General features: G+C 40.6%; 8 protein-coding genes across 10 annotated transcripts; 2 read left to right on the top strand and 6 right to left on the bottom strand.

The window, feature by feature from the left end:
- The first annotated feature begins 3,652 nt into the window (after positions 1 to 3,652).
- On the top strand, positions 3,653 to 6,234 carry ccn2a (cellular communication network factor 2a). The gene is made up of 5 exons (XM_030721433.1): positions 3,653 to 3,935; positions 4,139 to 4,355; positions 4,456 to 4,707; positions 4,826 to 5,037; positions 5,139 to 6,234. The coding sequence occupies exons 1-5, from the start codon at positions 3,873 to 3,875 to the stop codon at positions 5,433 to 5,435; spliced, it is 1,041 nt and encodes a 346-aa protein (XP_030577293.1). The 5' UTR covers positions 3,653 to 3,872; the 3' UTR covers positions 5,436 to 6,234.
- Positions 6,235 to 8,080: 1,846 nt separating this feature from the next.
- Positions 8,081 to 16,954, bottom strand: chga (chromogranin A). The gene is made up of 8 exons (XM_030721563.1): positions 16,714 to 16,954; positions 16,340 to 16,389; positions 15,461 to 15,554; positions 13,626 to 13,694; positions 13,474 to 13,542; positions 10,781 to 11,089; positions 9,616 to 10,025; positions 8,081 to 8,682 (listed from the first exon to the last, which is right to left on the bottom strand). The coding sequence occupies exons 1-8, from the start codon at positions 16,757 to 16,759 to the stop codon at positions 8,599 to 8,601; spliced, it is 1,131 nt and encodes a 376-aa protein (XP_030577423.1). The 5' UTR covers positions 16,760 to 16,954; the 3' UTR covers positions 8,081 to 8,598.
- Positions 16,955 to 20,571: 3,617 nt separating this feature from the next.
- LOC115774647 (phospholipase B1, membrane-associated) lies at positions 20,572 to 29,721 on the bottom strand. Its single transcript, XM_030722005.1, has 16 exons — positions 29,643 to 29,721; positions 29,275 to 29,339; positions 26,459 to 26,549; positions 26,278 to 26,336; positions 25,616 to 25,683; positions 25,397 to 25,440; positions 25,150 to 25,270; positions 24,947 to 24,998; positions 24,786 to 24,866; positions 24,622 to 24,687; positions 24,416 to 24,507; positions 24,202 to 24,283; positions 23,543 to 23,644; positions 23,237 to 23,332; positions 21,575 to 21,646; positions 20,572 to 21,073 (listed from the first exon to the last, which is right to left on the bottom strand). The coding sequence occupies exons 1-16, from the start codon at positions 29,698 to 29,700 to the stop codon at positions 20,948 to 20,950; spliced, it is 1,275 nt and encodes a 424-aa protein (XP_030577865.1). The 5' UTR covers positions 29,701 to 29,721; the 3' UTR covers positions 20,572 to 20,947.
- Positions 29,722 to 30,055: 334 nt separating this feature from the next.
- sel1l (SEL1L adaptor subunit of SYVN1 ubiquitin ligase) lies at positions 30,056 to 41,018 on the bottom strand. Its single transcript, XM_030721884.1, has 21 exons — positions 40,467 to 41,018; positions 40,287 to 40,324; positions 39,828 to 40,017; positions 38,476 to 38,643; positions 37,448 to 37,553; positions 36,770 to 36,932; positions 36,615 to 36,668; positions 36,466 to 36,525; positions 36,292 to 36,373; positions 36,046 to 36,200; positions 35,330 to 35,386; positions 35,168 to 35,236; positions 34,928 to 35,005; positions 34,721 to 34,783; positions 34,422 to 34,509; positions 34,149 to 34,297; positions 33,736 to 33,901; positions 33,212 to 33,286; positions 32,225 to 32,397; positions 31,966 to 32,094; positions 30,056 to 31,805 (listed from the first exon to the last, which is right to left on the bottom strand). Exons 1-21 carry the CDS (start codon positions 40,552 to 40,554, stop codon positions 31,533 to 31,535), a joined length of 2,424 nt encoding a protein of 807 aa, XP_030577744.1. The 5' UTR covers positions 40,555 to 41,018; the 3' UTR covers positions 30,056 to 31,532.
- Positions 41,019 to 42,315: 1,297 nt separating this feature from the next.
- On the bottom strand, positions 42,316 to 62,753 carry arhgap18 (Rho GTPase activating protein 18). Its single transcript, XM_030722401.1, has 18 exons — positions 62,388 to 62,753; positions 54,719 to 54,953; positions 54,116 to 54,242; positions 53,409 to 53,491; positions 53,016 to 53,165; positions 49,517 to 49,580; positions 48,931 to 49,049; positions 48,227 to 48,298; positions 48,009 to 48,102; positions 47,716 to 47,807; positions 47,413 to 47,490; positions 46,569 to 46,728; positions 46,393 to 46,475; positions 46,091 to 46,297; positions 45,830 to 45,961; positions 44,921 to 45,042; positions 44,773 to 44,828; positions 42,316 to 43,650 (listed from the first exon to the last, which is right to left on the bottom strand). The coding sequence occupies exons 1-18, from the start codon at positions 62,525 to 62,527 to the stop codon at positions 43,559 to 43,561; spliced, it is 2,106 nt and encodes a 701-aa protein (XP_030578261.1). The 5' UTR covers positions 62,528 to 62,753; the 3' UTR covers positions 42,316 to 43,558.
- Positions 62,754 to 66,406: 3,653 nt separating this feature from the next.
- On the bottom strand, positions 66,407 to 72,493 carry fkbp6 (FKBP prolyl isomerase 6). 2 transcript variants are annotated; one of them, XM_030722033.1, is made up of 9 exons: positions 72,249 to 72,493; positions 69,573 to 69,690; positions 69,314 to 69,403; positions 69,042 to 69,244; positions 68,742 to 68,861; positions 68,423 to 68,620; positions 68,119 to 68,228; positions 66,966 to 67,066; positions 66,407 to 66,593 (listed from the first exon to the last, which is right to left on the bottom strand). In XM_030722033.1, exons 1-8 carry the CDS (start codon positions 72,321 to 72,323, stop codon positions 66,985 to 66,987), a joined length of 996 nt encoding a protein of 331 aa, XP_030577893.1. In that variant the 5' UTR covers positions 72,324 to 72,493; the 3' UTR covers positions 66,407 to 66,593; positions 66,966 to 66,984. The 2 variants fall into 2 exon arrangements, with proteins under 2 accessions (XP_030577893.1, XP_030577892.1); XM_030722032.1 differs by lacking the exon at positions 66,407 to 66,593 and adding an exon at positions 66,621 to 66,856.
- Positions 72,494 to 72,866: 373 nt separating this feature from the next.
- Positions 72,867 to 80,556, bottom strand: tmem244 (transmembrane protein 244). The gene is made up of 6 exons (XM_030721538.1): positions 80,409 to 80,556; positions 76,677 to 76,762; positions 76,479 to 76,555; positions 74,090 to 74,215; positions 73,733 to 73,777; positions 72,867 to 73,518 (listed from the first exon to the last, which is right to left on the bottom strand). Exons 1-6 carry the CDS (start codon positions 80,499 to 80,501, stop codon positions 73,421 to 73,423), a joined length of 525 nt encoding a protein of 174 aa, XP_030577398.1. The 5' UTR covers positions 80,502 to 80,556; the 3' UTR covers positions 72,867 to 73,420.
- A 7,871-nt stretch (positions 80,557 to 88,427) lies between these two features.
- Positions 88,428 to 105,068, top strand: tmem200a (transmembrane protein 200A). 2 transcript variants are annotated; one of them, XM_030721860.1, is made up of 5 exons: positions 88,428 to 89,124; positions 101,524 to 101,661; positions 101,815 to 102,032; positions 102,114 to 102,277; positions 102,890 to 105,064. In XM_030721860.1, the coding sequence occupies exons 2-5, from the start codon at positions 101,531 to 101,533 to the stop codon at positions 104,012 to 104,014; spliced, it is 1,638 nt and encodes a 545-aa protein (XP_030577720.1). In that variant the 5' UTR covers positions 88,428 to 89,124; positions 101,524 to 101,530; the 3' UTR covers positions 104,015 to 105,064. The 2 variants fall into 2 exon arrangements, with proteins under 2 accessions (XP_030577720.1, XP_030577721.1); XM_030721861.1 differs by lacking the exon at positions 88,428 to 89,124 and having other exon boundaries at positions 101,529 to 101,661; positions 101,815 to 102,277; positions 102,890 to 105,068.
- The last annotated feature ends 16,828 nt before the right edge of the window (positions 105,069 to 121,896 follow it).

The raw sequence follows: 121,896 nt of genomic DNA, 5'->3' as shown, positions 1-121,896 counted from the left end.
AATTAACAGTCTCCTTCTGTCACAATTGCAGTTATCTTTAAATGACATTTCTAAAAGGCAGCTTAAAAAGTGCCTGTGATGCATGCATTAAAGGACTAAATAAACAGCCTGACAGACTGTAGATTACTCCACATGTGCGATAACAGTGTCAGAGTGCTGTTTGTGGCAGGAGTACATTTCTCCATCAAGCTGTTTCCTTCAGATATCCCTGAACTCAAGTTTAGGTCCTGAGGCTGTAATGACTGACAACACATATACAAACCACACACACTCATTCTCTCTCTAGTGTGTTTAAATAGACACGTACTCCACACACACACACACACACACACACACACACACACACTTTCTCTCACAACTGTGGTCTAGGAGTCCCTACTGTACTGAGCCAGCACAGACAGAGAACATATCCTTATTAGGAAAAGAGCAGACGCCCTTATATGGGGAAACTTCCTCTGTAGTAACAGCCCAGTCTGCTGGCTTTCTCACTCACATTCTTTCAGCTCCAGGTTTCTCTGGGAGTTTTTCATTTCCGATTCGCTAGCTGGAGAAGGAGCAGGGCGGCCTTTCATAAGAGTCTAGCCTGGTGTGTGATCCCCTTAAAAAAGAAAAAAAAAAATGCAAACCTCCGTCTAGGCGCTTTCCGGCAATCTCCACTTTGGGGTTTGATGTAATAAAATAAGCCTGGTCAGGGACAGGGCACACCTGGTCTTTCAAGTTTCTCATAGACTAAACCTCATTAGGCAGGTGAGAAGTCAGAGAGCACGTAGCCTTTGTTCTTCTTATGTTTACCTTGTGTGAGGGCTGGGCTGCACTTTCACTGAAGTCAGGATTTGTAATCATCTTTTATCCCAAATGCAGTCAAAACGTCTTGTCAAATGTGAAATAAAATCTCCAGTCTTTTCAGAATCCTCTGAATAATGTTGTCTTTCGGGAAGTAAGAAAAGCCGCCTAAGACTCAAATCAACAAACATCGATTTCGGGAAGTGCCACTGAGACTGAGAACATTAGTCTTTGTTCCCTTAATGCTTGTCCTGCATACCTTGGCTGAGCTGCTTATTCAGCTCAGGTAACTCTGAAAACTGACCATTAGGATAATGAGCAGGATGTACACTGGACACATTCTTTTTTTAACTGTTTGATAAATATTGACTGGATTGCCACATAATGCTAAGTGGAAATTATTTGATTCAAAGTTTAGTTGCACTGCAAACACTCGGATATTTTAATCACAAAGCAAAAAACAGTGACTAGACAGTAACTAAGTAGTAAAAGGCCACTTTTGCAACAGTATTAACAGCCTGTGTTTACCGCAAGTGACTATGTTTGTACAAGGGGTGGAGCAATAAGTAATAGGTAACCCTACCTACCTTGGTTAGCAAGGTGCATCCAGGGACTCTATGGTGCATCATGAAGACACAGATACCTGCTAATTACTGCTAAGTAACATATGAATAAAACACTAGAATTATACTTAAAAAAAAAAAGTCAGGCTGTGCAGCAGTTCATTCATCAGATATTTGTATTAGATTCAAGACTCCTTTATTAACATTGCATATGCAACAAGATTCAGTATTAAAAAAAGTTACAAAATGCTCTAGAAGACACCACCACCAAAAACAGACAGGTCCTTTTCAGTGACTCATATTAGCCAAGGGGATGCTTAGCAGACAGTCTGTGTTAAAGTCGCCCGTGGTGGCATACCTGTCAATCATAAATAAATCTTTCATTTTCTTAACTGCTCAGGCTCACAGGAGGGCTGGGGCCTATCCAAGCTGTCATAGGGTGAGAGGCAGTTTATGCCCTGGACATGCATACTGTTAAGTCTTAATGCAATTTACATGGACCTCTCACCCTATGGCAGCTGGAATAGGCCCAGCCCTCCTGCGACCCTGAAAATGATAAGTGGAAGAAAATGGATGGATGGATGGATGGATGGATATTATACTGTGCTGTGTAAAAGTCTTTAACCACCCCTGATTTCTTCATATTTGCTAGGAAAATTGGAAATAAGAGCAGCTATTTATTGAAAGCTATGCAAGCAAACAGCAGGTATGACCACCTTTATTCCTCAGCACAGCCTGAACTTCATCTTCAGGAATAGTTCTCCAGGCTTCTTGAAGGACATTCAAAGCTCATCTTTGGGTGTTTTTTTTATTCTGTTCTCTGTCAAGATGATCCCACACTGCTTCAATAATGTTGAGGTCCGGGCTCTGGGGAGGCCAATCCATGACTGATAGTGTTTTTCTATCCGAGTATGCTTTTACTGCACTGGCAGTGTGTTTGGGATCATTATCATGCTGAAAAATGAAACTGTTGCTGGATCAAAATCAGATTTTATATTTCTAAATTCATAATTCCATCAATTTTGATAAGATCCCTGACACCACTGGCTCAAATGCAGCTACAAACCATGACAGAGCCCCCACCGTGCTTTACAGATGGCTGCAGACACTCGGTGTTGTACCTCTCTCCTGACCTCCACTCTATATATTGACAATGATTTGGACCAAAATTTAGAAAATTAAAGATCTGTTGCCACTGATTCTTGTTTAATTGGCCATTCAAAATGGCTTCTTGACTGCCATCCTTCTATTAAGACCATTTCTGATGAGGCTTCATTGAACAGTAGATGGATCGACTGAAGGTTCAGAAACACCTCTCAGGTCCTGTGTTGGTCTTCTCTGGATTTTCTAATGCTTGTTAAAAATCACCGCTTTTACTTATAATGGTATAGTTCTATATTTTGGAATTGCCACTGTTATTTAAGCAAAGAAACATCTCTGACTTGTGTTGTGTTGCTTGTGCAGAACAAAATCTGGAGGGAATCAGGTCAGGTATATCACGTGCAGTACATGAGGAGTGATTCAAAAACAAAATGCTTCATTCATGATAATGAGTTCTTAATGATAATGTATTTAAAAGAGTAGCTAATAATCCAATCTGCAGTCCAGCCACTGATGTCAGTGCACAAAAATTCCACTGCAGTGTCTCAGAAATAACCACATGGGCAAAGAAGAAAAAGTCTGTAGACAACAGTTGCCAGGTCTTTGTGCTGGAACAAGCACGTTGATAAATAACCAGCTCGAGTTAATGACTCAGATGAATTTCCTTTCACTAACCGCTTGCTGTTAATTTATTGTCATGTTCCTTTGAAGCCAAAACTGAGGAATGCTGTTGTGGGCTTAACGTTTTATCCACCTATTACACTTCATTCAGTTGATTTAATTACTGTATGTTTTTGCTTCAGGGTTCTATCTGTTTTATTTTCACTATCCTTCATCCTCATGAAGTTATTTGAGGCTTCACTTTTGAACTGTGCTGCCTTTTCCTTTTTTTCTTTTTATAAAATTAATATTTATAGGTACTGGCTGTCTGTTTGTGAAGTCAGTCTTTAGGAATTCCCAGTGTGGGGTCCCAGGTCTCTAACCAGACTTAACCTCCTATTCCAGATGAAAGGTGTTCTGAGAGAGACAGTGTTGTTTGGCAGCAGAGCCTTGCCTTCAGACAGCAGGAATGTGGGATGTCTGGAGTGGGGGGCAGGAAGCAAGGAAAGAATGCCAAGTATGTCCATGTTTGTCCAGGGCTGGCTCTCCATTCAGCCCCCAGTGACGTGCTGCGAGGGCCAGCGGGTATAAAGGGAGCTCGACTCTGCAGTCAGAACTCAGATCAACTCTTCTACCGAAGCTAAACTCTAGCTTTCACCAAGAAAGGAAAAACAAAAAGCAGTGAGTCGGAGCAACAGTTTGAAACAAGACAAGAGATCGACTTGATCAGAAAAGTTCCTCAAGCTCAAAACTCTGATACTAAAGGAAGATTTTCTCCAAGAAGGTTTTGGAAGAATCTAAATTAATTACTAAAGACAAGAAAAGATGGCTGCTGAGATGAAGAAGATGATTTTGCTGCCGTTGCTGTGCATCATGCTCTCCTACATGGTAAGCCAGAAAAAAAAGGTTTCATTTTTATTTTTTGGTGTAGGCTTTGGTTTTAGTTGGACTTAACCTGTGAAGTCAGTGCTTTAAACTTGTCTTAAGAGACATTGTGTTCTCAGTGTGCTTGATGAATGTCTGTGTTTCTAACACAAAATGTTGGCATGATATTTACCAGCGTGTGTGTCTGTGTGTGTGCCTGTTTTCAGGCTGCAGGTCAGGAGTGCAACGGCCAGTGTTCGTGCCCTTCCACCCCTCCACAGTGCCCCCCAGGAGTTAGCCTGGTGATGGATGGCTGTGGCTGCTGCAGGGTGTGTGCCAAACAGATGGGGGAGCTCTGCACTGAGAAAGATGTCTGTGACCCACACAAAGGCCTCTACTGTGACTTCGGAGCCCCCAACAACAGACGCATAGGAGTTTGCACAGGTGTGCCACTCATAGCTGAACGTTTCTATCACGTTTGCCTAAAATAGCTCTAATGTATGAAGCAAATCATGACCTTTCCCTTGCAAATTCTACTTGACAGCTCGCGATGGAGCCACCTGTGTGTTTGGCGGCACAGTGTACAAAAGCGGAGAGACTTTCCAGAGCAGCTGCAAGTACCAGTGTACCTGTCTGGATGGAGCCATAGGTTGTGTGCCTCTGTGCTCCATGGACATCCGGCTGCCCAGCCCAGACTGCCCCATGCCAAGACGTGTGAAAGTGCCAGGGAAGTGCTGTGAGGAGTGGGAGTGTGATTCTCCCTACAGACACATCTTCATGGGATCTGCTTTGCCTGGTAAGGGAATTTGTTTTAAAGAACATGAGACTGCGGTTTCTGTTTTCATCTTTATGCAAAAAAGCAGGTGTAATTAGTACAGTTTTTTCTAATCTGGTGTTTCCTCCTGTGTTTACAGCATACAGAGAGGAGGAGACCTACGGCCCAGATCCTTCCTTGATGAGAGAGAACTGCCTGGTTCAGACAACTGAATGGAGTGCCTGCTCTAAGACATGCGGCCTGGGGATATCTACCAGGGTCACCAATGATAACCGTGAATGTCGCCTAGAAAAACAGACCCGGTTGTGTATGGTGAGGCCATGTGAGTCACAGCTGGAGCAGAGCATTAAGGTGAGTTCTTGTTAAACAGCACCACTCTCATGAAATTTGGGCATGCAATATCAGTCAAAGAATCCCAGCTGAAGTTGTTCTTTCCTCTTTTTTTCCTACAGAAAGGGAAAAAGTGCATCCGCACTCCCAGAGTCTCCAAACCCATGAAATTTGAGATCTCTGGCTGCACCACCACCAAGTCCTACAGGCCAAAGTTCTGCGGCGTCTGCCTGGACGGCCGCTGCTGCACCCCACACAGGACCACCACCCTGCCCATGGAGTTCAAATGTCCCGATGGGCAAGTCATGAAGAAGCACATGATGTTCATCAAATCCTGTGCCTGCCACCACAACTGCCCCGGAGAGAACGACATCTTCGAGTCCATGTATTACAAGAAGATGATTGGAGACATGGCGTGAGCCACTCATGGACGATAGGAGCTTTTGACTTGAAAACAAACAGAACTCCATCTCATTTTGCAGCTCAGTATATATGATTATGATGTTTTATTTTGTCATTTTTTTTTCCATTGTAAAAGTAGCCCAGGCACTCATCTCAGTGCCTGTGTGTTTTGTACGGCTGATGCACACCAGCCTCATAGACTCAGACAGAGGGTTGCTTAGCAGCTCCAAAAGATCCCTGCACTATAACTTCTTTTTTTTTTTGTTTTGTTTTGTTTTGTTGACAAACCTGCTGTCAGGTTTCCATCCATTTCCCTTGAAATCCTTTTTAAAAACCCATCCATTTTACTGTATGCATTTTTATACCTTATCTAAACTTTGACCTCTCTAAATGAGGTGTCTAATGAGTCCCTCCACCCTCCCAGTCCAAGACCAGACCTGTAAACTCTAAGCAGCTGTAGAGGGAGCATGCAGTCCACAGCAGGCCAGTGTTCCCCTTTCCAAACAGGTCTGAATGCGTCCTTGTATGTGTGTGTGTGTGTGTGTGTGTGTGTGTGTGTTTGTGTCTGAATTTCAGCCTTGTCTGTGTGTATGCTGTTTACTCTCCTTACAGAGTAGAGGAAAGGTCAGAGTATCTACCCAATGTGAGGATAAGAAAGCAAGCAGCATGCTGAGTTTAGGGTTAGATAACAGAGTACAGTGGGCTTTGCCATGGCACTGAAAAAAGAAGAAGAAAAAAAAAAAACACATTTTGACTTTTACTGATTCAGGTCAGGAGGTAAAAAAGCATCTACAGGAACAAAATGTCTATTTTGTACAAAAGTAGAAGAAGAACAGACTGGAAGAATTGTAATTTCATTCCTTTTTTTTTTTTTTTTTAATGTTTATGTGTACATTGTGTGTATATATGTGTACAGTTTAAGTTAATTTAAAAAGCCAATTGTTTTCTGTGCTTCAAAATGTATCAGTGGTGTATTTTTGGTCAACAGTATTTTTTACTATTTTATTGAGAAGTGTGACAAAAATGTTACATGTTTCACTTTGTAGCTGGAAATAAAATCTTATATTTTTATACAAATACGAGTTGATCTCTCTTTGATGTGTAAGACTGAGATTCAGTTCCACACCGACTTCATTAGCTGATGACTTTTAGCCGACATTTGAAAGCACATTTAACAGGAGCTCAGCAAATCTGTTAGATTTATGCATTTCTCCTTCCTGACACCTTATGAAGTCTCTCAGAGAGAGCCAGCCTCAGTCACTACAACAGGCCTGCAGGTGAAGGGATTTAAAGGGGCATTCAACATAAAGGATTTCTTTGTTTAAGCTAATTGAAATAATCTGTAAAAATCCCTCCATTTATCCATGACATGCATGCCTTACATATTCATGAATCTTAACTGTCTTCTGGTTTTATGCAGCAGGATACACTGCAAAGCACTGCAAGCACTGGTGACATTTTATCAAATGGTCTGAGAGGATATTTTAAATTTACTAGTATATACATTGTTGCATGTTTTCCTCTTGTTTTTGCAGAGTACTTAAAGGAAAGTGGGAAAAAGTCCACCCAAACACAACAGTGGTGCATTTTAATAACTCTGTGACAGCACTCACCTTTGGACAAGAGGCCAGAAATGGTCTAATGCCGCCATCTGCTGCCCTTCCAATTTCATATCTGTTTTCATATGTTCACAGTAACCAAAGGGGCAGATGTTCACAACCTTAAAACCCTGATCTGTATTTGTAATAGCTGCTTGAATACCATAGAAATGTTCTATGCAAAGCTCCAAATGTAACTAATACAAAATATCCAATATACATTGCCAGCACTGTGTGCGGTTATCTTTGATTATAGTCAGTAACTAAATTTTTCTTTTACTTATTTTTCTGTGCAAAACCAGCCTTCAAACCTACACTTTGACTTCCTTCTGGTATTCAGGCTTTTTAAGACTGCATTTGTCTGACTGTACATGTTTCAGTTTTGAGTCGTGCCTACAGTAGCTATATTTACTCGAGCTGCCAAAGAAAGCAGAACTTTCACATTTCAGTTTCTCCTCTGCCCACATTGTGTTCTTGACTCCTTCCAATCTATGTTTTGCTCAACAGCTCTCAACATATTGCTGTTAAAATACAGCATAAAAACAGAAAACACTGTATGATTCAAATCTACACCAGATCCTTTCTTCTTAATAGTAACAACCAGAGAATTTTCATATTGCTGCCAAAACCAAAGGTTAAATTGTGTGTTGAAACTGAATGTGTCAACAGCCTGTGTGTCATGCTGATGATTCATGTTGTCAGCTTTGTCACCCACAACGAACTGCAGATTGCATCTACACTTGCAATTAAAGTGCCTTTGCAGTGAGATCCTGTGTAGGTTTATATGGACTGTGTAAGTCATTGCATACAGTGCAACAGTCCTGTAATAACGCTTAACACATTCATTTTGATAAGATAACATTTAGCCAACTTTAGAGGCATAAAAACATTCACCAATTTCAAGTGTTCCAGATAAACTACTCAATTTATTGATTTTTCTTACATAAATTCAGTACAGATTACACCCCAGCCATTAATCAGCTAAAAATCACTTATTGCCTTGGCTTAATTTGCATCAGCTGCATCTATGACAATCATCTAAGTCTTCTTTTTTTTTTTTTTTCCTTTTAACTTTGTAAGTAAGTAAGCATTCCAGAAAGAGCTTTGTACATGTATACATGCCATTACTGTACAACCTCACCTTGTAGGTGTATACCTGGATTTGCCTTAACCTTTCTCATGAATTGGTGTTCACCGTTAAAATAATCTAAAAAGCAGAAGAGATACATTTACAGAAACAGACATGATTGTCAGAGAAAACGAAGCTAAACGAGTTGCCTTTCTTCAGGAATCTTCTGAATGTTATGCATGTGAATGCGCAGTACTTGCGCATTTGTGTGCTGTTAGTATGCACGTCTAGCTGCAAAGTGCATCTACTGTATGCTACTCTATGTCAATGTCACGAGTGAGGCTGCAGCGGTCTGGCCTCCTCAAGAAAAATAGTGGAAAGATAAAACCTTGTCACACATTCACGCGCTCTATCTGTGGAAACCAGGCAGCTGGTAAAGCGGAGGAGGACGAGGAGGCAGAGGAGGTTGCGGTGTCAAACTTGTTCCAGTCTCTCTCTCTCTCTCTCTCTCTCTCAGCCTCGCCGCAGCTCGTGGAGTTTCTGGGCAACATTTTCAAGCTCTGACTCGATGGCTGCCAGACTTTCAATCTCAGGCTCCTGCAGGTATAATGAGAGGACAGCGTGTGAGAAAAAAGACACCAGCAATGCAAACAATTATATTTATCCATGGCTTGCTGTCCTAGCCATTAGAGGAACACATTATGTCCAGAATAGCATCCTTTAGCTTCACTTTAATAATGACTGTGTAGCAGTTTGCAGCCATCAAGGCTATCACAGTGTAAATGCTTCCTTTCAAGATATTTCCAATGAAAATGCGTTATTTTGCATGCAAGAAGTCGATCTGTAGGACAAATTCTCTTTTAGAAACTGAAACCTCATCTAGTTTTTTGCATTCATCTAGCAAATTGGTAATACATCCTGAGGAACTATTTCATTGTACTCAGAAAGTAGGACTATTTTTTCTTGCTGAGAAAAATTAAAAGATGACTATCACTCATATGGAAATATGAATGTAACATTAGTAGATTTTTGCTGAGCTTATTGTATTTGAAGACTAGAAACAGGCATAGACTGTATATAAAAGATGGATGTAACTCATGGGTCTGAGAAGTGCATTTTGCATTCTTTCTAATGGCCAGCAGGGGGCGACTCGTGTAATTTCAAATAAGACTTTGCGCAGAAATCTACCCTTTGGCTCCTTTGTGACCTCAGTCACTAGTTTCACAGCTTACTGAATGTGATGTGATGTTCTTTGGTGTATTATTACCTCCATTAAAGTAGAAAATGACATAAAGCAGCATCTAAGGTCTATTTTTTCCCCAAAAACTAATAGATAAGAATCACATAGATTGTTTGTTTAGCTACTATAAAAACAAACACAACAAAACTGCAATTTTATTAAGGTATGTAGGTAAGTGAAGACCAAACTGTGGCTAGCTGTTTTCCCCAAAATGTGAAAATACTTCTTTAAGCAATTAGCACTTGAAAGTTTCTACAGCTGTGACTCATAAAAACAAGTGGAAATCACACCTCTGACTTTCTACTGGCGCTCCCCTCTTCCTCCAGCCCCTTCCTCTCCTCCGGTGCCCTTTGAGCAATCATCTGCAGCTCCTTCTCTTCTGGACTCCTCTGAGCATCTCTTTTCTTCTTCTCCTCCTCTTCGTCTGTGACCTCTTTTGAATGATGAGGCACTTCCTGTTGCTCCTCCTTCGCAGCTGCTTTCTTCTTCAGCAGTAAAGACTTGGTCCCCTTAGTCCACCGCTTTAAGCTCTCCCTGTTCCCTCTCTTTGTCTCCTCCCTCTTCTGTTCTTCCTCTTTGACCTTGTTTATATGCGAAAAGTGTGAAAACCTCTTGGTTTTCTCCTCCTCCTCGTCTTCATCTGACCTTTCTTCTTTTGATTTCTTCCTCCTTGTGTCTCTCTTCTCTTCTGATCCATCATCTGGGAATATGAAAAGAATGAGATTTATTTTTATTTTTTTTCTCACTGAAACACCTCTACTAGGCCACTGCCAGAAAAGTCTCCACCATCAGCAAGATTCCACTTCTTGTAATGAAATGTTTGGTGCCAGCTGGCAGCATTGGCCCTCAGTAGTGCTAGCTGTGCTTTATGGGAATTATCAGCATGGCTGGAGCAATCAGATGACTTGGCTGAAGCTCCATTTTGTAGAATCAGTTTCACTATTTCACTGTACTGAAAATAAAACAATTTCTCTGTTAAATGTTTTAGAGATAGAAAGGGCTGATTGCAGTCTTGATGATGTTAGAGATTACTGTGAAATGGCTGCAGATGTAACCATGCATTTGAATTTTCCAGCACGGCGGTCCTCATTCATTTCTGTTGACGACCTGTCATTTTGCCAGCCATGCTGGCCTTGCTCCCCTGTGAGGGGGTGGGGCTGAAATTCATCATGTAGATAGAAGTGCTTCCATCAATCAGCTGGTTCTAGGGTAGCGAGCCATTTCATTTACAAGGCAGTTTTGTGTTTCAGCACTTTCTCGCTCTCTCTTAAAATTCAGCTTCTATCATTTGGTTAATGTTTAATCTTTTCCTTTGCTTTGAGTGGCCTGTATTTCTATTAAAATAAAAGCTTAAAATGGCAAGCTCTCCGTCTTTTTTAAAATTCTTTTTCCTTAATGCAAATTTTAGTTTATAACAGGTGAATTTCAAAGAAAGACCTGGAAGTATGTGCTTGCCTTTGCTCTCCTTGGCAATGCGCTCCTCTTTGGAATTCTCCTCTGCTCGCTTCTCGCCATACCCTTCATCGTCTTCCTCCCTCTTTTCATCCTCACCCTCCCTCCACTCCTCCACAGACTCAGAGATGTGGCTTCCCAGGCTCTCATCATTCTCCCTCTTTATCTGCATTTCTTCAATTTCATTGCCCTCCCGTGACTCTCCGTCCTCCACGCCCGCATCCCTTTCTTCTTTTCCATCTCCATTTCCTGTCCTCTTGGACAGGATGGATTGTTCACCAGGGCTTCCCAAAGCCTCCAACATGGATCGATCTGAAAACAGTGAGAGTAGGGATTTAATTTACTAGAAGAAATTGATTTTCTAGTGATTTTAAAAGAAGGTGCTTACAAAAAAACCACTACAGTTTATCACAGGGTTTATTGCCATTACCCTCAGATTTGTGTGTTTTTAATTGATGGTGGGAAGTATATGTTTAAAAAAAAAAGCACATTATCTTCCTCTTTGGCCAAATTCAAATTGCTGTCACATTTCACAAAAAAATAAAGGTAAATTTTTGTACCCAAAAGGTACTTTTATCAGGAAAGTTCCCTCTAAGTACAGAGATGGACCCTTGGGGTGATTTACTCTGGACCATCAGAGGTACAAAATCACTGGTCAGAGCAAATGGTACAAAAGTGTACCAGTAGAAGTCAGTGTTGGGTGGGGTGTTTCCTCCCAGACGACAAAAAAGGCGCCAGAAATGTAAAATGGCGGACTCTCCGGTTTTATGCAGCCTGTCCACCGAAGAACTTATTCAAAAAATATCTAAAGCTGGAATAAAAATGAATGAAGACGAGGCAAGAAGATTCAGTGGTAAGTAATCTGACCTATTCCTGTTCATGGTCTAACTCAGTCTCCATTCATTTAAAATTTCAGACTAACATGCTAACAGTACCTAGCATGTTGTGTGCACAGGGCGTTACCCAACTTCTCTGCAATTTCAGAATATTAGTATTTTAGTGAAGTACTATCACAAGAGCTAAGTAATTCCATCTTTTTTTGTTTAACTACTTTGTTTGGGGCTTGTATTAGCTGTGGGGTCTCCTTTAAAGCTCCCTTCAGCTCAGCTACACCATCTATCCTAAAAAAAAAAAACTCAGCGAAATTTACTTGAACTAGAAGCTGCATTTCTAGCTTTTGTTATTTTGGTTAGATTTGATTTACTAGCTGCCTTTAACAATAATAATTGACAATGTGTTTGTGTATTCTACAGTGTATTGATGAGGTTGACAGAATTCACCCTTCAACATCTGCCATCTGTCAAGACGGCTTTGCTGGTGTCTTGCCAAGTGTACTTAAGCTTGCACAGGGAAAGTCTGTGCTGGCAAAACAGTACTGTGACGCAAGAAAAGATGCCCTGGCTGAAGATCTACCAGGTAGTCACAATCATCTTGTTAATAAATGTAAAAGTAGATCTGCTGTAGTTACGCTCTGTATGATTTTTTTTTCTTTTTTTGCATTTGAGGAATCGACTTAAGGGCTGGACTCATCCTCCTGCCATCCATCTTCAGAGAAAAGATTGAACACTACATCACTTTGGGAAAGGTAGGCATCTGAACTGTAGTAAGATCTTGTTCAAATAAGTGAAGAGGAAAGAAAAATGACTCGAGTAAGGAATTATTTTTACTATATTGATATTTTGATCACCATTTAACATATTTAAAGTTGTATTACTTAATATTTTAAACTTGTAAATTAACACTAAGGTTTTTAAATTATTTTACATAAATTAATTGGAACAATGTCTTTTGCTGCTTGGTTATTTATTTATTTTTTATTTTTTTCTTAATTTATATAGAAAGATGCTGCTACACCCTATCCAACCATTCAACTGGTGGATAATAAGTGGAAGACGGTGATGACCAGTGCCGGGCCCAGTCTGGTGAAAGTAGAGTAGATGTTATGTCACTGCACGAGCCTAAGTGAAGCCTTTATAACAGCCTTCAGTATATATTTTGTTTTCAACATTACATTCTTCTGTCTTCTGTTCACTTCTTGTTTTAAACTGAATGAACTGATGTTAAATTATACATTTTGATAAATATAGAATATTTTTGTGAACCTAAGGGTTTGTTTTTGTCTCTCAAAGGTACCATTAGCCATGTCGCTCCAGCTGTACCTCATTGGGTACATAATTTGTACCTTTGTAATGGGTACAGTATTGTACCTGTACATAAAGGCACATATTTGTCACCAGAGGTACAGAAATGTTCTTCTAAAGGTACAGACAATAAGGTACAAAATTGTTCCTAGATTTAGAGGTACAATGTTGTACTCCACTAGGGTACAGCTGGAGCGACAAAGCCTTCGTACCTTTTTAGGTCCATTCTCGTCCCTCTATTTCTTAGTGTGTACTTGTTTATTTCCTTGTCACCTCCCCAGAAGACTGAGTCTGGCACTGATGTAAAAAAAAAAAAAAAGTCAGGTATGCTTGTTCTGGTTTTTTTTTTTTGTCCCCCAGAGAACATCAGCAGAAGTTGAATTCACCTCAGCACTTTTGATTTGTTTGTCAGCTGCACTTTGCAGAAAAAAATAATGGAATCTATTCATCACTGTGACAGCAGCTGCATTTAACACACTGATTAGATATTCCTTGTCGAAGTGCGATAAGAAATAAGAAGCATAACTATGTGATGCATGAGGATGACCAACTCACCGGGGACATCATCTGTAGCCTGGAGAGTTGGCATTGTTGGTGTGGGCATATCAGCTCTCCCCAGACCACCTGAAATGAAAATGATTCGTTCAAGCCTTCCGTCATTCTTATCTCCATCCACATGTAAACGAGCTGAGTAATCTATGACTCACCTTGAACAGCAATCTCCCGCATCTCCTTCAGAAAGTTATGGTGACGAAGGATAGTAACAAGCTGGTCATCTACACACGCACGCACACATACGCGTGCGCGCACACACACACACACACATGCACAACCACATTAAAATGTAAATACATAAGAGCGAGGAAGAAGAAGAAAAAAGCAGATAAAAAGCAGTGAATTGATGCTGCAGGGGGTAAATTACAGGTATACGTCTTTCCCTTTTCACTTTTTCAAAGGATTCAGAGTTGCGCTTTTGTGGATTCATCTGTGTTAATTGCCCTGGAATTTACTGCTTTCAAAGCAAGAGCACAATTAATCATTTGGCCCTTGGAGACTCTCACAACAGCAGTGAGCACTGGACTTTCTGCTGACCCACAAACAGAACTGCATACATCATGCAGCAGCAGTAGCGAGAGACAGCCGCTGTACTGTATCGAGTTGTTGTATCATTCTGTGATCTTTCATTTCCTTTTACTCCTCCTCTCCATTCTCCTTTCTTTCCATCCCTACGGTGGTGTACAGTTTCACAGCACCCGCTCAGTAACAAACGCTCGATGAGTAAGGCTCTGATTGATTTTTTTTTTTTTCCCAAGGACAGCATCAAGGTAAAACACTATGTAACTGAATCGTCTTTACCGAGTCCTAGTGACCCCTCTGTATATAAAACTCTGCAGCAGATTTTTACCCAGCATTCACTGCATTAGTCCATTAACCTTATGATGACAGCACTGTGCACTCGTTATGAGATGACAGTGGTTTTCTTCTAGAATTCAGCACTTTTGCATCAAGGACTGATCTGTTTTATTCCTCTTTTTTATACGAGCATGACAGCGGTGAGGGTGGGGATGATAATAATAATAAGGGTCATAATAAAACTGTCCATATAAATATGGTTAAATCTGTATAAACCTATAAAGAAAAGGCCAGCTCTACCAATGCACTTGCAAGCTGGCCACTGTTATGCCAGTAATGTAAATTTTGTTCTCATAGGGCCAAATCAGAAAATATGTTATCCCAAGGCACTTTGCATAGTAAGATTAATTGTTTGATGAGCAAGCACTTGGCAACAGAGGGAGAAAAACATTATAGCTGATTATACCCTCAGATTAATGGAATGTAAAACTAAAACCTAAAAAGCTGCCTCAACAGGTCCAATACAAAGAAAACTCTGTGTATTTCTGCAGTGTATTTAAGACATAAGGACATTAAGAAAAGTAAAGCAGAGAGGATAACATCATTCAAACAGTCTGCAGTTAAGTTAATTAATATGCTTAAGTGAAAAACTGAAGGTTTTAGTTTTCAGATGGGACTAAATAATGGCCAGTGTGGGTTATCTCACACAGGTCTCACAGGGATGCAGTTTTAGCTGAACCATGAGACTGACTCACAAAAAAAAGGAAAACTGTGTTAGTATGCCTCCTTTCCGGGGTTTGTCAGCAAAACTAAAAAGGTTACACTTCAACAATTATTAACAATGTGTAGTAGAAGAAGAAACATACTTCAGTCTTATGGAATATTCAAATATCAAGGTTGCATTACAAGGTTTTTAGAGACATTTTTATGCATACAATCACTTTCTAAGTGCATAAATGTGGATGAAAATGTCTTTGATCTTTTCATTCAATTTTGTACTATCTGCACTGACCAAATAGCCAGGTGTCAACACACAGTGGCAGTTACGGTTTGTGATTTGTGATTTGTGTACAAACTCAAACCTGTACTAACTTAGGCTATAATTGTAGTTGCCTGTGGCACTGAGCCATGCTAAAAAGGGCATTTGCTTGTGCCAGTGTTTCCCAGCTGTCTTCCTTGTTTTGCTTACCCGTCTTCAGTGTGACCAAACACTCCTGACTGACAGGAATGGGGTGTGGCCTTGATAGCACATCTGCCAGTGCCTCCACGATGCATTTCATCACCTGTGGATGCACACAATCCAGAATCAGAGCCATGTTAGTCCCTGAATGATCAAAATTATTTAAGAATTACGGTAAAATAGGATGTTGTTCCAGGCAAGATGCATTTAATAGACTTAAAAGGAGGGTGAGAGTCTATTTTTGCATAGTAAATTCTTCTGCTGGTCTTTGAATGCAGCTCATGTGCTGACTTACCCACTAATTGAAAGGTCTAAATCTCTTTAGATGGGAGATCAAAAATAATTTCAACTCCCATTGTGCCAATCCCACATGTATGTGTGATTTTTCAGGCTCATTTTATTTATTTATTTTTTTAAAGTGCTCAGCTTCTCCCTGCAAGACCTTTGAAGTGCTCAGACTCCACATTTCCCTTCCATAGTCTTGTCTCTCCAAACGTTATTCTGGAAACCTCTCTCACTCTGTCCCCGTGAAATGGATCTAGCTGCCAAATCATGGATTTTCAAGGCTCTCAAATAGGTTTTTATTGATTTTTACAAAGTCAGATCTGGGTTTTCCCCACACTGGTGAAGGTGCTTGAATACCTTAAGTTGCTGCGATTAACTATTTCTAAATGCGGCTTGCTTTTGGAGTGCAGTTAGAGTGCAGCTAGACGCAGTGTAATGGATTTGTATTATTTGTCGAATAAAAAAACGGGGCATCGATTTACGAAGGTTAACATTAAACTGCGGTAGTTTTTGTTTGTTTGTTTTTTAACTGCTTCTCCGTTGTTGTAATAAAAGTAATGTTAATAGAAATGGTAATGCCAAGAACAATAAGAAAATATTTACCTTTACGTCCTCATTCTCCAGCTGACTCGAAGTCACCGGCAATGAAAGAACTGCACGAAAAAAAAAGAGAAAAGAAAATCATACATCTTCATTTTTTTTTTATCTGCTTTTCGTAATCCCTACAGCTCGTGTGTGTGTGTGTGTTCTTTTCACTCGCTGTGTTACTACAAGCCTCTGATTGTTTTAGTAACGGGACTGAATGTGCCAAATGCGCAGGTGAATTCTCTGCAATTAAAGATGTGCCTGTCGCTGTCCTTGGTGCTGAACCCCGGCAGTCACATTCTTAATGCTGATTTCTTTCAACCAACCGACTGTGTCTTTATGTTACTTAACTTCAATAACATTTAGCTTTTTTAAAAACTCCTTTTTCTTACCGCAGCTACACAGTATTGTCAAAAGGAACAGTCCTCTCCCGATCATGTTTGGAAACGAGGCGAAGTAGCTCTCCAGGAATAATAAAAAATAGCGAAGCTTTTATCAGAAGGTTAAATTTCCTCCCTGTGAATGATGGTCGGTGGATTAGGGACGCATTCTGAACAAAACTTAGCCGCCTTTCGGTATTTCTGGAGAGCTAGGTTTTCTGCAGCATCGGTGACCCGACAGCCTCCCTCCTCTCTGGTCTCTCCACCAAGACCTCGCCGCAACAGCACCCTTTTTATAGCGCGAGCTGAAGAGAGGAAATGACATCATGCTGGGACGAATAATTGCTACTGTACCTGATCGTACTTCAGTGGTTGCCAGGGCGTGTGCCGGTTTAGAGTGCCTCAGGTATGCTGTAAACATTTCTATTCCTGTGTACAAAAGTTGGAGCTTTGATCATTTTTATTATCCTTTTTATTATTTAACTGTAATCATATGCAGGTTTATGTACACCGGGTGATAGGCCTTCCAAAGACTTGTAAAGCTCCATTCTCCAGTCCACAAAACAAAAAACATACAGTTGGGTCCACAATTTGTTGGGAAAAAAAAGGAAAACTACACAATTTTTGTAGTTTTGCCTCTGTACACCACTACAGTGGCTTTTAAATCAAACAATTTACATGTGATTGAAGTGCAGACTTCCAGCTTTGATTTAAGGGTTTAACAAACATTTTTTCCAGTGTTTAGAAACACATTTTTATATACAGTCTCCCATTTTCAGAGGCTCCAAAAAAAAAAAAAACCTGGACAAATTAATGTAATTTTAATTATAAGGATTGTTTTTAATACTTGAATGAAACTCCTTTGCAGTCAATGACTGCCCAAAGGCTAGAACCCATGGGCATTTTTACATGCTGGATTTCCTCCCTTAAGATGCTCTGCTAGGCCTTTACTGAAGCTACCTTCACTTGCTTCTCGTTTGTAGATCACTGAAACACATGCTTTCTTGAGCTCACACCAGGTGACTGGCTTGGCCATTGAAGAATTTTTCTTTATTTTTTGCCTTGAGAAACTCTTGGGTTGCTTTATGGTCTTTGGCATGCTTTTGGTCATTCTCTATTTATACTGTGGAGTGCTGTCCAATCAGCTTTGCAGCATTTGGCTGAATCTGAGCAGAGAGTATAGCCCTGTACACTCACAATTGCCTTTGACAGATGTTTGTGTGATTTTGAGCAAAGATAAAAGTGTTTGTGAAGTTTTGCTAGGAGAGTCAGAGGTTTGTGTGACCGTAGCCAAAAGTTGGGTTTTATGCCTAGAATTCTAACAAACACATGGGTCGTTACTGGAAAGGTGTGATAGTAGTTGTGAAATGCTGGAAGGTACTATGGGGCTAAAATATTTTCAAGTCACGCTATTTCTTCCTATTTTATTACCCCTCCCCACCTGCAACTGCCATATTTAAAGTGTATCCAGTGATGCATCAGCATCTGTTCACCTTATTTACTTTGTTATACTCCACTCTGCATTTAATCATTAATTGTTATTAATCTCTGGCTCTCTTCCACAGCATGTCTTTTTTTTTTCTCCCCTCAGCCCAACTGGTCGCGGCAGATGACTGCCCCTCCCTGAGCCTGGTTCTGCTGGAGGTTTCTTCCTGTTAAAAGGGAGTTTTTCCTTCCCACTGTCACCAAGTGCTTGCTCATAGGGGGTCGTTTTGACTGTTGGGTTTTCTCTGTATAATTGTAGGGTCTTTACCCACAATACAAAGCGCCTTGAGGCGACTGTTGTGATTTGGTGCTATATAAATAGAATAGAATAGAGTCTTGACTTCACAAGTAACTATTCATGAATATTAATATATTCATGAATAGTTACATGTGTTGTGCCATCTGTGTAAATGCACACAACACTCTCACCATGGAGACGATTATTGATGGATCCCGTTGCTGTATGAAAGCTGCAGGTATGAAAAAATAAACTCAGAGAAGAAGTTCGCAGGGCTGCATTTTAAGACCTTTCAACATGCAGCAGATATGAGTTTTGTCATGTTGGAGGCCGTCGGTGTGTGCAAATACGGCAACTAAACTGTGATCTGTGTCAGATCCACTTTCTGACCAGTGGACATGACAAATCAGAAGCATCATAACTGGCAATCCTGCACCAACTGAATCTTTATTTATTTTTTTTGACCTTTGAATTTTAATAAAACCATTTCCCCCGAGCCTCCTGGGCCATTATATAAGCGTGCCTCTGTTTATGAGGAGCAGACGTATACACTTGAACATTCTAAAACTGTTTGCTCTCTTGTATCACCGACTGTATCTTCACTGCTGGATGTAGGTGGCCTTATGAGGTCATTTTCCCTTTTGTTACCGACACATCCATTAAAACCAAACAACAAAGAGTTTTCCAAGGCAGGGGGTTTGGACTGTTTGCTGTTTCACATTGTGTAGCTGCTGCACCATCCATTGAGAGCCCAAAGATCTCATTATGCATTCGGAGAAACAATAAAGGCTAATCTGCGTCAGAGCCAGACCAGAGGATTCATATTTGTCTGGCATAGAGTGCCGACGGCTTTGTTTAAACATGAAGCAGGTTTCCTTTGAATACAGTAAAAGGGTTATTATGAAATCTGAAAGGTACACGCACTTGATTGAAATTCACCAAACAGGAGCATCCAAGAAACAGCAAAGTAAGTGGGGACAAAGCAATTAAATTTGAAAGAGTCTGGTAAAAATGCATGCTGGGTGATTACAAATAATTACCTTTTTATACTCAAGTTGCGTACATGCTATTGCAAAAACACATTATAAAGGAGCCTCCTCCCATGCAAAGTCACTGTGGCATGATTACTTTAAAGATATATGGGTGTTCCTACATATATGGCACATAATAGTAAACCATGCCTTTCTCTTCTCTACAATCCAGATGCACCATGTTGAGTATGTATCATATGGCCTTCCTTTCCATTCTGGAGGTAAATTGTTATTTCTGAGCACACCAAAGTAACCTGAGATGGGCTTAATATAGTTTCCACCTGCCTTTGTAATTACACTGATTCAATAGAGTCAATGCATTCTGTATTGTGCGCTCTGTTTAACCAGAGTGCACAATACAACCATCTGCACTAGATGATTACACCTCAGCTACTTAAGCTGAACGGTGACATTTAGCAGGGAAAGATAATGACTCCACTGCTCACCACCCAGCAGCATGCACAACACTTAATGGTTTTTGTTCAGTGTGATGACTATGAATGCTTGCTTTCCCTCTTTTAATGAATAATAATGCAGATACTGGAGGACAGAGCAGTGAAAGTGGGCCAGCAGAAGCCTGGAGATCTGAGGAACAGACGTGTGACTAAATCTTCCCCGACTTGAGAAGTCAGAGATGTCTGGGGAAATCTACAGTGGAGGATATGAATGACAAATTTTTATGTTTAAATCATTTTACTGAGCTGATCAAGGCACTCTGCCGGGGTCCCCCTGTTTGGGGGAAAAAAAAAAAAAAAAAAGTAAACAAGAAGGTAAACCTGAGATGTGCAACATATAAGGAAGTCTAAAAATTTAAACAAGATCCAGAACCGACGATTCCCCGGTGGATCGCGTGTACAAACACTGCTTGTGATTAAAAAGATGCTCACTTAATTTTGGGGCAAAGTCTTTAATATTTTATGTATGAATGTATAAATGTCACATGAACCATTCAAAACTAGGTCTTTATGCTTTGCTAATTACAACATTTGCAATTTATACAAAGCAACTTCTTACTGAAAAAAAATACATAAATGCTCTTAATCTGCTCCCAAATGTGGGAGAAACAGAGGAAAATTACCACATGTGCAGTCTAACTGGTATATCAGCTTAGTGTATGAAAAGATGAATTAAATCTCAATTAAAAACTGTAAAACATTCTGCTAAAAACTAGCATTTCTCAGCCCAGCTTGATTAATATAGCGCCAGTTCACAACACCAGTCATCTCAAGGCACTTTATCTAGTAAAGACTGTTCAGTATTATAGAGACAACCCCAACCATCTGAAGACCCCTCTGCTCGACTTGTCCGTCTCCAACATGCTCTATAAATGTAATATTTAAGTTACATAATTTTAACGTTTGCTGTCAAATTATCTGTCGGTTTGCAGTAATTCCCTCCAAGCTGGCGAACGGCTCACAAACTCCTCTTGGCCACTGCGTGTGTTGCCTCAGGAATACCCCACACAGAAATGGTTTAAATTAGAAAGTAAAAGCTACATAAATCCAAAATGTGCCAAGAGGAGCAGCAGGAACATGGCTGCCGCTGATGGAGACTCAGACCGGAGGGGAGGTTGGTCTGACCTGGCCGCAATCGGTCGGGTGAAGATATATGGGTGTTCCTGCATATACGAAATAATATAATAACTGTGATAATCAGATAATAAACTGAGATGTATTGCTAGCTAGACAATGTATTCAATACTGCAGGTCATTTAGAAAAACACGACACACTGTAGCTTCTTTGTTACTATACATTCTTTCCAATTCATTCTTTTTATTTTACCAAGCATTAATTTATTTTATTTCAGTCTCATTTATAAGCACAGTAGCACAATAAAGCAGTTACAGACTGTTTTGAGAAGCACTGAATTGATGAGGAATGGGGGGTGGGGGGGGGGGGGGGGGGTGGCCCAGAGTGCTGAGCTTCCTTGAATGCATCAACAAACTTTTCAACAAATTAAGTTTTCTGTTTAGGAACATCCTTTAAAAAAAAAAAAAAAAATTACATCACTTTTTGAAACAATTTCACTGGAGCTATTTTTAGATAGCCCTGCTGAACAAACAGGTGATACGTGCAGCTCGGGTGTAGTGAAATCACTGGCAGGGAGAGCTAATCTTACCACAGGCGGACAGATGAGAGAGATCGGGTCAGAGAAGCTGCTCACGATCGTCTTTCCTCCCTCAGGCTGAAACTGTAAGCAGGAAACAGATACGTGGAGCAGATCATTTGTTGCAGCATGATTTAATTTCATTTTTTTCTGATTAAACAAAAGAAAAAACAAACAAACATACTACAGTTAGGTCCATAAGTATTTGAATGATGACATATTTTTTGTAATTTTCCCTCTGAGCAGAACCACAATGGATTTTCTATAAAATAATCAAGAAGTGATTGAAGTGTACACTTTCAGATTTATTTCAATGGGTTTAACAAATATTAGAAATTACACATTTAGAATATTAGAAATTATTTATACACAGTCTCTCAATAGATTGATGATTGATTGACAGTTTTGAGCCCAGGTGAGGCCTGTTCCCCTATTATTCAAGTACAAATCATAAGCAGATAAAAGATGTGGAGTTGATTCCAAGTGCTGAACTTTGCTGTTCACCAGAATTCTCAATATGAGCTACATGAAAATGTCAGTGCATATGAAGAAGGCTGAAAAGGAAAACAAATCTATCAGAGAAAGAGGAGAAACTTTAGGAATGGCCCGATCAACAATCTGGTACATTCTTTAAAAGAATGAATACACTGAACAGCTCATTAACACCAAAAGGCCTGAAAGACCCCAGAAGATTCAAAGTGCATGATAGAATTATTTCTATCATCAAAAAAACCTCTTCATAACATCTAACCAAATCAAGATGACTCTGAAGGAGCAGTCCTCATGAATGGGTTTACAATAAGCTACTGGTTACACCCCCATAATAAGAAGCCCAGATTAGACCTCCCTAGAAAACATCTGGAGAGATGAAACCAGGATGGAGAAGGAGAGAAACGGCTCATGATCTGAAGCAAACCACATTAACTGAAAAACATGGTGGAGGCAGTGTTATGGCATGGGCCTGTATGGCTGCCTGTGGAACTGGGTCACTAATGCTCATTGATGTTCATCTTGGTTTCATCTCAGTCTTTCAGGCCTTTTGGTGTTCATGAGCTGTTCAGTGTATTCATTCTTTTTAAGAAAGTACCACATTGTTGATTTGGCCACTCCTAAAGTTTTTCCTCTCTGATAGATTTTTTTTTCAGCCTTCTTCACTTGCGCTGACATTTCCATATAGCTCATATTGAGAGTTCCAGTGAACAGCTAAAACTTCAGCAACAACTCCAGATCTTTTATCTGTTTATAATTTGTCATTGAAGAATGGGCAAACAGGCCTCACCTGGGCATGAAACTGGCATCTGATTACTTCTGAGGCTCTATTGAAAAAAGAAAGAAAGAAAATGGGGAGCTGTGTATAAATATGGCTGTAATTCCTAAAGAGTTAATGAAATACTTTTGTGAAACCCCATGAACTTCTATCACCAATTGATTGATTGATCATTGACCAATTTAGTGATAATCCACTGCAGTGGTATAGAGGGACAAAGCTACAAAAACGTATGGACCTACTGAATACACTGTACCATCAATAATGTTAGAGGTCTGTTTCCAAATGAAATATTTCCTGCATTAAAAACTTTGTGCTTTTTTGAGTTAAGATTTTACATTTCATTTCCTACACAATAAACTCTCTTGTGCCTTTAAATTTAACAACCAGTAAAAATCATTGTTCACCATGTTGTTCCACAGTCCCTTGGCCAGCTCCTCATGTCCCTTTATGGTGAAGTGGAAGCAATCGTGAGTGAAGAAGGTCATATCAATCTTCCCATTCTGCACAGAGAGACGTAAAATACACTTTGGTGTGGTTTCAGTGAAGGACTGCATTGTTGGTGAAACATGACTTGTGAGTCCCTCAGCCAAAAGCTACAGCTGTCACACTAGGGATCACGATGAGTCACTGATCACCGCATGATGTTTCACACTGATTGGTCTCCTGAAAGCAGACACTTATGTCACACTGATAGGTGTGAGATGGATTACCGGGAGGCGGGGCGGGTCAGCGTGTTTCAGAAAGGGCTGAAGAACAACAGCAAAGTCGTCCCTGAAGAAACGGTCGCTGTACAGCAGCTCCTCGAGTCTTTTCTGCAGATGAAAGCAGTGTGAAAAGCAATTTATCTCCCAGTTTCCTCGCCTGTGCTGTTATAATAACAGCAAACATACAAATTACGGAGAGAGCTGCGAACATGAAATCAGCATGAAGTATTTTGGGTGCAATGTACCCTGTTTGCACATTTAATCAAAAGAGATTTTTTTCAAAAGGAAGCGAGTTATCATCTCGCACAACAACAAGGCAAGATACAGTCAAAAACATGTGTTTTTATGGACATTTTTCACTTAGTTTGTTTCCATAATATTTCTTCTTTCAGGCTATATATATATATATATATATATATATATATATATATATATATATAAATAAAAATATAAGCTTGTTCATATATCCTACCATTCAGAGCCTGACATTTTATTCCTAAAAACATGGGAGTTTTCCTCTGATGTATAACATGGCAACCAAATGAAATAAGAATTTATCTAATGTTCATAAAACACTAATCTCCTATGCCAGCTCTCCTTAAAGAAGCTGCCTCCCATCGCAAATAAAATACACAATCTTATAAAGTGAGAGAAATAAAGTGCACCTGGAATTCCAGGTTAACCTCCACCAGCTCTCGCAGTTCAGGAGACCTGGCTACTGGCTCAATAAGGCATGAGCAGAATGACCTAAAACAAAAGGAAAAAGTTAAAAAGAAATGAATAATAAAATTAAAGAAATGTCCACCAACAAAAAAAAAACAGAAAAAAAAAACAGAAAAACAAAACAACGCTTTCTCATGCTGAAAGAGAGAAGCTCACCGCTGGAGTAAGCACCCTGGGGTGGGCTTCTGCACCTCCCTCAAAGTCTGCATGGGCAGGATCTGAACCACATTCACAATCATACGGGGAACCTGCAGCATAGCATGAAGACCTGCACTGTAGTGATTCAGCACAGCACTGAGCTGTCAGTCTCAGCAGATAGAAAATCCAGGCCTAAGACTGGTCTGCTTTATCTTTCATTTTACCTCATTCATAAGCATTTCCAACGAGACGGTCATGTAGTGCACGAAGTTATCGACTGAAAAAAGAGCCTGAGTAGAACAGATATTCATCAGAGGTAACAGAATAGTCAATATTCTATTAAAAAAAAGTTTTTCTACTGAATTAAAGATAAGAAACAAAGACAGACTTTATCTTTGCAGTAATCACAGATGTCATTCATGCCCATGAGAATAGTCAAAAGCTTCCAGTCCTCCTCAAAGTTCAGACCCTATAGGAAGAGACAACAGTCCTCAAAACTCTGTCATCCCTCTGCGATAACATTTCAGAGAAAACAAGGTCTCACTTTACCTCATAACCTCTCAGTGTGTCTATCAAATGTCTCGTCTGGCTGGGGAGGTTGCTACAAAACAAAGAACAACATGCTTCCTAAAGCCAGTTATAAAGAAAGCAGTAATTTTTTTTGTAAACGAACATAATTTGTTAGTGGAAGCAGCACGAAAGCACAGCAGAAAGTAAGAGTCAGCGTTTATCTCTGACTAAAAAGGTCTTACAAGGTGTTATGTCCAGTCACAGCCAGATTGAAGCCTGTTTCACTGATATGAGCCTGCATCCCATGAACTGTCTTTCCAGGAGAAGCACCGAGCAGACTGGGATTGAACAGCTTGATAATATCTAAAAACAAACAAACAAACAAAAAAAAATGAAAGTGGCAAACCGGTAAAGAAAATGCGGCAGTCTTTTCTCTTTGCGGCTTTCACGCAACAATATCATTAAGAAATAGTTTGGACATGAGCTTACTTGCCAAAGTAATGACATCCTGATATGTCCCATAGCCTCCAATGCTGCAAGCAGAAGGGAAAACAATACCAGCGGCAAAACTGTTAATGTCAGTTTAACCTCGTTACTTGCAGAATGACAGACATTCTCATTAGGAATACAGTTTCTATCATACATATGATATAAGTTCAGTATGCTTCACAGTGTACTGATTAATTGTGTGAGATTTGTGACGTGCACCTCCATGACACGTGACGAAACTCGATAGGAATGCCTAGGACAGTGGTGGCATTAGCACCTATGGCCGTCTGGAAAAGAAGGACACAACACAGAAAGATCAGGAACAGAGAAGAAGAAACGCCTCTTTATGATTAAGTGCGTGTCTGGGTGCGTGATCATTCAAATTTAAAAGGGAGCCTAGCGTGCCTTTCCAAATTTTCTGCCATATACATTCAATGTTGCCAAATTAAGGCTCAGGATGAGAAGTATTTTAAGCTGTGAGTCGTGCAATGCTACACAAAGAGTCCAAGAATAAAACTATAGAAGAAACAATAACAGGTTCCCATTTACCAGCTGCACTTTGGGCATATTCTCTTATGAAGATGTGTTGTTCTAATAAAAGCACAATAAAAGCCCAGAAAGAGTTATAACCAAGCTGACTGCTCTTCTGTTGCTGCAACATTTGGTTAGTAATAAAGTTTAAAGTTTATTTCCATCTCATTTGCATTCATTCTTTATCCATCACTGAAAGCATTTCAACTCTTTTCACAATGGCTGCTGCCTTCTGCTCAGTAGGACTAAGCAAACGTGCAAAATGAATGAATCAGCAGTCAAAGAAAAGCTATTTTGGTTCAGTGTTACACTGTATCATCAGTAAGCAACAAACGGCAAATAACACCTACTGTCAGAGAGTCCCCCAAGGCGGCGATGACTTTGATATCTGCCGCCTTCACAAATTCAACTAAACCAAAGGGTGAAAGGTGGGATAGATAGAGAGAAGGTGAAGGGAGAAAAAAAAATCCAGCTTAGTTACAACTCATGAACAATAATAATCTGAGGTTTGCAGGCGTGACCTGGGCAGACCTGAGGAGGGGACAGAGGGAGAAGGGCTCATGTCCGGGCACTGGAACGAAGGATGCTTGAAGCTCACTGGTCGAGTTTTCTCTGGAAACTCCTGAAAAAGTAAAAAGAGAGAAACCTCACCGTCACATCGAGACCAGTTATGCTCCTTATTTATTTTTTTGTAAAGTCTAAAGTTTGCCTTAAGGCACTGTCTTCCCACACTGTAATAAACTGCTCTAAAAATACAGCAAATTTTGTACAGTAGTGTTCTGCTTTTTGTGGAGAGTTTAATACTGTACATGCTGATACCCTCGTGGAAAAACACTGAAGCTCCTGTGCAAACTTATAGTACAAATCTTATGGAATAAGAAAGAAAACTGTTTTTAGATATCACAACCCAGCGAAGATGAGACTAGGGGCAGTTGGGTGCCGGTGAGTGTAAAGACTCACTGGAATGTAAATGTTATTTCAACATTGTGGATGTGTCATTGCTAAATATACTGTAGCTATAGCTAACAATGGTCCATTGTGTCAGTACAGCATTCCCATTACGGTGCAGTGACAAAGCTGAAATCTCATCTTAGAGATGCAGATTGAGACTCTGTTCACCATGAAAGAATTTTACTTTTTAAACATTGCTCAAAAAAATTAAAGGAACAGGAAGCATCACAGTACAACACAAAATCGGTTAAACTTCAGGGATATCACTCTGTCTGGTGAATCCAGTTCACCTGCTTTGCTGCAAATCAAAGTGACAACAACAAAACAACTCCTCAAAAGGGAACAGACCCTTTTTCTCCCCTTATCACTAATGACTGATTTTTTTTCTCTAATTTTGCTTTTCGATGGGGTCCTTTTCACTGCTTGTAACATGAGATGGTACCTGCAGCCCCTTCAGGTTGTAAAGGATATGTGTTCTCATAAGAACGTTTGCTGTGTCTCCCATTGCAGTCTGAAGAGTGGGGAAGATACCAGGAGATGGTCTGTTACAAGAGGAGTGCCGGACCCAGCAGCAGGAGCGGTATCTGCTCCTTTCTGCAAGGAGGAGCAGGAGGAGGAGCACTGCCGGAGCTCTAGAAAATGACTTCCAAGCAGGCTTTTTGTGCATGGTTCTGACCAAACTGCCAGAATCAGACTCCACGACATCCACCGTCGAGTTCTCTTCACGCTGAGCATGTGACCCACATAAAAGAGTCTGGAGACACTGCGGTGAATGTTATGCTGCCTGCAACATCATCAAGCGTGACCAGTTTGGCAGTAGATCAGTGATGGTCTAAGGAGGCATACTCTTATAGGGCTGTACAGACAGCTACTCAATAATTCATTTCAATTTTATTCATATAACGCTGAATCACAGTCACCTCACCTCTGTATTGTAAGGTAAAGACCCTAAATTAATTACAGAAAAAACCCTACAATCAAAATGACCCCCTATGAGTAAGCACTTGGTGACAGAGGGAAGGAAAAACTCCTTAACAGGAAGAAACCTCCAGCAGAACCAGGCTCAGTGAGGGGCAGCCATCTGCAAAGGTGAAGGCTTCGTAGTGGTGATTTAAGCCCTTTCTGCCAGCAATCACGGGAAATGTCAACTCTCTGCCCAACCAAAGTGATGAGCTGGAGATATTGGTGAAGACTCAAAGTATAGTGTGAGTGCAGTCTCATGTGTTTTACTGAAACATGATTGAACCAAAACATCTCAGACTAATGTGGATCTACCTGCTTTCACCCTCAAACGGTCAGAGATGCTAAAGCCAGCGGCAAGAAAAAAGGCAACAGTCGAAGTTCTACATGAAACTGTTGCTAGTATACAGACTAAACATCCAGAGGCACACTTCATAAAATCAGGAGACTTCAATCATGTTTCTCTCTCCTCCCACCCGACTGGATTTACACGATCTGTTGACTGTCCTACCAGAGAGCATCCTGAAGCCATCCTGAACAACTCTGATCACCCACTTTGTAACAAAAAAAAAAAAAAAAAAAATCATCAGTACTGGAAGATTCCTCTCTAAAATGGAGAGATAAAGAAAATCTTTTGTACCCTCAGCTTTCAGGCTTTTCAGTCCTCATACAAATAGCAGATGAACTATATGAATTTCCCTCTGGGATCAATAAAGTTATTCTTACTCCTACAGCCACATGGGGGCCATAGACACTACTGAGCCACACTGTGATGCCAGTTGGATCAGCCAGTGACTTCAGTTTTTAACTTTGATTTTGAATCCAGCCCTTGATGGTTGACGTTTCCACTGATCATTCTTAATGTGACTTTGTTCTCAACTACCTGAGTAATTCATTTATTACAATTTGATGTGCGTTTTAAATAACCCCTTAATATTTTGGAGCAGGGCAGTTATGAAGTGTTAGGAACACTAAAATAATAGCAACTAAATAACTGACAGTAAGAAAAGGTAACACTTATATTCAGTACCGCAGAGCACTGTTTTACAATAAGAATCTGTGTACAGGTTACAGTAAGCACACTTGAACATAACTTTGATGGTGTAAGCCTCACCTTCAATACATTGTTATGCTGCATTTTCACTGTGATCTTTGTTTTATGTCTTTAATACGTTAGCTGTGCTCGTTGTGCACAGGTTTAGGATGCCTGCCAGGCCACGTTGTGTAGTCACACATTGATAACCTGCCTCTTAAAAGTAGGTTCACTATTGCTCAATATTCATGTTTTTGTCTTGTCAACCAAGGTCTTTTGGTGTGGGCAGCCACAAGCTCTAAGATCACTTTGCTGTTTAAGTGATTTACAAAATGTAGCCCTTCTTGTGTCTAACAGTAACAGCACAGTCCCACTCAGTGATAAATGCAGGTGTAAACACTACCTTATTAAGGGCCTCCTTGCTGTAGTGTCGTATCCCCTCTTCATACTCCAACCACCAGTCGTTTCCTTTAAAAGGATCATTAACTCAATCTTTTCAAACAAATTTACAAGCCATTGTTAATGCTCCTCTTTAATCAGCTAAATAAGCACATTTCCTTCATTAGGCCCGTCTCAACTTTGTCCTTGTTGTATACCTACTTCAATAAATAAAATTTTAAAAAGTTATTGGCTGGTTGATATGAATCATAAACAATCCATTTAAAGAAAAGAGAAAAAAAAAAAGGGCCCTGATTCAGAGGCTGTTGTAACAATAAATATAGGCACACAGCCTCACGTGGGAGCTGCCCTCCTGCTTGTTCTAGCACTTACCTTTGACAGAGCAGGACGCAAGCACGCATGTTGCCACAGCGATCCAAAGCCACCCCATAGTAGCGCGTATGGACCAGTCAATGGGTCACCCCTACACACTGCACAATGCGATGCTCAGTTTTTACAGCATTGTCACTTTGTCTCACCCACCCTCAACGGCTGAGCGACAACCTACGGCTCCAATGAGAAGCACCGCTCTCACTGCTGATCAATGTCAGCAACATTGCAGTGTTATGTCGGATATTTAAAGCCAAGCGGGGCACGGGCCACTTCTTCACACTGCAAATAATCTTTGATCCAATAACTTCAGCAATCAATCATTCGAAGCATCTTTTAAATGTCCATATATCATTTATTAATTTTTTATAAATGTGTTGTGGTGGTTTAAAAAAAAAAAAAAAAAATCTTTTCAATAACTTTGCCCAGTGTTTTTATTTTAGTCCAATTGTGAGTTGTGTGGGTGCCAATGCGTGAAATCAGGAAACAGTTTGGAATCATTTCCATCTCATCCTGCAAACAACACTTCACTGTCCTTTTGGGGTTCAATCATGCAGCTCTACTGACAGTTAAATACTAACTTTTACAAGTACATATCGTGTCATAGTGTCAGACCCTGGTTGGAGAAATGCTGTAAGGTCTAAATGTGGCTTTGTTTTACTTTCCATTGCAGCCTGAGATTTATGTCCATCTGAGCTCAGAACTGCAGGCAGATTTCCAAATCGGACGTTTGGTGAGGGGGTGGAAATTGTCACGACAGCTGAAGTTTCAGAACAAAACAAAGGAAAAAAAAAAAAAAAAAAATGTGATCCAGTTTCTCTACTGTAGAAACAATGCGAAGTTTAAACCAGTGCTATCTTTAAGGCTGCTCCAATTTCTGCCTCAGATAACAGTTGGCATAAAAAGAAGAAACTACTTAGCTGCCTTTCAAAACCAGCAACTAAAATAAAATCAAAGTCTGGTGTTGGAAAAATGTACACATGAATGTGTACAGCTTCCAAAATTTCTCACTTGTTCTTTTAAATCTGATGTTTCTGTATACATTTTAAACTGTGTCTGCATCAGTGACTTCATCATGACGCGTAACAAACATCACCTACTTTGAATTAAATTACTTCTATCAGTGAGTACTTCCCAACAAATGACATAACATGGCTTTAGTATATTTAACGCCGTTGTTGATCAGACAACATTTTACCCAAAATATCTAATGAGTGCAAAGCAAAGAGGAATGCAAAATTTGTTCACTCATCAGTTAGCTCAACAAAAAGTGCCTAAACTCAAAGTCTGCAAAGAGATCAGAGAAGACATGCAGAATCAGACTTTAGTAAGTAGACCAGAGCTAGAAATCAAGTGATTTTACTTCACATTTTCCATCCTGATGTCTTCCTTTAAATACTGAACAAAACTGGGAATGAAGCTGTCTAATGAGGGTAATTTTCTCAAAAGGGGCGAGTGAGAAGAAACCCAAGCACATATTTGATTCCACCGTGCTAATCAGTCAAGTTCGTAATGCTTTTGATCTGGCAACCACAAGACTATTCCCATGTTGAGGACGCGAGGGCTTCTGGCAGTATCCTGAGTCTCAAAGTAACAAGTCCAAAGCCTGCAACAGCCTCTCGACACGCTCTACTGCAGTGTTGTCCATTAACACCCCCGATGTGTCGGTTTCAGCACAAGACCAGCATATTTTAAATGAAGAAGACTGAACAGTTCAAGCAGCCATCATCAAGCCTAAAAAAAAGGAGAGGGAAAAAAAAAAAACACGTGGAGGGAACAGAGTGGGAGAGGTGCTCAGTAGCACTAAGTAGCAGGTATTCAGCTACTGGTGTTCCATGCAGGGGGCTAGTGAGCCTATTGTCTTTGACCACCCTCACTCCATCTAGCTCCCTCTCAGTGCTGATCCTCTTCTCCCTGGGCCGGGCCTGCAGCTGGTGTGTCTTCCTGAGCCTGGGGCTCGGCCTGGGCCTGTGGCTGTTCCTGAGGTGGTCTGGGAGGGGGAGCTGGGGCAGGGGCAGGTGGGCGAGGCGGCACTATGATTTGGTGTTGGCGCTGTCGGTAGGCAATGACTGTGCCTAGCAGTAGGGCGATGACTGTCATGAGGTAGAGGTCCCACTCCGGGCCCAGAAGCTGGTCCAGATCCACCTGAGAAATCACCTCCTTTAGCTGTGAGAGGTCAGAGCCAACATGGAGGAAAAAGACAGATGAGTGATGATTTTTCCTTTCTAATGAAGAAGCACTAACTATCTGAATTACGAGACTGAGTTACCATCTCAAAGCCATTCTTTTAGCATGATGGATTGAGAATTCAGGAGGAAGTACTCACATTAAGATCCTGCAGGTACTGCAGAGCATAAATCAGGCCCAGTTTGCACAGTGCCAGGAAAACTGGAACCTGGGCATCAGGGCTGGCTTCTGCGGCCATGTCGTAGAACCGCTTGGCTAAATGGATGTCCTGCAGCAAAAAGGCACGGAGCAATTCTGAATTACAAACTGAATGACCAATCAGACTGACTTAACTATATGACCAAGTCCAAATGTGTGGCATGTTGAGAGCTAGATGATGTTTTTTGAGTCCTGCTCACCTGTTTGATACCCAGGCCTTTCTCATGCATGTAACCCAAGTTAAACATGGCCTGGGCGCTGTGCTGCTGCTCCGATGCCAGTCTGTAGTGAATAACAGCTGTCTCGTAGTCCACATCTGTTCCATAGCCATAGAAGTGATAGTCTCCCAGTTTGATCCTTGCCACGGTATAACCTTGCAAGAATAATTACATGTGTGAGGTTTGGTTTTATATCCAAATAGTCACAGTCAAATGTTCTGTGAACCTGTTTTGTGTTCACCTCTCCAATCCACAAAGAAAGGCTGAGCTGTGTTATCATAAATTATGATCCATGTGACCCTGGAGAGAATCAGTGCACCCTCAGCTATGGCTGCTCAGGTATTAGCCTGTACCATTGCAGTTAGATAAAATAGTGCCACTGAGCATGACTGAGACACTGCAGCTGTGATGTCCACTGTTGCCATGGCTTTGGTTGTCAAGATAGTGGCTGTGACACACTTGTTCAAAGTAAGTGTAACACTAACTATGTGCTGTGGTGTGTATGCTGCAAACTAAACTGGTTGTGCTGGTTGAGCACTGTAGTGAAGTGTCTGTATTCCTGAAGAGATGTGGCGTAAAACCATAGTGGGTTCAAATTCTGTACAGCATAATGAGACTCTTTGCTAATGGGGCTGGGTTTAGCAAGCAGGAGTTAGACAACCAAAGCAGCACAGACTCGACCACAGAAGGAGCCAAAGTTTGAGTAATGACTATATCCACAGTCACAGTTTCAGAGCACAGCCAAGCAGAGCAGCCGCAGCTGCGCTCACAGCCAGTGGCTGCACAGCATCCCAGTTCTGTCAGGTGAAAAGTGTAATGAGCAACATGTTCACAAGCTGCCACATCATCTCCCCTGATGTAGTGTAAAGCATTTCCCTAAACTTGCTGTGCACTATGACTCTATTGGTCCAGCGCACAAATTGTTCACACTGACCAGGGGACAGAGGGTAAGTGTGTGCATAAACTCACCTTGTGCTGCAGCTCTTGTCCAGTGGAGCAATGCACGAGGGTAGGTCTCATTCTCACTGAAGATCTTTACTCCTTCTGTTTGGCAGAATTCATATCAAGTCATGAAAAATAAAAAGATTTAAAATGAGAATTCTGGTTCATCGGTACGACCTGCAGAAACTCAACAAAATTTTAGATTTTTTTTACGGGCTACTGTCACTTTGCTTACAAATATCCATTTGGGAGACTTAATCGCATGCACATTGTTCTATGTATACTGTGTTTTCAGCAGTAATACAGTGTTCTCAAAAGGACATGTCTGTTATGAGTTTTATTGGCAGCTCATCCAATTCACTGATAAATGCTGCTCAGTTTTGTTGTTTTTACATGACTCCTCTTTTCCCCTGAATCTCTATAACAAAGTGAGTATGACACTCACATTGAAAAGTGCTATTTTACTGCAAGTTAATTGCTTGAATTACTGAATTTAAAGTCAAAAGCATGTGCTACCACGGCTAAAACACTAATGTCTTGGGTTTTCTTACTCTGATCCAGAATGAAGGCCACATTGCTCTGAGCCACCTCGTAGCCCTGTTCAGCCAGCAGCAGATACTGAACGAGCGCAGCATCCGTGTCACCCTCCTTAAAGCTACCGTAGGCCATCATCAGGCGTTCTGACCAGCGACCACGCTCGCACACATTCTTGAAAAGCTGCAAACAGGACACAGATACACAGTGTGACACACTGAAAACTAGCCTTATTTAAGACAGTTATGTCATTTTAACTGTATCTCCAACTTATATTAAAAGTGAAAAGTGCAAAAAAAAAAAAAAAAAAAAAGTGTGTAAGTGTATGGAAGAAAATTGCAACAACTGATAAATGCTTGAGGAGACACAGTCTTAACTTCTCATTTCAAGATGATGCAGGGAAAAAAGCAGCAGCTTTAGGGCGACTAACCTCTACAGCAGTGTGGCAGGAGCGCATCACACCGGTACCAGTAGCATGCATCTGGGCCAAGTTGTAGAAGGCCAGGATGTGACCAGCCTGTGAGGCCAGGTTGAAGAACTTAAGAGCCTGCTTGTAATCTCGCTTCACACCAATGCCATCTTAGGGAACAAGAGGAAGAAGAACAAACATGTTATTAAGAAAATAAGACTGAGGACTCTTAAAAAGCAGACAACAAGAAAGAGAGAATCACTATGAAAGATTTACTGAGACGTAAACACTCACTGTAATACATGGTGCCCAGCTGGAGTTGCCCATCCACCCAGCCCTGTTCTGCTGCTTTCTGGAAGTATTTGAGGGCCAGCTCGTAGTTCTGAAGACAGACACACAACAACTTTTCAAAGGCGGCTTCAGTAGGAGAGACACACCAAATAAAAACCTCACATATGAAACCATTTGTTTATATTCAGTTTTATTTCAACTCCAAGTCTCTAAAAGTGAAGGTGATGAGTTAGCAACAGAAACCCTCCATATATACACAGATCCTATTAAAAGATATGAGAGGGATTTAAAATAATCCTTACCACTGGGACACCTCTACCATAAAGATAGGCCATACCCAAACCACTTTGTCCCACTGGATTACCCTGAAAAACCAAAGTAAATGAATATGTAAAATCTATTACTGCAAGTTAATATTTAAAAAGGGGTAACAGGATTCAGCTGTGAGCGAGTGAGCTCCAGAGTGAATAAATTGCCCAGTTTAGGTTAGTCTACAGTTTTGTCCTTACCAGGTCAGAAGCCTTCTTAAAGTATTGCAGGGCTGTCTCATTATTCTGAGGGAGAAACTCACTGCCTTCTGAATACATCTGAGGAGCAGACAGACACACACACACACACACCAACACACCAAAAAAAAAAAAAACAAAAAAAAAAGATTTAATACCTCAATCACAAACACACTGCCCTCTGTGAAAACATCAACGCCAAGTTTCATAACAGTAAAGTAAATGAGCCTTCATCTCACCCACCTTTCCAAGGAAAGCCATAGCATGTGTGTTCCCTGCATTTGCAGCCTGTGTGAAGTAGTCATACGCCCTCTGTTGGACAGATAGCAGCATAAATGCATCTGTCAGAAAAAAAACCCAATTTTTAAAAAGTGGGTGAGTGAAAATGATTTATGACAAAGTTACCTGGTGATTCTGTTCTACTCCACGTCCTCCATGCAAGTGAAGCTGACCCAGCCCCACCTATCAAAAGAAACAGAGAATGCAGTCAAATAAAACATTTCAATTCGTAATGAAATGAAAACTGCAACAACCCTTCAGATGCAAGCAATGGCACATTATGTAACTGTGCAAATGTGACACGGATAAATAATGTGCATACATAATCCAAATGTTTGACACAGATTTCAGCTCCTACCCAATAAAGTAAACTAAGTGTTTCCATTCAAGCAACTTCTTATTCCTGACAATAAGACAAAGAGCAAAAATGACAACCAGAAAAAAAACAAAAACAAAAAACCACACTGCACACACATCATAGCATGAATTGTAAATAAACAAAATACTACATAGAATCAAGACATGTGACTACACCATGTAATTTTTGCTCAGTCTCAAATAATTCCCCACAGTCAGCAGCTTTCACACACACAGAAGTCAATCTGATCACAAATTCAAATGTTTTCTTTGCCAGAAAGTTCTAATGAGAACTCTTTCTAAACTGATACCAACAAACTGTTACATTAGAAGTATTTTGCCTACAAAAAGCCACCCAACCATTGGTTCAGGTATATCTAAGGAAAGGTCAAATCAACTCTTAATACTGGTAATGAAACAGGTTTTAATAGTAAAAATGTAGATTTGTTTGGGAAGTGAACAAGTCACACTGCTGACCATTTTACCTGAGCTTGGACGTCTCCTTTCTCAGCTAGAAACTGGTAGTACTGGATGAGGTCCTCCTCCAACATCCCACTGGTAGAGCCCGGGTTCTCCACCTCATCGAGCAGCCTGACCCTCTGCACTGCCGAGCCCCCCGTCAGGGAAACGTCGCTGGCCACTAGAGTTGGTAAACGCAAGGCTGTTATTAGCCCAGCAAGAACTATAACTGCAGTAGAATATAATAATGCAAAACAGCAATAAATGCTTACCCTGATTCGCGACAAGCCTGTAGTGCGTTAATGCTGACTCACAGCTTTGGGGAACACCCACTCCTCCCCAGTATCTGTAGCCCTAATAAACAAATACAAGGAAGTGTCACTTTTATTAGAGTATATAAATAGCATGCCTGTAACTCTGCTTCACTGACAGAAAAATCAACTCACTAGAATCATATGAGCTACCAGGTTTCCACCCAGTGCACCGAAGGTGTAGTAAACCAAGGCCTGAAAAACAGAATGTGAACAACATATTGATGAGGGTGACGGAGCATAAGTAACTAATAAATGCATTTACCCTAAGAGTATAAAAGTACCTTAGCTTGACTTGAGTTAACTCCAAGACCTGCTGCATACAGAAATCCAAGAGCCTTCAGAAAAGTAAACAAAGTGCAGTTGCTCAAATAACTTGCAAAGAGGCTTTCAACACTTTTCTCAGCAGACATGTAAAAATTATGAGTGCGATCATTACCATCTGGGCCTTAGGTGAGCCCTCCACGGCAAGCTTCTCAAACATTTCTCTGGCCTTGGTAATATTTTGGTTCATGTAATCTCCAAATAGCATGGCATATGCCACCTTCTCCATGGCTTTCTGGTGGCCTCTCTCTGCCACTTTCAGCAGCTTTTCATATAATCTGAGAGAGATAAGCAGAGGTGGCGTAGGTGACGTACTGCTGTTCAGATAAAAATAATGTGTGCATAAACAGTGCGACAGCTAAAGCAAATAAGGATGTGCGCACTGGCTGGTAATAAAGTATGCATGAAATGGACATTATACCCAACCCACATGTACAATTACACTAAATGCTGTCTGTGAAGTAAAAAGAAGATTTGGTTTGAGGGTAAAGGGTAAGATGTCTTACACACTCGTGGTCAGAAGGCATGAGTGGGTATTTGTGCATTTTAACTTAAGAGAAAAAGCAAAAAATAAAATTTTTTTTTTTTTTTTATAATTCTGTGTAACCTTGCTACAAACTTACATTTGAATAGAGAATCTTCACTTTTATCCATTCCCTCTAAAATCCCTCTAAAAACTGGCACGTGTTATATTTAGAAAGATACGTCATCAACATGCTTTTAACAAACTCTTCTTCAAGAGTCAAATATAGGCTCATAGCAACCAGAAAAAAACTAAAAGTAAGGAACTCACTCTTTTTTCTGAGTCTTCCTGGTGGTGGAGTTGAGCATGCGCAAGACAGTCTGATACTGCTTCTCTGCTTCCTCAGCCTGCAGCCGCTGCTGCGCCTGCTCCTCCGCTGAGGGAAAGAGGAGAAGCCAGTAAGAATGTTTAAGAGTAAATAAAGGTTTTCAAAGGTTAGCATGCAAATGAAGTTATAATATCTTCAGGCTGGTTTCAGTTTAGTTTTATAAAGTCTGTTACTGAGAAGAACAAACAATGGTCAACCAATTCTGTAATATTCTGTTTATATCCATGTCTGTTCAGACTTAACCTTCTGGATTAAAAAAAAAAAAAAAAAAAAAAAAAAAAAGAAAGAAAAAAATCCACCACTTATTTGATCCCATTAAACATTTGTATACATTTTTGTCATAGTTTACTTATGACGTCATGTGTTGGGGGGAAAGTTTTAACGTCAGTGACCTTTGATGACCAGAATCTGAACAAACACAATTTGGCCACATAAAAAAGGCTGTTGACAGTGCTGTGAGGCATAATACACTAATGTTGCATAATTATTAGCTTGAAAATATGCACACTACTTCACTACTTTCTAAAAGTCTAGGGCCACCCCTTACTTACCTAAAGCTACAATTAAAAATTGCTTCTTTGCTAAGTTGTCTGTTATGTGTGCACACAGCACTGGTTTATATCTTGAGTTAGGTGCCTTTTTATGCTTGAATGATAAATAGGTCAGTGTTAGGTGGCTTAACAAACAAAAAATTCCTCTGAAAATGGTCAGGTACAAGGACTGGACTGAAAATGAAAGAAAAATTAGCCAATGTCCAAAGAAAAACTTTAAAAGAACTTCAAAACTCCTGGAGAACTGTTGTTTAAGAGGATTTTAAAAATGTATAACAACGTCCGGCTCCTTTGAAGCAAAATATGAAGAAATGACAGGTGGCTCAATAATTGTACTGTACAATACCTCAAGTTTTGGCTTTATAATTCATCACAATAACATTTGGTTTGTGGAGGTTTTCAAGGACTTTAAAACTTACTCTCACAGAAACCCCACTTCTTATCCTGGTCATAGTCGTAGGTCGTGGCGCACCACAACCGTCCATCCCCCCGTCCGTCAGTGGTACACTCGATGTACTCTGTCCCTTGGAAGACGAAGGGGAATATGCAGGGCTCCCCGTGTGCTGTACCTCCATTTACCACAGGAACTGTATTAAAACAAAGAATTAAAAAATAAATATTTCAATGAGTCACCGCTGACCCTTTTTTCCTCTAAAATACTGATGGACTTGAGGTCTAAGTGGTGAATTTGGGGACATCATTATTTCTTTATGTTCTCAATTCTTGTAGGTTTTGCTGCTCCAACAACTTTGGCGTGGAAAAATAAAGAGGAAGAAGAATCAAAACAATTACCATAGAGTTCTTGCAGCTTTGTACACATAATTATGTTAATCTGAATAAATTTTCTTCACACAAGCTCAGTAATACACTTGTGCAATGAACCAGCAGGGTAATTATAAACAATCCCCAAGTGAAATGATGCAACTACTCTGCAAGAGGAGCGACAGGTGCAAGATGCTGTACAGTGTCTCACGGGGGTTTAACCGTTTATCGAATGTGGCTCTACCCTGAAACCACATGCAGCTTAGCTGCTCAGAGCCAGACAAAGTGAAAAAAAGGTTAACATGTTAACACAAAATAAGATGAGAGTCTTTCACCGGCAAGATCAAAACCTGAGAAAGATGATAACACCACCACTATAGGTTACAAAAAGAACTGATGTTTTTTTGAAGGTTCAGTGTACACATCTTTAAAATATATCACTAAGGCTTTCCATGTAACACACCAACATCTTAGGGTCTTTATTTTAGCAACAAATAGGGAACTTAATTTTCTGTAATTTCTGACAAAATACTTTAAAGTAGTCAGCTATTTTGCTTGAAACACCAGGCCCCAATCTCAAATTCCACTTCTTTACAGAATTATAATCAGATCTAAAACAACTCAGTGACTCATTAAAGTAGCTACAACCAGCTGTCAGCATTTTTGCGTGTCTAGATAGCCGTAACCACTTATTTTAAAACACTAGTAACATTTTCTAGTGTAAAAAGTAGAGATTAGTATATCCAAGCCATTACTGGCTTGGCTGGGAAGGAAAGACACTGCATTCAAAAGACTGCCTGAAAGCCTGGTGCAAACAAAATATGCCATAACATTTCTCCTTAAGCCAGTTTGTGTTTCTAACCTAAAGAGATGCTAAGAACTAATTTTATAACAACCAATATGTTAAAAATAAAAGGAAATGTTTAAGATATTTGCTGAAAAGTTAACCAACTAATTGTAATTATTTTCCCTGGCTGCACAGAGTGATATTTTTAATCTTATACCTTACCCTCTTTAGGTTTTTCCTCAACAGGAGGAGGCCGGTCAGGTAGGTCCTCCTTCTCTTCTCCTTCTAGACCTTCCACAGGTGCCTGCACTTCCTCTTCGGGCTGAGCGCGACCAGAGGTCACAGAAGCACCTGCCACAATTTCTGCTGATAATCGGACATCTTCATCTTCAGAGTCTGGATCATGATAGGACTGGAGAAATCATCAAGAGGTTAGCTGAAAGAGGGAACTTGCACTGCATATTAAAATAGGATGAATGTGTTGTGTGCGCATATGGCAAAAGCTTTCTCTGGCTCATTTGCAACTTTAGCGATCGTTTTCAATCTTCCAAAAGAGTTGCAAGGCTGATCGCTCTAACTTTTCTCATAACAAATATATAATGTGATGTGTTGGGTTCAACTCCAGGATGCAAATGAGCCCATGAACAACGTTTACCATGTGCCAGAGAGCTCACGACGCACCTTTAACTCTGGTGCTTCGTCTCGGTGTTGCTCCTCATCTGAAAAGCATCAATATTGCAGCAGTGAAAGTGATGTTGTTTTTATGTAGCCAAATAAGTTTAATACATGAAAATAGCTGCTGTGACACTTTAACAAACGCACAGGGCAAGTGTTACAACAACATTGACGCTTCATACTCACCAGCTGTTACTCCTTTGGTGAACACTATGAAGAGAATACTCCAAAAATAAAGTCTCCTTGCCGTTTTCAAACACTTCTTATAGCCCATTATTGTTATTGACACGCTAACAAGCTGCTAGCTGGTGCTGCTGCTATTTCTATCGCTAAACATCCAGTCGCAGTTGAGTCACACTACGATAAGTAACATAGGTAACATCCCTATTAGACACTAGCCAGACCAAACGGAGCCGTATTCGCTCTGGATGCCAGCTTGGTTAATTTTAGCTGCTGTAGCTGTCTAACAAGCTAATAGAATCCAATGTAAAGCTAAGCTATCAGAGCAGCACCTGCTGAAACGCCGTAAACCTAACAGGCTAGTTTTACATAGCCACACCAAAGGCTAACAAGACGGCGTTAATAATATTTGTATTCAACTGCTCGGCATCGAAACTAAATAGCGAGCACCTCTTCACACTTTAAAACCTCCAGGTTTGAGGACGAAAGGTAGCAGCTTTACCCTTTGATTTATACCACCCAAATAGTACTTAGCGTTGAGCCCCCAGTAGTGATCGCCACTTCCTTTTCTCGTGATTCGACCAATCAGAGTCCGCCTAGATTGACCGTAGCCAATGAACAGGGGCCAAAGATGTGTCAGCGAATCGGGTGCGTACACAGTTATATTTCCAGTTTTAGGGGCTTGTCCACGACACCCAAACACTAAAAGGAGATAATAATAATCTGGGAGGTAGAGGGAGATGTTAGGACATGCTGTTAGTTCAGTGGCACCGGTGAATTCTGTATTTGGAAGTGTGAATATGTGCAAACTGTAAAATGTAACTTGCAACGGAAGGGAAACCTGGGGACTGGAGCACTGAATATTTTACACTCCTGAGAAGTCGCTTGTTAAATATTCAAACACAATCTGCGATTTGATGAGGTTGAAAAAAGAAGAATCTGCTTTTAGGGGGGAATAAATCGGGAAACTGCTGCATTGTAAGAAAACCAGGGACACTGAATATTACTTTAGGTCATATGCCACTATCGGTTTTTATGTATAACTATAGTTAATCCTTAAATTTCAAACTCTGTTTTGTACAGTGTCAATACTGATTCCTGTTACTTGTGCCCCTTTGTTCAACTTTACAATTATGGTTAAAGTATAAACACTGGTTTTACTAATCCTTCTACAGTCCATTTGCTGATCCATGGCCTTAGATACTTAAAACCATTTAACTACAGTGCTGATAGCTGTTATTTTAAGAATGGACTCTGTCTAGTCTATCATGCAGATATGCATGCTCAACCACTTCCAGGCTTTTATTTGTATTTGCTTATGCAGTTCTGTGTATGATGGTATCAAAAATCTGTACTTTTATTAATGTATTACTTATTTCTCCTTAGTTATGTCAATTTTTATCTGATCAGTCTTGTGTTTGTACTGCTCTTAACTACATTTTAATAATAGTGCAGTTTGCTTTTAATGTCTTAAATTATTTTACTTTTTTTTGCTGCTTTTAAATTTTCTATTATCTTTGATTGTTTCTGTAAATCACTTGGAATCTGTAGTATTGTTACTGCACTAAAGGTGTTGGCAACTTGAGAATATTAGTTTTTCATATAAATCCAAAAGAACAGTACACAAGCTCACTCTCAAAAAGTATACTCCATTTCTGTAAAAATTGTCTCTAACATCACTGTTAGTGTAAGCAGGTCTGTACAACTGTACTAGGAAGCTCACACTTGAAATCAGGAGTGATATGGGAGTGCAACCAGTGTGTGCAAAAATGAACAGAATTAAAAACACAGTTTTTCCAGTGTGCATGAACTTTTAGATCATTTGCATGCATAAGCACTCACATCAACAGATGTGGTAATTAATAACTGCATGTTTATTTACAGGCAGTTTCAGTGGTCATTTCAGAGGCAGTTACACAAAACATAGATATCTGGGAAAAAAAAAAAAATCACAGTAAACAACACAATACAAGACAGGGAGAGACAAGCTGCTCAAAAAAAACAAAAAAACAAAAATCACAATTATTCAACATAATCCCACATTTGTTTTTCAATACTCTCTAGCTTTCCACACACAAAAATGTGAGTTTACAGTGCAGATTTGATCCTCCACAGGCTGCTGAAACTGTGAGAAACCGCACCGAATCAGATAAGGCTTTTGTCGAAAACTGGGAGAAACACAGACAGGTGCCAAAAAAAAAAAATCAAACGGGGATTTTCTATTCCTGTTCAAATGCAAGTTTTGCTAAAGTAATTTATCAAGCGATGTCCAGACTGTGGATGGTACCGAGCCAAAAATGGAAAACAAAAAATGACCAGAGATGTTTGGAATCCATCACGTGCAAATGTATCATCCAGTCAGCAGCCTGTCCCTTTAAAATGATCCTTTATGTGAATTTGCACACACAGTTCTACTGTGTATGTATATAATGTATACATGAGCTTGTTCACATTTGTACACTGCCATCTAGCAGTTGTTGAGGAAAAAACACTCAAACATCCATTGCTTTTCATCAGTTACTTGTTATGCTAAAAGAAGTAAACCACTACTAAAAAAAACACCCGCCTTTCAGCTTCAGAGCCTCAAAATTTCCCAATTCACTCCAAAGCATCATTCCTGGTGAAGTGCTCTGATTTACTGATACTTAATAAAGTGGCTGTACACATAATTTCTAGGGATTTAATAAAAATATAAACAGATAAAAAAAAAAAAAAAAAGCTCTCTCATAATTAACCAACAGAAATGAACCTCTACTTATTCATGACTGATTTGTGATTTAATGAATGTTACTTTTTGCACCAAACTACATTAATAATCTCTATAATTATCTTTTAATAATAATAATTGTTTTTTCCTAGTCCGGGAATTAAACTAAAAAGGACACGTATTACCACATAACACAAAATGTGTTTTGATAGGTTCTTCCATTGGAACATGTGCATTTTGTGGCAAATTTGAGTATCAACCAAAAGTATATATGCTACATATGAAAGTTCCAAGTGCATCCAGAACCACAGAGAACAAAGCAACGCCTGTTCTTTTAGGACACAGTGCTGACAATTTAGAGCAGTCCAGAGTCAAGTGGGCCCTGACGAGATCATCGCTGCACAGCTTTGATGACCCACTCTGCCGTAGGGTTCACCTGGTACAGGTCTTTCATATACGTTTCCCCATCGAGGCATCTCTCCTCTTTGAAGAGCACAAGAAGAGCAGACAGAGAGAAACATTAAATACACGGACAGCATGTACTCTAATGACTGTAGCGATATAAATATTTTTGGCATACAGATGAGGACAAAATTATTAGCCCCCCCTATGAAATTTAAAGTTTTTGTCAGGGATTTTCAATATGGCATTTCTAAACATACCAGCTTTCTTTAGAAAGTATAAATTATTTCTATTTGCACACAATAACTAAATTATTTCAGAAATAAAAAAAAGTATCACCAGGGTCAGTATTATTAGCCCCCTTTTTTATTGAGCCATAGCACAAACTACTACTGTGCAATGATGTGCTTTAACTCTTTAATGCTCAAAGCTGATTTACACACAGTATACAAACTCCAGCAAAGGTTCGAGCTGCCACTTGAGAAAAAAAAGCATCGTGCCAAAACCAAAAATAAATCAGTTTAGACTTAAGAATTCGTGCTTGTGCTGTGGGGATGCTTCAGTGCGACTGGAACTTCTCATCAAGGTGGGAGGAATCATGAAGACAGCAAAACCGTCTTTCAGCATGACAACGTCCCAAAACATTCATGACTCCATGTGAAGAACTACCTCCAGAAGACCAAAGGGAACATTACTGACTGGCCTGCACAAAGCCCTGACTAGAATCCGACTGTAAATCTGTGGGGTGAACTGGAGACCGAGATCCATGCCAGGGCACCATCAAATCTGGAGGAGCTTCAGAGGTTCACCAAAGAAGAACGGGCCGGGATCGCTCAGGAGACGTGTGTGAGAATGACTGCAGACTGTTATCCAGCAAAAAAGGATACACAGTTGACTGTTACCATCGGAGGCGGGGGGGGGCGGCTAATAATGTTGAACCTGGTAGTTTTTGTTTTTTGTGAAATCATTTTGTTTCGGTGTGCAAAGTAAAATACTGTAAGCATCCAAAATAAAACTAGGATGTTTGGAAAAGCCGTGTTAAAAATTCCTTGTTCTGTACAGCAGTTGGGAAATACTAAAAAAAAAACAAAAAAAAAAAAACAAGAGTGTTAATGAGTATGTCCTCAACTGGTTTACTAGCAGATAATGAATACTGTAGTATGTTTTCAATTTATGCTTGTAATTAGTGGAAGCAGGACTCACTGATGTTTCCACCGATCTCATAAAGACACAAATCCTCTTTTTTCACTGCCAGTGAGCTGGAAGGATGAGAGAGATGAGACACATCGCCAGAGGACATCCAGGCATACGAGTGCTTTTCTGTTTGCAGTGTTGTTAGTATACACATTACCTGTCTTGGCTGAGGAAGCGTGTTAACACATCAGAAGCTTGCAAATCTTCGGTAAGCTGAACTGCCATTGAAACTTTACTGAACTGGGGCGCGTAGACTCGGATGATCCCCTGGGAGCTCTCCTGCTTGTACACAAAGAGTCAGAGAGGAGAAACACACTGTTAATCACACAGATGTAAACACTTTGATAAAATAAGGTCCTCGTCCAAAACACTCTTCTAAACAACACCAAAGACACTTACATAAAACCTGGACTAATGACGGCTAAAGAATGTGGACTTCACAGATTGTGGCGCCTCTGTTTAATAATCTACAGTCACGGTTTAGGCTCACATCACCAGGATCAAGCGTAATGAAAGTTACACATTTACTAATAATTTGTCAAGAGGAACAGATTCATTTGAACACATTTCTATACAAAAGAGAGAAGGAGCCAGAAAACCCTTCTATTGCTGATTAACCAAGCACACAGCTAGGCTCTTGTCAGACACCTGAGAGGAAAACAGGCTGACTGCTAATCAGACGTCTGCAGACGAGGCTTGTATGAGCTACACAACAGGTCCTATATGAATGTGTGAAAAACCTAGCTGTCATGCTCTTCATTGTGTTCTTATACAGCAACACTAGATGTCACAGTTTCTCAACAGACTGAAAATACAGTGAAATCTGTGGCCATTACAGACAGACCGGCCTGTGTGAAAATGTGACTTTCCAGGTATTTCCTATTTCCATTTAACTATATTCTAGTTCCACCATGCTTCCTGTCAGTTCATCATATTATACAATACAGTATGTCTATAATTTATATGCAAGAATCAAAAAAATGAATCACAACTTCTTAGCAGATTTTTTTTTATAGGATTTTAAGTGATTTAAGAAAGTAGGAAGTCAGGAAGTTAAAACTCCTACCTCAGGGATAGCTTTATCAGATGGTCTCTCAATGGCCATCTTCTTCAGCAGCTTCCGTACAGCTCGCTCTTTTTGTTTCCTCTGACTTTCCATGTTTTGCTGCCTGACCTGATTCATAATGAACTTGGGGATCTGGATAAGATAGACACAACAGAGAGATGGTTAGTGAGTAAGTAAGTTTTACCAGGATTTTTTATAATGCACACACGCACAGCTCATTCAGAGGAATGGTAGGATTATTTTCATGCTTTTTGATCTTACCGTCCACAGGAGGTTTTGGTATCTGATCAGCAGCCGGACAATGTTGGCCGTGCTGGTTGCCATGGAGAACTCCTGTTGTTCTGTAACCTTGCACCGAAAGCCTTTAAACATGAAGATGTTGGGCGCCATGACAACAGAGACATTGTTCAGGGTCATTTTATTCTTGACCTGATGTTCAATGACACGCTGGAAAAACTCCACCAATGCCTGCAAACATTAATTTATTTCACTACAAAAATAGTCGTGAGTCACAGTAATGATTTACTGAAGCAGAAATGTGACGGCTTTCAAACCGAGTCTACCTTCAAAGTATCTCGATTGGCTTCAGGTAGCAAAAGGACGAGCAGGTTTAAAGCCTGTAGCTGCTGCTTCTTCGTGGGGAGATCTGTAAACCCACACAAATATACACCGTATGAGCGTGCCGCCTCACTGTCTCATAATGTGTCCTTGGAGCACTTAAAATAAACAGAAAACATACTGTTGACAGCGATAAATGCATTGAGGTACTCCACAGTCAGCAGTGGATGGGGTAGCTCCCTGATGATCAGCTTCAAAAGGCTAGCAGCGTCATGCTGTTTCAACTGTTGCCACGGAAACATCCCATCATAGAAGGAGGACTCGAGCTCCTGGCACAGCAGCTGGATTTGGGATAGACAGACACTTAAGCAACTTCAAGGACAATCAAGAACAACGTGTATTTCAAATAGAAAAAGAGGCGACGCTACGGGAAGGAAAAGTTCCTTTTTAAGCCGCGTTCACATCCGAAGCGACGCTGAATATTTGGCAATTTCAAGCAACCATAAGTGGTGGCAACTCGAGATAAACTTTTCTCAACTTCCAGGTGAGTGACTGAATTGTCTTCCAATGAGAGAGCGCAGGATACCGCTGATTGACATTAGAGGGTTACCTAGGCAACCAGAGCCTGGATTGTCCACAAGTGACCAGCCGTGAGCTTCAAAGCGATGCAGTGTGGACACCACTTAACATGAAGAACAGTGTGCTACCACACAGTCGATAGCTCCTTTTCAGTGACTTGAGGCCTAGTGTAAAGTCTCAACCTGAATAAAATCCTAATGTGTGAAAAAAAATACTCTCATGCGGTTATTATGAATGGGTAAATTAGCCACTTTTGTTTCTGCTCTGCTTAAGTTAACAGGCATCTCTTTGCACTGTGGGAGGAAACTGATGTACCTGGTGGCACAGGGAGGAAATGCACTGAAAGATGCTGCTTGGTTTGGTCACTAATTATCAACAATGTTTTTTTTCTACCTCACAGGGTACATTGTCTCTGTGGGGGGTCTCAGCCAAATACTTGAACTAACCTTGACTCTAGCGGCGACTCCAGGGATCCGCAGAAGGCCCTCTGTGTCTAATCCTTCATCCTCGATATGACTAATAAGCTTATGATGAGAGAAAGAAAATAATGTCATTTAAAAACACCATAAAAACAAACCATAAGGGCTACCAAATTAAGTTCAGTGTACATTGTGAGACTGGGAAATATGGTTAAATGCACAAAAGAAAATCATTAAAAAAAACAAAACAGAACTGCTACTTTATTTCTCCTCATTATTGCTGTGAATTTGAACTGTTCATGTCTGAATGTGATCAGCTGGTGTGCTCACCCTCTGCAGGATCAGTGGCACTTTGGTCCCAGGAGACCGTCTCTGGTCATGATCCAGTAAAGTGGTCAGGGGAACACCAAACAAACCACTTTCTGCACACACACAAACAGATACTGAGTAAAACAAAAGCATGTCACAGTACACATGCACAGTATATACAGTATAAAATATTTTGCAAACATACCTTACCTTTCTGTTTGTGTGTGAATGCATTTATCTGAGTCACCTGAGTGTGTAATTTATGTGTTTGTGTGGTGAGAGAGTTATATTTAGCTTGTGTGCGTGTGTTTTACCTTTAGTCTTCACTTTCAGAGCCTTGGGTGCCTTGAGGTCTATCCCAGAAGTGTCAAACAGAGCAGTCATCTCCACAAGTACCAGTCTTTGCACCTGACAGAACATTACACAAAGACACAGATAAACACAATGATGATACTAAGCAGTAAATGAATTTGGAGACACGTCATTGTCTTGTAGCCTTAGATCCACAGATCATTGTGTCACACCATATTACCTTTTTTATATCCTGAGGAGACAGATCTCCTATTCGGGTCTGACCTGTTTTATCTCGGAGCAGCTTGAAGTTCTGGGGAGAAGAAATAAAGTGAGAGAAGAACGCAGGACTGGGGGGCAGTTGCTAAATTAACTTCTGACTCTCTTTACATTCAGTGTAGTTTAAAGGTGACTTCACTGCAGGGGGTATGGATAAACCATCCACCTTTTTTAGACACTGTATGAGCAATGGAATTGTTCTGTTATACCACCTTCAGCCACCAGATGCCACTAGAGATCACCTCTGTCTATAGGCCAAAATGCTTATCATTTCCATCACTGTAGAATGATCAAACAAAAACAAACAAATCCCAACCAAACTGTAACTCAAAAACAAATCTGATTATAAGGATTTGCCATCCAACAATGACACATTTTTGATCACAACCCGATGCTGCTTCTTATTTCTGTGCTGCTGTAGCCACCTTTCTGCTCTTTCTGGTAATCACTGAACAACAACTACCAGGAGAGCGATTCAAAGTGCTTTGCCATGCTTGCCTGATAATGCAAATGATCAGTGCATCCTCTTTACGCTGTAGAGCTACAACACTGGCTATTGCACAAGCAAGGATGTGTTCATACAATAAAAAATAAAGAAACACTGTTGAGGAAGTGAATATTCACATGACCTTTGTGTCTGCGTAAATGCTCAGGCATGCAACTCACTGGTAGTTTGTCATCAGGAGAGTTAGAGCTCGGGGTGACCTTTAACCTTTGATTGTTGTCCCTGTAATTGAGCGCCTGCTCTGAAAATGCCACTTCAACATTCAGCTCCGTCTCCGTTTCTGTTTAGAGACACAAACAACGAAGGAATGAAATATCTGGCCACACATGTAGAGTAGCACAGACATGTTTATGCTAGTTAAGTGCAAGAGTGTACACATAGAGACAACTGAATGTGCTTTATTGTAGTTTAATACCACAGTATATTAGTCACTGCAGCAGACATTAAAAAAAAAAAAAAAAAAACTATTCCCTGTTGCTTTGCTGGACTTTCTGCTTATCATGCAGTCATCAGTCATATATATTATAAAGAAATGTGTTTTTAGTAGCCACAAATGGCACTTCATCTAAAATCCTGCAGAATGATTAAAAAAGTGCTGCTTTACTATATTACTTCCTCTTGGATGCCCTCGTATCACAAGACAAAAATCAAAAAAATGTGTGTGGGAGTTGCTAGGCAGCACTTGTTTTGTCATTCATGACTCAGATTCATATTATATGCACGTCTGTATGAGTGTGTTGCACATACCAGCTGAACAGGCACCTTTCTGTCCATTCTCACTTCCCCCTTTGAGTTTGTGAGACTCCTCATCCTGCAGCACAACACACAAACACACACACATAACTGAACAACACAATATTCAGTTTAAGTTTAACAAGTCACAAATTCATTTAAAGCCCCGTTACACATTATCTTGTCTGTTAACTACTGGACAAAGTCTGCGTCCGTGTGTGTGTGTGTGTACGTGAGATGAATATGAGAGACTCGATCAAGCAGTTTGGACTAAAAGTAGTGCATTTAAATCTATTCACATTAGAAATCTTAACTCCTGTAATTTTTTAATGTAATATGGATGAATCCAGTCAACTCGCTAACAGCACTGATTTTACAGTAATGGCATGAAATTTGGGATTTGTTAAGAGAAGTGGCCAGACTGCTACTGAAGTGAAACACAGATTTGTGACCACTTCCTTTGTGGTACATGAAATAACAAAACACTGACTTTGTGTATTGTGAAGGACATTCAGTTAATTTTATCTAAAAGGGAAGAGCTCCCGAATGTCACTGTCAGTGCCCTTTGATTTTATCCAGCAGGATATTCCCCATACTGTCTCACTTTTATGGGACTTGTATTAGACTTGAAGACAAATTTGAAAGGGGAAAAAAAAAAAGGGAAAGACTTTTGGCAAATATGATACATCTGTTCACTTTCTTGTCACAAGTTATTTGAGAAGATTCAAGACTGCAGTCAGCAGTTGGGTTCGGTCCAGGCCCATCCAAAAAGGTCACTGTGCCTCGTCAGCTGAATTCTACTGACATACTTTTACAACTAAAAGTAAAATTAAGCCACACAATGTGGTAATGAAAATGTTAAATACACTCATGGCTGGTAAATTATCGTAGTAACAACCAAGCCTGTGCTAATTATTTGGCTGATAGTAGCTTAGAGCATCTGCACCAATCATAGCAGCATGACTGAGACATGAGTCAGACCTTGGGGAGTCAGCTCCCCTCCTATGGTCATCAACAACTCTAGAGGCTGATCTCACTTGAAACTCGCAAAACAAATTCACTATGAGCATACTGTGCGTTCATGCTTGAATTTATTGTGCAGGTGGTAAAAGTGGCATCATTAATCTCTCCTCATTTGTTTTCTAAGGAAATAGAGTTGTGTGTTAAGCCTAATGCCCCCCTATCAGAGTTGTGTGCCCGTCTAGTCCATCTGCTTTGGCCCCGACTCTGGTGTTTGGTATAACAGTCAATTTGTTAATTGCAGCACTGTACTCTTCCTCCCCTCAGTTGTTGAACTCTTAGCTATGTAGCCAAAGGAGAAGGACCACCAAACAATCTTCAACTAGCAGAACTGAAGAAGTGATGATGGTGATGCTAACGCAATCGAGCACCACTATCTTTGCTTTAAAACTGCATTATCCAGTTAAAACTCACCAACTGCATTAGTAAGTGTGTAGTACGTATAGTGTACTACATGGAGTGTACATGTACTAGCAGAAGTATCCAAATTAAAACACAGTGGTAGTCTGAAAAGCAACCCACTGTAAAACCACATCTTGTCATCTATGCTATATATTAGGCTGATTTTGCTGCCTTTGGAAAAAGACAGGCACAGAATTGTAGAGGTGCAGCTGCACCTTCTCCATGCTACTGAAAAACCAGAAAATATATATTTTTTTAAATAAAGAATCGCAAATCCTGAGGAGAGAAACTGCTCTGAAGCCTGATGGTACATCAGAGGACAGTCCTGCATCACTTGCCAGATGGCAGAAGGGCGTGGTTGGGCTGGGTAATGTCTTTTGTTTTGGGCACTGTGCAGACACCTCATCTCACCCATATCACTGATGCTCAGGAGATGGGTGCAAGTGACGATCTGGGAAGTTTCAATTACTCACTTCAGAGCTTTCTGGTCTTGGGCCGTGCACATGTGATGTTCCCTCTTCAGAGGCTCTCTACTGGGCACCGCTATAGCTCACTTGGTTGTGCAGGCAACCCACATGCTGAAAGGCTGCAAGAGCCTGGGTTTGACCAATTCCTAGACCAATTCCTATGGGTCACCCCCCCTGGTCTCCCCCCTACTTTCCTCTCATCTCTACTGCCCTTGTACAAAAAACGCTAACAAAATTATTTAATAAAAAAAGATGCTCTCTACTGCTGCTCTGTACAATTTAACAAGAACTTTACTGTCTTTTGCTAAGCTAATTCAACCATTGGTTTAGCTTTATGGTTGGACATTAGAGTGGCTACTCACAGCAGGAAAGCAAATAAGTTCTGACTAAGATTTCACCAACTGCAAAATACTACTGGGCCAGCTACACTCACCACCCACTTTACTAGGCGCAAGTTGCTAGTGTCAAGTAGGACCCCTTCTGCCTTCAGAACTGCTGTAATACTTTGTGGCATATATTCAACAAGGTACTGGAAACACAGATTTTGGTCCATATTGACATGACAGCATAACACAGTTGTTGCTGATTTGTCAGCTTCACATCCATGATGTGAATCTCCCATTCGACCACATCCCAAAGGTGCTCTGTTGGATTGCGATCTGGTGACTGTGGAGCCCATTTGAGTGCAGTGAATTCACTGTCATGTTCACGAAACCAGTTTGAGATGATCTGAGCTTTGTGACATGGCACTTTATCCTGATAGAAGCAGCCATTAGAAGATGGATACACTGTAGTCATGAAAGACATGTTTAGCAACAGGTAAGCTGTGGTGTTTAAATGATGCCCAGTTCCTACTGAGGGGCCCAAAGTGTGCCAAGAAACTATCCCCACATTACACCACCACCAGCAGCCTGAACTCGGTTTGAACAAGGCAGGATGTATCCATGCTTTCATGTTGTTTATGCCAAATTCTGACCAGCGAAATCCAAATGTCACAGTAGAAATTGAGACTCATCAGACCAGGCAGCATTTTTCTAATCTTCTATTGTCCAGGTTTGACAAACCTGTGCGAATTGTTGCCTCAGTTTCCTGTTCTTAGCTGACAGGAGTGGTACTGTACCTGGTGTGGTCTTCTGCTGCAGCTCATCTGTTTAATGGTTCAATGGTTTGTGTGTTTAGAGACGCTCTTCTGCATACCTTGGTTGTTGTGGTTATTTGAGTTACTGTTGCTTTCCTGTCAGCTTAAAGCAGTCTGCCCATTCTCCTCTGACCTACATCAAGGCATTTTCACCCAAAGAACTGCTGCTATATTTCAAACCTTTCTCTATAAACCATAGAGGTACTTTTGCATAAAAATCCCAGTAGATCAGCGGTTTCTGAAATACTCAGACCAGCTCACCTGGCTCCAGCAACTATGCCACGTTCAAAGTCACCTAAATCACCTTTGTGATGACCTGCTGTCTGAATGTCAGCAGGTCATTTTGGTCATGTCTACATGCCTAAATGCTTCAAGTTGCTGCCATGTGATCAGCTGATTAGATATTTTGTTAATGAGCAGTTGAACAGGTGTGCCTAACAACATGGCTGGTGATAGTTTCTGTTCAGTAAAGCGTGGATGTCCTAACCTTGTCAGGGGGTCGGAATATATCCCGAACATCAGGAAACTGTTGCCGGTTACGCCGCCTTAAGGTCTGCTGCACTGATGCTACACGACGTTCTACAGCTGCCGCCTGAGTCTTGGTGAGCGTGGAAAGGAAAACTGCGCTGTCTTCTACCTGTTAGTGAATGAATTAAGATCAGACACAACTCAAAAGGCACAGCATAAACCTATTTGCTGTTTTCACATAATAATGGTTTCAATTAGTCTTTTCTTCTTCAAATGCATTTTTTACTTATATAAAAAGTTTGAAACAGGACAAAGAGGAAATGCTCATTCAATCTCTGACATAAAAAAAATATATAGAACCGATTAACTCTACCTGGGCTTATTAATTCAATAAGAGATAAATGAATGCCACCTGATCCTGATCCGCTGCCAATGAATGATCAACAAGCTGCGCTAGACCCGCTTCTGCAAGCCACGCCTCCTCCTGCTCACCCTCTGAAAGAGACAAACAAACTGAATGGGCAATATGGAGAAGGGAAGATGACGGCTGGTTGCTGAGATGAGGGTGCCAACTTTTGGCTCAAAATAAACACTACAGGTGCAGGAAAGGGAAAGGAGTGACCACATACAGAAATGGCCGCACATATTCTAACAGGAAGCGTGTGTTTACTTTAGAGAACAATAATCTTCACACACTAAAGACTAAATATGACTGAAGAAATGCACAAGAATTGCATTCCTCCTGCGCAAGGCGACACAGAGCTAGTATGCACAAGTCTGAGCTGGCCCTGCAGCGGTGTCTGATAAACAGCTGGCATTTAGATGCCACATAAGTTATTTCAAATGACTCTCTGTATACAAAGAGATGAGAACTGACTGCAAAATGAAATAACAGCAACAACACAGAGACCTAAAAAATGTTCCAGAAAGAGGTGAATGAAAGTCAGGAAGTCCAGTGAAGGAATCAACTTTTACATTAGGTTCATACTTTGTTGGTGCCTGGAACAACACACATGCCCAAATGAGCCTATTATCAAACTTTACTTAAACAATAAAACACATGTCTGTGCAGATTTAAGAAAAAGGGATAATTTCTAGACCCCAGACGGTGTATCTCACCTTCAGGAATTTTCTGCTGTTCCTCCTCTTGAGCTTCTCCTTCTCCCCTCTCTCCTGCTCCCGCTGAATCTGTAATATTCTTCAGCTCCTTCCAGTAGTCATCCATCTGTAGCTCATCCAAGGAGTCCTTCAAAATGAGCAGACCCACAAAGAAGAGGTTTTAAGTTTGCAGTTTACGCTTCTCTTCCCTGTTTCAGCGATTAACATTTCATTTCAACAGTGTTCCACATATGAGCTGCAGATAATGAATGAGCACACAGGTCTCTCAACTGGTCTCGACAAGTCTAAATAGTGGTAGCAACTGTCTGCGCCAACTGGCTGCTCTCAGATGACATACGCAACAGACATATGTGTGCGTGCACACAAACACACACAGACACACACATTTTTCAGTATAAGAATTAAAGCAAATCCAACAGCTTGCATGCTGTATCACTCCCAACACAATCAAGAGACGGTCAAAATACGCCCTATCAAAGAGCCATAAAACTAAAACTTTTAGACAGCAGAACCTTGTTGGAATAAATGAAGTAAATACACAGCTGAATGTGGAAATGATTTCTCAGTGTACTATCATTTTTCTATATATCATTCACAGCCTACCTGAGAGTTGCATCGCTGACATGCAGGCAATGGTCTTGACCTGGAATTGTGGCTGTGTCTGGGGCTCGAGCCAGACTTGGGACTGGAGGAGTGCTGGACGGCACAATTTGGATTGGGAAGTGACGATGGGTCTGAGCTGCTGGTTTCTGTACTGCTGGTGGTAGCAGAAGTGGCATATCTGTCTTCATGTTGTCCATTCTGAGTGTGTTGCAGGGTGTAGTGGCCCGCTCTGCGGCTAGAGACACACACAGACCAGGAAAGAGAAAGGCACATAAAACAAGTACATAAATAGTATATGTGACGATATAAGAGATGCCTCATACCAGCACCTGTTACAAAAAATGTTCTGGAAGTACTCAGGTGTACTTGGACCTGCACTGATGTTTCCTTTGCCTTTATTGACATGACAAGAGGGAGATATGGTAGCTTTTGACACACTGGCCAAAGGCTCCAACTTATATTGAGCCAACAGTAGTTCCTTTCCTAATCTGTCAGCTAATGATGTCAACAACTGCTTGGAATAAAAATAGCATCTTACAGACTTTGGACTTTCCTTTGCTATACTAACACAGCTAACAAAGTTCAGCATAAAGCATATTAGTGTTGCTTAGCCTAGGCTAGCTAAGAAAGTGTAAATAATAGCTAGGAATATCTTATTGTTATATCAAGTAGATTAATCTAAATATAAAGTTTATGTGACCACATCTTCTCACCTGCCATTTATTTATACACCACTGCTGCATGTCATTCTGTCTTCCCTCTCACATGGTGTATGTTTTGTGCTGCTCTCTCTATGCTCTCATTTTTCTCGCTTCTGTTTCCCCTCACCCCCCAATCAGTCGTGCCAGATGACTGCCCCTCCCTGATCCTGGTTCTGCTGGAGGTTTCTTCCTGTTAAAAAGGAGTTCTTCCTTCCCACTGTCACCTGGCGCTTGCCCGCAGGGGGTCATGTGATTGCTTTGGGGTTTCTTTCTAATATGGTAGGGTCTTTATTTTATGATATAAAGTACCTTGAGGCCACTGTGCTGTGAATTGATGCTGTACAAATAGAACTGATTTGAATATCTGTATGCTCTAAATAGCCTGATGACATTGTGATAGATCAGAGCAGACAGATCAGTGGTAGGCTACTTTATTTTCTTTTTTCTTTTTGGCCTTTTCTAATTTATTCTGCTTGTGCCCACTAATAAACACATGGTTAGAGTGGAAAATACTGCAGTTGGTAGTACCTCTATTTATTTATACTGTGAAATTGCAACATCAAAAAATAGTTAAAATGCTGTTAAATCATTTTATTGAAATGCCCCTGGACATGTGAATGAGTACGCTATACTAACAGCAGCAGTAAAGCTGTCCTTAATCATAAGCTGATTAAATACAACAACATTTGATCTTTCTTTCCTTCAAGCAACAAGAGTTTTATTGAGTTAACTGCAACACTTGTAGTGGTAATGGTGCTGATGTAGCTCCTTTAGGGTCTGTGGTTTTCAGTTGTGACACTTCAATCAAGCTGAATGGCTGCTTTCAACAATCTTGTCATTCATCCATTTTCAAATCATCAGTGTCATCTCATTTATCCAGGAATATAGAGCTGTACACTCATCAGCAGGGCTGTTTAAAACACTGGACATCACAACAGCCAAAACTGATTGAATCAGAAAAATCAGAGTTACAAAAGGCCACACAATAAGAGAAACATGAGTCCAAACACTGTTGGTCCTGTTTCTATTAAAGAGTGCTGTAACATTTGGCTCTGCAGTCAGTTAAAAAACAGCATGCATACTGATCTAATCAATATACTTGTAGATGTCATGTTTACACAAATAGTATAAACTGACTAGAGAATCCAGTCACTCATAAATGGGAGCAATTAGGTTGAAAAACTATTCAATACAGTAAAAGACAGCAAAAATATCAGCACGAGAGAGAGTGCCCCATCTAACTAAGATTTAAGGTGTATTAGAATGATATAAATGACTTTATGTTGACGCACACTTAAAAAAACAAAAAGATGCAGGAGGAAAAAAAATCTTATAAAATTGCCCTTTGTGCAAACATAATTAACTATGAGGTAGATAAGGAGAACACACACAAATGTACAAATGCATGTACATGAACTCACAAGCACACATTCATCTACTCACATACACAGGCATTCAAAAGAAAAAGAGAAAATCAGCATGACAACTTTGAACTGAAACTGGCCATTTTATACGAATCAACAAAAACGCAGCTCCAGTTAAAGGGAGTGAATGAAAATCAATTACTCTGACAGACTAAATGGGATTTCAGACTGAGCAGCACTGAGTTGATGTTCCTGTATTAATTAATTTGGAATTATCAGCTGAGTATTATCCTCAGAGTTCATGCTGAGCTAAGGCCACATACCACAGCAGACTTCCTGCCACACTGAGTACAACAGACCCATAAAAACACTAGGATTTAATTGGAAGTGCAGTAACACTGATTCCGCTTTATCCTCGTCTGTTTTTAATAAAAAAAAATGTTAAAAATCCCCCAGTTCGTGTCCATTTTGTCTTTTTAAGTTCAAGAACTGCAATGTTTTCATTTGTGAGGAAATGGTGTTTTCTGGTGTTTACCCTGAAAGCAGGTAGAGCCGCGAGCTCACCACGAGTTAATCATTTACATATGTTTATCCAGAGCTTCAGTATGAACAACAGTTTGACTAAACCATAAATCAGGGGCGAGCAAACAAACACACACACACAATAACATGCATATTAGTTTATCAGTGTTACGCGGTGTTAGTTTTTCCTTTGCAGTACACTCGATTTACACAAACATACATGCTATACCAAACATGTGATTCTTTGTCACCAGTGTGTCATGATTACCTAATTTTAGCTATGCTGGCTCAAAAAAATTATGTCCACTAGTTGGTTTGTCAATCCGCTACTTTGGACCAGACAAAAATGAGCTGCAGCCCCAAAGATACAACATTCATAGGGTAATATGAAAATTTAAATCTGGCTTTTTTTTTTTTTTTTTTAAGCACTTTTGATAACTGAAACATTAGCTTTCAAAAGCAGGTGTAAATATTTTACAGCCGTCCTCTCCTACTCGCTCTCAACAGCCCCCTCTGTGCAAATTGCTATTTGTGGTACATTTCTCAGCTCCTGTGGAAATGTGGCAAATGTTAAACATCAACAGGCTGTTGCTGGGCTGGTTTTCATTGACGCTGCAGATTACCCCTCAGATTTGTGGATGAGTTATGAGTTGCATTTTAGCAAATCTGCCTGATACTCAAAATCCAAACTTGACAAGAATCAGCTTCAGTCTGAATGATCAGATTGGCTAAGGTAGGTTTTCCATTTCACTACAATCCCGTCATTCATGGAAATGTATTTACAACCTTGTTAAAAATTAACCTAAGCGTGTTGACCGCTGTGTAACAATCAGGTTAAGCCCAAAGTTCAGGCCTGTTTCTTCATGAAGTGTGAAAGTCAAGATTATGAAGCACACAACAAATTAATGCAAACACTGTGTTAAAAGCTCTGCATACAATTTGCTTTTGCGCGCACACACACTCCGAGAGGTACAGCGGGCTGCCCTTGTGAGCAAAGCAAACACATTTTCACTTTGGCACACGTACATGCACAAACTACCTTTGAAGTACTGTATACACCGTGCTACAGTGCTGTGTGTAACTGTTCTTTGTACCTTTTTCCATACACCCTTTATCAGTTGATTAATGCTGTCGACAAAGACGGCATGTGTGAGGTTGGGTCTGCGTGCGCATAGACTGAAAACAGCCTATAAAAAGAAAAATGAATAAATCAATGCCATGCTGTGAGGTGCAAACAGGAATGGAAGGAAACAGTAGCCCCCACAAAGAGCTAGTTCAGCACAGATGAGGTGACCATGAGTCAGGATCTGAGGAAGTGAACTTAGCATTGTTGGCACCCACACGGCCAGTGTGTCTTTATGGAGTATCACTCCAGCGGCACAACACATTAATCAGAGCAGATCTATTCAATTCCGGACGCAAGGTTTTTATTCCATCTGATGCATTTGATAGCAAAGGTTACTATTTTGCCAAAGACATACTATCATAGTGAATGTGTAATACTAGTTAGCCTCGGCCACCTGCAGAATTAAAATGCCGCTAATATTTTAAAGCATCTGTAAAACAGTCTTATGCTCTTAATGGAAAACACCAAATCTGTTTGTCCCTCCCTACACGATCACGAGTTCAGCGACCAGACTTGGCACACAGGTACATCTTAGGCCCCTGAAGGTTCCTTATCTCTATCTGATATTATGACATCATCACATTGCCTAGCAACCACCTACCAACAGGCTAAAAATCAAATACAGAGCTTGTTTTTACACAGGTGCATTACGGCATCAAAAAAAAAAAAAAAACCAAAAAAAAAAAAACTCAACAAGCTTTTAACAACCTCTGGTTTGCAGAACCGCTAAAATACATGTTTGTCAAAAAACAGCCATATGCGGCTTTTGCTCCTAATGTGCAGATATCAGAGGGATGTCCCTTCATCAGCAACTTCAGACAACAAAATGGAAAAAAAAATCCAAATGTACAAAGATCATTTTAAAGGATATGAGTACTGAAAGAGGGTGGTGTAGACATTCAGACTTATTTGTAAGGCTTCAAACAAAGTGAACAATGGACAGCTGAGGAACCGGGAACAGGATGACACATGTTTGTGTGTCTCTGTGTGTGCTTGTGTGGTATTCCCATTTAGACCAACAGATGCCAGCTGCTCTTTCTGAGGACAGAGCCTGCCTCTGTTTCCCTTCTTACACAGTTGCTGGTGTCGGCAAAGTCCCACTGGCTGAATAAATCATCTTCCTTTAGTTCTAATGAAACAATATATATGACCTATTCCTGTCTGTTACAGTATCCCTGATGTTTTGCTGCCTCTGACTCCTTTGCCCCGTGTTTTTCTGTAATATTCAGTTTTAGCTGCATCCTCAGCTCATCTGTTGGTAATACTGTTTATTCTTACAGGCGCCAAATTGAATCTGATGGAATACGAGTTATCCAGAGCCCAGCTGTGTGACTGTACTCTCTATTTTGCTGTAATGCATTTTTGTCTGATGCCTTGTAACCTTTCATTTTTTTCACTTCCTGTGCGGCGCTCTGCCGCAGAGCTAGACTGTCTGTTTTGTCACGCTGAATTATTTTCCTTTTTTTTTTAAAAAAAAAAACAAACCACATTACACAGACAACTTTGGGAAGCTGCGGTTTATACCAAGCCAACTGAAGCCAGAAGGTAAAGTGCCAAAAATTTCTTGCTTCTCAAATTGCGGCCAGGCTCCGAGAGTGAGTCAGTCTCCACAGACCCCCATAATATCTCTCTTCACAGGAACTGCACGTGGGAATAAAGCTTTTCATAACAGCCATTTCAATTGTATTAAGGCTTAAAGTTTGCATTATTAGTGGTGTGGCTGCTAATTTAGGACACTGAAGTGGACTGGTGCTGTTGATCCCTTTTGGAGCATTTTTAATGGAATTGTCTGATAAATAATATGGCTTGCTCTGTCTGGATATTAATTGCACACACAGTCTATAGATGTAGCTGGCTAACGACTTGCATTAGCTGGTAAATTAGCACTCAGCCCCTCAGACAGATATGGTTCGTTCTGGTTCCAAAAAACAAAGATGCACCCACCAAAATGCTAGCTATTGCTTCAAGAGTAGTCCAAAAATAATAATGACATCACTTTGAATACATTCATCTTTTATATACAGTCTATAGTTTATATATGGTAATGGAAAAAGCAACATAATGGCACTGTCCTTTGGGTCAAAGCTGAAATTGTCCTACTTTGAGCATCTGAACCTCTAGTTGGAATATGCTAAATAAAGACATCCAATGCAGGATGTGACATATTATGTCTCTTGTGCATTTCCTGATGAAGGGAAACAATGACCACAAAACACGTCAACGTAGACAGGATACACTTATTCTGCTTGGGAGGTGAGACAAAGGCAGCCTGTAATATGATGCGTTTTTTTTTCTCTTCTTCTTCTAGCTAGCTGGACAAGCCATCTGGAACACACACACAGATACGCACCTGTCTGTAGGTGTGTGTCTCTGAATCCCAAAGGCTGTTTCCTTTTACTGCCCCCACAGCTGTTGACGGCAGTTGTTTGCCGATGTAAACGAGCAGGCTTCACATCCAGCTCGGCCTGTATGAATCAGCAAGCTCCGTTATAAATAAAAGAGTGTAACTATACAGTTGTTTCCGTAACACCTCAGTTCTCATTCATTGCTGCCCCAGTGACAGCACCTCTTGAATTACTGAGTCTCTTCCTCATTGTACAAAGCTGACAAGAAGGTTGTCAAACATTAAAAAAAAAAACAAAAAAAACAATAAGCCAGAAACTTAAGCTATGAAATCCAGATGAGGTGTGACTTTGCATTCTGCTGCATGAGAACATCGAAACACCAAATTAGATTTGGTTTTTCAGGTGGGGGGGGGGGGGGGGGGGGGGGGGGGGGTGATCACAGCTCCAGACCTGAAGAATCTGTGTAGGAAGCAGTGACTCTGCCCTGGAGGGCTGTGGCTGCCCTACATATGATTAGTCAACCATATATTTTACTAACCACATGACATCACAGATAATTATCTTTCTGCTGTCGCATGGCTCCATAGTGTAGCAGTTTACACATTCACCCATCAAGTAAATCATCTCTTGATCCCAGGAGCAGACACAAATCTCTAAGGCTTGAATCAAGAAGGGCATCTGGCATAAAATAAAATCAGCCAAATCAAACATGCAGAGTTACCCACTGTGGCTGCTCCCTTATGAATAAGGGAGCAGCTGAAAGCAGCTTTTATATACTCAATTACAGTTAAATAATGTCTCCACACACTTCTGAATTATCCTGGTGGGTTTAAAGTAAAACCAGATTCTTTAAACTGCAACACCTCTGGCCACATTTAAAGCAACTCTATTCTTACTTTCTATATTTTAAATATCAGTGATTCTATGTTAAATTTACCTCAGCTTTAGATCACAAAAAGCTGAGCATCTCATATAGATTTGCAACTATTTTAAGCCATCCTGACAGCTGTTTTCTCATCAGTTCAGGGATGCAGGAAGTAATTATTTTTTAGAATTGAACAATTTGCAAATTCTAACATAAAGTTTTGCCTTTAAACTGACTGAAAATAGTGAACAGGGTTATTTATAAGAATTTAGGACAGCCCAAAAGTGTGTTATCAAGCAGACTGATGCGTACAAAGCTAGGGGAAATATACTACTGGCTACTTCTATACTTCTGCATTTGAAAACTGAATCAGGCCATTGAATATAAAACTGGGTCTTTGGATGATACCACTGTGAAATCTTGGCCAGTAGAACAAAACCAAGGTGAAACTTCTTATCTGCTGATTAGGAAAAAAAGCATAGGCAAAGGCCAAGGGCGGAGATAGAGCAGCGGAAACTTTTTTTTTTTTTTTTTAAAGTGGACTGCCTGCGGTGGAGTACACCGGGCTGCTACTGGGCTCAAGTTTAGGCACTTAACACTGTCCACAGATGGAGTTCAAAAATGAGGAAAACAGCATTACCGCTGTGACCTTTGCTCCCTCCCCTCTCCCTCTCCCTCACACACACACTCACTCACTCTCTTTTAGTGGTTTACAAGCATGGCATTACAGCTGCACACACTCCCACCTGTACACGGCGTGCTCGGTGTCCGGGGCCGGCGGACAGCTGGACGCGCACGGCCCCGTTTGCGGCAACAGTTCCGCGTTGCTGTGGTAACCCGTTAAAACCACTCCCTGCGACTCCTGCTGCTGCTGCTGGCGGCTCATGTTTCTCCCGCTTTTCTTCTGTCTTCTATTTTACACTCGACTCTGACATCCGATCGCTAATCGATAGGTAATCACTTTATCTGTGTATTCCTTCCATCTGTGGACGGATACGTTGGCCACTCATTCTGACATCTAGCTCTCCTCCTCCTCCTCCTTCCTCTTCTCCTCCTCTCCCTCTCTGTCCCGTGTTCTCGTCTTTCTCTTCAACTTGTCTGTGTGTTTTCTGAGAGGCAGAGCAGGACAGGGGCTGGATTACACTCAGAGCAGCTCCGGGATTGGCCAAAACCCCGCAGGTCAAAGTTTCAGATGTGACAGCGCCCCCAGCTGCTCCAGCTGGGTACTGACAGCTTCCTGTACCAATGCGCTCCTGGGTGCATTTAAGGGCGCTTCCAGAATTATCAGTAGATATTCTTCTCCATAGCGTTGATCTTTTTATAGATGTATTAAACTCTTCCTGTCTAGACCTTCCTATTCTGGGTCCCAGCCGTATTTGTTGCGCCAAGGTTTGAAAAGGTTGCAAAGCAGGACGATTAAAACCATCATTTTTGCTCCATTTCGCTCTAAAAACTATTTAACGATGGCAACTTTGTTAACCACTTTTGCAGCAATAATTGTAAACTTTCTACATGTTAAATATCAAAATCACATTTAATTTAATGTTAACATTAGGTTAACTCTAAATGTGATGGGTGTTTGCTGATGAAACCAAAAACCTACAGCTGGCATGACTGAAATTGATGTAGGAGCTAAAGTTTGGTACAGTTGCAGCTGTTTATTTTTAGTACAGCCTCAGCAACATCAGTGTGTCTGACCCATAGCCTCATGGCTGTTATTTGCTCTGTTATTTACTATTTCGATTTGGTGGAGTCAATATTTAGAGCTGTTTTCCATTCTGGATTGATAATAAGCAAAATAAGAAAGGTCTTAATCATACAGCCTAAGGTGCTTTTGTATATATATTAGGGGTGGGATTAATTAGAAGCTTTGTAATTAATTAATTAATTGAAATTAACTGCATTTTAATCACATTTTAATATTTAACATGAGAAATATTAATTTAAGTTTGGTTGATGAATGAATCAACATACATAAGCTTAAACTTCAAAATTTTATTTTCCCACCAGTCTACTACACAGACCAATGAAGGGTGGAAGTCCTCCTTTGATAAGCAAACTCCTGAAATTAAAGTTAAGCATGATAACTGGATAGTTTTAGTCAACATTAATGTCTCACTTAATATAGTTGGAAATTAATCATTCGCTCAGCTGTATTCCTTGATGTTGTTATGCTTGTTTTAACAGCTTATTTTGAATAAATACTTAAAATTAAACCACAAAAAGGAGCAAAAGTTTGCTCTCCGTTTAACCAGCTGATTTTACACAGCTATGCTTCGCACTCACGGTTGGTAGGCGACATGAGCTACGCAGAGGTGAGGGCAGGCGACGCTGATATGAAGGCTAAACGCTCACTTCCGGCCTTTGCGGTCTTCCTGGGCTGCGAACGACGTGGGCCGGGTCCTTCGAAGGATGCGGCCCCTGAATTTGGACATTGTGCGTCGATATAATCTGTATGCTGGGAACTCGTGCATTGAGAAACGTTCCACGGTGTAAAGTGCGATTAAAATGCGTTAAAATTTTTAATTTGTTAATTTCCCCGTAATTAATTAATCGAAATTAACACGTTAAAGTCCCAGCCCTAATATATATATATATATATATATATATATACACATATATATACATATACACACACACACACACACACACACACACATAATGAAATTGTATATTATATAGTATACAATGAAAAACAGGAAAGGAACTTTTCTGTCACTTTAATCCTTATCTATTACTTAATTGCTTTGATGTGTTTGTATAAGTGGTGGAGGTCTTTATCAGTGGGAAAAGGTTCAAAACTTATGAAAACAGTTAAAAGTCCAAAATGTATTCCCTCCTTCACATTTTCCAAAGCTGTCAAGTGGCCTGGATTGGAGTCTTGGGCCAATTTTGGGCCCCAGGTCTTATATTTGACACCCCTGACCCAGGGGTTAAGATCATGTTTGTGGGCAACTGCTTTAGCTTTGAAAGGGAGTAATGACTGATGAGCAGCTTTAAAGATGTTTGAGGGTGTTCACTCACTGATCTGAGCCTGCATTATATTGATATCCTGCTAGAAACGTATACTGGCAACCCCAGGAAAGATACTGAGCTAATTTTTGGATAAGGCTAGCAAAACACTTACAGTAACCACAAACTCCCAAAGGTAACTTTTGCAGTTACTGACATACTGTCAAATTACTGTTTGCCCCTCAAATGACTGCATATAACAAGCAAACTGACTGCTCTTATACTTTTGTGTACGCTGTTATATGTGCAGTGTATACTTGGATGGCACACTATATCATATTTCAAAGGCCCTACAAATTTAACTAGAAAAAGTATAATGCTCACTCACAAAAGCTTAAGGAAACAGCACTTTGACACTGCACCTGTATTCCCTCACAAATATAGCTCATATAGCCCTGGATCATTTCTTCATGACATTTTTCAAACCACAGTCAGAGTTCTGCTTAGCATAGCTAATCACAGGAGACTCACAGCAGGTAAAACACGCATGTGTGAAGTCTTCAGCCTTTGTCATCCTAAAGATTTGAGCACACACTGGTGACACACATCACATAAGTCAGAGAGCAGACATGTTATGTTTAAAAATGAAAAGGGTTACACACCCATATGCACACACCGGTGTACAAACACAAAGAGCTCAACATTCCTAATACCTTACCTGAGCTGAAGGTAGTGTGAGAATCTGGAGGCCATTGTTTGTTGCTTATTTGAATTCAGTAAGGCTGTGTTTCACAAAGCACAACCAACTGGCCACATGGTAGGAGTTGATAGTAACACACACACACACACACACACACACACACACACACACACACACACACACACACACACACACACACACACACACACACACACACAGTGAAAAGTGGATTAGCCAGAGATCAATTAGATTTCTCTGCTCCTCCCCATTTCCAATGCACTCATGCCATCACTCCCTTCCCATTACTCTCAACTCAGTCTTTTTATATCTTCCTATTTATTTGCCATTCACTCACTTCCTGCTTCAGTTTGCTTCCCTGTATCCCCCACGCTACCTCCACTTTAAGACCACTTTCATTTGGGCCTAGAGTACTGTATGTGGAGGAAGGTTGCTGGGTAATTACAGAAAAGTCCAACTATAACAATTTATCTTTGACAGGAACTCTGAGAAATGAGATAAAAAGAGGATTTGTCATTTCCCCCTCTTTTAATATTTAAAATAGTCTAACATCATATCTTATGTGTGCTAAAGTTTGGCTGTTGTGGCTCCTGGTACAAAGATTGCTCAGTTATGCCCCTGGTGTCTACCACACAAAGCAGCAGTATCAGAAAGGGTACCCCCTACTGTCACTGCAGATCCTTTCTCAGGTAATTAGGCCAAGTGAAGCTCACAGTTAAGCACAAACACTTAATGTAGCTCATGTCTCCACCCCTGAAAGCCCCCCAACCCATCTGCTTCAGAGGAAATTAATCCTGATTAAAAACAAAATTAAAACAGCAGTTTTAATATTATAATTACATACATAATTTCTAAATATATCAAAGTGTCCACACACGAAACAACCAAAATTCAGTGTCTCTTCCAAAGTCAAGTTTAATAAGAAGTTTGCTAAAGTACATTTGAGCATAAGCTGAAGCTCAAATTCAAGATTTTAGTTTCTAACCTACAAAGATGAGACGTATGAAGTGAACATGTTATTTTTATTATAAACATCTCAAGATCCCAAACAAATGCTTTAACGCTCCAGCAAACATGTCATTTACAACAGGAGTCCAAGGAGAGAAAGGGTAACAATGAAATTAATAACATTATTAAACATATGAAAAATATTTCAATACAAACTTGAAATTAATTCCTTTTTGAGATAATTTTCAAAAAAAAAATCCAATGATTACAACACAACTCCCTTCATAAGTAGAAAAACACAAAGAAAAGAAAACATGCTGGTGAATCATGAACCCTGCAACACAAAGTGCAACAGCTGAGGTCAGTCTACTTCAAACGGTAACATAATACTGAGGGTTTGTCTGTGCAAATGGCAAAGACTCATGGGAACTGTAGTTTGCCTCTCGGACTATACAATTAGTGTTTGATTAAACGATGAGGTCCAGATCAGTAGTAGGACACTAATCTGCAAGATTTTACTTTGAAACACACTCGACTTTTTCATGGCTTCTTTAAAATGCTATTATTCGCGGTGTATTTATGATGGGACGTATTCATCTGTGGTGATAAATATAACAGGTTTAAGGGAACAGCACAGATACTGACCTGGTGCACAGGTCATTGTAAAATAAACAGTCGAGCAGAATGAGTGAACAGGATTTCTCACCTCGTCCTCCTGCTGGTGCTCACATTTTCACTGGGCCCTTCAGCTCTCTAAACATCTTGGAGTACAGGCCTTTCTCTTTGTCCAGGCTTTCTTTATAGCACCTGGAACATGAAAATGACACACATGAATATCTTCATTGCCTTCACTAATGTTACAAAAGACATTCACTGATCACTTTATTAGGAACACCTCGCTAATTCTAGGTTGGAACCTCCTTTTGCTGTGTTTGAGCTTTGTGGCATGGCACTTTATCCCACTGGAGGCAGCTATCAGGAAATGGGTGGTCATAAAGGGATGGACAAGAAAGTTTCCCATACACCACTGCAACAGCTGCTTGAACTGTTGATACCAGGCAGGACAGATGCCCTGCTTCATGTTGTTTATGCCAAATTCTAACCCTACCATCTGAGTGTCAAAGCAGAAATTAAGGCTCATCAGACCAGGAAACATTTTTCCAATCTTCTGTTGTCCAATTTTGGTTAACCCCTGTGTAGTCTGTAGCTGACAGGATTGGGACCCGGTGTGGTCTTCTGCTGCTGTTGCCCATCAGTTTTAAGGTTCCACATTCAAAGATGCTCTTCTGCATACTTTGGTTGTGTTAGTGCTGCCTTATCAGCTCAAAGCAGTCTGCCCATTCTCCTCTGACCAATGAGGCAAAAAACGTCCGCTTACTGGTGATTTTTTCCCTTTTTCGGATCATTTCTCTGTAAACTGTAGAGATGGTTGTTTGGAAAAATCCCAGGAAATAAATACTGAACCCGTCCAGCACCAACAACCACGCCATGTTCATAATGACTTAAATCACCTTTCTTCCCCATTCTGATGCTCAGTTTGAACTTCAGCAGGCCATCTGGACCACATCTACATGCCTAAATGCGCTGAGTTTCTGCCACGTGATTGGGTGATTAGATAATTGTTTTAACGAGCAGTTGAACAGGTACACCTAATAAAGTGGCCAGCGAGTGTAGGGATTAATGTGAAAATACTAATGTATTTCAATTCAAGCTGTGTGGACACTGGGCTCCTAACTATTGGTATTTGTCAGGGAGCTGTTACAGTTTTAGCCTACTGGTGTACACAGGCCCAGGAGAAACAACTGAAGCAGACTATCTAAACTACAGTATTTATTCTAAACTGATTAAAATCATCTTACATCGTCACTTTCCTCAGAAGGTTGTTGATGTCACTGTCGAAGGGCTTCTTTGCTTGAGCAGATATGAGACAACCGTGAGCACTCTCATATTCACGCAGCTCCAGGTAAGCCTAAAAGAAATGCCATCTGAATAACAGTTCATCAAAAAACATCTTTAACTGAGTTAATATGTTGTGTGAAACTTGAAAAAACGACAAAGGGCCAAAAAAATATTTTTGCTTCATGTCTTTCCTTTGCTCTCCTCCCTTTTGTTTTTCAAGACTCCAGAGACATTGAGGATTTTTCACTGACAGCCCCGTCCTACCTGTCCACAGCGGAAAAGAGCCTTTGTGTTGGCAGAGTCTATCTCCAAGGCTTTGTTGCCGTATTTCAGGGCTTTGTGCGGTCTGTCCAGACGGAGCTCAACAAAAGAAATATTCAGATAGAGAGGAAGCAGAGCCGTCTTGATCGCCTCCTTCTCTGAATCGCTCCGTGTTTCCCTGTTTCTCAGCAACGTCATAGCCTGTGGGCAAATCAGAGGATTACTACAAAATACACTTTCACCAGAAATGGCATCACATTAGCCATTACAATAGAGTGTAATGAAAAATTCAAAAAAAAAATTAACATACTTAAAGATCTACCTGTTTATAGCGATCTTTGGCATTGTAATATCGGTTCTGGTTGAAGCAACGGTTGCCAAAACTCCGCAGGGTGTTGACAACTTCAATAAGTGTGGATAGAGGAACAGTGTTTTGCTCCTCCTTTGGACAGAAGAACAGAAAAGAATCATTCAAAGGCAGCTTCTGATCTACCCTGTGAAGCAAAAACTTAGAGGCTTTTAAGTATGTGCGGTAAAGGGTTATCTACAATGTGCAGATCTGGATTGGGTTGGTAGCACAACACTGTCTCAGTCCTGAACAGAGCATTTGCAGCCATCCTACCGGACTCATTGCAGTAAAGTCATCCACTTTCCCAGAGTCAAGGTAATCGAGGATGTGGACCTCATACAGAACCACAGCACCAGCGGGAATGAATGGAGGGCAGCCCACTTCCCCGTATGCATACTGAGGCTGGAGGAGGAACCGAGAGAACTCTCCTTTCTTCATGGTCAACAGACCCAGCCCCAGCCCGACCACCGTCACATCTGTTTGAAGAATGACGTTTAAAACAACGCTATTTCAGGCAGGAAAACAGAAACATCACTGTTTCTCACCTCTCCCCAACTTCATCATCCGGGGGTACTTGAGGTTAGTGGTGGTTTCAAAAGGCTGATCAGAATATTCCAGGAAACCCGAGTAATGGACTGTGTGGAAGTAAAAGCAGAACATCAGTGATGTAGCACCTCAAACAGCTCAGATGCTATGGCATAAATTCATTGGTCACTGGGCTAGATGAACTAAAAATCTGAACTCACTTATTAGATAAATTATGACAGTAAGAGGCTTTAGAAAGAAATGTGCACTTATACATACTCAGTACTGAAGCATTTTGGGGCACAGGTGGGCCCTCTCCAGGTTGGACCACCTCCTTCAGGATTCCTCCATCTCCTAAGATGTCATTCATCCGGCGGCTTAGCTGTTCAAAAGGACTCTACAATGGAAAGAAATGACACGACCCTGCACGTGACACACCATTCAAACTCGTAAACACTGAGTGCTGCATTATTACATGCCCATGAAGCATTCTCAGAGAATTCACACACCTAAATTTATATTCCAAATCACAAAACTGCACATTTCTTTAGTTTTGCTAGACGACTTATGTACAACAGCCTGTATTCTATGATAAGATAAGAAATCCCTTTATTCAATTCAATTCAATTCAATTTTATTTATATAGCGCCAAATCACAACAAACAGTCGCCTCAATTAGTGCCACAGTGGGGAAATTCAGCATAGCAGCAGCAGAGGTATAGTACAGAGCACAAACAGTAACTAAGGGTATAAAAAATAGAAAGTATAAAAAATAAAAAGTATAAGAGTTAAAGGAAAATGACAAAAAAAACCTGTATAAACAATATGTATGGTATCAGCAGTATGTATCAGTATAAATATTATGTACATAACGGAGGACAGAGTATATTATTACATAACAGATTCTGTTACAAAATTGATTATTATATTACACCTGTTTATTGCACTAAATAAATACCTAACCTATTAAAAAATAAAGTATATTGCACAGTGCTAGCAATAGTAGTGGTGAACATAGTGGACTACTTTTATTTCTGGGAGCAGTGCTGGTTAAAGTCTGACTGCTGCAGGGAGAAAAGACCCACGACGGGTCCCTCAAACATTTTGGGTGCAGCAGCCTAGCACTGATGGAGCTCCTCAAAGCTGTACCCAGTGTCACGCATGGGGTGTGAGTAATTTGACAACATGGAGGACAGCCTTGCTATCTCTCTTCTCTCCATCACCACGTCCACAGTGTCCAGGGAGCATCACCAGTGCAATAGGTGGCTGGTCAAAATGAGTTGTACTGCCAACATTTTGATGCCATGCTAATGGTCCATGATTCTGTCTGTCTCAAAAGGGTTTTCTAACATAGCTGTTTTTAAACACTCGCTAATGGCTGGTAAATCATATACTGTTTGTGTGCTCTAACAGTTTTGACATATCAAACTGATCAGACAAGTTATTTACAGACTTTAGTGCTTGTTTGAGATTTTAGTGCTAAATTCTTGTTGTGTCCGTTTGCACTCTCATTTCCACTGTCAGACTGTGAGCAATGGAGATCATGTGTGATCTTGGTTTTCGTTTGTTTGTCTTTTATACAGAACCAGGAACTTAATGCACCAACTAAGCTTCACATGTCCATGAGAGCCATTTGGGAAAACCCTGTTTGCACGAAACTGTGATTAGTAAGACTGAACACATTGCTCATGACATTAGTAAAAGCTCAAAGTTAATGTTGCAAACCATGGATAGGGCCCAGTCACTAAGTGTTACCATAGTTTGAACTGCTTTATAACACAGTACTGCACAAAAGTCTTCAGCACCTTTCATTTCTTTATATTTTGCTTCCCAGTGGTCATGAGCAATTGTTCTCCAGAGTTTCTGAAGGTTTTTCAAAGTTTTTCTTTGGACATTGGCTGTTTTTTCACTTATTTTCAGTCCAGTACTTGTACCTGACATTTTCAGTGGATTTTTTTGTTGTTGTTGTTTGTTAAGCCACTTAACACTGACCTATGACTCATTCAAGCATAAAAAAGGCACCTAACTCACGGGATAAACCAGTGTTGTGTCTACACATAATAGACAACTTACTAAAGAACCAGTTGTATCAGCAGCTTTGTTACTAGCAGCCTGTTACAAAAACACATCTTTGAATCTACAAAAAAATAAAATGTTTTATAGATGCCCATCTGATTTTAATCCGCCATTCAGAACCATCTGGAAAACATCTGATTGGCAACAGCTTCATTTTTAAGCATGACAATGATCCCAAACACACAGCAAACGCACCTGTATGGAAAAAACACAATGGAACACAGACAGGCATGGATTGGCCTCCCCAGAGCCCAGACCTCAACATTATTGAAGCAGCGTGGGATCATCTTCACAGAGAACCGAACAAAAGACAGCCAACATCCAAAGATGAGCTTTGAATGTCCTTAAAGAAACCTGGAGAACTATTCCTGAAGACTACTTAAGAAGGCTGCCTCAGAGAGTTCAGGCAGTGTTGAAGAATAAAGGTGGTCACACCAAATACTGACTTTAAAGCTTGTTAGAATTATATTAACTCTGTTTCACCTCACATACTTTATTTCCATGTGTGTCTGCACATACTGCCACCGCATTGTATAGACAGTATCTCGGTTTTGAATGTGTGTGAGTGATTTAAACTTCATATCTGATTGACACTAACTAAGCTGAACTTTCCTACCTTTTTAAATTAATGTGTTGCACTGGCAGTTAAGTATACACCGCTGGGTTGGTTCCTTAAAGCTAAAGACAAACTATACCTAGAGTTATGTCATTTTAAACTTAAATGCTATGCTATTTTAAAGTCATGGCTTACACAACGCATAAGTGTCTTTTCTAGACTAGTGGCAGTAATGGTTATATTTTTATGACAAATATAAACTTTGCTAGCACTTGGCCAGCTAGCTGAGCTAGCCACTTTGAGGTTCTGACACGCTGACTTACCGGAGAGCTCGTTTCGAGCTGGTCATCGGCGTGTAGTACCCTCCGCATACTCGATATTAACCCGTTTCTTGACATTTAGCCGATGGTGTGGGTTAATGCTGTAGTGGACAGGTTTACCCGAGCGCTGTTAAACAGACAAGTCGATAAAACTAGCTTCTTACTCCGTCCTGGCGCTCACGTTTTGGTTAATTGCACCATGTGACCTTGACGAGACCAACTGACTGTGAGCAGAGCAGGAACCATGCGCCCAGGTTACTGACACTTCACAGCTGCGCGCCGAAAAGTACAATAAAAACCCAGTTTGCATGCACAACTTCATTAGGAGAAAACACGTGAAGACATGCCAGCATTATTACTGGCCGAGCCATGACAGTGAATCCTGTACAAAGGGCTCCATAAGTTGAACTCAGTTCTGCTCAACATGAATTTTATCTCTTTATAAGCTTATTGATGGGGCCTCCGCAACACTCCCAGTTTCTCGTGTGGCCCCTTGAGAGAATTAATTGCTCACCCCTGGTCTAAATGGTGTGCCTCTAGGTGCTGGCATAAAGAACACACAGATTACACTCACACACATACAGATTTTAAAAAATAAATAAATAAATAAACACAGCCATGTCCTTATCCAAATAGATTTTAATTTGTACATATAGCAAACAGTAAAGTTATTTATGTGTAGATGTGAACTGAATTGCTTTGCACACAACTGTCTGGCCACAGAGAGTGACAAATTATATGATAATATATGTGCCAAATTCTAACTTTTACACTAACATAAGAAATAAAAAAAAAAATAGACACAACCTATCTATGCACATGTATCAGTCAGTAGATTACTGATAGTAAATAATTCAAGCATTTTCCAGCTGTAACATCTATTTCTTTAAGCTTAAGTTTATGGTTTAAAGTGTGCAAAGAAACAATACAAAATTGAAATATAATAAACTGTACAGAAGAGGTTAAAAAAACTCAAAAACATATGTTAAATAGACAAAGTTAGGCCATTTGTACAAAGTGGGATCTGATTATTACCTAATGAACTAAGCTGGTCAGGAAACAAATTCAGTCTTGTGTTGCTTTATAGAATATATACAGTATATATAATTTTATAGACCTGCTTGAGTTGCTCAGACCAGTAATAACATTGTCAGCAGTGAAATGCTTCATTTTCATTAGAAATTCTGCAGCTCAGTTGGATAGACAAAGTTGCTTCTGAAGAGTCTGTAGGCCAAGAGCTGTCCTCCAACTATCATCATCACCAGGCCTGTACCTGCAGAGAGAGGACTTAAATAATGACCGCAAGAGCATTTGAATCTGCAAGCATGATGGAAGTGAGCTGTAGTATAGTCTGGGAAGAGGAAATGTTCAAATAGAGTGGGAGCTAGAGAAAAAGATGGGATTTTTTTTTTTTTTTTTGGCTTTTGCAAATGGGATTGGAGACAGATGGGAGCACAGACAGAACCATGAACAAGTACAAATCTTACCCAGAGCCATCCACCAGTGCTCAGCTGAAGGGAAGTCTGACATGACTGCAAAACACACCAGAATACACTGTGAATTTTGTTACAACACTTAATATCAAAATAAATAATACAGACTGTGACCTCAGCAGAAAAGAGAAATATGAAGCCTCATGCTTGGATAAACTGAATCCAGTTTAGAGATGGACATTCAAATGGATGGTGTCTGTGTGTTTATACACTGAACTGCAGCCGCTATATCCAGTTACATAACCAAGCTCCCAATCCTATCAGCAGTTCCGCTCTATTGATCCACTTTGTGGTTCTGTGTGTGTGTGCGTGCGTGTGCGTGCATGTGTGTGTGTGTGAGTGTGTATCTACCTGCTACAGTCATTGCAACATGCAGCAGTGTGACAGTTATGGCATAGTCCCAAACCCACTCCTCCACAATCCAGGCAAACACCAGCCCTCCCAAAATATAGGTCACTTCTGTGGAGATTACTCCGACTGCAGGGAGAAAGAGAGAAAGCGACACATCACCTTACCGAGCTACCTTTACTTTAACATTAAACTGCCATATCCAATCACATGCTATGTGAGACAGTGCTGGGCTGCTATGAAATTACATTTTCAGACTGTTGTCAGCACTCCTGATACTGAGCAGGAGTCTCTCAATTTTTTTGTTGAGGTCAGGTGACATGGAACCAAGTAAGAGGTTCCAGAAACAACAACCAATGAATATCAGAGGCCTACAGGATGAAGCTGGAGCCAAGGCTGCAGCTCAGTGACATCAGGGAAGTCCGGAGAGGCATGAGGATGATTGCTGGCTGTGAGCCCAGCAGTCAAATGCTAGATGGGAACATCAACAGGGCCAACAGGCTTAATGGTTTCTTTGGAAGATTTGGCACACAGCCTCACACCGACTTAGCAACAATGCCACCACCTCCAGAAACATGTCTGAAGAAGGTCCCTGTTCCAGTACCAAGAAGGCTGATCCCAGTGCTGCCAGTGACTACAGTCTGGTAACTCTAAGTTCACACATCGTGAAGGCTGCTGAAAGATACCATCATAAAGCCTGTCTGCTTTCATGTGCCCACACACACACACAACTGTGCAGACCAGAACACACTACGGGATTCATGATCTTTGATTTCTGCAGCACCTTTGAAAAAAAAACATATGAATCCTATGCAGATTGCTGCCTGGGTGGTAGACTACTTCACCAGATATTATGAGTAATACACAGTATTGCGCAGTACCAGAGCACTGCAGTACACAGTGTCCTATTTGCTTTCCTCTTTAAGGTGCAAACTTCATACTGCAAGCTCATAGCAGTCTTTTCTTGGATTAATGAGAAATAAATCATCCTATTTGAAGCTGACCTTTCTCTCCTGAGTAACCCCATTTAGGAAAAATAACCTTGTTCAGTTGGAGAATAAAAAGAGAAACACACAGAGTTCTTTCACTGTGTTTGTGGGTTTCGTGAAGTTTTGTCCTCAACAAATTTCAAAGAGGCAAGAAGGATGTAAGAGAAAAAAAGGGTTACATGATTCTGATAAACGGAGGAGAATGGATGGATGGACTGTCAAATATACATTATGCCCTTTCAGAAACAAGTTGCCCTAATTCTACTGCTTTTGACAGCATCAAGTGCAATTACTGAAAGTTATTGTTGTCTCACATGTACATATTGTAAGCTCTACTCTAGTTAGTAACGAGCGTCAGTACACATGATGCTACACACAGCTCTTTGATACAGTGAAACATGAATATATTGACTAACACAGGGATCCATGTCTCCCTTGGCTGGACTCGCTGCCTGATGGTTAAAACGTCAGATTTTGCAGTTTTCTTGTCCCAAGTTACAGTTATGTGTGTATTGCATGTAGTAGTTAAATTAGAGCGACTTTCAGCTGATCCCTTATTCGCGAGGCGGTCGCCACAGCGGATCTTGGAAGTGAGACAACTGTGAGAAACAGATGGAGTACCAAACGCTGAGACTTGAATTTGAACATGCAGACACATCTCTGACAGTCTGCAGCTTCATTGTAAGACAATCATTTTGATCACACCGGACTTTCTTTTTTTACTGGCTCCTGTCTTTCAGTGATGATAGATGCAGCAAAAAAAAAAAAAAATCAGCAAACTTAGAAGGGGCTGTCTCAGTCTGTTGGATGGAGCTGAATGCAGTCATGCAGAGGAAGCTGCTATCAGAACGCCCCCCCCGGGATAGTCAGAGGAGCATTATAGACTGAGCATGACTCACTGCAGCTCTAGACGTCACAGGAGATCCTCGCTTCCTTCTTGTGGCCATCAAGTTACACAGTTCCTCCTCTTTCTGATGAAGTAGTATAATTTTACAATTTCTACAGTCTTGAGCAACTGTTACAAAGCAGTTTCCCTGCAGGGGTTATTACATTATTTTTTTTTTCTGATTCTCATCCAGGCTTGAACACACTAAAAACACCTACTTAAAGAGTGCCTATTATAATCATTTTTTCTTGAACCTCACAGGAATAGTTTTCCACGATTCAGCTTTTTAAAAGTATTTAAAAAGTAAGTAAGTATTGAAGTAAAGGTTCTTGCTATACAAGCGAATGGCCTTGTTAACAATTTGGGGTGCTTTAAGTGATGAATTGCATGTTTTCTGTTTAACACTGTCGTCTGCAAAGTGACCTATCACCACAGAGCTGAATGAATTTAATAAAATCCTTGTCTCTGAAATGCAGTATGATAGAAGCAATAGAGGGAAATAATAATACACTCTCACCCAGGTATTTGGGATTCTGCCATGACGGTTGTGTGGTGTAGTCGAACGGAGCCAACAAGCTGTTGATTTCATGAACCCTAAAGACATACAGCAAGGAAAGATAATGACGTGAGCGCGAACAATAACAACTCTGTTGTAACCTGCTTATCTGACTCTTTTATCCCAGTGGGTCTCATTACCGTGTGAGTCTGAGTATACCTGAGCAGTCCAATGCAGAGACTGACCGCGATGTAGTAGAGAGAGTAGAAGCACACCATGCACATCAACAGATTCTGCAGAACAACCTGAGGAGAGGCGGGCAGACACTGAACCGTTAAACTAATGAAGAAGCATTAAAATCTGCTGTGCTGAAAGTTTCCTGTAATGAAAAATGTGTTTCTGAGGGAGCACAAAGAACAAAGTGTAATTTAGATACTGTGATTAAATAATACTGATTTATAATACTGCATCTTACTGGCAGTGTTTTGGCTTCATTTGGAACCTGCTTGTGACAGAGAAAGCAGGACAGCAATATCAAGCTTTATGACTTTATTTTTGTAATTTTCTTTTCTGAGAAAACTCATCTGGAGATGTCTACTGGAAAACACACCGGTTATTTGATATATTGCTTGTCTCCTAAAGCTGACAGAAAATCACTGCTCCGCTCCTCCATCTTCTTCCTCCGTGACCCAGAAAACCCCTGACAGCAGACAGTCAATGAGTGCTCCCGAAAGCCTCCCTTTATAGATGGCTCGCTGCAACCTTTACAGGAAATGAGTTATATAACACCCTAGGAGGGACGATAACACACCTCACAGCTGACAGTTCAGCTTGTCAGACACAGGTATAACTAATTACATTAATAACTGGTTCCATTCCAGTCAGGTGCGCCAGTGCCAGCATGACAGCTCGCTGGCTTACCGGCATGCTTTAATGGAATGGGGTCATCTTTAATCTTATTAGTTACTGCTGTGCTGCTGTGACAAGTCAAACGTCTGCAGATAAGATGAACTTTCACTGCACTTTCTGGTAAAATAAACGGGCGTTTCTGGTCTCATGGATAGCAGGATACATAGTTATGGTTTAGGCGGTAAATATGATTATCTGCTTCTATCCTGTTTTTTGGATCCATTCTTGTATCAATAATGATAACTGTTAGGTATCCAGTACTTCCTAAAAATCTTAGGGGCGCAAACGCTACCAATAATTTCAAGAAACTCTTAAAAACACACATTTTTAAAACTGGCATTTAATTAGAGTCTAATTTGAGCGAGTAACGGGGGATCTCATAATACCATCATACAGAGGAGATGTCCATTTTCACTGTGTCCATTTTATGTTTTTGTGACTGTTGATGTGTTATTGTAGAAAATGTGAGTCTATAGTAAAACCATTTGCTCTAATAAGAAGCATGAGTGATGCTCTGTTTCTTTTCTTAAGATTGCTAAACTGAGATGGTGCTTCTAAACATCAGCATGTTAGTGTGGCCATCTTAGGCATGCACAGTACTGGGCAAAAGTCTTGAGCCACCCCACATTTCTTTACAGTATGTCTTGCCAGGAAAATAGGCAGTAGGTGCAGCAATTTATTGAAATGTGCAAGAATACATGGAAATAAAGTATGTAAGGCAAAAACAGAATTTGAAAAATCCAAAAAAGCTTGAAAGTCAATATTTGGTGTGAGCATCTTTATTCTTCAGCACATCCTGAACTCTTAGTCAGCTTCTTGTCATTTCTTTAAGTCTTCAGGAATATTTCTCCAGGCTTCATGAAGGACATTCAGAGCTCTTCTTTGGATGTTGGCTGCCTTTGGTTCTGCCTTTGGTCAAGATGGTCCCACACTGCTTCAATAATTTTGAGGTCCAGGCTCTAGGGAGGCCAGTCCATGACTGATCGTGTACCATTGTGTTTTTTTTTTTTATATATATATATATTTTATTTTAATGCACTGGCAGTGTATTTGGGATCACTGTCATGCGGAAAAATTAAAGTGTTTCCAATCAGAAGCTTTCCAGATAATATGGTGTTGCATGGTGGATCAAAATCTGACGGAACTTTTCTTCATTCATAATTCCATCAGCACTGGCTAAAATGCCGTCACAAACCATGACAGATCCTCCACCGTGTTTTTTACAGATGACTGTAGACAGACACTGGTGTACATCTCTCCTGACTTCCTCCATACATATTGACAGTGATCTGGATTCTTTGGCTTTGGATTCTTCACTCCATCAGACCTGTTACCATTGGTTTTCTGTTCAGTTCTTGTGTAATTTGACATACCTCAACCTTCCCTCCCTGTTTCCCTTCCTTAAGAATGGCTTCTTGACAGCCACCCTTCCACTGAGACCATTTCTGATCAGGCTTCAGTGAACAGTAGATGGATCAGCTGGATTTTGTTCCTACATCTTAAGGACATGAAATTCACATATTGTTCATCTGCTATAGATATATATACATATTTTTTTTTAAGGCCAGCCACTTCTTCTTTTGTCCTCCAGTTTCCTTAAAATCATTTTAAGGACACACTGCACACCATTCCGAGATATGTTAGTTTTGGGCAAATAGCTCTTTAAGAATCACCATGTTGGTGTAAAAATACTATTTTATGTCTGTCAAACTGCATTATCCTTTTTATAATTCAACTGCAGAAATATGAACAAATTATATGCTTTTGTGACAGACTGACTGTACCAAAGTGCTGAAAGATACAAGTTCAAATTTGTTCTTTGCTGAGTTGTTGGTTATAGACACAACACTGGTTTATCACCTGAGTTCCCCTCTGCCTTTTTTATGTTTGAATGATTCATAGGTCAGTGTTAACTGGCTTAACAATCACTAACAACAACAAGAAAGAGCATTTCTCTGAAAATGGTCATGTACAAGGACTGGGCTGAAAATCAGTGAAAAAGCAGCAAATTTCCAAAAAATAAAACATGGAAAGACCTGGGGAACTTTTTCTCAAGATTACTTTAAAATAAATACAAGAAAGTCTTGCTGCTTGGAAGCAAAATATAAAGAACTGAGGGGTGGGTCCAGACCTCTGCACAGTACTGTAAACATGCTGAGGTCAAAACACTGCTGCATTGTAGCATGTTTCTACATCAGAGCAAAAATGTAAAAAAAGGCTAAACAGTTAATCTACTAATACCTTACAGACCCTACAACTCATATATGGTGTTAAGGTACATTAACTGTTCAGTAATCATCCAGTATTTCTTGGCTGCACTTCAGAAGAAGAAGAAGAAGAAGAAAAAACAGCTGTATTCTCGGCTAATTTGGATGTTTAGACTTTAGCTAAAGTCTATGATTATACTGATCAGGGTGTGAGTCTATCCGACACCATTAAAGCAGTTGAGCTCATGCTAATATCTCCAGAGACAGCTAAACACTGGCTAACTGTCTACTCAGTTTGCCATCTTCTGATTACAGATTATGTTTTAAAAACATGTCCTAGAAAGCAGCTTTGACACCGTACATGCAACTCTACAAACAGATCTGCCGAGCCACACAAACTTATTGATTAGATTATTAAAAAAAAAAGTCTTATCGTGGCAATATATAAAACTACTATTAGCTGAGTGTTGATTATGTGTGTAATGAGGTGCTATAATTCAGATGATTGTCAGTAATTTTGAAAGAACTACATGTTGTAAGAAAAGAAAAGAAACAAACAGTTAAAATAAGATGTCTTTTACTAATGTGCAAGAAGTAACACCTCTACCCAACCCTGGTGGCTCCCATGACCTCTTGTCAGATCTTTGCTGTACCCATCTTTCTGTAGCAACAACACATCAGAAATAAAAATCTAATATATGAGGACAATCAGTGCTCTTTGTTGTGATTACCAAGTAGCTCTAGTTGACAGTTTGACCCTCCACATCGGGTCTCCGTCTTATGTTTAACTCTATATTCTAGCCAGTTTTCCTACATACAGTAAGTATGTCCTTACCCAGGTATCACTGGGTGGAGTCTTGAGGGAGATGGGTCCATGGCGTTTTATGAGCGTGACTCCACAGCAGCGAGAGCAATAGTCCAACAACATGAATGGCTGCTGGTCTATATGAGAGAGGAAGCATTTGTATATCTGAGTGTGTGTGAGAGCATGTTGAGCGAAGCAAGCAAGAGAGGCTGGATTAGATGAAATGGGATTACTACTAAGACTGAGTCAATCCCACAGGGGATGACGGCAAACATACATGTAGTCAGTATAGCTGTGCACACTTGCACATAAACTAGAGGAAGGATGTTGGTTTTGAGACAGATATCGATTCATAGATTTATGTTATAGTATAGTAATTTAGTTTAATCACCCCCAGGCTTTCTTTAGTCTTATATTTATTATGCTTCTAAATTATATTGACAAACACAGTTCACCGAATATTAAAATTATTTCATTTTTATAAGTGGTTGCGACAGATGGCCTGAGCATGTTTCTGTCTGAAGTTTCTTCCTGTTAAAATTGAGTTTTTCCAATGTCCACTTTTTTCCACTTTTTTCCCACTGTCGCCAAGTGTTTGCTCATAGAGGGTTGTCTGACTGTTGAGGCTTTATTCTACTATTGTAAGGCTTTTACCCTACAAGATAAAACATCTTGAGCTCACAGTTATTTTGAATTGGTGCTATATAAATAAAACTGACTTGAATTGAAAATAATTGTTTGTAACCCTAAAATGAAGACATTTTTCACAATAAAATCAACAAAATATGACAGTTAAACATCACCTCTTTTGAAAGTGCAATTCAGATAATCTTGTTCAAATCAAAAATCCTTGAATTCAGTTGTAATTTTTTTTTAAATTTTTTTAAGGGGGTAAAAATCTTAGTACAGTAAGAAAACCTCCATCACAATCCCGCAGACAGTTTGTAATCTGAACACTAGATGGTAGCAATGCCTCAAATCAACTTAATCCACCAATGCAAACTAACACACAGTGCAAGAGATGATAAGCCGCCCATACAAGGGACTGGAAGCAACAGATAAGATGCTGACCATTCATATGTATGTATTTGTTATGTGTGTGTCACAAATCATTTTTCTACATGTCTATTTCTGGCATAGAGACAAAAAAGAACAGAGAGGGCAAATCTGGAGGGGAGACTGAGGGCTGCCAGCTGCTGACCATCCATCATCTGTCATGAATAGAAGTGAGAGTGGCAGACGGAGATAAATAGAGAAATGGCAACAGCTCCGCGTCCTCATCTCCTCCAGGAATCACGCAAGAAACTATATTCAACTCCTCAGCGTCACGACATGCGTATCGCCTTTGAGTGAGCGGTAAAGCACATGCACGTGCGCCTTTGTGTGCAGTTGACTTGGCTGCCACGGTAACCTGCATCATTGTAACCATGGTGATGGTGAGCAGGGGAGGGGGGGAGGTGCATGAAGAGTAAGGTGGGCGTCATAACTAGCTGTCCCTCTGTGAGCGGTTTGTGTGCTGGTACATTTCATTACTCTGAAGCTCACAGGAAACTTATCGCACTCATTTGTGATTCTCTGCTAAACACTCAGAAATCAGCAGGACAGAAACTGAATTTAACCCAATATATGACTGTATTTTACCTCGATGTCAAGGTGTTTGGAGGATTATATGTTAATGACTGCAATATGGAAGATAAATAATCTTCCCCACATCCAGCAGTTGGGATTAAAAGAACAGTCTGCTATTTTTGCAAATACATGCCATTTTGCATTCTGGCAGAACATTCAAGTGAGTGATAAATGGCACATTCACTAAATATGAAGCCACGGCCACCATCAGTTTGAAAGAGACTCTGGCTAAAGGTAACAAATCCACCTGCTAGAAAAGCTAAAGCTCACTGATTAACATATTATATACATATTGTTTACACCAGTCAGTAACAGCATTGAAATCATTAATAGAAAGGGTGGCTGTAGCTCAGTAGTTTGAGCAGGTCATCTACTAATCAGAAGGTTGGTGGTTCTCCTTGGCTGCCAAAGGATCCTTGGGCAAGGTGCGGAACCCTGGGTTGCTCCTGATGTGTTCTTTGGAGTGTGAATGTCAATTAAAAAGCACTTATGCATAGACAAAAAAAAAAGGATTGTATGAACAAGTGAATAAGACATATCGCATGAAGTGCTTAGAGTGCTCAGGTGGAGTAGACAAGCACTATATAAGAACCAGTCCATTATCCATCCATCCATCCATCCATCCATTTTCTTCCGCTTATCCGGGGCCGGGTCGCGGGGGCAGAAGCCTAAGCAGAGAAGCCCAGGCTTCCCTCTCCCCAGCCACCTCCTCCAGCTCATCCGGAGGGACCCCAAGGCGTTCCCAGGCCAGCCGAGATACATAATCTCTCCAGCGTGTCCTGGGTCTACCACGGGGCCTCTTCCCGGTGGGACATGCCCGGAACACCTCACCCAGGAGGCGGCCAGGAGGCATCCTAATCAGATGCCCGAGCCACCTCAACTGGCTCCTTTCGATGTGGAGGAGCAGCGGCTCTACTCTGAGCCCCTCCCGGATGGCCGCACTCCTCACCTTATCAGTCCATTATAGAATAAGTAAATTTATTATCTTGTGTCAGTGGTACCTGTAATGTGGTGGGACGTATTACACAGCAAGTGAACAGGCAGTTCTTGAAACTGATGTGTTGAAAGCAGGAAAAAAGGCTCAAGCGTAACAATCCGATCAGCTTCAGCAAGGGCCAGGTTGTGATGGCTTGACAGCTGGGTTGGAGCAGCTTCAAAGCAGCAGGTTTTTGTGGGTTGTGAAGTGATATTTAGTACCTATAAAAACAGATATAAGAAAGGACCAGTGAGCATTCATCAGGGTCATGAGTGTCCAGGACTAATGGATGCCTTTGGGAAGAGAAGGCTGGCCTGTGTGCACACATTCCACAGAGGATGTAATGTAGCACAGGTCGCTGACAGCCTGAATGCTGGCTGCAGCAGAAAGCTGTCAGAACACACAGTGCAGCACAGATCGCAGAGTATGCTGTTGGTTGGCCACAGACCAATCAGAGTGTTCATACTGAACCTGGTTAACTGCTCAAAGCCCTTACAACGGGCATGTGAGCATCAGAACTGGACCTTAAAGCATCTGAAGAAGGTGGCTGGTCTAGTGAATCACACTTCCTTTCACATCATCTGTATTTAGGTTACAATATAGATAAAAGGTAAGGAAACCTGGATTCTGGTATTCATGTGGATGTTTTCTTACCACGTAGCACCTCTCTGCCAGCACACATAGGTGGGCCCCATATGGGATAAGTAAGGGCAAACATTATGGGCCCCATAAGGTTTTGTCCGCGGTTTCCATGGTGGCCCTACAGGGGTTTGCCCAGATAGATTTTAACAGGCCCTGAATATGTGTTCATTGGGACCCAGATGGTTGACTTACATGAGGCCCATGCATGGTCCATGCATAGCCGATGCATGCATGGACCATCTGCTGGCAGGGCTGTTGCAGGCCAGGTACAAAGGTCAAAGGTATTTGTCACGGGTTTGAGTTTCTGTTTAGTTGCTTCCTGTTTTATTTTGAAAACTGTGAGGCATGCTCTTATGTCAGCATATATACCACCAGTTGTTCACATTCACATTGTCTTTGTAATATGCTGTTGAACTTTCATGTTCACTCTCTGTGTAACTCGTGGATGACGTCATCGACTGTGATTTGTTTGCTACGCTCCCCGACCTGCTGTGTATGATGTCTGTGACTTTTAAGTAGATTAAAGACTTTTAAACTTCTGCTCTGCCTCCTGCTTCCTGTGTTCTTTTCTGTGGACTGTTGCAGTGTTTCCTGGTGTAAACAGTCTTTTTCAGCAGGGTTATGAACCCGGCCACACCGTAAAAATTGTTCACGTATAGTTTGAGGAAGACAGTATTGGTGGTGGTCTCAATGCAATCAAACAGGCTTCACCTTTTAACTTACAAAACTGAAAGGATCTGCTGCTGAAGTCTTGGTTATAGAGACACAATTACTTGTATTACATATTTATTTGACTCAGAAGAATTGAGGTAGCTGTCAATCATCTTATCTAACCCTCAGCAGAAAAGTCAATAAGGATATCTATCAAGTTGATCTATTCATTTTGACAGTGCTACAGTTTTTGCACTTAGTATGTGTGTGACAGACAAAGGCATCAGTGCAATGAGGGAAAATTGGCCTCACTATCAATCCAGCTAAATCCATCCATCAATTTTCTTAACGACTTATCCGGTTAAGGGTCGGCGGGCTGGAGCCTATCCCAGCTGCCACAGGGTGAAAGGCCAGGTACACCCTAGACAGGTCACCAGCCTATCACAGGGCTGACACAGAGAGACAGACAACCACAGATCACAGATCAGTGAAATACATCAAAAAATTAAAACATGTAATCATGAGTCTGTGTTTCAGCTCAGCCCAGCCGAGGCTATCAGTGGTGACATAAGTACAGTAAAACCTTTGAAACCCAAAAGCATTTTAGATGCATTTCAAGGCATTATGAATTATTAAGCCCACACTAAAACTAAAACCTCAAAAGGCAAACGACAGGATGTTCTTTTACAAGTACCACAGTAGAAATATAACAAACTGTAATGCGGATAGCCTTTGCTTGTTATCTAGTCATAACAAATGAAACAGCAGCTCTATGATACGAGCATGAAAAATGGGAGCGATGAGTCAGTTCAACAATGTGCTCCTGCAACCAGGGGGACTGTTTACACCACATGACTGAGCTTAAACAATCTGTTTTTTAAGGTCTCTGAAAATCATTTCAAAACACAGCAATGGGGAGAGATGCTCACAAGCTCACTTGGGCTCATTGACCTACATGTCAATATGCTGTATGTGGGAGCCGAGAGGCTGTAACATCTATTCTGTGTGTCTGAGCAGCACATGACGACACACAAACAGGGCGCGACGCATCTTCATTCTGTCAAGATAAGCAAGCAGCAGGAGGAAAGAGAGGAAAGCAACTCAGGACGAAAGAACAAACGATCAGTCAATAATGGGGGAAAAAAAATCATTAGTGGCTGCCTTGACGCATTTGTCAGCCTGTTTCTTTCTCCTTTAGCCAATTCTCCAATCACAGAGTGTGAAATGACCCGTGAACACTGTCCTCTGGCTTCCAGCACCTTCACTGCCTGTCAGTCATAATTTTATCCTTGCAGAGATCCTCATTTTAAATGATGAAGAGCAAAAGACAAAAAAAAAACAAAAAAAAAAACCTCTCTGCTCTCCTTCCTTCCTTCTTTCTCTGCCTCTCTTCCATCAAGAACATTTTCTCTCCACCCCCTCTTTCCAAATCTCCTCTCAATTACATTTTCCCATTAATTATTTAGCTCCAGACTCTCGTCCACAGCTGCTTACAATAAGTATAACGCCAAAAAGTCAACACATTTTGTAAATCACATAATCCCAAGAGGGCTTGTAAACAAGAAGTGTACCAGTCAACAATGTAAGGCTTTGTTTTTCCCTTTAACTCCCACGCTCTCTCCCCATATCTTCTCTTGGTTCTGTTTCTCGCTGCCCCTCTACAGTACTGTATGTTTTTGTTTCAGTCCTTTATGGAATGTAAACAGAGCAACTGACTGACCGCTGCATCGGAGATACGGCTTCATGGATAGCTGCAGCTACCGCCTCGGGCGTGCATTAGTCTGTATGTCAGGGGGAGAGTTTTTGGTATGTTAGAGGCTCCAGATGTCTCCACAAAATCAGAAAAAGCTGCAAAGCTGCAACTTTGAGGACTTTAATAGGCCATGTCTGTCATTAGGAGTGCATATGTGCATGTGGCACAAGAACATGGAAAAAGCTATGAGCTAGCATTCATCAATAGTGAATTTATAGTTAACTGGACCTTCTTTAATCTTTTTTACTGTTCATAAGCAACTAAATGATAAGTGTTACCAAATGGTCATAAAGTGGTTTACAAAGATTATCTGGATGTTACTGTAGATTTGTAAGTGTTTATGAAAGTTGTAAATAATTAGTAAATACTGTGTAGTGCATTCATAAACATGATTTGGCTGCTGTTATTAAGCTGTAACTAATGTTTGTAATGTAGTACTGTGCGAAAGTCTTGAGCCAGCCCACATTTCTTCATTCCATAGCTTAGGACCAACAATGGAGAAAGCCATGTCCCCTCTGTGCTTCCTTCTTGATCTTGGTACCTCCAAGATCAAGATGATTTGAACAAAAAGATTTCAAATGGATATAAACAGTTGTCACTGATTTTATTGCCAGCACAAGGACTGGACTGAAAATTTGTGAAAAAGCAGCCAATGTCCAAAGAAAAACTTTGAAAGACCTTCAGAAAGCCTGGAGAACTAGTGCTCAAGATCACTTTAAAAGAATTACAGGCAAGTCTGGCTCCTTGGAAGCAAAATATAGACAGAAATATAGAAATAGAAATTAGGGGTGGCTGAAGACTTTTGCACAGCACTGTACACTAAAAAGACCATTTAAGTACAGTAGGGGTGTCGGGTATCCATACAGCACTTTGAGCACTCAAAGCACTTTGGTGGTGGTGGTGTAAAGACTGTGAACCTGTAGACAGCATTTTGTGTCCCATTTCACTCACTGTTCACACATTTTTACTTGTTGTTTACTTTTGCTTTGCTGGCTGTTTGGTTAGGTTTATACACCAAAACTACTCGGTTGGGTTTAGGAAATAAGTGTGGTTTGAGTTACAATGAGATGAGTTGGGAGTGAAACCATTCTTACAGTTGCCACTAAAGGACACCCTGTGGGTATCTGAGACACTACCAACACTGACTAAGTGGCAATATTTGAAGCTCTGGGTATAATAACAAATTCACTGATCAATGAGGGAACCATCCTCACAAAATAACACAAACATTTTGTGATCATTACATATGAGAATCTATTAGCAATACCAGCTACATTTTCATAAAATGAGCCTTTTTTTTAACACAAGCTGACAATTAATGAACATGATTTATTTTAATTATCCCTTAAAATGATAGTAATAAACATGAACTAACTAATAATTGAATAAGAATCAATAAACATTTGACTAATTATCAATTTACAATTCATTAACAGTGGGTGTTACCAGAATGAGTTATCAGAGGTAGGACCGGAGTAAAAGATTTCATGTAATGGTCACATTTAGGGCCAAAGATGAGGCCTACATATCAGCACAATGATTATTGTCTCCAGTCTGCATCTGCTGCATGTGTATGTTCAGCTGCTCTTTATGTTTAGTTTTGCACCAACTTAATCAGAGCCATCTGAACAAATAATGGGCTCTCTGTATTTCTCTCTCTCTCTCTCTCTCTCACACACACACACCTACTGCTTATTGCTAAATATTTGCCCAAATGTCTTAAATTCTCTTCTTCAGCTCCACCCAGCTGGTGTACTTTCATTGAATCTCTTCCAGCAGACAAACACAGGAAATGACACACATGCCAACATCTGTAACGTTTTTGCTGCTGCTCTGTCTCCCTCTCTCTCTCTCTCTCTCTCTCTCTCTGTGGAGACAGAAACGCTGAGAAGTTGACAAAGACAGCGCTGAGTGCTTCATCTGGACATCTGATGTCTATTTACATGAAAACACAGGGAATTAAACGAGCCAGTGCTGCAGTTAAACATAAAAGCATGCTCACATTTCTACAACCTTTTATGGTGACAGTTTTCGGATTCCCGGTGTTTACTGCACCCACAGAGATGTGTATAACTAAAGCGAGCGGATCCATGTTTGTCTTTGCTTATAATCACTGACATCTCCATCTGTCTTTCCTCAAAATCAGTCTTGCTACTTGTCATCTGCGCCCTACACATGCAACAAAGTACCCTGAATGGAAGCCTGACTGCTTTCCCTTCGTAAATACGCACACTCTCGAAACGCACATGCATATAAAAGTACTACCTTCCCAGCGCGCATACGAAATATTCACCCCATCTCTCTCTCTCTCTTTCGCTTTCTCTCCCGCTCCTCTTTTACTCTCACTCGCTCACACATGCACACATTCCCACAAGCTATAGCGCTTTGGAAGAATTGGTTGGAGCTGCCGCTTCTCTCTCCGCGTCAGAGGACTGAAACACGCTCTACACTTTTCACCACTTTTGCTGCTGAGATTTCTTAAACACGTTTTTGTATATTTTTCCACTCTCTCTCTCTCTCTTTCTCTCTCTCTGTCGACGTGAATTTAAGTTTTTTGAAAAGGATACCGGGAGTTTTACGCATTACATCGAGCCAACCGACGGATGGGGTATCAGCAGCAGCAGCAGCTTTTTTGGTTGTCTCTTTTCACAATAAAACAGAGTTCTTCGCTGGGGAATTACAATCAGTTCGTTTATGACTTTAAACAGGCAGAGAGGATTTTCCTTCGGTACTAATTAGCGTGCCTCGCCACCCTCCTCGTCTTGTGCGCGCGTACTCTCCATACGGCGTAAAACGTGCTCCCGCGCAGAATAAAGTCACCAGAATTGATACTTTGCAACATTTCAGCCTCACTTAGCAAACCACAGAAGCCTAAAGACTATTCATCGTCTCCATTAAGAAGCTTGGATGTCAGTAAAGACTGGTGCTGTTTGGGAGCCGAACCGTCTCCTGTCATCTTCATTTTCTTCAGCATGGCATTTCACTGGAAGTAGCCTTCAAAGTGGAAGATGGCTTTTTACTCTCCCTAGGTTGCAACCTAATCCCTCCGCATGCCTAATGGCACAGTGACGGTGAAAACTCGGCTTTTGTAAAAGGTAAGAGCTGAGTTATGGATTGAACTCTTCAAGTCCAGATGCATCAAAGCAGATTAAATCTGACAGTTTTACATTCTCCCCTTTCTATTTACATGCATTTTTAACAACGTTTTGTGTTAATATTTGAAGAATAAGAAGGTTTAACATAGGCAACGAGCACCTGAAAGACTGATGAATGGAGATATGTGTCTCCTTTCTATTATCATTTTATGAGCTATGGTAATCTTTAGTGTGGTTTGTTTATTTACTGATTTATCTTGGAGGGAATCCTTTGATCCATTCACTGTGCCAAGGCTGAGATGATCCTTTGTTTGCCTGCCATCTCTTGATTATAATTGGCCAACTGGTAGCCAAGAACACTTGATGGCATCTACACTATATTATCTAAAGTATTCACTCGTCTGTCTTCACCCACATATGAACTTGAGTAATATCCCATTCTTAATCCATAGGGTTTAATATGATGTTGGCCCACCCTTTGCAGCTATAGCAGCTTCAACTCTTTTGGGAAGGTTTTCCACAAGGTTTAGGAATGTTTTTATGGGAATGTTTGACCATTCTTCCAGAAGCACATTTGTGAGGTCAGACACTGATGTTGGACAAGAAGGCCTGGCTCGCAGTCTCCACTCTAATCCATCCCGGGCCAGTCAAGTTCTTCCACACCAAACTTGCTCATCCATGTCTTTATGGTCCTGCTTTATGCACTGGTGCGCAGTCATGTTGGAACAGGAAGGGGCCGTCCTCCAACTGTTCCCAAAAAGTTGGGAACATAAAATTGTCCAAAATGTCTTGGTATGCTGAAGCATTAAGAGTTCCATTTACTGGAACTAAAGGGCCGAGCCCAACACCTGAAACCCCCACACCATAATCCCCCCTCCACCAAACTTTACACTCGGCAAAATGCAGTCAGACAAGTACCGTTCTCCAGGTAACTGCCAAACCCAGAGTCATCCATCGGATTGCCAGATATACAGGGGTTGGACAATGAAACTGAAACACCTGGTTTTAGACCACAACATCCCTTTCAGACAGCTTCCTCTTGTGTCCACAGTTAATCCTGTTGGATGTGGTTCGTCCTTCTTGGTGGTATGCTGACATTACCCTGGATACCGTGGCTCTTGATACATCACAGAGACCTGCTGTCTTGGTCACAGATGCACCAGCAAGACGTGCACCAACAATCTGTCCTCTTTTGAACTCTGGAATGTCACCCATAATGTTGTGTGCATTGCAATATTTTGAGCAAAACTGTGCTCTTACCCTGCTAATTGGACCTTCACACTCTGCTCTTACTGGTGCAATGTGCAGTTGATGAAGACTGGCCACCAGGCTGGTCCAATTTAGCCATGAAACCTCCCACACTAAAATGACAGGTGTTTCAGTTTCATTGTCCAACCCCTGTAGAAGGATGATTCATCACTCCAGCAAACACATCTCCACTGCTCTAGAGTCCAGTGGCACCGCGCTTTACACCAGTGCATCCAACGCTTTGCATTAGTGCTTGCTGATGTAAGGCTTAGATGCAGTTGCTCAGCCATGGAAACCCATTCCATGAAGCTCTCTACGTGCTGTTCTTGAGCTTATCTAAAGGCCACATGAAGTTTGGAGTTCTGCAGCCAACCTCTCTGCACCATGCACCTCAGCATCCACTGACCCCACTGTGATTTTATGTGGCCTACCACTTCATTGCTGAATTGGTATCATTCCCAATCACTTCTACTTTGGTATAATATCATTCACAGTTAACTGTGAATATTTAATAGCGGGTAAATTTCACGACTGGACTTGTTGCACAGGTGGCATCCTATCATGGTACCACACTGGGATTCACTGAGCTCCTGAGAGTGACCCATTCTTTCACAAATGTTTGTAGAAGCAGTCTGCATGCCTAGGTGCTTGGTTTATACACCTGTGGCCATGGAAGTGACTGGAACACCTGAATTCGATGATTTGGCTGGGTGAATGAAGACTTTTGGCAATATAGTGTATATAAGCCTCTAAAAATCATCAATTCAATTCAATTTATTTATTTATTTATTTATTATTATTCAAGGGTCAAACAATATAAGGAGCACACCCAAATATAACAGATACATTGTGTCTTTAAAAATATGTGTGATAAACTAACTCAGTGCTGCACAGAATCATGTCTCAGTGTGAGTGCACCAGAGGTTTCTTGTTTCCACATCACACTTGAGTAGGTGGAATAAGGACCATGATTGGCTTCTAGCTATGAGTTTACAAAATCATCTCATTGATACACATTCAACTCAGCTTTAAGGTGAACACAAAGAAATATGATGAGTGACTTTTTGTGCACACATTTCTAAAGATTCAAAAGAAAAAGATGGAGCACTTTAACAGGAGGTCCTCTGTCACTAGTTTTATTGTGTAGTGTGAATGAAATGATGTTGAATTAAGAGTAATTCTCACCTTGAGGGCTGTTCGAAGAACTAGCAAATATTTTGCAGAGAACTTCCTTTCCTTAACCCCCCCCCCCCCCCCCCTCGAAATAAAAAAAAAAAAATATATATATATTTTTTTTTGTGGTGATTCTGAGAAGAACAAGGGGGTAAACATAACTGATTATCAAATCACAGAAAGCAACATCATAAGTGAATTACCGCTACCCTCCCTGCTTGTTTAATGTCCTCAGAGTCCAGTCTGTCCACCATGGCCGTGAGCATGCTGGGGCTCGTGCCCCAGGATGAGTGTGGGTGACTGACTGGCACTCAAGACTGTGAGGAAGACAGAATGAGTCATTTTAATGGAATCAACAGGGGGCTCACTCCAGTTCATAAACACACACACACACACACACACACACACACACATACACACACATGCTCATACGCCTGGCATGAGCATCCGATGATTCAATGCAAAACTTAATTCAATTAAGTAGAGCTGAATTTATCACAGGATGCAATGACACTGATTCAGCGTGAAGGATATGTGCAAAAAAAGCAGAGTGTATCATCAAAATAATGAGGTTAAAAAAAACATGATGTGAAGGGGGTGGATGATTTGACACTCTAGTGCTCGCTTCAAAGAAAATGCACTGCCAAAAGGTCAGCGGGAAAACATAAAGGGACATATTCCTCAGACAGATGACTCACCCCTGACCACGAGTCTGTAGGAGTATGGCACTACACGAACACTGGCTTTCTATTTGTTTTCCTTTTTTCCCCCTCTTTTTCTTCTGATAGTCTTATCTGTTCCTTTAAGAGCTCCAATAAAATAGACATAAATCACTGCAATCCTCAGTATTGGAAAGCAGTAGTGGCAGATGTGATAAGGTTAATGCAGTTCAGGCAAAATAACGAAAGGGTCTGCACAAAGTCACCTCTGGCTGATTAGACCTGACACAGGAAACTTACATCTCTTAATTTTTTACTACTTATGGAGCTGGGTGACTCCCAACCAGGTTTGTCCACTTAAAATTACAAGGTTATATTCATCTTAATGAGAAGTGGTAGTATATATATATATATATATATTGCAGAGAATTCATATATTTTCCCATTATGTTGATTTGTCAGGGTTCACGTCCTTGTCACTGCTCTTGTTACTTACTGATTGGCCAAAGAGTCATGTAGGGAGCTCTGGGTTGGACAGCATGAGCTTTTCAGTGTACCTTAGATTCTTAGTGAAGCTCTTTAAAGGTAGGTGAAAAGCAGCAGAGAAAAACAAATGTCCTGTAGGACATATGCCACCACAAAAAGAATTAAACAGCAGTTGATCGAGCAGCTGTGGGGTGCGTCTCTGAAGCTGAGTCTGACCTCTGAACTTTCTGGAAAAGCAACTAGAGAACGTGTCAGGAATGAACAAAGTGAATTAGTGAAACATCTGGCTGTAAGTGGGAGATTTGTACCCGGTGTGTATGCAGGGCACAGCATGCATAATCCATGCATCTTCACTTTTACAGTCACTATCTGCCTGGTGAAGCATCTGTAAAAGATCACACTATTTTATATTACACTTGTATAGTACTCCTACCATAGCCAGTATAAAAGATGGACATAGCTACTGTAATATAGCCCACTGATTTCTGAAGTCACATTTTGGAGACTTGAGGTGAGCGTTTTGGTTGTTGCCATCTTGGTTGCAAATAAACAGATGTGATGAGGAGGGGCGGGTCTAACTGTGAAACTGCAGGCTCATTGGCTAACGATTTGTGATTGCCAACTTGTTAGCCAATGAATGTGTGGTTTTATACCACAGATAATCCTTTTCTTTAAACATGGTATAATCAAGACAAAATTAACTTTTTAATTCAATATGACCAAAATGAGTGATTGAGCCCATAAACTCAGCAGCAGCTGTTTAAAGAGGTTTATTCAGAAAGTCATTCTTTCGTTGACTTCTATACATTCAGAAGTCTTTTTGATACTACAGCTTTTGCCATCTGGTGGCCATTCAAACAAAATGCAGGTTTTCCAGCAGTTCTGCATTTGCTTCCTTTATAAATGCCAGAAGTTACTGTACGTCCAACAATCACCATGTATGACAAGCGAGTTACCTGTGATGTCGCCCACTGGTTTTAACGATACATTTTGAAGCTTTGCTGTCAGTGTCTTGACTGCCAACATGTTAGTTTTTGGAGTCAAATATTACCAGGAGAAGAAGGTGTAGTGCTAATTTATCAGTTAACATTAGGTAGCTTTGTTAGCAAGCAGCATTCACAAACTGTCAGGGTGCAACACACACACACACACACACACACAAACACACACTTTTAAGCATTTTTTTAAAAACGTTTTTGGTCGTTTGGTCTCTGGATAGTTTACCACTTTATGGTAACTGTAAGGTGGGTGAACTGTTTTTATTAGAAAACATTCCTAATTCAATAAACAGAAATTGATCTCTTCACCGTGTTTGCTGTATGTGCCTTTTGAACCATTTTTTATGGAAATATCTGGCAAATAATATGTCCAGGTACACTCAGTCCAAGTAGCTGGGCTTCTGTTTAGGTGAGTGATTCTAGTATATATAATAAATATAGCCATTTGTAAACATTATCATCAAGTCAAGTTTATTTATTTATAAATAGCTTCAAATTTGGAAACAAATGGGTAGCAGCTCACTGCTGGTGTGCATCTTTTATATACAGTCTATGATAACAGCCTATTGAGCCTGCTAGAAGGTAGAGGAGGACCCAAGTTCAATGGGCAGAGCTATGAGAGAAGGAAATAAATGGCAAGCATTGCATTTATTCTTATCAAATTAGGTCAGTCTGTGAACGCTCTTTCATAAATAATATACTCACTAGTAGTGTTGGTGTAAAATAAATCTGAAGTGCTTTCATTTGACATGGGAATTAAAAGCTTGCCATTTAAGCTTTTTAAGTTAAATGGACGGGACATAAAGATCGGATTTTGTTCACTTCATTTTTTGTTCTTAATTCTGTGTGTTGTTTCCATGTTAGACTCCCGCTCCATGCTATTATGGCAGATGACCTTAACTCCAGCAGCAGGAGGGTTTGTCTGTCTCTACATTTGAATTCAGATACAGTTTTGTTGGCCTAAGTTAACCTCACCAGAGAACTTTATGGCATAAACAAAAACAAATGACCCACTATAATTGTAACAGGAGACATGCTACATTGGATACCAGATTTTCCCTCCCTAGCAAGCTCCATTTTTATCCTCCTGCTCATTCCTCTCTCATTACATCTCTCCCTGCCTCTTTCCTTCTTACTCCATCTGTGTCCATATTCAAGTTCCTTCTCCATGACATGTTAGCGCACACTTCACTGCAGTGAGTCATTTGAAACAAACTTTCTTCAGCATGTGCAGAGTCAAAAAAAAAAAACAAGGTCTCTAGAGTTTGTTAAATGTAGATCAAAGTGTCTCCTGTAGTGTGATACTCCCTGTCTCTTCCCTCTGGCTGCATCTCCTTCCAGTCTCACATCTTTACTCTCCCTCCAGCTTCTCTGTTTCTCCTTCTATCCCACCTGTCATGTTCTTGTTCCTCTTCCACACTGCATCATTTCCTCTCTAATGTGTGGATTTAGAGACAGCAGGGTTGTAGAACATTAAACAACAAGATGCAACTGAAACCCTGAAGCTAGCTGCAAAAAATAGAAAGAAAGAAAGAAAGAAAGAAAGAAAGAAAGAAAGAAAGAAAGAAAGAAAGAAAGAAAGAAAGAAAGAAAGAAAGAAAGAAAGAAAGAAAGAAAGAAAGAAAGAAAGAAAGAAAGAAAGAAAGAAAGAAAGAAAGAAATATGGGTCTTAATCTCCAGTGTGTCCCTTTCCCCATGTCAAAATCTCCAGCATCCTTCCCTTTCCGCCCCCTCTCAGTCACACGTCTCTCACACAGGCAGCAAGGTGGAAATGACTTAAAGGTCAGCAAGTCAAAATATGACTTGACATGATACACGGGGAATGCCCCTGTGTTGATAGTACACATGCTAATGATGTACCTGTCATCCCCCTGCACACAGCTGGCAGTTGCTATAGAAACGTGTCACCTAGCAGCAGCATATAGTTGCTATAGGGACAATACATCACGTGGTGTCACCTATACATTAGCTGTTATTGCTGTTATCATGCTAAAAAGCACCTCTTCGCTCAAAGACAGAACACATCATGCAGAGGAGGTGTTACAATGTGGCGAGGGAACTCTGTGCTCTGAGATGTAATGTGTCTATATAAAACGTCTCCAAATGCTTAAATAACTTCACTGGGAATGAATCCGCTCCTTGAAAGGGTGAGGCAAATTGCTTTAATAGTTTTCTCACCTTATTGAGAGTACGCAAAGATAAACCTGCTGCAGCGATTTAGCAATTACTAAGGTGATCACACGAGGTCTAATTCATTATTCATTTAAGACTAGTTTAAAAAAAAAAAAACTTGCCAGTAAGGCAGCAGAATGTAAATGAGGCTCTGTATTTTGCATTGGTTTTGTGTTTGATCAGTATTTAAGAAGAGAGATCATGGTGTCAGTCCTTAAAAAAAAAGAGGAAAAAAAGAAGGACATGAGCTGAATGCATGTACTGAGCTCGATTACTGAATGCTCACTTTCATGTCTTTTGGTCACTGCACGTGGAAAGCCTTTATGTGTCAGAGCCTGAGTGCTTTCTCATTAGGCTGCTGGTGTTTTCTCTCTGACAGCATTTCTTCTTCTCTGCTCCACTTGTTTTTCTTTCGTTTTCTTTCTTTTTTTTTACTCCAGCCTTGTTAAAACTACAGATGCACTCAGCTCGTTTTCTTCTGTCCTTTCATGGCTGTCAGAAAAAGCATTTTTGCCATCCTCTTCTTTTTGTCAAAGCTTTTCTATCCTCTTTCCATCACTCATCACCCCTACTTTGTCCCAGACCAGCTCCCCCCTTTTTTCTTATTAGTCTTCAACTATTTTTTTTTACTATGATGAAATCATGACTCAGTATTGCACCTTACATGAACCAATGTAAATAAATATACTCCCTCCTCATTTTACCCCCATCTTTTTCTGTTCCCGCATCCTTTCGTCATCTGTCCTTTTCTACTGTTAATTCTCACTGTCCTTCTTCGCCTCTGCCATCCATCCTTTCCCTCCTGTTTCGGTAAACCGAGGAAATCTCTCCCATTGCTCTTGAAACATTGTGTGGGTTCCTGTTTGACGCACACCAAGGAGCAAAAGGGAGAGAATCAGGGAGAGAGAGGCAGAGTGAGGGGGAGCACAGAAAACCTGAGAAAAGTGGCTGCTTGTGTTAGTCCTTGTGTGATTCACCATCTGTGGTAGAGAGCACTCTCTTACAGCAGTTTTACCAATAAGATGATTGACATGAAAAATACATTAAAATGTGAGAAGGAGAAAAGAGGGTAGGAGGAGAGAACGTCTGGTCTTGTGTGTGATTCACAGTTACTTTGAATGCTAAAAAGCTTTGTCTGATTTTGAATATTAAATCCGACTTTATTGCTTTCAGATATGCAGAAGAAAAGAAAGGAAGGAAGGAAGGGACGGAGGAGGAGAGAAAGAGAGAGAAACAGGAAAGTGACCGAATAAAATTCAATTAAAATTAGATGCAGATTAAAAATAGATCGAAGAGGACAGAGGGTGGGAGGGAGGGAGGGGAGAGAGACAAACAAAGAGAGATAAGATGAGAAAGTAAGCTGGGGTGGAGAAAGAACAAAAGTAGTAGAAGGCAAACATTATTCAGGGTCACAACCAGAATGCATTAGCACACAGACAGCGGGTGAGAATGGAAGCGAGAGGGAGAGATTTACAGATAGTGCCTTCTTGGAAGAAGAAAGAAAGATAGGGGGGGACACGTGGAAGCAAAAAACAGGGAGAGTTAAAAAATAGAAAGTTGAATAGAAAGATGAAGGTCATGGGTGTATTATCATTCCCATGCTAAATCTGTGTGATTCTTTATATATACAGACATGCACACATGCCCGCAGGCTGGCACACTGTGCAAAAACCTGGGAACCCAATGACTTTTTAACAGATGACTACATCTCAGAAGCATTTTTATGGTCAGAACATGTGGCTATGGTACATAAATAGTGAGTAGCACAGATAGAATGACATCACAGTTATATTCTAAGTGAGGTAAGCTGAGGTAATGGTTCATTACAATAATGCATCATAATGATATTCTTCTGAATATGGCTGTGAGCATATTCTGAAACAACAAATAAGAGAACATGTCACACCTCTTAATAGTACAATCTTCTTGATGCTTTATGCCCTCAGACTATAAGTTTAGTCTTGAGGTTTTTGCTGGTAAGCTTCTCCTTGTTTGTGAAATGAATGTTAATGGTTAATAAAGCTACTTTTGGCTGCTCCCCTGCCACTACGGTTAGCTCTGCATATTTTATTTGGCAGAGCTCTTTTATGCCGGATGGCCTTCCTGATACATCCCTAAAGGAGATTTGTGTCTCAGGCTAGGATTTGTGTCTCAGGCTAGGATTGAACCAGCAACCTTGTGCTTGCCAATCAAATGTGTTCCCTACTACACAATAAGGTGTTCTGTTGGAGCTTTGTATGGTGATAGGAAGGATTCAGGTAGCAGGGAATGTCTGAGGACAACTCAAATCTGTTTTAGCCTTTAAAAACCAACAAAAATTACATGTTGTGCAAAGTTAAGACAGCCATTCAACAATATTACAACTGTTGTTCCACCTGTGTAATGGTTCCAGAGGAAGAGGTGATCAAAATGCAGGACACTGGCGGCAAGTCCAAAATAAACTTACTTTTTTTTTGTTTCTTAAAATTTACATGCAAAAAAACCAAACAAACCAAAATGAAAAGGATTTAATTTATCTATTTTTGTTTATTTTTCCATGAATTTTTAAGTTTAAGATGTCAAACTGTGTCTGATTGTTTTGTTGTTTTTTTTTTTTTCAATTACTGTGGTTTAGCAATGATGCAAACGAAGAGTCACTTCTTGTTGTCATGTACTGCTGTAGCCGGCAGGCAGAGGACCCCAAAGCAGGACTCGAGAAGGGAGAACTAAACTTGGACTTTGGCCTTATTAGCAAGCATGAAGGTCAGCCACCAATACAAAATACTAAACTCACATGGACATAAAGGAGCACAGCAGGAGGAAGCCAGTAGTAAGGTCTCAACAAGGGAAATGCAGACAATAAATACACAGAGGGATAATGAGGGAACAGCCAACAGGTGGGGAGCACAACTGAACATAATCACAGAAACGAGACACGGGGAAGCAAAACTAAACACAACACACACAGAACAGGAGACTGACAAACTAAAACAGGAAGTGTGAAAACGAGGAAACAGAAAAACAGACTTGACCCAACACACAGGGAAACACTGGGAAGTGAAGTCAAACACAAAACACGAGACAAGGGACAAAGACACGGGGAACAAAACAGACACAGGAACACAGACTGATCAGGAGGACATGGGAAACACCGGAGGACTGAGAATCTAAACATAACTAAACAATACCCACGAACATGACTCGAATAACTAAAGTAAGAAAACACAAACTGCAAACCCATAATAAAACTAAGGCAAAAGCAAACTAAGAAACACAACTGGAGAAATTAAACAACAACAGAACATCAATGACCAGAACATAAAACACTGGGCAAAAGGCCCAGGACCATGACAGTTGCACATTTATAAATGATTACATTTTGGAAACTCCACATGGTTTACAAGAAACTATCAATCAGTCATAATCCACAGTGTTACCGCCACAGGCTAACAACAGAAAAGGCTGTACTGAGTGGGGGCTTGCCACTCACAGCCAAGAGGTTTGTTGGATGAAGTTTTGGGGCACAATAGTGAGATGTTTATTTGCAGTTTATGCATCAGAAACTGTTCGATAAACTACATTTTTTGGTTTAATTTTATTAAATATTGTAGACAGTGAACTTAAGATAACAAACATTGAAAGTATTGGATTGATTGCATCACTGCTTGGTTTTTTGTGTGCTCAGGCAGGATTCTTGGTCTGTTTTTGCTGGTTTTCCCATTCTGCGTTGCATACATCTCAAAAACAATCCAAAAAGGTCCAGAAAACAGGCAAATATAAGGAAAACATAAAAGTTCAGCTCTCAAAATGTACTGGTACAGCTGGTGGGTTAACAACATGATGCAAATTACACGTGTTCACAAAGTTCTGTGAAGTGTGGCAAAAAAGAAGTCCAGTTCAGGATTACCATCTCATGGACCAGCACATGGCTTCCAGTGCAGGTGCTACTTTTAGATTGCTTACTGGAGGTCCTCCTTTGGTATGTCGGCATGTGGGGACTGAAGACTGTTTACCGGGTTCAGAATGTTCTTCAAACATCAGGATGTTACAGTAGAGCTCTACGCTGACAGCTTCACAAATTCACCTTGCACAACCTTGTCAATGTCTTTGGTGGTGGTGATGGGGGAGTATAATCCTCCTGGTCTCACTCTTGACCTTATGCGCTGCCTTCAGGCTCGGACACTCTGTCCTCTTCAACTAAAAAGTGCTGAAAATGCTGGGCCTTGTAGGGAGACCTAATTATCAGCAGTAGCAGTAATCCTGCATACAAACGATGGGTCAGTTTGAAAGACGAGTTGATGTTTTCTGTCTGGGCAAGTTTGAGGATTGGACTTCCAGAGAGCTGTGCCGAAAGCAGACTGGAGGCACACAAGAGGGCAGGATGCTTCCCAGAACTTTTTGATCACACATACTGTATACTGGGTGAATGACTTACTGATTACCTTTGGGGCACTCCACAACTCCACAAAACACCAGAAGTAAAATTAGCAGGAGTGCAAAAGAAAAACAGCAGTTGTTCACTGCTAATTTATAGAGCTCGCCCTGAACTGCTGAGTTGTTTCCATGTATTCATCTGAAATTTGCATTTATCTTCAACACCAAGGTCACTCAGTAACAAATATATTCTGTTTAATCCTCATCATGCACAACAGGACGATGCTAATGTTCATGTGAGGCCAGATTAGCAAGCATTTAGGCCCAAATGAAAGCTCTCAAATTAAGCCTGTGTTTGTTTTAAGCCCCCTTCCTTTAATCACTATTAATAGACCTATGAGCAGCTGGTGAGCCCAGAGACCATGATTCATTGTAATGCTATGACAGAATTGCAGACTGTATTTTCTCATTCTGTAACAGCTTAAAAAATGCAAATAATGACAGTGGAGCCACAATAAACACGCAAATGCAATAAATACAGGATGTGAATCAGAATAAAATTCACAACCCGAGACTCAAATTACAAGCCAAGTGTATTTTTGTGATTTGTTTCCTTAATATCTGATGTCTTTAGTCATACACACAGGAGAACCTCAGTAAAGAAGCATCCTGCAGGACTGAACGTGCAGCTATATGTGTGTGCACACTCATTCCCATGTTGTCCTGAAGACTGACAACAAGCAGTGAAACAAAACATAAGCAGAGGAGACTGTTGTGCTGCTTACTGCACTTACATCTTTATCACTGCTAGACTTTAAGCAGCAGTTCCAGGACTTGGAAAGATACTAAAACACTCTTTCATCATGACACACTTTCCCAGTTAGGGAAAAAAAAAAAAAAAACAGCTTTGAAAAAGTCACCACTGTGCATGAGGCGACGCATCAGCTTTAGATTCCACAAAACAGAACTGCGATCCACAATCTGCACGACTGCGGGGGACGCTGTACAACTGAATATTACATGTCTTGCACATCATATATTAGGAGTACCTGGGAGACTGTGACTATACTGAAACACATATGTGCATCTGTAGAGGTGTGTTTTAATACAGTTGTGTTTTTTCTCACTGTGAATATACTCTGTGTACCTACGCCAAATACATGTTATCTGTTGTTGTTTTTAAAGAGTGTTTCAGCAGTATCTTTTAATTGTGTGCTTCAATCTCTCAGCAGTAAGCGCTATACCAGTAATGTGGATGCTGATTGGACTATAGAATTTGAAAGACATTAACTCTGATTTTGCGTCTGCAGGTAAAGAATGACTGCAGCAGCAGGTGTGCTAACAGGCTTGGCCAAGCTAAAGCGCCAGGACTCCGCCCGCTCTCAGCATCGGCCCGTGCCACCCACATCGCCAGGCCTGGGCCACCCCGCCCCTGAGGCCGCCCCTAGGTAATTTTTATAAAAGCTGACATGGGCCCAATGTAGTACTTTGTGCCAGTGAAAATGCTTCTGCAATCTCTGGACATTTTTGTATGTTCATTGCAGTTAAATTATTGCCTTCAAAATGTTGATTGTGTTTTCTTTCTATCTTTTTTCTTTAAGGAAGAGGAAGCGGCGCACCGATGTCGTAGTAGTGCGAGGTAGGCTCCGTCTCTACTCAGCATCTGGGTTTTTCCTCCTCCTGGGACTGATCATCTTAGCCATAGGGATTGGCATGGCGACACTAGGTTACTGGCCTCACAGTAAAACCGTGCTCACTGGAGGAGGAACTGGAGTCAAGACAGAAAAGGATGTAGCCAACGCAAGCCACGATAGGCAAGGTGTGGAACAGCGTGTCTACAAACCTGCTGTTAAAGGTTTTTACTCTTCTGGCTCATCTCCTCACTGTTTTGTGGTTTTAGGTACGCCCTCCAAGGAGACTGGGAGCACTCTGATGCGATTCCTAGAACAGCACCTTCACTCTGAGAGGATGAAGATGCTTGGACCCTTCACCATGGGCATTGGGATTTTTATCTTCATCTGTGCTAATGCCATACTTCATGAAAACAGGGACAGAGAGACCAAGGTACAGTACGGCTGAAATCATCGCATTCACATGCACACAGTGAAATACTAAAATACTGTATGGGAGACAGAGAGGTTGGATGGTTTTTGTGGGTCATGTAACTTCAGTTTCTGCATAATCTGGCTCAAAAATGTTTTTTACCAATATTTCAAACAGATTTATTTCAAAATTCAAAAGTCAGAATTTGTAGTTAATATTACTTCCCTGTCACTGTTTCTCATTTCTGTTTCTCCTCCACTCTCTACAAAATGAAGGGCATGTACACTGCAGTCATCCATATTCATCATCTGCATAACATGCAGATCAGACTTCTCCCAACCTCCTTCCACCTTTAGCTCTGCAATTTCCCCCTGATCAAATTCCCTCTGTTTTCATGCTCTCTTCTTCTCTCCCTTGATTCAATTAGCCCTCTCCTTCTCCCTTCCCCTTACTGGTAATCCTTGTGAGAAACATGTCCCCCCAAGGCCACACGGTTCCAACATGCACAAATTTGAACCTACAGAGAGATAATGTGTTTTAATGAAACGCTTCAAATATTTTCAGGTAATCTAAAATGAATGCTGCTGCTTCTACTTCTGCTACTTTCGATAATACGATTCTCATTTGCACTAGATCATCCATATGAGAGACATGTACTCCACAGTCATCGATATCCATCGCCTCAGGCAGAAAGAGCAAAAGCAACACCAAAACTGGAACAGTACCTGTGCAAGAGAAGCTGGAGATCTTCGAGCCTTCGGCAGCGATGCTGCAGGACGGTTAGCTAGCAACTCCCTTTTAGCCTTCTCCTCTCGTGCTGGAAGTATTGCTGGAGGGAGATGTTCTACAGAAGAGGAGGAGGTGTTATTAGGGGATGAGGAGTTTCACAGACGTAGAGAGCAGGTTAAGATGGATTGTAACTTTGCAGGGCTACTGGCACCTCTCTATAAAGACCGCCAATTTTGTGGCCCTGGGATCAGGCTGGCTCATTCGGACTCCATGCGTCACCAGTGGTCAGTGGATGGAGATGGAGAGATTGGAGGACACCATGCACGCTCTATTGTCTCCTCCTCTATCTCTGCATTTACGCTCCCTGTTATAAAACTCAACAACTGTGTTATTGATGAACCAGAGATGGAGGCGATAACTGAAGAGGAGAGAGGAGGAGAGAGAAGAGATGGAGAGAGGTCACAGCCTCTGACCTCCATGGAGTCTCTGGTTGTTCCCATGGCATCTGTTGCCAAGGCCTCCAAACCGCCAGGCCTACACAGGAGTAACTCTGCCTCCTCTTCATCGCGCTGCTCCTCCTTATCTTCATCCTCCCTCTCCCCTGCTCCCTCCTCTACCTCAGGCTGCTGGCTTTCTCCAGGAGCAGCAAAGAGTGACTTTGGCTCCAATACCTCTCTGCACATGCTCAACAGCCATTCCAAATCTCTGGACTTGGAGCGCAGGCCGAGCATGCTTAGTGTGAACCCGGAGCAGCGGAAGCACCCCAGCTGGCCCCGACTGGACCGCAGCAACAGCAGCCGTAGTAACAGCGGCAATCGGGGCAGCACTAAAGGCTACAAGCGGCTGGAGGATAGAGAAGAACAAGGAGAGCGGCTCTTGGATGTGCCACAGTCTGTGACAGCGAGGTGTGACTACAGTAAGCGCGAGAAGCTGCTAATGATATCCAGGTCGCATAATAACCTGAGCTTTGAGCATGATGAGTTTAATAGCAGCACACTGAAGAGAGGCAGCTCTGAGACTCGGTTCTGATGGCATTGAACTAGAGGTTGATGACAGTTCTGTCCTGTTCTGTAAATTGCCCTCCACACAGTATGAATGTACAGCTTGTACTAGAAGAAACTGACAAGTTTAATGGCTACACTGTGCAGAAAGGAAACTCAAGTAGTTTCAAAAAGAGCCTTTTCCTGAGCAGCAGGTTGTAGAGTAATGGACCGACTTGCACAGTAAAAAGTTCAGGCCCGATGTCAGCCAGACAATATGGGCCTAACTGCACCGGGTCACAGGTGTTAGTCTGCAGCAGTGATTCCCAACCAGGGGTACTTCTGCAGAAGGCTGGTCAGAGAGTACGTGAAAAGATTAGCTCAACTCTTGGATAAGCAGAAATGATTTAAAAAGATAAAATGGTAAAAAGTGAATAAACGTTGATAACTTCCTAAGTGTAGAGTAAATAGTTGGAATTACTAGCTAACAGCATGTATAAACGAATGACATTATAAGCTAAATAGGATGGATAACAAGTACTCTACAGAAGGTAGCTAAATTAATAAATGTCGGCCATTTTGCTGACGTCAACAAATTACCTAAATATATAAACATTACTAGCAAAATAGATAAGTGGGGGAAATTGTCACTAACAGCTGTTAAAAAGAATCGTAGCTAAGAGTACTGGATGACTGGTTAAAATAGTCAGCTACTAGTCATGGACTAATTATTAACTATTTAACACAAAGGGTGTCGCTGAGGAAGAGTTTTTTCGGTCCAGAGGGGTGTACTACAAGGTGGGATTAATGGGTTAGCGAGTTACCATGGTAACTTATGCTGAACGCATAACTGGTTTGAAAGCAGGTTATGCTCACGGGCTCAGTTTAAAATCATCTGGAAGCACCACATTTTCACTGATTCTGATCTGCTGCAGAGTCATTTTACTTTGATCTGGTGACAAACGAAACACATACTGTATCCTTTATTAGGCTACAGGACAGTAAACAGCAGCACTCAGTGTTAAAATAATTAACACAAATTAAAATGTAGATTTTACTGCTCTGTGTGCCACATTCATTTCTTGTCTTATTGGCAACATTGTTGCACTTTAGTGTTATATTGTTTGATGTTTTTTTTTTTTTTTTTAAAGATTTTTATCATCTTTTTATCAACATCATCTGTTAAGGTTTCTGATTGGAGTAGGCGGGAATCATAGGGATCATTTTATGCAAAAGAAGAGTAACATTTCCCCTGAAGTGCCCCTTTCTATGTGAGCATGCACTGACCTTGATGCAGAGAGCCCAGCTTAACAGTGAAAGTTGATAACCATTGTTGTGATACTCATCTCTGACTGGAGCTTTAGGTTTTGTCGAGCCAGCTAAGGCAAAGAAAACCAGTCTGGTTTGAACTTCTCTCATAGTATACCCCTCAGGACTGTTGGGATATGTCAAAAAGGTTGGATACATGGAAAAAGGCAAAAGCAGAGTTTGTACTGATGAGTGTGAAAGTCAGTATAACCGCCTTTATTCTACAACACAACCTGAACTCTCTTTGGTGAACTTTCTTCTCATTTTATTAAGTAGTCTTCAGGAATAGTTCACCAGGCCTCTTGAAGGACATTCAAAGCTCTTCTTTGGATGTTGGCTGCCTTTTGTTGTGTTTTCTGTCAAGAGACCTCAATAATGTTGAGGTCTGGGCTCTGAGGAGGCCAGTCCGTGACTGATAATGTTCCATTGTGTTTTGCTATCCTTTAGCTGCATTGGCAGTGTGTTTGGGATCATTGTCATGCTGAAAAATGAAGCTGTTGCCAGTCAACTGCTTTTCTGATGGCATTGCATCATAGATCAAAATCTGTGTTCATAATTCCATTAATTTTGGCAACATCTCCAACATCACTGGCTGAAATGCAGCCCCAAACCATGACAAAGCCTCCACCAAATTTCAAATTTTGATTCATCACTGCATAAGACCTGTTACCACTGATTTTCAGTCCAGTTCTTGTGCAATTTGGCATACCTCAGACTTTCCTTCCTGTTTCCCTTCCTTAAGGGTGGCTTCCTGACAGCCACCCTTCCACTGAGATCATTTCTGATGAAGCTTCAGTGAACAGTAGATGGATCAACTGCATCTCTCAGGTCCTTTGTCAGGTCTTTTTTTTCCGAGTTTTTCCTCTTTCTTAAGGACACGACTTTTAGATACTGTTCATCTGCTGTAGATAGTTTTTTAGCCCTGGCACTTTTCTCCTCCATTTGTCCAGTTTCCTCAAAAATTTTAATACTACATACCATAATGAGATATGTCAAGTTTTCAGCTAATAGCTCTTTGGGAATCACTTTGTTGGTGCAAAAATACTATTTTATGCCTGTCAAACTGTGTTATCGCTGGCATTTTTATAGATTCAACTAAAGAAATGGGAACATGATGTGTTTTTGCATCAGGCTGCTAGTAACAAAATGCCTAAAGAGGACATTTAAAATTGGTTCTTTGCTAAGTTGTCTGTCATGTGTAGACATAACACTGGTTCATCCTTTGAAAAAAAAAATCATTCCTCTTAAAATGGTCAGGTACAAGGACTAGAGTGAAAAAGCAGCCAAGGTCCACTGAAAAACTTTGAAAGACCTTCAGACAGCCTGAGGAGCTATCGCTCAAGACTACTTATTATTTACAGGAAATTGGGGGTGGCTCAAGACTTTTGCACAGTACTGTATGTCAACAAATTTTTTTTTCATAATGGAAGAGAAAGATAAACCCCTGTTGTGTGTGTTTTTCTCTCACTGTTGTGCTGCGGATAGCAAGAGAAAGGGCATCCCCCTCAAGGCATTAACAAAATACATCACATTATATCATCAGTCTAAGAAATAATTTATTAAGTCTCACCATCCCTGAGACAACATTTTATAATCAGCACTACTACAACAGGGTTTAAAATGAGTTTTTATGTTTTTTTTCTATACATATTAATCATCTGTCGCACAAAGAGTACAATAAGACAAAGGAAGCCACTGCAGTGTCAGCGGCACTGCAACTGAGATATGAATCAAATCAAGATAGGAGCCTGGGAAATACAACAAAGAAGCCATGATGTTCTGCAGTATTATCCATCTCTGAACTAGAAATAAAAATCTCAGTGTATGGCTCTGTTACAGGCATTTCAAGGTTCTTTTTACTAGATTAATGTAATGGATATCACTCAGGATATTCAGTCTGTCATTCATGTAGTTGTATTTCAGTGTATAAGAAAATCCTGGTTCATCGGGTGTACAGTACTGATCAACCCCAGATTTTTTTTTTTTTTTAATGGGAAGTCTTGCTATATTTATAACAAGCATTAATTATTTCTGACCAACACTCACAAATAAATTAATGTTATTCTATATACAGAACAAAAATTAGGAAAACCGAGTAAATTAGACTTTTACTGAATTGTTCAGATCTGTATAAAATGAGATATGAGTATTAGAACATTTGAACCCACATTTATTTATCTTGTGCTGTCTTTATGAAACCATGTTACATTTCTATGATGTCTGTATTGAGGAAGTCATGCTGCACACACAGATGCTACTCTTGGCTATCTAAACGAGCTTATTTGATGCACTCTGATCATTCTAAACACTTGTGTAAATGTTCTTAGGAAACTTGTAATGTGTGTAATGAGTAACACACTTTGTTCTTTTGAGATTTAACATGATGTGAGTTCCCGCTCGATGCCACATGCTGTACGTGTGTTGAAGAGGAACCCCTTTTAAAAGTGCAGAAATCTTTTCAGAGAGCTTTAATGGTCCCCCACAGGCTTTGGGTCACTGTCTAATTTTAACTTCACAAAATAAACTGTATTTTTACTGAAATCTGTTTTGTCCTAATGAATGTATTTAAACTAATACCATTTATACATAGATTCGCACATAACAGCTCTTCTATCGCCTTTCTCAGAGATTGTGGGAGGCAAAAATGTCTCCTGGGCCAGCACATAAATACATACACGCACTCACGCACATACACGCATACACACACCATGCACCAACATACCATCTGACCCCCACATTTAAGTAAAACTGTCCAAATACACCTCTAATTCCCTTTTCTCTCTCTCTCTCTTTCTCTCTCTCACTCTCCTTTTCTCTCTCTCTCTCTCTCTTACTCTCTCCTTCTCTACATGTGAAATAATAAACAAAGGTCCAGATGAGTCATCACCAATTATCAGTCTGTGGCTCTCTGGGAAAACACAAACTTGCGCAAACACCCTCACAAGGACCAAAGACTGTTTTACATGAGAACATGCAAACGTGTTCTCTCTAAAATGCAAACACACACACATACACACACACACACACACACACACACACACACACACACAAAAGCATACACAGATGCGCATTTACAATGCAATTCAAAAGCGAAGGATGATGATGATGATGATGATGATGATGATGCTGTCTCATCACAGAGAACAGATGATAAGCATAACCCTTTCTGAAGGCAGGAAACATGTTTATGTGGCAAAGATGGATGATGTCGCAGCTTGTTAACATTAGGCCTGTAAAATTAAATTACCTCATCCTGCTGAGGCGTTCCGTCATTCCCCTTGGTGATCCAGTAGAGGGTTTTAGTCTGAATATATAATATTGACGGGTCAACTAAGGCTAGTTTTGCCTTAAGCAGTTTTCTCATTTAACCACATGAGAGCGTCTCGTTGCAGGTTCCCAGCCTTTGTATCCAAAATCATGTCAGATGGGCTCAAGAAACCATTCATCAATACAGCTTCTTAGGTTCTAATATGCTCATTTGAACTCATTTTAAACTGAATCTGGTCAAAGTTCAGCTTACAATTTACTCTTAGTGATTAAATTTAGCTTACATTCACCAGGTATGTTCAGCAAACTGCCTCAGCTGTTTATCCAAAATTATTAGCTTACTATTTCAAATATTAAGCCACTATTTTCTCCATTAGTTTTAGCTAACAATTTCAACTATTTACATACATTGGTGTATTTCAAATGCTAATCAGTATCTTTAGCTGGCAATGTCAATTGCTAGATGTTTTATCATAGTATCTAGCTATTTTAGCTAATAATTTATCTACATTTTTAGCCAACAATGTAAACCACAATCCATAACTTTTGTTACTACTTTATACATAGTTTTAGTTTGCTAGTTCAGCTGTTTAATATATTTGGCTAACACCTTCAACACATCCTGAAAATTCCCAGGAAAAGTCGAACACATGTGGGCCACATTTGGAGGAGCCTTTGAATTTGGACAGCCTTCTTTCCCTGGTGTGGATAAATATCATCCCACTGACCTATCAGTGGGCTGATAGCTAATATTGGCCCACTGACCTATTTGCTGAACTATTGGTATCAGCATTTATAACAGCTAGTAAATTAGCATTTAAAAGGTAGAAAGATAGGAAAAACACCCTCCAACTAAGTCATGTGTGTTGGCATTGCATAGTTTGTCCACCAGGGGCACTCTGCAACGCCTATTTGGAAGCCACAAACACAGTCAGCTGATCTGAGAGGAGTGGGCAGAGTTTTAAGGAGTAAATAACTACACAACAAATGTTAGAAAAATCTGTTTATGTTTCATATGCCTGGAAGACGGTATCAGTCTTAAAAATCTTATATCAATGGGGCTCTATTTTGGATTCATTTGTAATTTCTGTTTTTTCGATTAGTTGAGTTGATACCCCTTAAGGCATTTGACTGTTTCAGCATAGGTATAGCAAATTAGGAAACACACTGACTTTGTGATTCAGTAATTATCATAATATTTAGACCAGGATGTCCCTCCTAACCTTACACTTTAAATAAACAAGTCATGTTTCTTTGAAAGTGGTGTCAGCCTACTTGAGTAAGTAGTGGGTCAGTGGCACACAGGTAAATAAAACTTTCACTAACTCTGTTTGTTTGCTAACAGTAACACTTACCTTGTCCTAAAGCCAGCAGCTGAATAAAGTGCTGTGAATGTTTCACACGGCCATATAAATCCTTAGTGTATCAACAGGTGGTGTGGCCAAATCCCAGTTTTCTGTGTGCGTGCGTGTGTGTGTGTGTGTGTGTGTGTGTGTGTGTGTGTGTGTGTGTGTGTGTGTGTGTGTGTGTGTGTGTGTGTGTATGTGTGTGTGTGTGTGTGTGTCACTGTGATCAACTAGAGCATGGCACACGTACTCCCTGATCAGCTGGGTTTCTGTGCAGCTACAAGCTGATGTGTTACGGAGAGAGACAGCTCGCGCCTTCTCACCTCCTCGGCTGTGCCACACATTTAGGCTTGCTGAGGAGCTCAGGTTTTTAATCTCCCAGTCTTTCAATATTTCAGTCAATTTATGTACTGCTACATCTTTACTTACTTTACAGCAATTTACTTTAATTGCTGGGCTGCAACATGTACCCCCTCAAGTGACTCCTTACTCGAGCAAGTGCATGGTCACTGATGAAAGATAAAATAAAACAAGGAACAATAAAAATATTGGGCAACACTTTTTTAATCTACGTAAAAGAAATTACAGTTCAGAGTTAAGAATAATTGCAGCTGATGTTAAGGCGGGCAGAATGGTGGCACGGTGGTTTGCACTGTTGCCTCACAGCAAGAAGGTCCTGGGTTTGAATCCACCCTCTGGATGGAGCTTTTCTGTGTGGAGTTTGCATGTTCTCCGTGTCTATGTGGGTTTTATCCGGGTACTGCAGTCCAAAGACATGCAGTTATTGGGTTAGGTTAACTGGTGATTCTAAATTGTCCATAGGTGTGAATTGTTGTCTGTCTCTGTGTTAGGCTGGTGACCTAACACCAGCAGGGTGTACCCTGCCTCTTGCCCTATGGCAGCTGGGATAGTCAGTGTGCACTTTCAGGTCGATCTGTAAAACTTCGAGGGTTCCCAGAGGAGCAATGGCATTTTTCAATACACAGAATAAAAAAAACTGAGTACTACATTGTGTAGTAAAAACCAGCAAGGTTGCACAAACAAAAAACTTTTAAGGTCTCTAAAAAAGGGTTAGGGTTAGGTCAGTCTGGACTCATGCTTCAAAAAGTACAGATGAGAAAGTAAAACATATTAAAATCATTGGGGATGTTTTTTTGTTTTGTTTTTTGTGGAACTAATTGTGCAGATAAGGCTGCACAAACACATATAGATCAATTACATAACACATACATAATAAATCTCCTTTATTATCCACATCAATAGATTTCCACAAGGTTGAATTGTTTTGTGTTTCCCTGCATTTTACTAGGTGAAAATCAGACATTAGCAGCGTGTGCGCTCAGTGCTACTCCCTTGTGTTTTTGCCAGTAACAACAGCAGTGATGTGGGCAGTTTACTGACATAATCATCTAATAAAGAGACTAATTACTATGACACATCTGGAGGGTAAATTGAATGGTTTGCAGATTAGCTGAGCAGGAACGGCTGCCAGGAGGGTGAACTGTGTTAACACAGCTGTCACGGATAATAGCGATGCATCGTGGTTTAGGATGAGCCATGCTGAATTAGTAATGGAAGTGACTCATCCAGACGGAAACATGTTGGTTTCTAGAGCAGTGAATGCTCTGTATTTTTACCATGAAGCGAAAACAGCAAAGGCTTTTTGTTTTGTTTGTTTGTTTTTTAATCAAACCGTACTTATTATTTTACTCCAAGATAGCCGGACAGAATCCTACACTGGATGTTGTAGATTTTCACTTTCAGAGGCAGCTTGCAAACGGTGCCTTTATGTGTTTAAAGAATATCAAAGGCCAGTTCCTTCCCCAAATATGGCCACATGTTTTTGGTGCCTGTCACGATGTTTAACGAAACCTCACTGTGTGTTGTCATTATATCACGCTGAACTGTCTCCCAGTTGTTCTCGAGCCCTTTGCACCAAATCCCGAGTAATTAGGCAGAAAACAGAGTTTCCCTGCTGCGTGTGTCACTGAAAGAGCCTTGTGGCTATAGCTCCAGTGTGCGATTGTGTATTTGTGGGTTTGTGCACTTGCCATGAAGCAGCAGTAGGGGTGCCAGCCTAGTTGCCATAGCAGCCCAAGATGTGCTCTGGACCCCTGCCTGAGGAGTAAACGCACTCACACAAATGAACGCTAACTGAGCTTTTTAAAAACCATAATAACCCCCAACAGTCGACCATTTAATGAAGCTAAAAAAATAAATCATAACAGTTAAATAGAGTTTTAATCCTGGAGTTCATCCAATAGGCTCCTGCACTTTCCCACAGTGATAACGGATAGATCAGGTAAGGTTTGGAAAGGTTTGCGTGTACTTGACCCGAATGTGTCGAGGCACTGAGTAAAGCAATGAAGTACACTTTATAAATATATTAAAGAAATGCATTCTAAATATAGGCAAAGAGAAGCCCCCTTATTCCCATATCTGTTCCGCTGCTGCTTTGGTAAGCCTGAAGTCTCAAGAGGAGTTGCTCTGAAAAGCTGCACATGTGCTTCCCCCTTTACTGCAGAAGAGATCAAAATTCACTGATACCAACATTACGCAAGCAGCATTATAGCTTTCAACTTATCAAACTGGCTCTGGCCTTTCCAGCTTCATCTTCACATGTTGTTTTATGACATTTGGCTTGTTTTATGTGTCATATAGTAGCAGACTAAATGCTGTCCGTTTTGGTGGAGGGTTCTCGACCTTTCAAGGTGATTTTGGGTACAAACAAAAGCCCAGTGACACATCTCAAAATGATATCAGATTAGATTAAATGATATAGACAAGAGTACATCCAGTGTGTCACGCTGTAAATACAGATAAATGTGTCATAGTTGGCTGTGTGATAGGTAGAGTGTGGACCCAAATACAGGACTCCAGAGACAAACGTAAACTCAAAAACCCAACTTTATTGAACACAACTGAGGGCTTAAATACACACACAGGGCACAGCTGGGGAAAACAGGACACAGGTGAACAGAATCAACCTAATGAGACAAGGGGGACAAGGAAGCAACAAAGAACAGACTCACAAACAGATGAAAACCTGACAAGGCACTGGGAACACAGGGGAAGGCCTCATGACTAAAAGAAAGTGAACAGCCAAGGACAGAACCCAAAAAACTAGAACCAAGGCTCGATAAACTCAATACTAAATACCAAACAACAAAGATATCAAGAAAGAGCTGGACACAAAAACACGGCCACTGTAATGAGAAAACAGAAGGCTAACGAAAAACAGCAAAACTCAAACTAATAACTCAGATGAAAAAATACAAAATAAATGTGAGTTCAAACACAGAACGCTGAGTCAGACCCAGAATCATGACAAAATGTTGTCGTCACACACTCAAAAGTTTGCATTGTTTGTTGCTCGGAGGTTCTGAGGTGACAAAACTGTTTAATGAGGGTTTTTTTTTTTTTAACAGCAGTGAAAAGGTCCGCTTCAAAATGTCTTTAAAGATCAGTTTAGTTTTCCTTTTCTTTATATGACAACTGAGGAAAATTCTGATACTGGGCTAACAAAATGCTTTCTTATTTATTTTGCTTGGTAACATATTGTCAGTGTGACTTTGATAATAATTACCACACTCATCACTGACTCTCACCAGATGTGCTTTTTTTGTCCTCCTGAAGAATGGGTCGGACCAAGTTCAGTGCAGGTGGTAACATCCATCTGATGTACTGCCGTGAAGACGCTGTGGTGTTGCGAGCCTTCTTAACATTACTAATGTGTTGAATGTCACATTTAATTCATTTGCCTTTTTTTGTTTTAACATTGGCCTGAAAGTCAAGTGGCCCACTGGGAATCCTCCTGAAGCTGCCACTCTGATATTGCATCACAGTAAATAAAATATAATATTGAGAGCACTCTTTGAAAAGGTGGCCCAAGATATGTCCTGTAGATAAAGAACTGATCGAAAAGAACATTATTTAAGATGATGAAGATCTACTATATCAGGGATCCTCAAATCCAGGCCTCAAAGTCCGGTGTACTATATGGTCCCTGCACTATATGGACAAAAGTACTGAACAAACTGCATATTACACCTGTAGAAGATGCTCAGGTCATGGAAACCCATGCTGTGAAGATCCTGGTGCACAGTTGTTGTGCTGATGTTGTTGCTCTGTAGCTTTACATGGTCTACCACTTCATGGCTGAGTTGCTGTGGTTCCTAAACTCTTCCACTTTGCAATAATACTACTTACAGTATCTAGGAGGTGAGAAATTTCACAAACTGACTTGCTGCACCAGTGGCATCCTATTACAGTACCATGCTTGGATTCAGTGAGCTCCTCAGAATGACCCATTCTTTCACAAATGTTTCCAGAGGCAGGCTGCATGTCTAGATGCTTGGCGATGGGACTGAAAACACCTGAATTCAAAGATTAAGAGGTGTGACCCAGTACTTTTGTCCATGTAATGTATTTGTTGCTGCTCTCATGCTGCATCTAGGTGAATAATCTACAAGCTTATGCTCACCTTTGGTGATGTTTGGTGCATTTTTCTGAAAGTGGATGAGCTAAAGAGTGTTATCAATCCCCACAAATAAAAATAAATAGCATAGTTTAAGAAAAACTTGCATTAGCATTCTCATGATTATTCATCAAAACCCAACTTGATCTTTTCAAAATTTGACTTTCTTGAATTGAAACCTGCTGTTTATTTCTGCTTGGTACTAGTTTTATATTCACCTTTTCAATCCAAATAAATTTTGCAGAGTGTTGTGCTGGAAGTTGTTTCTGTGCTGTGCAAAGAAAAATTTCAGACATGAAATGCAAATGCTAAGAAACAAATCATCAAATCCCTCACAACATGCTGTTTTCAGTAAAACATTTTAAATTGAACTTTGCATCAGGACTTAAGTATGTGAACAATACCAGTGGACTGAAATAAAGACAAACAACTGCCTAATGGTCCACATTTCACATCAGCTATATCCGAGAATCAAATTAATTTGACAGTGACATAAGGATGTCTAAAAAAATGCTCTGATGATGCCTCTGCAGCAAAGCTCATTAGAGAAAACACACACACACACACACACACACACACACACACACACACACACACACACACACACACACAAACACACACACACACACACACACACACACACACACACTGTGCCAGCACCAGGTGAGTCACTAGTGGGCTTTACATCTGTTTCATATTACTTTCTAAATACAGTCTCTGCATTTCTATTTCTCCTCCCATCTGTTTTCTCTCTCTCTTGTGGTTTCTTGTTTCCTTCCTCCTCATTTCTCCCACACTCACTCACCACCTTCACCATCCCTTCTCCTCTCTCCCTAGCTACCTTTCAATTATTTCTTCTCTCTCTCCTGTTCTTGTGTTCTCCCATATTTCCTCCACTCCCTGCTTTCTGCCTCTACTGTATGTCTCTGATACCCTTCTTCCCACCAGTGTCCTCCATTCTTTCTGCACTCTCTCCTTTCTATGGACGTGACAGCAGAAACTAGCAGAGAGCTCCAACATAAACTGTTGACTAAGGAGCTGAGTGTGGTAATATTTCACACACTCTTTGGTGAGTGCTACTTAGACAGGCAGGTGGAGAGAACCGCTAATAAGCGAGCCTTTGAGTCTAAAATGACACAAATGAGGGAAATAGATAAATCTGCCAGAGTGCCACTATCTCAGTTATTTAATGCTCTGGTTAGTCCTGTCTGCTGCACCTTATTAGAAACAACACAATGTGATTTAATTACATGACATATGTTTATCATTTAATTCCACTTTAAGACAATCACTTCAGGGTTTCATGCTAAACCGAAACGTTTAGGTGTAATGTACTTCCTTTTTTGAGGTTTCCCTGAAGTAGCTCAGTATTCATGCTTCAGTTTTAATTAAGCATACATCAGTGTAAATATTAAATGGCTAATGAGGGATACAGTCCAATATATTTGATTGGATTTGATTTTAAGTGTCTGAAGTGGATGAACAGTGCAGGACAGAAGGAGCAGAGAGAAAGAGACTCATGGGAAATTAACGCCTTGCGAAGGTTTGTAATGGACACATCCATGGATATATAGAGCGAGTCAGCGTGGGTGGACTGACAGAGAGGTCACATAACTAACCATTTTTGTGTGTGTGCGTGTGCATGTGTTTTGTATACTGTGTGAGTGTTTGTGGACTCCATGTGGGACTGAAATGACTCTTAAGAGTCAGCAAACTAAAAGCTTTGCTACTCCACGCTCACCCCTGTGTCTACATAAGGCATGCAGTGTACACTAAAACTGCACGATGCACGCAAAACACACACATGCACGCACACAAGGGACACACAGCTGTTGCGGGAGGATGTGCAGTCTCTGTTCTCATTAATAAACTACAGTGGATGCATCAATGAGCTAATCTGTGTGTGTGTATGTGTGTGAACCAGAGTGTTAAATGTAAAGTGTGTTCTTGTGCATTTATAAATGCATTTTTGTGCTTTATGTGATTGTCATATGCTATGCTATTAAAAAATGCAAACGCATTCATATCTTCATGTGGATGCAAATTTGTGTGCAGAGGCCAGTGTGTGTGTGTGTGTGTGTGTGTGTCTGTGTGTGTGTTTGTGTGTGTGTGTGTGTGTGTTAAAAGTCTGAGAGCCTGTCTTTCCAGGCCTGATCTGCCTAATCAACCAATCAAGAGGAAGCAACCCACATCTGTCTTAACGAGGCAATTAAATTAGTGCTACTGAAGGGAACGGCTTCAGGGCACTCACACCCCCTCCTCCTGATGCTTGTTTCGTTTTCTCCTCTTCTAACTTTCTCTCTCTCTTAATTGTTATATTCTCTCTTTTACATCTTCCCCACTGTAGCACACTTGCTGTTTCTCTTATTTCCTCAGTGTCCCCTCATTCATCATTTTGGTTCTTTCTACATTCTTTTATGCACTTCTCTCTTTCTGACCACAAATTCCTGTCCTTTCTAATACTGGTTATTCTCCTATTCCATTCCTCTCCATTCTTGCTACTCACCTAATTGTACCCATCGGTCATGGACCTTGTTACGGAGCTGCTAAACTGGCCACGGGAAATACAAACACTGCTCTGGCTGTGTCCATACAGTATGCATTCAGGGCACATGGTGCTAAGTATAGTTCAAAATAGGGTTTGAGCTATATTTATGGGTGTGAAGTGTAACACAATGTGAGCCAAGTAGACACACAGTTGGGAGTTGATGTAGATTAAAAGGACAATAAATGCTGTTTACTTAAACAGCTGGCCAGACTCCTGGGCCCAGTTTCCCATACAGGGATTATGTCTAATCCTGGACTAAATACATTTTCCTATTGCGGTCTTCATTGACTTTTTTCTTTTAGTCTAGGGCCATGCTTAATCCATGACTGGGAAACCGGCTGCTGATGTATAGTGATGTTATTCCTTGCTTGATTCTTAAAACAGACCTCTTTGCTTTCTAAGGATTGAGTGGGCCCATCTTAATCATATTTGATTAAAAAAAAATGTGGCTAATAATTGTGATTCTATAAGAAGAATCCAAATTGTTTTTTAAAAATCATTGTTAAATGAGTCCAGCCTATTGTTATTAACTATTTTTTTCTTTTAGTTGTTTCTGTTTGGGGGTATGAACACACCACAATTGAAATTGAATATCACAACAAGCTTCATGCATTTCATTACGATATGTTTTATTTTATACTGGAGCAAATTAATTGATTGCTACCTCAGACTGTATATAAAAGATGGAAGTAATGCTTTGTGAAGCCTTAGGACAGGAACCATTTTAGCTTTCTTTTTTAAACTGAATGTGACTGTATTTGGATTAATGGCCAGTTGCCTCCAGGTGCTATATATCGTAAAGACCCTACAGTATTAGAGGGAAAATCTCAAAACTCAGGTGACCTCCTGTGAGCAAGTACTTGGCAACAGTGGGAAGGAAAAACTCCCTTTTAACAGGAAGAAACCTCCAGCAGAACCAGGTTGAGGAAGGATCAGTCATCTGCTGCAACCGGTTAGGGGTGAAGGGAAAGACAAGAGAAAAAAGGACAGCGTAGAGACCAAGGACAAGCACACAGGAAAGTTTTAAGCCTAATCTTAAAAGTCGAGAGGGTCTCTGCCTCCCCAGTCCAAACTGGGAGCTGGTTTCACAGTAGAGGGGCCTGAAAGCCGACGGCTCAGCCTCCCATTCTAATTTATAAACTCTAGGAAGCTCAAGTAAGCCAGCAGTCTGACAGTGAAGAAGCCTGTTAGGATAATACGGTAACTATGAGTTCTTTAAGATATGATGGGGCCTGATTATTTGGGACCTTGTATGTGAGGAGAAGGAATTTTAATATAAATTCTGGATTTAAAAGGAAGCCAGTGAAGAGAAGCTCATATGGCAGACATATGATGCCTTTTTCTCATGCCTGTCAGTACTGATGCTGTTGTATTTTTGATCAACTGAAGGCTTTTCGGGGAGCTTTTAGAACAGCCTGACAATAAGAAATTACAGTACTCCACCCTCAAAGTAGCAAATGCATAGACTAGCTTTTCAGCATCACTTTGAAACAGGATGTTTCTAATTTTAGAGATATTGTGCTGAAGGTCAAATCCTGGTAAAAAGAAACAAAAAAACAGGCAGGTTATGAAAAATATCACAAATGTGTAAACAGGCAGTAAATATGCCGCAAAGCTGGGTTAATTTAACTTGGGAGTTGGTGGAGATTGCTTGCTTTTGAAGCCAGCCTCAAGTGACCATTCAAGTTTCACGTACTTAGGTATTGCATTCTGAATTCATTTTTCCACCCAGTTACTTTGTTACGGTATTGGTGGGTACACACTGTTAAGATAAGATAAGATAAAACTTTAATGATCCCACGACGGGGAAATTTGTGCATTACAGCAGCTCAATACAGAGAAAAAATGAAAAGGATGAGTAAGAACAAATAACTAAACTAAAAACTAAAACTAAAATTCAATAGAATAAAATAAAATAGCAAAAAACTATACACATACACATAAGCACTATATACATAAATATATATATATATATATTTACATATACACACATATACACACACGTCAAACACTATATACAGATATCAAAATATTATATACAAGAAGTGGATATACAAGAAGTTATTAAACTTTGAGCTAAGTTAAAAAGCTAAGAGTTTACAAAAAGGCAGGGTGAAGTAATCAACTGTGTAGAAGATACAGCGTATAGATGAGGGGTGATCAAAGTATAAAAATGCTGTTAGAACAGCTGAAAGAATCCCTGCCAGAGTTTACAGAATTCAACAAAACTCTGCAGAACCAATGGAAAAAATAAAAATAAAACCTTAAAAAAATAGACTCCCTGATAATGGTGGCGTCTTCCCTGTGGATCTGGTGAATATGGCGAAATAGGTTCATGTAATGTTTGGTGAACCATCCTACTGTGTGTGAATGTCCTTGTATTCTGGTTAAGAAAAAACTGTAACCTGTAATCTTACCTCGTTATGATTGTATCAAATACATTGCTTCAAGCACCTCAAAGACAGCACACACTCTTCCACCAGCAGGTAAGCAGACATGTGTGTACCTGGAACCCTGCATCTCAGAACAAACAACTCTTCCCATGCTGACACAGGTGGACAGCAATAGAAGACCAAGCTAAGAATAAAATACAGTAACGAGACAACAGCAAACAGTCAGATGACTGAAGGTTGGTGCTGACTAATGAATTCTGATTTCTGTTCTCACATGCTGATGGTGGGTTGAGAAACTGGCATAAATAACCACAACCAAAAATCTGCTATGACTTGGGTGAACAGTGCAGACTGTTGATGATGGTGTAATGGTGGAGTCCTCCTGACAGAAACTGAGCAAGAGTGTGACTGAGATTGTTCTGAAGCAACCTATTACCAACCCTTAGTCCATACTGGTTTCGTGGATATTTGAACGTTTGTTTGTTTTTTAATGATAATGATAAACTATGATTGGGGAATTGCCAAACAATCTGCTGATAAATTAATTTCCTTTCAACATGCAAAGAAGCCTCTGTAGTGTTTCTTGTGGCTGGGTAGAAACCATGCAACACTGGGTATCCAGATGAAATGCTGGACCATAGATCTGAGAAGCATTAGGAACTGTATCTAAACAGAACTAATCTAAAAGCCTCATTTGGATTTTTTCATGAATAAAAGTCACTCTTATGTCACACAGTGGTTAGTGATATTCCATCCTGAAGCTTGAGCATTTTGGCCATTACCATCTTGGATGTGAAGAAGAAGACATTGATCTGACTGAGAAAATTCAGGATTCTGCAAGCTCATACAGTAGTGAATTGTCACCATACCCTGATTTATTGTCTGTCTTGCTCTAAAAGGGACTATAATTTACAAAATAAACATTATATTTATGTTATGTTCAGTAATACTCAAAACAAGCTAATGAGAGACTACATTCATCAAAGTATCTACTAAGGTCATAAATCAGATGATTAGCAAGTTTGTTTTCTTGTAGACTGCTATGAACCTTGATTTCTCTGTGAAAACAGAGGAGTTGGCACCTGCTGGCCTTAAAGAGCAGACCTAAGACACTTTTAAAGACCCAGGAGTCAAATATATATTTTTATATACAGCTAACGGGTTGATTGTTTGCTATGTTCTGTCGAGGGGTCACCAAAGCAGGCAGCTCTGCATTTTTGATTTGGCAGATCTTTACACCAGTTGCCCTCCCTGACACAGTCCCCAAGGGATTTGTGTCCCCTCCTGCGAACGACAGAGGGATCTTCGGTTTGGTAGGTGAATGTGTAAACTGTTACACTAAAACCTCATCACCCTCTTTTGACCAGAGTTAGAAAGTGAGAGGTGAGTGAGCTCCGCCCGATCTATGTGCTGTAGTTCTTTTCTTCAAAAGATCAGAGAAAAATTTAATATTACACGATTAGATTGTGACAATTATGTTTTTGTTCTGTGTGGAAATATGAATAATGCATATGTGATGTGATTTTAGATGGCTGGAGGACCAAAACCAAGTTTGTCTTTGTACAAAGAGAAATTGGATTCAAATTGTCTCTATTTGTCAGCAACAGAGACAAAGAGATCAGGATTGTTTCCAGTTGTCTCGGATAATTGCTTCACTTGGGACAATGATGCTGCAGATACTTGCACACACACACACACACACACACACACACACACACACACACACACACACACACACACACACACACACACACACACACACACACTACAATTACCACAATTGCCTCTAACAGTCAACAGAAAGGTCCATTGCTGTTGAAAGCAACAATTAGCTTTCAAAGATGTGCCTCACACGCACAGGCACAGCACATACTGTATATACACCAGTGTTTGCTCTGTAGTCAATTAGCAAGTTGCCACAGTTACCACATATCTACAGGACAAAAATACAAAAAATTACACACAATGGCATTTTAAGTGTTTGTGATGAGAGATGGAATCCGTGATAACCGAAACAACAACAACATCAGGAGGCAATAATACCAGAGGCACATGTGGCACTAAAACCGAAATACAAAACACATGTGGAACATGGAGACAAACATTATGTAACAGTTTATGCAGGATATAACACTAGAAGGCTATCTATTCAATGCATTCTTTCTCTCTTTGCACTCTTGGGGTGTTGAACACGGTTGTTTTGCCAGATGCCGCTGGCGTGACAAAGATTTATACAAAAAAAAAAAAAATCAGCGGGCTTCAGGGCCTTGACACACTGTTTGCAGCTACATTGGGCCAAAAGAAATATTGGTGTTGGAGCCAAAAAGTCTAACCAAGTCTAGTTAGGAAAAATATACTTTCACATCACCAACGCTGCTCGTCGACCAATGATGCTTATCCAGAGCGTGATGATTTGGAAGTGAGAACCTTCTTACTATTGTCATAAACCCCCTACTGACACCAAAGGGCACCTTGTGCGTATCTCTGGGACACCAGCGGCTTTGATGGAATGAAAACGTGCTGGTCTATTAGACCAGAAATCCTCTTAAAGAAATAACCTTTGCACAAAGTCACAAAGAGGATTCATGAATC

Source organism: Archocentrus centrarchus, chromosome 24 (assembly GCF_007364275.1).
Source record: "Archocentrus centrarchus isolate MPI-CPG fArcCen1 chromosome 24, fArcCen1, whole genome shotgun sequence".
Classification (NCBI taxonomy): domain Eukaryota; kingdom Metazoa; phylum Chordata; class Actinopteri; order Cichliformes; family Cichlidae; genus Archocentrus; species Archocentrus centrarchus.
This window is presented reverse-complemented; position numbering and strand designations above follow the sequence as displayed.

What these genes read in the sequence shown, in the direction of transcription:
- ccn2a (XM_030721433.1), top strand. Translation starts at nt 3,873, where the DNA reads ATGGCTGCTGAGATGAAGAAGATGATTTTGCTGCCGTTGCTGTGCATC. An exon ending in GCATCATGCTCTCCTACATG is followed by an intron (nt 3,936 to 4,138) that starts GTAAGCCAGAAA and finishes GCCTGTTTTCAG; the next exon opens with GCTGCAGGTCAGGAGTGCAA. An exon ending in CATGGGATCTGCTTTGCCTG is followed by an intron (nt 4,708 to 4,825) that starts GTAAGGGAATTT and finishes CTGTGTTTACAG; the next exon opens with CATACAGAGAGGAGGAGACC.
- chga (XM_030721563.1), bottom strand. Translation starts at nt 16,759, where the DNA reads ATGATCGGGAGAGGACTGTTCCTTTTGACAATACTGTGTAGCTGCG. An exon ending in TGGAGAATGAGGACGTAAAG is followed by an intron (nt 15,555 to 16,339) that starts GTAAATATTTTC and finishes GTGCATCCACAG; the next exon opens with GTGATGAAATGCATCGTGGA. An exon ending in TTTGGTCACACTGAAGACGG is followed by an intron (nt 13,695 to 15,460) that starts GTAAGCAAAACA and finishes GTGCGTGTGTAG; the next exon opens with ATGACCAGCTTGTTACTATC.
- LOC115774647 (XM_030722005.1), bottom strand. Translation starts at nt 29,700, where the DNA reads ATGGGGTGGCTTTGGATCGCTGTGGCAACATGCGTGCTTGCGTCCTGC. An exon ending in TGCGTCCTGCTCTGTCAAAG is followed by an intron (nt 29,340 to 29,642) that starts GTAAGTGCTAGA and finishes ATCCTTTTAAAG; the next exon opens with GAAACGACTGGTGGTTGGAG. An exon ending in AGGGACTGTGGAACAACATG is followed by an intron (nt 21,647 to 23,236) that starts GTGAACAATGAT and finishes TCCTGCTTACAG; the next exon opens with TTTCAGCCTGAGGGAGGAAA.
- sel1l (XM_030721884.1), bottom strand. Translation starts at nt 40,554, where the DNA reads ATGGGCTATAAGAAGTGTTTGAAAACGGCAAGGAGACTTTATTTTTGG. An exon ending in ACGAAGCACCAGAGTTAAAG is followed by an intron (nt 40,018 to 40,286) that starts GTGCGTCGTGAG and finishes TGATTTCTCCAG; the next exon opens with TCCTATCATGATCCAGACTC. An exon ending in GAAGTGGGGTTTCTGTGAGA is followed by an intron (nt 37,554 to 38,475) that starts GTAAGTTTTAAA and finishes TCTTTCCCTCAG; the next exon opens with CGGAGGAGCAGGCGCAGCAG.
- arhgap18 (XM_030722401.1), bottom strand. Translation starts at nt 62,527, where the DNA reads ATGAGCCGCCAGCAGCAGCAGCAGGAGTCGCAGGGAGTGGTTTTAACG. An exon ending in ACCGAGCACGCCGTGTACAG is followed by an intron (nt 54,954 to 62,387) that starts GTGGGAGTGTGT and finishes GTGTGTCTCTAG; the next exon opens with CCGCAGAGCGGGCCACTACA. An exon ending in GAGTCGCCGCTAGAGTCAAG is followed by an intron (nt 46,729 to 47,412) that starts GTTAGTTCAAGT and finishes TCCCAAATCCAG; the next exon opens with CTGCTGTGCCAGGAGCTCGA.
- fkbp6 (XM_030722033.1), bottom strand. Translation starts at nt 72,323, where the DNA reads ATGTCAAGAAACGGGTTAATATCGAGTATGCGGAGGGTACTACACGCC. An exon ending in AGCTCGAAACGAGCTCTCCG is followed by an intron (nt 69,691 to 72,248) that starts GTAAGTCAGCGT and finishes TTTCCATTGTAG; the next exon opens with AGTCCTTTTGAACAGCTAAG. An exon ending in ACTTTACTGCAATGAGTCCG is followed by an intron (nt 68,862 to 69,041) that starts GTAGGATGGCTG and finishes TTCTGTCCAAAG; the next exon opens with GAGGAGCAAAACACTGTTCC.
- tmem244 (XM_030721538.1), bottom strand. Translation starts at nt 80,501, where the DNA reads ATGTTGTTGGACTATTGCTCTCGCTGCTGTGGAGTCACGCTCATAAAA. An exon ending in CTCCACCCAGTGATACCTGG is followed by an intron (nt 76,763 to 80,408) that starts GTAAGGACATAC and finishes GCCTCTCCTCAG; the next exon opens with GTTGTTCTGCAGAATCTGTT. An exon ending in TGTTGCAATGACTGTAGCAG is followed by an intron (nt 73,778 to 74,089) that starts GTAGATACACAC and finishes TGTGTTTTGCAG; the next exon opens with TCATGTCAGACTTCCCTTCA.
- tmem200a (XM_030721861.1), top strand. Translation starts at nt 101,531, where the DNA reads ATGACTGCAGCAGCAGGTGTGCTAACAGGCTTGGCCAAGCTAAAGCGC. An exon ending in GCCCCTGAGGCCGCCCCTAG is followed by an intron (nt 101,662 to 101,814) that starts GTAATTTTTATA and finishes TTTTTCTTTAAG; the next exon opens with GAAGAGGAAGCGGCGCACCG. An exon ending in ACAGGGACAGAGAGACCAAG is followed by an intron (nt 102,278 to 102,889) that starts GTACAGTACGGC and finishes CATTTGCACTAG; the next exon opens with ATCATCCATATGAGAGACAT.